We start from the raw sequence: 100,978 nt of genomic DNA on the forward strand, positions 1-100,978 counted from the left end.
ATACGTCCCGATGGCCACAGCCGTAACTTTTGCTCTATTACAAACTCGTAAGCTTGAATCTTCTTTGACGAGTCTTCTACTTTTCCTTAGCCCCTGTATGTCATTACATATATGAGAGTCATACCCAGTATCCAATATCCAAATGTTAGAAGAAATAGTATGACATCCGATTACAAAAATACCTGAAGTGGGTGGGGCATCAGATGCTTTTTTACCCTTCACGGACTCAAGATAAACTTTGCAGTTTCTCTTCCAGTGCCCCATTTTGCTACAGTGATGACATGGTCTTTTTGAAGTAGGTTCAGTAACCTTGGCCTTCTTCTTCTTCCTTCTAGCTTGTCGTTTTGCCTTCCTCTTAGAACCGTTCTTAGAAGGATCAACAAGCATCACTTCCTTCTTCTCTTTCTTGGCAATCGGCTTAATAGATTTGAGCATATTGATCAGTTCTGGTATGGTGGATTCAATCTAGTTTATCCGATAGTTCATCACAAAATGTGAATAGCTTTCGGGTAAACTGTGCAGAATTAAATCAATACTTAACTCATGATCCATCACAAAACCAAGTGATCCTAGCCTTTCTATATATCCATACATCTTCAGCACATGTTGTGTCGTAGTTGTACCTTCCTGCATTCGTAAGCGAAAGAGGAGCTTACAGACCTTGAACCTTTCGGATCTCGCCTACTCATCGAACAATTCACGAAGGTGATATATAATAGTAAAAACATCCATATGCTCATGATGTTTCTGCAGGTTGGGTGACATAAAAGCTAGCATGATGCAATTAGCCAGGTCAGAATCGGCCAGGTGTTTCTGATGAACCAACCTTTGATCATCAGTCACATCAACTACAAGAGCTTCAGGGGGAAGATCATCGAGGACATAGGCAAGTTCTTCTGCTTTAAGAATAATTCTTAAATTTCTATATCAGTCCAGGAAGTTTAGGCCAGTTAATTTATTGGTATCCAAAATTGTACACAAACTTAAAGAAGTCATCCTTAATTTATTAACCTAGAAAAACAATCGAGAATGTATGAGAGATGAGTTTTATAATGTATCTGTAAACAAATTTACATACATATGTAGGTCCTATTTATTTTACGAATTCAAGAGCCCTTACTCTAATTTAGGAGATTATAGGTTTTCTCCAAATGGGTTGATATCCACTATAGATAATAATAACCTTGGAGTGAGTCCAACAAATCCTTCTTAGCTACGGTGGTAGTATTTCATACCGATTATGTATCACGTATACATAATTACCACATTATGTTATCAACTATTTGAATATTTGCATAAACATCGGGTTGTTAACATATTAACAGGTATACATCATATGCACAGCACCCGACTTTACCTCCATCCACATTGACCTTGGAGTGAGTCCAACAAATCAATACTTTAAGCTAAACTCAGCCCCTTAATCCTGAGATTATATCACAATGGTTCTAACATATTTACTTTCAAGTCGGACTTGGAGTGAGTTCAACAACCCAAACAAGGAAGTAAACTCTAGTTCTAGTCATATTGATGGAAGGTATTAGTTTTAATAATTTTATAAGGGTTTTTAGGTCTCATCCTCTTTTCATGCAAACAACTAATTTATCTACATGATATGACAATAAATGACATGACATAATTAATACAACTAAACATGACATATAACATTGTATGGTATTAATGCACCTAATTATGACTTATTTCTTGCCATGGTTATCATAAATTTTATTTAATAAAATAAGTTGAATTTGATTTCATAAACTGAAAATCTTTAATTAGGTTAGGAAATAATTTCTGTATCTAATTACATATTTTATTATTAGAAAATAATATCCTTTGATTAGGAAACAATTTTCCTAATAATAAATCAGGAATTTCCTATAGAAATTCTAAATCAAATCATAACATTTTCTTAATTAAATTTATGAATAACCCAAACACGTAAAACCATTCTACGTGTGTCTTGCACAACTAGGCTCTGATACCACTGTTGGGATCGCCCCAGTGCAATGTGTGTATTTTCACGTTTCAGAAATGTGCACAGCGGAAATAGAATGACAATAGTTATACAAATTATCACAACACACGTATGCATAGTAGGGAAATAGTAAGTATAAGACATAGCAGGGTATAGAATTAATTATTCTATGCGTACCTGGCGTATGATGCTAAGCGAGAAGGGCATCAATTGCACGGTCCTCGTCTGTGTCTCGTCTGTACTGGTGATCCACGCGAAGTGATTTTCAGGACAGCTTCCAAAGCCTTAAGTAGCGTCACAGTCTTCGGTACTAGCCGATGAGCAGTAACGATCAATATGAGAGAAAATCCTAATATTAGAAACACGCAAAAACACACGTCGTGATCATTTTTAGGGCATTCTTTCTATCGTCGGGAATCACAATTTTGATAATACAGAACATAGAAAAATCACCAGAATACTTTTCAAGAAATGAAAACACTATAAGCACAAGGCAAAACCTCTAAAAACTACCTGCAATCTTGAAAACCTACAACTTCTCCGTCCAACAAAGAATTTCATGAAAACTTCTCTAGCGAACTGTTCGGCGGCAATAATTGGGGGTTTGAGAACCCCGAAGTAGCAGCACCTTCACCCTTCATCAAAACCCTGTTGGGATCGAGGCATTCGCTAGAGGGGGGTGAATAGCGTCTTTCGATTTTTCTCTGCGAGATTGTTAGCGGAAGCAAAGTAATAATAATGAAGCACAAAGAAATAAATGCTAATCTGTTAGGAAGTATACTGAAAAGACTTGCTCTTTTGTATATAAACATTTATGAAATAAAGTATCATGTTTTGGTCAAATGATTGCAATAGTATATTTTATAATAAAGTCCTCTTAATTTACATTGTAGATAACTTGGTGTCTGTGAGACACAGAAGACCATGATTATCGGTCCCTTGTGAATTATAAACTAAGGCTCACAACCAAGATGGCTTTGGACAAACCATCGGGAACGGTTGTAGTGTAATTCGGTGACTGTCTGTCTTGACTGTAGAATTACACTAGTGCACTTTGTGTGTATTGAGTAGGACCATTGAGGTTGTTCAATTTACACTGACTCACAAATTGAACAAGACCTCTGTTATTATAATTATGCACTCTTAATCCCGATGTAATAAATGGGCACCTATACTTAGTAATTATTGCTTTGATTTACCAAAGGGTGAGATCTTTCCGTCAGATCAAATATTCTCGGTAAGTTGGGTGATGTTACTATTTATACGGTGTGCCATTAATTATAGAAGGAATCCGTGTCCCAGTAGGGCTGATGATGTCCCCTTGGAGAGCTCATAAGGATTGTCAAGTCAAATCTTGCAAGTGGACTTGGTCCGGCTGACAATAAGGTTGAGTGGTACTATTCAAGGTCTTAGATGTCGATTATTGAGTTGTCAGTGAACTCAGATAATTGACGGACATACGATATCTTAAACACGGGGAGCAATGCATAAAATAATAAGAAGGAACCCATAACGTAATTTGGGGATTGGATTGGTAGTGCAACAATGATCCTCTAGTGGAATGGATCGTTGTTGATGGATGTAGGTGTGTATTCGGGGTTGAATACGGGATCCGAAACCCATCAGAAGGCCAGATCCAATACCTCCTCGAGGTCCCCACTGTAGCCTAAAGACATCTTCAAAAGGATGCAATCAAACGGATGAGATTAGTTCTCAGCCGTCGGATGAGATTTAATCTCAACCGTTGGATGAGATTAGTTCTCGACCGTAGGATGAGTTAATGGATGAGATCAGCTTGTATCCGTGGGATTAGATCAAGTTGCATCCATTGGATCGAAATAAATAAAGAAGATTGAAAGAGAATAGATTAGAACCGTTGGATGAGATTAAGTCGCGTCCGATGGACGAGATCTCTCCGGTTCGGTTTTAATTCTCTTTGGAAGGAAGAACCGGTTCACGAGGTGAACCAGGCATGGTTCATTGAACCACACGCCCAAGGGAGTTCATCATGGCCATTGGATCGAAGAGATCAAGTTATATTAAAGGAGATTATATCGTAACCGTTAGATGAGATTAAGTTGCATCCGACGGATGAGATCTCTTCGGTTCGGTTTTATTTTCTCTTTTTATATAAAGTTGGTTCAATGGATGAACCAAGGGTGGCCGGCCACATCTAGATGAGGATAAGGTTGATTTCATTTTTTTTAAAAAGGAAAAACCAAATCAAAAAGATCCGACGGCTAGAAACCAAGCAAGCTAATCCAAGGGCCTAGATCCAAGATGGTTCTATAATTTGGAATTGGTTCATGGAATCAATCCAAATTAGAATCAATCTTTTAATGGGCGACCAAGGACTTGGTGTTGGCGTGGAGGCTATAAAAGGAGGGGGGGTGGGCGGCACAATATTCATTCAAGAGAAAAAGGATTACGAGATCGAATCGATTTCGGAATTCTCTCCTCTCTTCTCCTCTCCTCTTGGTGCCGCCGCCTCCCTCCCTCTTTTCTTCTTCCTTTTCTTCTTCCTCCGCCCCTTTCTTTCTTGCTCAAGGTGGTCGAACCTTTTCCTAAGGTTGGTGGTCGGATCCTGGAAAGAAGACAAGAAGAGGCGAAGTTGCTGCGAGAAGAAGCAAGGCGATCCAAGGCATCTTCATCCGGAAGTTGCAGTCCTTAAGTTCTGGAAGATCGTTGTCCACCCAACGTCCAGGAAGAAGATAGGAATACAGCGGAAGGCTCCGAGGTTATCAACAAGGTTCGGGTAAAATTTATTTTCCGCAGTTTTAATTTTACTTAGAACTAGTCTTAAACCGTAGTTAGTAATTTAGGAATCGGCGATCCTGAGGATCGATTGACTTAGTCTTTTGTAGACTTTGTCAATTGATCCAGGCGGGATAAAATTTTTGTCCTGTGGGGTTCTATGCTTTTCGGAGCGGATAGAATCCGGAACGCAGGACGGAGATCCAGAACGCCCGTTGATTAATGAAGTTGATTAATATGTATGCATGGTGATTGATTAATGAAGTGGCTTGATTAATGGAGTTCATCACTAATCATGCAAGAATTAATTGGTTAATAAAGTTGATTAATTGGTGATAGCATGCATGCTTGGAGATTAAGGAATGCAAATGCAAGAATTACTTTAATCAAGCTCATGCAACACGTACATAGCATGCACAACCTCATGCATGTTGCTTGGTCGACCAATGGTCGACCATATGCATCCTTTTGGTCGACCACTTGGTCGATCAGCTAGCTCTGATCGACCACGTGGTCGACCAGCTAGCTTTGATCGACCATGTGGTCGATTGCTTTGGTCGACTATTGTGTGCTCGACCCGTGATCGACCATGTGGTCGATCACCAACGTATCCGTGCTAGCCGGGAAAATTCTGCTCTTCTTAGCCGGGAAAATCCTGCTCTTTGCCGAGAAGATACTGTCCGGGAAAATAATGTCTTGGTCGGGAAATATACTACCTTACTCGGGAAGAAGGTCATCTGAGTCTAGAGAAGCTTAGCCGGAAAGAAGAAAAGAGTATCTAGGACGTCGGGAGAAGATTATTTACCCGAGAGAAATGAGGCCGGGAGAGATAAGTATAGGCTTACGAGAGAAGTCCTGGCCGGGAGAACACTGATGTTAGCTTGGACGAAGCTGAGTTTGTCCCGGGTCTAAAGAAGTGAAGCCGGGAGAGAAGGTTTCACTGATCAGGTGAGGTAAAACCGGGAAGGTATTGCCCTTGGCCGAGAGACAAGAAGCCTTGGTGGCTCGGGACTGTGATAGCCGGGAGCTTGGTGCTCGTGGGCGAATGGAGAGAGCTTTGGTAGCTCGTCTCCGGATTGGTCCAGAAGGAGCCTTTGTGGCTTAGGACCGAAGTAGCCGAGAACTTGGTGTTCGTGGGCGAATGGAGAAAGCTTTTGTAGCTCGTCTCCGGGTTGGTCCAGGAGAAGCCTTGGTGGCTTAGGACCGGGTTGGCCGAGAGCTTGGTGCTGATGGCCGGGAGGTCCGAGAGAGCTTTGGTAGCTCGGCTCGGGACCGAGAGCTTTGGTAGCTCGACTTCAGGGAGCCTTGGTGGCTCAGAACCTGATTTGGCCGAGAGCTTAGTGCTATGGCCGGGACAGGTCTGGAGAGCTTTGGTAGCTCGGCTCGGGACCGAGAGCTTTGGTAGCTAGACTTCAGGGAGCCTTGGTGGCTCAGAACCTGAGTGGCCGGGAGCTTGGTGCGAATGGCCGGGATGGTCCGGGAGAGCTTTGGTAGCTCGGCTCGGGACCGTGAGCTTTGGTAGCTCGATCTCAGGGAGCCTTGGTGGCTCAGAACCTGATTGGTCCGGGAGAGCTTTGGTAGCTCGGCTCGGGACCGTGAGCTTTGGTAGCTCGATCTCAGGGAGCCTTGGTGGCTCAGAACCTGATTGGTCCGGGAGAGCTTTGGTAGCTCGGCTCGGGACCGTGAGCTTTGGTAGCTCGATCTCCGGGAGCCTTGGTGGCTCTGAACCGGATTCCTCAAGAGGAGGGCCTTGGTGGCTCGGTCTCTTGATTCCAGGAGGAGGGCCTTGGTGGCCCGGTCTCCTGCTTAGTCCGAGAAAGTTTTGGTAGCTTTGCTCGTGACCTGAACTTTAATGTTTTATCCATCCTTATACTGTCCTTGTGCTGGAATGTTTTTAATGCTGCTTTTGAGTGTGCAGATATACAGGACAGGTTATGGAGGGAAATTCAAATGTATGGTGAGAGTTCCAAGGCGGGCTTTTGAGCTGTCTCTTCTGCAGGGAGAGTTCTGTGACAACGGACGGCAGCTGGTGTCAGAACAGTGCAGGGATCCGTTGGGCACAAGAACCAAGCAGAGGCTATAAGAGAAGCGAGAAGCAGCGCTGAGGATGTGAGCTTCCACGACTATTCGTTGATCATCCTTGAGAGCTCAGAAGCGTCATTGCCAATCTTACGAGAGCCTGATCGTGAATTGAAGAAGAGGAAACAAGAGCAACGTCCTGTGTTTGGAGGAACAGGCTTGTGCTGCTAGCTGTTCTTGTTGGCTCTGTCTAGAGCAACGTCCTGTGTTTGGAGGAACAGGCTGAGCAGCAAGCGGTTCTTGTTGTCTCTGTTGTCCGATCTTTGATTCATTGTATTCTCCTTGTCTTGAGCTTATCTTTGTATCATTTGAGACAATCTGTGGAGAGGTTCCTCCACCGAGAAGGAGAAGATTATAGCCGGTATTTTTTCGGGGTCTGATCTACCGATAGATCGAGGGATCGTCCACCTTACGGACACGCCGAGGAGTAGGAGCATCATCTCCGAACCTCGTTAAATACCTGTGTCGAGTGTGCTGATTCAGTCTTCGTGTTCTCTGATTGTTCATTCCGCTGTGCCAACGAAGACTAAGGAAGAAAAGACGAAAAGTGTGGACGGCTATTCACACCCCCCCTCTCTAGCCGGTATCCAAGAGATCCAACAGTTGTTCTGTGGGGTTCTATGCTCTTCGGAGCGGATAGAATCCGGATCGTAGGACGGAGATCCAGATCGCCAACACTCGAGGCAGATAAGTCCAATATGTCAGTTGAATCGGATACTAGACAGTCTTGATGGATTAAGAGGATCGGACATTAAGGCAAGGAGGCTTGGTGGGTCAAGGGATTGGATGTCAAGCTGGCCTCGATTGGTGTATGGTGGTCTTTCATTTGAGGGGATAATTGTTGGGATTACAATCAAAGTCCAACATTGAAAATACATGGAGAAGATTATGAGTTTATAAGATGAAAGATATCTCTATTGGGATGAGCCATTTTAGGTTGAGATCAAAATCAAAATCATGAGAACTTAGGCCCAAAGTTGACACTATCATACCTATGGAGATATATTAATTCCATCGATTCTAACAATTAGTATCAGAGTAGGCCTACTCTTGATTAGACTAACCGCCATAGGAGCAAGAAGGCAAAGATGGAGGGGGAATGATGTACTATTTTAAAAGTTTGTTGTAAATTACATATAATATATATATTTTAAGTGCAGGGAGAGAGGATACTATAAAAACCAATATCATACTCGTAAAACTCGGACGACACCACCGGTGGTAAAGGAGCAACTAATGCCAAGAGTCCGGAGAAACAAAGAGCACATTACAAGCTTTAAGTGTCAGAAATGCAGATATTATAAAAATTGGTACCTAGAGAAGAAGATAAATAATAAGTCAAAATTGAAATTACGGGTTATGATTCCAATAAGTACATTAATTTATGAAAATGCTCTTAGAATTTTACAAGATAGATTTATTTTTGTTAAAAATTTAGATAATTTTAAAAATTCAAAATTAACAAATTTAACATATTTAATAATTCAAAAAATTTAAAATTAATCAATTTGACTAATTTAAATTTAAATAATTTTGAAAATTTAATTAATAAAAATTTTAATTTAAAAAATTTAAATAAATCAAAAAATTCAAAATTAAATTTAATTAAGAATACTAATTAAAAAAGGTAATTAATTCTAAAATTTTAATTAATAATACTAATTTTAAAAAGTCAATTATTTTTTAAATTTTAATTAATAAAAATAAATTAATTAATTTAAAAAATTTAAATTTAAATCTTACAATTCACCTAAGTTAAATAAATCAATTAATAAATTTAAATTAGATAATAATTTAACTAATTTAAAATTAAAAAATTTAATTATTAATAATTTAAATTTAATTAATTATGATAATAAAAATAATCTAGATATAATTCAAATAAATAAAAAATTAAATCAAATCTGTAACATAATTCAAAATTAAAAAATTCAAATTTAATTAATTTAATAAATTAAAAATTAATTAATAATTCAACCCAGATAAAATTAATAATTATTAAGATAAATCTAATAATTTAAGTTTAATTAATAATTCAGAATTATATTATCAAGATAATTTTAATAATAAGATAAATTTAAAATCCAACAAGATAAATTTTAAAATTAATAATTTAACAACTAAAAATTTAAAAGTAAATCCTAAAAATTCTTACAATAAATTTTCAAATTTTAAAAATACTAATTTAAATTTAAATACTAAAAATTAGAATTTAAATAATAAAATTAATTATAATCGAGTACCTTTTAATTATAAAATAATGAATAATTCTAAAAATTGAAATTAAATATAAAAAATTTAAAATTAAATCTAAAAATTTAAGAAAATAAATTTATCAACTTTAACAAGTCAAATTTAAAATTTAAGAACTTAAATTTAAATAATAAAATTAATTATCATCAAGTTCTATTTAATTATGGAATATAACTTAATTCATATCATAAATTAAAATGATAACTCATAAAAATTCAAATAAAAATAAATTAATAATGTTGACATGGCAAGCTCCAATCGATTGGACACTCTTTGGTCGTCTAGACGTTGCTGACTTGTCGACGATATTTACTCAGTAGATAACACTGTCCATGGTCTTTTGTCGACTGGACACCCTCCAGTCGCCTGGAGCTTAGTTAAATTTGATCTTGATGATCTTGTCAGGATCGCTGGATCTTGTTATCACCAATCGCCTAGAAGAATCTCTATCGCTCAAAGGCTATGGCCGCCCACCCTTGCTCCGGTCGCCTGGTAAGCCTCAACTCCGTCAGTCGAAATTATCACCTAGAACCATCGAGTTTAACTTTCCTACATTGGTTACACATAATGAGTAGGATATAATATTTAACTTTACTCGTGCATACCTTTACTAAATGTTCAGCTCCCAACCGACTCATCTAATATCAATTGCCAAGTTCAACTCCTAACTAATTCCACTTAGACTTGCTCTACTTAGTTCTCAACTAGGACTTTTGTTGCTTGGTTCCCAATCAAGACTTTGTCTACTTGGTTCCCAACCAAGACTTGTACTATCTAATTTCACTAGGACTTAGCCAATGCCTCGTTCCCAATCAAAACTTTGCACTACCTAGCCTTGCTAGGACTTCCATCGTCTAGTTTCCAACCAAGACTTGTCCAATTATCAAATTTCTTGCACTTGCACACTTGACAACATCCATCAAAATACTCACATACTAACTTAAACTTAGCCATACATCAAAACTTTAGGTTCAGTGTGGTGTTTCTAGCATCAACTATATAAATTTCAGAGTACTTTAGAAACCTATAGCAATTGGAATGAATTCTGACAAGAGCTCTCTAGATCCATCAATGGAAGAGGTAATGCAGTGAAGGTATATATGATGTCCATGACTACAACTGACATTCCTACTATAAGTTATGGGTATGTGCCAATTGTCTTAAAGTTTAAAACTTTGAAAACCTTCTAATCACAAATGTTAATGACTTCAAGATGATATCTTTAGGCACACATAGATTTTGGAGTACTTTAGAAACTTGTAGCACTTAGAACGAATCCAATCAGAGCTATCTAGGTCTATTAATGGGTTTTGACTGAACTCCATTGATGAACCTAAAGGATTTTGATTTTAAAAAATTGACATGTAATGAAAGAGGGTAGCACAATGATGGTATTTATGGTGCCCATGATTGGTTCTGACATCCCTACGATAATTTATGGGTATGTGCCAATTGCCTTAAAATTTAAAACTTTGAAAATCTTTTGATCACTTATGGTAATAACTTCAAGTTAATAGATTAGAGCACATATAGTCTCAGGGGCACTTCTAAAATTTATAGCACTTGGAATGAGTCCGATCATAGCTCTCTAGATACAACAATGGTTTTAGGCAAAACCCATTAATGGACTTAAGGGATTTGGATTTATGAAAAGTTGACATGTAATGGAAGAGAGTAGTATATAGTGAAGGTATTTATGGTGTCTATGACTAATTTTGACATCCATATGATAAGTTATTGATATATGTCAATTGTCTTAAAGTTTAAAACTTTGAAAACCTTTTGATCACTGATGTTGATGACTTTAAGATGATAGCTCTGGGCACTCCGGGGCATTTTGGAAACCTATAGCACTTGGAATAAGTCCAATTAAACCTCTTTAGGTCCATCAATGAGTTTTAACCAAAACTCATTGATAGGCTTAAGAAATTTAAATTTCTGAAAAGTTGACATTTAATGAAAGAGGATAGTGCAGTGAAAGTATTTATTATATCCATGTTTGATTCTGACATATCTATGATAAGTTATATATATATGTCAATTGTCTTAAAGTTTAAAATGTTGAAAAACCTTTCAATCACTAATTTAATGACTTTAAGCTGATATCTCTAAGCACATATAGACTATAGACTCTAGAGTACTTCAAAAACCTATAGCACTTGGAATAAATCCAATCAGAGCTCTTTAGGTCCATCAATAAGTTTTAACCAAAATCCATTGATGGACTAAGGGATTTGGATTTTTGAAACATTGACATATAATGGGAGAGGGTAGTGTAGTAAAGGTATTTATGGTGTCCATGATTGGTTCTGACATCCCTACGATAAGTTATGGGTATGTTGTTAGTGTCAGTCCTTAGTGCCAATCAAGTTAATTCGGAATGAACAAGACTCGAGTTGGACTCGAGTTGGACTCGAGTCAAGTAGGATTGAGTGAGACTTGAGTAGGACTCAAGTCAAATTCGGATCCATTAAAAGGAGGTTTGCATGATCACTTAAGAGGGGATAAATGAGGTTTAATTATATGGAATGAAAATCGCCATCATTAATGGGATTAATGATGGTCATTAATGGGATTAATGATGGGATTAATTAGGCCTTTCTTCCCTTCTTAGTGGTGGTGACCGTGAGTTTTTGGGCGTCTCTCTATTCCCTCTTGCTTCTACCACCTTGGCCTAACATGATTTTGTGGCTAGCACCGCAGTCTTGTTCTTCTCCATCTCGGTGTTCGTGTGAATACCGTGGAGGCGCGAACACACTGATCGCGCTGAGATCCGCTAATCTTTGAAGGCAAAAAGGTTGCTGTCCGGATTGCGAAGGGCACGCTCCGAAGGTAATCTCGATTTCAATAGATAAATCGATAAACGAGTATGATTTTTGCATGGATCTTCTGGAGGGATCTCTTTTTCCGCTGTGTTTATGCGGCTAAAATTATTTTTGGGCGCATATAGATCCCTACATATGTGTCAATTGCTTAAAGTTTGAAATTTTAAACCTTCTTATCATTGATGTTAATGACTTCAAATTGATATCTTTGGGCACATATAGATTTTAGGGCACTTTAGAAAGAGAAATGATACTTAGCATGAAAAATTCAACATGAATAGAGCATGACACTCACAACTGCATGCAGTGGATCCCACTGCATGTCAGTGGGACCCACTGCCAATGTGAGTGTCATGCTATATTCATGTTGAGATTTTTCATGCTAAGTATCATTTCCCCTTTAGAAATATGTAGCACTTGGAATGAGTTTGATCATAGCTCTCTAGGTCCATTAATGAGTTTTGATCAAAACTTATTGATGGATCTAGGGGTTTTAGATTTATGAAAAAATGACATGTAATGGAAGAGCTGAGTGTGGAGAAGGTAGACATGATGTGTAAGTTGTAGGATCTTATTAATCGCTAAAGGGGGTGAATAGCGATAATATTTTTCATCATTTCTTTTTCTATCAGAGTCATTAGTAGCACTGGAATAATAAAACAACTTAAACAAAAAGACAAGTAAAGAACATGAGAGACAAGATTTATTTAGTTCACACTGTCTAGGGTGCTACGTCTAAGGGCTATACACGAAGCGATCGTCCACTAGTATCTTTTTCTTATTCAGAGGTGGAGAAACCTTTTATAATTTTTGTAAGGCAATGAAAGTACAAACATAAAAGAAACAAACTTGTGTAGATCTAGCTGGAAACCTTGAATGTTGCAATAATATTCCTGGTGCTTCTTGAATCATACAAGTAGAGCTTGGAGCACTTTTTGGACAGTAGGACGAAGATGGATGCTTGCAGTTGTTGTTTGTAGAGGCTACCTTGACTCCCTTTTAAAGAGCTCGATTGACACTCTTTCAGTCAACTGGACCTCTACTAACTCAGCTGCAAACTCTATTCTCTTCAGGTTATGTTTTAATCTTTTAATTATCCAGTTGATCGGACTTTTCGGTCTACCAGACTACCTTCCGGTTGACTGGACCATGGGTCCGATCACTCAAATCAGTTCTCAACTGATCTGACTTGAGCCTTTATTAGGGTGTTATTTTCTGTAAAATAAATACTCAAACAATAAATAAAACTATGCAAAAACCTAGTATTCAATTTATCTAATCTACTAAGTTCACTTGTTTGGAGTTTACTCCTCCAAGACTTATCCCTTTGTTAAGTATTCAGCTCCTAGCTACTTAACCTAGTTCTTAACTAGGTCTTCCCCTACCTAGCCCCCTAGGACTTTCATTGTTTAGTTCTTAATCAGACTCAATTGTAAATTCAATTCTCTTTGGGTTAAGTTTTGGCCTTTCGATTATCCAGTTGATCAGACTTTTTGATCTACTGGATTACTTTCCGGTTGACTAGACCATGGGTTCGATTACTCGGATTAGGTCTCAACTGGTCCGGCCCGAGCCTTTGCCTGGGTGTTGTTTCTTGCAAAACAAACACACAAACAATAAGAAAAACTATGCAAAAATCTAGTATTAAGTTTATCTAACCTACTATGTTCACTTGCTTGGAGTTTGCTCCTTTAAGACTTATCCTTTTGTCAAGTATTCAGCTCCCAACTACTTAACCTAGTTCTCAACTAAGTCTTCGCCTACCTAGCCCAGTTAGGACTTTCACTGTCTAATTTTTAATTAGAACTTCCACTGCCTAGCTCCGTTAGAACTTTTACTATTAATTTTCAACTAGGACTTATACTACCTAAGGTTTACTCCTTTAGGATTTTGGAGTTCACTCCTCCAAAATTTTTCATCACCTAAGATACGCTCCTTTAGGTTTTTTCACCAATTGCTAAATATGTTATTCTATTGGACTTCTCACTTGCTTTCAAGCTTCAAGTCAATCTTGACTTGCTTGGACTCTACATTCATCTTAGTTACCCTTGACTAAATTCCCTTAAACATATCGTTCAAATCAAACCATCAAAACATTGGAGATCAATTGCACCAACGCAAACCTCGCCCTAATCATCGTAAATGGAATTATGGTTGCGTACCAATTGGCACACACTTTGGTGTTAATTTCGGAAGATCAACACCAGTATGGTGATGTTCTTTCGAAATCAGCACCATAGTATTCTAAAGTTATTAAGAATTCTTTATTTTGTATATGATTTAAAAATAAAATGTTAGCTATATATTTTTATCACATAAGCATAATTGCCACTGAGTTGTTAGTTAAATAGAAATGTAATATAATTTTTGATGTAAAGGATTAGGATTAGGGGCGAGTAAAAGTTAAATTAAACCAAAATAATCAATTGAATTTAAAATTTTAGTTTGATTATTTTAAAATTTTTATATTTTTAAAAAAATAGGTTACTTATAATAAATTCAGTTTAGATTAAACATTTAATTCGATTAAACCGAAATTTTCAATTGAACCAGAGTTGCACCATGCACTATGGTGTTAATTTTGAAAATTAGCACCACTATGCAATTGTTGGTTTTGAAGATCAATTGGTGCTGATGTTGATTTTCAAAAATTGACACATAGTTCGGTTAATAAAAATTTAATATTATTTTAAAAAATATTATTTAGAGTGAATAATATTAATTTAATATAAATTTTAGATTTATAACATCATTGATAATTTTTTAATGAGAATCTTTAATAAAATAATTAAAAATTTATTTTATTATTTATTTTTTGTAATTAAATATTAAAAACTGGAAAAATATTTTTAATTTTTTTATTAACCTTTTGTTGTATTAATTTTTTAATTCTTTATTAAAATTTAAAATTTAAAATAAAAATAAATAAATTTAAAGGATTATGCTAAATTTAATGATTAAATTAAAAAAAATGCATTTGAATCATCAATATCTTTTAAAGTTAAGTCCTAGATAAAAATAATTAAGTTTAATAAAAAAAATCGACATGCGAGCTGAGAGAAAAAAAAATGAGAGGAGAGAATATACATCCAAATCATAAATTTTTTGAATTTCGAATGCTTTGAAAAAAATAATAGATTAACTATTGATAAGAGGGGTATAATAAGCCTATTGAAAATTTTGAAAATAAGGTGCCCTTTTTGAGAATTGACAATTTTAGAGGTTCCCTTTCATAATTGCCAAAAACAAAAAAGATAATCCACTTTTATTTTATCAAAAAATGATCCATCTAATTGATTCAATGGAGCCTTAAAATCAAGTGTTGGACAAGCAAATAGGTGGGTCTGGGAGTCGGTCCACGAGATTACGTCGGTCGATCCGAATCCGAATAAAGGGACCCGTTAAATGGATCGCTGTCCTCCTCCTGTCCTGTTCGGCGATGGAGATCGGAACTTCTCGTTGACACCTTCCACTCGCTTCTGCGAGCTCGAAGGAGGAGGGAAGAGCAAACGGGGAGGAGGGGATGGCTCGTTTGGCGTTCTCCAGGAGGGGATTGCATGTGGATATCTCGCGAGGGCACCAAATCGATAGTGTCGGTGGGCGTCCGTCGCCAGATCGGAGGCATCGACAAACTCCGCGCAAGGGAACGGGGTTCTGGTGGTCGCGACTCCTGATGCTTGGGCTTGCTCTCGTTATTCTCGCTTTCTTTGTCCTCGGGGCTTGGCAACTTTCATTAACGACCGGTGATGAAGGGCCTAGCGAGTTCCCTTCCAGCATTGCTGGCGGTAGGCGGCGACCGACTGGTAGTGTGATCAGGTTTGTGCCGTCGGATCTGACGAGGAGATTTGAGGAACATCGACTAGCTCTCTATCGGCGGAGATCCGAAAGTCGGCTCGGCCTTCGGCCACCAAGATTGGCTCTTGTAAGCGTTTAATCTTCAGTTTAAATTTCGGGAGTAGTTGTGGTTCTTGTGGTTATAATTTTGATGGAGGACAGCGGTGACAGTGCTTCATGCCGGAACTGAATTTGTTTACTGGTTCTATCCTGTCTTCTTTTTCATTTGGCTTCATCTTCTTTTTAGCTCAAACATTTGCTTACTGGAATGATGGTTCAGTTAATCAAAAAACAATATAGTGCTACTAGGACGAAAATTGTAAGGACTGCTGACGGTAAAGCTATTATTAATACTTGAAGTTACAAGTAGTGCATATGTTTCATGACCTTCTCTTTGTACACTAACACTATTGGATTAGATAAAATGTTACCAGGAATCCACAATTGCTACTTCATTGCTAATTTTTCATCATCCATAGCTGAATTTGGCTTCTAATTCATGATCCAAGCTTTGAATTTCTTTTATTAACTTTAAAATTTGTTCTCATTGGTAGTTCCCTTGCTCTTGGCATTTTGTATCCCCTTACTTCTCTTGATGAATTACCTTTCATCTTTTCAATCCTTAAATAATCATTTTGTCAGCATGACTATTGTTCTTGTTCTCCTTGTAAAAGAGAAAATTTATCTATTCAGAAGAACTGTGTTAACACCACTTCATAATATTTCCAAAAAAAAAGTATAATACTTTTACTTGTTTCTAACACCTTATCTTTGCGAATCAGTTGCATCTTTTATTTGATAGATGTTAAACCATTTCTATTCTGTATGTTTATAATATAAAAGCTAATTAAAATTTTAAAACTATTTTAACAGCACATGTATATATATATTTAGAATTTTATATCTAAAAAAATAGATATAAAATTGAAATTCCCTAATTGATGGTCGATTAACATTTTTAATAAGTTTCAGGACCAAAATGAAATTTCCCTAATTGCATGCTGATGCTGCCACTTAAGAGTGCACTTCGTCTTCTTCCTTCGCTCTGCTCACTCTGCTCTCTCCGTCGCTTTCTCCATCCCTAATCCTTGCAATCTGAGGAAGAAATCAAACTACACTGGTGGTGAGTTCTCCTCATTCTTCGAATCTGCTATTTTTTCTTCCTTTATCTAGATTATTCATCTCATTTCATGCTCCATGACTTCTTCCATTTTGTTCCATCTTGTTGTTCTCCTTCCTCGCCTCCTCTATTTCCGGTACGGCGAGAAAAATCACCTTTTTCTGAGCTCGAAATTAGCTTTCTTTTGTTCAATGGCGGTTTATTTGGTTGCAGAAGCCGAAAACGTCGGTGTCAACTACGGCAGGGTGGCCAACAACCTGCCTCCGGCGACCAAAGTGGTGGAGCTGCTGAAATCCAACGGCATTGGCCACGTCAAGCTATACGACGCTGACCCGTCCGTCCTACGCGCCCTCGTCGGCTCCGGCATCAAGGTGGTAGTCACCATGCCCAACGAGCTCCTCGCCTCCGTCGCCGCCCGTCTGGGCTTCGCTCTGCAATGGGTGCAGCGCAACGTCGCCGCCTACTACCCCTCCACCCAGATCCAGTCCATCGCCGTCGGGAATGAGGTTTTCGTCTTCCCCCGCAACATCACCAACTTCCTCGTCCCGACGATGCAGAACGTCCACACCGCGCTCGCCCACCTCCATCTCGACGCCGACGTCAAGATCTCGTCCCCCATCACCCTCACGGCGCTCCAAAACTCCTACCCCTCCTCCTCTGGCAGCTTCCGGCCGGAGCTAGTAGAGACGGTGATCTGGCCGGTGCTAGAGTTTCTGCGACAGACCGGCTCGTATCTCATGATCAATGCCTACCCTTTCTTCGCCTACGAAGCGAATTCCGATGTCATTTCCCTTGATTACGCCCTGTTCCGTCCTAATTCCGGAGTCGTCGACGCCGGTAACGGACTCAAGTATTACAGCCTCTTCGACGCCCAAATCGACGCGGTGTTCACGGCGATGTCGGCGCTCAAGTACGACGACATCAAGATCGTGGCGTCGGAGACGGGGTGGCCGTCGAAGGGCGACACCAAGGAGACCGACGCGGCGGCAAGTCGCCGCCGCATACAATGGAAACCTAATCCGACGGCCGTGAGGTGGGAGCCCAGCATTGGATGCGAACCTCTACGCTTCCAAGGAAAGGAAGAAGACGAAGAGGAGGTGGAGGTGAGAGCAGCAGGAGGCGACAGGGAGAGCGAAGGGGAAAAGACAGCCATTTATCGAGGAAAATATTTTCAAGAGAAGGAAAAGGTAGCAGGAGGTGGAGGGTAAATTTGTAAATTTATGTATTGGGGGAGTTGAAACTAAAGATTGAGGAGATTGGGGAGTGCATGCAAAGAAATTCATGAGTGGGGACTGACCACAAAGATAAGTTTTCCATTGGGTATTTTTAAGCAAGTCTCCCTTAAATTAATCAACTCGATTTCAATTAGATTTTATAAATTATAACTCATTTACTGATACGACAGTGATGCTATATTATTTAGAAATCGATCATAAAATCGAAAGATAAATATGAAAAAATAATTTATTAACCTTCGAAATCATAAAAAATTTTAAATTGTCCTGCTAACCATATTCTCAAATTATAAATATCTATTTATTGATATAATAGTGATACTATATTACTTAAAAATCAATTAAACTAAATAAAACCTTCAATAGATAATTAAGATTATCAAAGATAACCCCAATCAACGGTCGGTTTAATTCTTTCTTGTCTTTCTTTAATGTATTAATATAATGAAGATTTGATTATTTCTGTCACTTTTAGAGTATTAACTCTGAAAAAATATAATTTTTATTCTATTTTGTTATTATATTGTTATTGTAGGATAATTAAGTATTGATATATTAATTTTTTATAATTTCATGAATTTTATTTTTTATTACTAATATAATATATACATTAATTTAAAATTTTCCACTAATTCTCTATTTTTTTATTTTTTATTTACAATTCCGCTTCCGTGAAATGGACTCCGCCGCGACTGTTCCTGCGAATCCTGATCAAAACGCCTCTACTAATGCCGACGATCCCTCGATCTGGCCTCTTCTTCTTCCTCCTCCTCGGCGACCCACAGGAAATGAGCATACGAACCCAGAACGAAGCTGCAAATTAACAAATAAATTGGTATCAGAGATCAAGTGAAGAACTTGTAACACCGCAAGATCGATTTTTTTGGGGAAGGGAAGGGGAAGAAGGAAATTTGATTACCAGTCGTTTGGGGATGCTTTGACGGCGCGCTCGAAGTATCCTTTTGCCCTCTCTACGTCCCTGTGATTCTCCCATAGCAGCTCCCCGTAGAGACAGAGCACCTCGCCGTCCGGTGGGCTCGCCAGGATGGCCCGCCCGTAGCATTCCTCCGCAGCTTTCGCATCGCCTTCCACCTAATTCACAAGAGGAAATCAGAGGGGAATTATCAAACTTTCTGTTCCATTACGAGCAGCGGCGAATTTTCACTCACCTCGTGCAGGAATCGTCCGTAGTTCCTCAAGAGGAGCGGATTGGCAGGATCGATCTGCAGCATCTGCTGGTAATAGTCGGAGATCCTCTTGTTGTCATCCCGATCGCGGCTTTCGCCATCACCCTTCCTTGATCCGCCGATATTCTTCCCTTTTCCAGTACTCCCACCGCCAGTATACTCCACCAGCTGCCCCTGCCCCACCAGCGCCTCCTGCTGTCTCATCGGCTTCGACGCTCCCAGATCACACAACTTCACCGCCAAATCATCCACACCTTCCTCCTCCACCTTCGCCGGGATCGGGGCGCGGAGGCCGGCACGAGGGGAACGATTCGATCGGGAAAGATCGGCCTCCGATCTGAAGCGCCGAAGGAGGGGCCCTTTCCACGCGCCCTCCGTTTCGAAATGGAGCGCGGAGGCGCACCGGTGCCTGAGGAACGAGTCCCCGGCGCTGGAATTGCGCGCTGCTTCCTTCCTCGGCGATGCGAGGAAGGGGCCAGCGCGGGCCAGGATGGTGGATCCCATCTCCGATTCCTCGTAAGGCTATTTCTCACACGATGCGCGGACGAACCGGTAACCCGGTTGCTGAGATTGAGTAATCCTTCCTCCATCATGGCTTGCTTTATATACGAGTTACCGACGCCGCCATCAGAGGGGTGGTTGTTCACGTGATGGCGTCACGGGGGACGCGTGTGAAGGCCGCACGTGACGGGGGAGAGGTGGGAAGTGGCGCAGATCCGGGTACACGTGGAGGTAAGCAACGGTGGCGGTGGGCACGAAGCAGCTGGGAGGGACGGCGGCGGACCACATGGGACTCGGCTGTTTACCGGGTCACCGGATGTTTGTTGATTTCCAGAAATGAAAATAAACCGGGAGTTTTGTGGTTTTAGCAAACAGACAATTCCTTTTGGAAAGCAGAAATCAGGGAATCCAAGACAATTGAGATCGTCCGTTGTATGAGCATCGTTAATTCTTTTGTCTTTGGACAATGAGATCGTCCGTCCGATCTCGCGCACGCAGTTTGAGCCCCAGGAATCTTTAAAAAGGCACATTGTTTTAATTCCTGCATTTCATTTCATTTGTTTTAGCTCCATTTTTTTATCCATTTGTTTTAGTTTCTGGAATCATGTATGACTTATAAATTTAATTTTATAAATAAAGCACATATTTATGAATATTTTAAATTTTAACTTTATATATATATATATATATATCTAAATTTATTTATTAGGCGAATTAAAAGAGAACGTCAATTACTCTCAAAATTAATCGTGCGAAGATAAGACATTTTATTACTACAAGAAAATTCAAATTAATTCTACACTAGTTAATTAGGAAATGTTAATATAAAATTATACAACGCCATCAATTAAAATATTAATTTAATAAATAAAACTTTATTTTTTAAATATTATTGATACTGTTGAGATTGCATCACAACAACAGTGAATAACCATTGAAGAAAAATCGAAGAGGAAGAAGAAGAATAGAGTGAGGAGAGAAAATGAAAAAAAAATTATTGTAGTTCGGCGATGTGCCCACTCCACAGGATAGCTAAGAACTCTCTAACAAAAATAGCTTTAGAATTACGATTATCATATTTATACAACCCAACTCATACATAATATTTCAGATAAAAAATATCAATTAATTTCATAAATCCCGATCAATTAGGCACCATTGGCACTGGGCGTGTTCGGTGGCACATCTCGTGCCTGGGCAATCAAACCCTCACCCACACCCAATACGGGTTGTGTTCGATGGCACACCCCGTGCTTGGGTATCCAAACCCTCGACATGACCAGCACGAGTCGTATCCGGTGGCATGCCCCATGCTTAGGTATCCAAACCATCGGACACAGCCAACACGGGTGTCGTGCCCCATGTGGCATGCCCCGTGCCTAGCAGTGACAAAATTCATCTCAAATACTCAGCTTCTGACACGGCTCTTCGTTATGAGCCATCTCTAACAATCTCTACTTTAGCAAATACCCACCTCTTAAGAGAAATTCGAGCATCCAGAAAGACTTCCACTTGGACCATTGAGTTTGGGTTGTGTCTCTCTAGCAACTATGAAGTGGATGAAATGCTTGAACTTCTCTATAGTAATGACAAAATAGTAATGGCTTTGTCAACATATCTGCAACATTTTCATAAGTGTGAAATTTCTCAAGTAGTATTTCCCCTAAAGATATCAACTCTCTAATCTTGTGAAACCTCACATCAATATGCTTGGTCCTTGCATGATACACCTAATTCTTTGCCAAATTGATAGCACTCTAGCAATTGCAATACACCTTGACTCCACCTTATTGAATACCCAGTGCTCTGACTAATCCTATAAGCTACAATACTTCCTTAGCTACTTCAGTTGCTCTTATGTACTTTGACTCAGTAGCGGACGGTGCAACTATTGGTTGTACCATGAACTTCGAACAAATAGGTCCTCCTGCCACAATAAACACATACTCTGTAGTAGATCTTCTATCATCTAGATCCCCTGCATAGTTTGCATCCACATATTTTATAATTGAAGGATCACCCTGTTGTCTACTAAACACTATGTCATAATCTGTAGTATTCTTCAAGTATTTGAAAATCCACTTGACTGCATCCCAATGTTGTCGACCAAGATTTGAAAGAAACTTGCTCACTATACTAACAGCATATGCCAAGTCAAGACTTGTGCAAACCATGACATACCTCAGACAATCAATTGCATTCGCATAAGGAACCTTTGGCATATCTTGGATCTCCTCATCCATCCTTGGGCATTATGTAAGAGATAATTTGAAATGATGCGCTAGAAGCGTACTTACAGACTTCATATTTCTTATGTTGAATATGTCCGACACCTTCTCAACATAATTCTGCTGAGATAGTCATAATCTCGTAGAGACTCTGTCTCATGAATCTCCATCCCAATAATCTTCTTGACTGCACCCAAATATTCATGTCAAATTTCTTACTCAACAACTTCTTCAGTTTATTGACTTCAGTCATACTCTTCGTAGCAATCAACATATCATCCATATCTTGGATCTCCTCATCCATCCTTGGGCATTGTGCAAGAGATAATTTAAAATGATGCACTAGAAGTGTACTTACAGATTTCACATTTTCTATGTTGAATATATCCAATACCTTTTCAACATAACTCTGCTAAGATAGTCATAATCTCCTAGAGACTCTGTCTCATGTATCTCCATCCCAAAAATTTTCTTGACTGTACTCAAATCATTCATGTCAAATTCCTTACTCAACAACTTCTTTAGTTTATTGACTTCAGTCATACTCTTCACAGCAATCAACATATCATCCATATAAAGTAGCAAGAAGATAAAAAAAATCATCATCAAAACTCTTCACATAAATACATCAGTGATACTCACATATTTTGTACCCATTTTGAAGCATGCATGTAGGAGTCAAAACTCTTGTACCATTGTCTTGGAGATTACTTTAGCCCATAAAGTGACTTCTTCAATTTACAGACTAGGTGCTCCTCCTTGGGCTGACTAAAACCTTATGGTTGTGACATGTAAATCTACTCCTCCAAATCAACATGAAGAAACAATGTCTTCACGTCTGTTTGTTCCAACTGCAAATCATGATGTACTACCAAAATCAACACTGCTTTGATAGATGTATATCTGGCTATAGGAGAAAATATCTCATCATAATCAATCACTTTCCTCTGTGTCCCTTTGCTACTAGTCGAGCCTTGAACTTCTCATCCTCCTTTTATGAAATGATTTCTTTCTTCTTGTATACCCCCTTGCATCATATAGCCCTCTTCCCTTTAGGAAGTTCCACCATATCCCACGTCTTATTCTTATGCAATGACTTTATTTCCTCCGCCATAGCACTCATCCACTTGTCATTCTCTAAGCTGAGTGTGGCCTCATGAAAAGTAGTAGACAAAGTCCTCAAAACCATATCTGGTGGGTGGTCTTATGGTACGTCTAGTCTTGTCTCTGACTATAATCTAATGCTCCATGTGCTTTGAGCTACCATCATTAGAACCATGGGTTTCTAGCTCCACCTGCTCAACATCCTTATCGTTGTTGTAATTTTATGGTATTTGTCTATCTTCCTCTTGAGTATGTTGTAACATGGCTCTTTCATCAAATATCACATCTCTATTAATCACCACCTTGTTTGTCTTAGGATCCCAAAGCTTGAAGCCTTTCATCCCTTTTTGATAACCCAGAAAAATACACTATCCAGACTTCACATCCATCTTTGACCTATTTTCACTAGAAACATGCATGTAGATGGGACACCCAAACACTCTCATACTAGAGTAATCAACTAGATTTCCTATCCACATGTGCTATGAAACTTTGTCATTTGGTGTTGCTTTCGGTGATTGATTAATCAAGAAGCACATCATATTTACTATCTTTGCTTAGAAATTCTTTTCAAACCGTGCATTCAATCTGAGACATTGAGCTCTCTTGATTATCGTCTTATTCATCCTTTCTGCTACACCATTTTGTTGTGGTGTCCAGTGAACCGTGAAGTGTCTCTTGATTCCATGTTGCTCACAAAATTCCTAGAACTTCGAATCTGTGTACTCAGTACCACCATTGTCTGATCTCAGACATTTGAGTTTCCTTCCAGTTTGATTCTTTACTTTAGTTTTCCACATCTTGAACTTTGAAAAAGTTTCTAACTGGTGACGCATGAAATACACTCAAACTTTCTGTGAGTAATCATCTATGAAGCTCACAAAATACACATATCTTCCACATGATGCTACACTAGTCGATCCTTAAAGATCTGTATAAATATAGTCCAGAATTCCCTCTGTCTTGTATGTGACTATCTTAAACTGCACTCTATTTTATTTTTCAAGAACACAATAGTTGCAGAAGTTGAGTTTGCATGCCTTGACACCCTTCAATAAATCAATAAATCTCTTTTATGAAGTTCTACCATCCCTCACTCATATGACCCAGCCGCATATGTCACAAAACTGCATTATTTGATTCAGATTCTATAGTGGCAGCACCACCCACAACTATAGTACCTAGCAATATGTAGAAATTCCCTACTAGTATCTATCTTTTCATCACAATCAGAGCAATTTTACTGGCTTTCATTACTCCGCTCATAGATTTGTAACAACAACCACTAGCATCCGCTTTATTTTATATATAAAATTAATATTAAATATATAATCAATTATTTATTTCTCATTTCAGCGGTGTTCACTTGAGACCCTAATGAAGAATTGAAAATTAAGAGTTTTTAAGAAAAAATATGGTGATCACATTCTACATGTACTTAATCATGCAAAGATAAGGGAAAAAAGCCACCATGCATCACTGAGGAAAATTGGGTCAGAATCTCTAATTTTTAGGAAACTGAGAAAAGCAGAAAGAGGAGTCAAGAGAATAAACTCAATCAAATTTATAATTATGGAGACTTATCTACAACATATGCTAGCGGCTCAATCAATATAGATGAGTATACACGCAAATTGATAATTTTTTTCAAACACTTAAATTTTAATTTATTTTAAATTATTTCATTATTTCTAACCATGATTTTTTAGGCCAAGAAAATGGGGCGAGAGCTATTTTTTATAGATATTTTCACTCGTACATTTCAAAAAAAGGATAAAACTTGGAGTGGGGACAGAGCTAAAGCAATTAAGGTTTAGATTGCAATATAACTTATATTATATTAGTAGATGTTATTAGTTGTGTATCAGCTCTATCTTTATATGTGTTTTTAAATTATTTAATTTTATTTTAATTTTTCTTATGATAATATAGGATAAATATGTTGAGTGGAGCTAGCATAGCGAAATTCAAGTGCTAGTGATGAAAATGATGGATCTGAGCCCTTTGTTGGGAATTATCTGAGTTTATGGCTGAAGGCAACTAGGGGATCCAAAGGAGGAGAGGATATTGGGTATGAGTTCTTTGAGCAAAACCCATATAAATAGGATATTGGGTTGTTGATACATCTTCTACCTAGGGGTGAGCAAAAATTTGGTTAAACCGAATAAACCGACTGAACCAACCGAATTAAAAAATTTGGTTCGGTTATTTCAGAATTTCAATTATTTTTTCTAAAAAAAATTAGTTAATTTGGTTCGGTTTCAATTTTAAAATTTCTTATTCGGTTAAATCGAATAAACAAAATTAATCAAATTAGAAAAATAATTTATAAATATTAAGTAAATAAATTTATAAATCCCTAATTAATTAGTAAAATTTTCATAATATTTAAAAAATTTAGTTAATTCGATCGAAAACTGAATTAACCGATAAAATATTGGTTCGGTTTGTTTGATTTTTATTGGAAAATTTGGTCGGTTTAATTGGTTTGAAAAAAATCAATTTATTCAGTTTTCGATTAATTCGGTTCAGTTCAGTTCGATTTTAATCGAATACTCAGCCCTACTTCTATCACCCAAGGGCAGAGCCAGGTACAAATGTACCTGGGCTCTAGTCTGGGGTCTATTTCAAAATGTATTAGAATTTTAATGAAAAATTATTTTAATTTTGACAGATGAACAAAATTATTATGGTATCAACCCGGGGTTAATCTTTGTTGTTTGTCATTGAAAAAATTTAGCCCGGGCTGATTGTAAATCTTGGCTCTGCCATTGCTACCACCTCTCCAGCCGTAATGACACAAATACATAATTTGACTGAAGAGGTTAGACATTTGAAGGACATAATAATGCAAATGAATTTAGAAATGAGGCAAACAGATCATGAAATTAGCGAATTGCATTGACAACAAAATCTGAACATACACATTTTCAATTAAATTCTGCTCCTCGTGATGATGGTAACAACGATGATGATTGTGGTGGTTCTTCATGAATTTTTTTGTATATGAAAGTTTTTTTTAGAATCAGTATTATTAACATTTATTATTTTATTAAATTTGTAAGTCCTTCATTTATACATTTTTTATTAATATTGTTAATTTTTTTATAACAGAATTAGTGAGGTCATATCAAAAGAGTTTATACGTGTTTGTTTCTTTCTAAGAATGATATTTTTATTTTCTTTATTTTCTTGTGCAGGATGAGAAGACATATGGAAGAAGAAGAAAACAGTGTCTCCCCAAGAAAAAAGACGACGATGATGATTTTGTATCTTTCTCTCGTTTTGAGACTTCTTCATATGGATTTTATCATTTGGATGATCTTGGTGACTTATTGATATATACTTTGTCATTTGGATTTTGCATCATGATTTAAAAGCATGCTTGATATGGATTTGTATTATGACTTGAAGGAATGCTTGATATTGATTTTGTATCATGACTTTGTATAAGTATGTTGTTTGTATAGTTGATATGAATTTTGTGTCATTTTGATATGGATCTTGTATGAACAAGTTGTTTGTATAGTTAATATGGATTTTGTATGAACAGGTTGTTTGTATAGTTGATATGTATGTTATATGAACAGGTTGTTTGTATAATTTGGATCAGTCCGCTCAGATCATTGATTGTATATACGAGATAATGCAAAAATGAGTAGAATGAGTGAAAAAAATTACGTTTTGCGATAAATTCTGCGACAAACTCACTTTAGTCATAAATATATCGTAAATTACTGTTTATCGTTCATTAGCGATAAAATTCATTTTTGTCATTAAATATTATGACAAAATTTTAAATTTTCACTGTAGAAATTAATGACGACTTAATAGCCATGAAAATTTATTCATCGTAATTTTCGTCGCAAAATTCTTTATGATGCATGTATTTATAAGATTCATCGTAAAATTCATCCGTAAATTATGATTTTTTGTTGTGATGCCCAAGGTCATATCTAGTGGCGCGCCCCATGCTTGGGTATCCAGACCCTTGGACACGGTCAGCATGGATCATATCCAATGGCACGTCTCATGTTTGGCAGCTCAACTTCGAACACGACTCTCCTCACGAGCCATCTCTATAACAATAACATAAAATTATAAAAAAAACATCATATGGTATTTAAGACAAAAAAAATATTATAATACACACAAGTATAATAAAAATAAAAAATCCTATTACAAGAATCCACAACAATCCTAAAGGAAAAAACAATAATAATGAGTATTTGGAATGCATGGCGCACTTTCCACCCTTTTCGTCAAAAGAGGTTTCAATGCTAAGGAAACCTCTAATTTAGCGAGGCTGTAACATTTCGATAACCTTAATATTGATGTTGCTTGACTCTGCAAATCCGAAATGAGTTTATCTTTTAACTCTTTGGCGAGATGACAAGGTAGATCCGAAATGAGTTTATCTTTAAATAAACGAATTTATAACTAAACTCGATAGTTTAGATTATAAAATTTTATATCTTTATAATAACCGTATAGATCAGCATGGAGACGAACACAGCGGCAGGAAGATTACAAATTTTGACAGGATTCGTAAAAGACGATAAGCTAAATTGTTTAAACAAAATTTCATATTAGCTTCGTGAGAAGCATCATTTTTTTTCTTTCTCGGCGTAATTCAAGATTCATATTAAAGAAAACTATTACACAAATAAAGTTACAACCGTGCATATTTGGTAATAACTACTAGCAAAAGAAATTACTTTGGTAAATCATTTTCATAATAATGCCAAATACATAACAAGCTATAGCTTATGCAACATCAAATTTCATGGAAGAAACATAACCGAGTTATTATTTAGCTCAAGATATGAAAATTTCAGACTATCCAGCTTGTTCCAAGAAGAAAATATTGCATGCCATGATACTCGAGAATGAGCCACAGGCCTTATATACAAACATTATACTCGATACAATATGTAATTTATGGGAATTGATTCAGAGTAAGTGTCTATGCACTAAGAGTGACGCTTACAACGCTCGAAAGCTTAAACTTCTGGGCTTTCTTGGAGTTCATCGGCTGAAATAGGACCTCTGTACTTGGCTTCACTGCGGCCTCCTTCCATTCCGAAGATGAAGCACCACCACTTCGATAGTCTCGAGGAAAGTATAGTACCTGGAGCCTTGATCTACCTGCATTCATGTTGGGATGATAGTTAAATGTAAGAAGGATAAAGCTAACGAGGATAACCACAGCTACTCAATGAAGTGGTTGTATTCCCATGAATCCATGTGGTGTTTAATCGTTGTATTTCTTTTATAAAAATGGAAACAGTTATTCATGAATTATCCGTACTAGACATACAACAACAAAAACAAGTCATGATCACCTACTAGTTAGGATTGGCATCAATATTAAATATAGGCTCTATATAAATTGATTGAATAGTTCTAACGATCCACTCTAATGATGATGACAAGATTCATCATACTCACACTGATAGTTTAGGGGAAAGCATATGAGATGTTGCTATCTAAATAATAAGATGCCTATCCAGATAGGGTTGATTTTATTTATTTTTTATTTGATAATCTAAGTATTCAATTCTTACGATCCGACTAATATTGAAGGTAATCTGTCCGACCCTAAGAAAATGTCTTACCGACCATCAGGATAAATTAGGAAATACAAATGGATCCTGACAGACGACCCAACATCACAAGTTTTTCAAACTCCCTAGATGTAATGTGTCCTGGGTGAGATTTGAACTTTCATTGCCTAATAAACCCGTCCCACCTCTTACCATCACACCATAGCCCCGGAGGCAGCTAGGGTTGATTTTAGTTGATATTTGTCCTTGTGATATGTAGGATGCATATCTTGTTTCTTTGAAATTATAAGACAGACCTCATATGTTTGGATTCGGTCATTAGTATTACATGATTAAATTTCAGTCATCTTTCAATGTTGAATCTTCAAAACTTTTCACACAAAAATGTTTTCCACCCCCACCGCTAGTTTCAATATAATCATGACCCAGATGTGCACCGGTATGACTCATATCAGTGCTTTATACAAAATCCAAGTCAAGAATTTTAAATGAAAAATCAAACAAGTGGGCTAATAATGTGTATCGCCTCATTGCTAAGCGAGAACAAGTTTGGCTTCCAATTATGGTCCTTCACGTCAAATATATTCATTAATATCTTGTATATCATAACATGTATGAAAAAGATATAGAAAAGATGGCCTACCTAAACCCAGCATACTCGGCTTTTGGACAATGAACTGGCCAACTTTTGATCTCTTCACATTTCTTAAAGCTTGCATGTCATCTTGGTTAGCCTTAAACTCAAGGAACTCGCCAAGAATATTTCTGTCACCTTTGAGTTCTAGGCTGAAAAAATAGTTTGCAGAAGAAACAGCAGTTAATAAATGGAAGCAGCTAAGAGTCTCTGTTTCATGAAGCATTTGACTTATGTTAATAAATTCATTAATCAAATAAAATGTAATGTCACATTAGATGCAGTTTTAAAAGTGCTTGGAACAAATAAAGGCAGTTGCTAGGAAGAAATACTTGTACCCGTTACCCAGTTGAACAAATATATGCACACGTGATGACACCACATTGAGTTCATAATGTGAATGGTTTTGCCTATCTATTCAAGAATCAAAAGGTTTGATTTATAAAATAGATCAAAAAACAGTGTCATCATAATCAGTTGATTTCTGGTTCAGATTGTCCAATTCAATGAGATTCAAATCTAAAATGGAATGAACAACATGCTCAAACTGGATTTGATCATGAATCAAATCAAAGTGATTTGAGTCAAATCAAACTGATTCAACTCAAATGGCATGTTCAACAATCACACGTGATAAAAAGAAAAACTATGTTTTTAATCCCTCATCAACGAGTAAAAAAGACGCACATAATTTAGTGCACAGCTTCAATGTGTCTGTTTGTGTTCATCAACCACCTCTTCATCTTCTTCTTCGATACTACATTCGTTGACGACCTTTCTGCCATCTTTGTCTTCACTCTTCAACACATCAGTGACCTTCCTAGCTCTCCATCTCGACCAAAGGACTCCAGCTGTTCGGCAACTAGAGGACTTCAGCAAGCAGCAACAAGCCATGGACTTCATTTTCTATGTTTCTGGTTGAACTTCCACAGTTGCACATCTATCAGCTTGGTAGTGTGGGGATGTTCCTAGTGCTAAGGTTTATTGAATTTATTATCAACAAAGGTTGGTAGAGTTTATTGGTGGTGGGCGGATTTTTCTGGCTAGGCTTTCATATGGTTTATTGATGTGCAGATGGATTATTGAGTTTCATCTTTCATGTGGTTTAATTATATACAACCTTTTGTGTAATATGGTTTCATTTGATTTGGGTTTCACATGATTTATTTAATTTCATACATTTTATTGAGTTTCATTTGATTTGATATGCAACCTTTTGTTTGTTCATTTCAATCTCATTCTCAGTTTTGCTAATTTCTACTTAGTGTTTCATTTGTTCTTTCCATCACATGTCACAAAATGCTCCGAAAGAACCATAGAAGGTTACATCACTTGGAAAATTGCAAAAAAGTTTAAGGAAACCGAATGAGATTGGAATGAAATCATTGTCAGAATAAGTGTTGCAGTTGCACATTAGATGGACAAAGACAAGAAGTTGCACCTACTTCCAAAATTTTAAAGGATGTGAGAAATCAACTTATACAAATTTTTATGACTTAAAAAAAATTATTGAGCTAGAAACAGCTGGAAAGAAAAGATGAGAAGAACGGATTCTTTTGTGCTGAAGGGAGCTAGAAAGTGAAGCAAGTAAAATTGAATTAAATTGTGAACTAGAAACACTACCAGCTGGAAAGAAAAGATGGGGAAAATGGACTCTTTTGTGTTGAAGGGAGTTAGGAAAGTGAAGCAAATAAATACTAAATTAACTTGTGAAAAAAGGGAGACAATAATTCAGCATAAAGCCCTTTATGCATAGAATTGTCGAAATCATCAAAGAGTATAGTCATGTCTCAAACCTCCTAGTTAGAGAAGTAGATTTAATAAATAACCATATAAAGTTGGGTGAAGGAAAATAAGATGTACTATAGTGCATGAAGGATGAACTGATAGTAAAAGTCACTCTCTTTTAAATATTTTGGTTAATAGTTAATTAATACAATATTTCTGAGATCTATTATCACATAGGGGTAGCAATTTGTTTCGTGTTAATCAATCATAAATGGATCATATCATTCAGGTCAATAAAAAAACTTATATAAGATAATACAAAAATAATTTGTATTTTAAAATAATGTTACAAGGTGTAAGATTAACTAAAGTTTAAATTATATGACATAAATTATTAATTTTTCTAAAGTGAATTATCTTTGTAATTCGTCAATTTATGTTAATCCATTTGTATAGTATCATGCCTCTTTTAGTTTTATCTTTGTTGATCGTATTTTAGGTCAATTTGAATAGTGTCTAATATAGTCATGAGTCATCTCTATTAACACCTTAGACACAATCAAAGCTACAAACAGGATGTTTCAATTACTTGCTAGCATAGTGAAGATAGCTGAAGAAATGTTATCTTATGATGGACAGTGTATCTAACTACATAACAATTGGAGAGCTAGAAGGATGTTCAAAATAAAAAGGACAAAATTGGTTCGATTTTCTTGTGTTGCCAATTGTTTGGAGTTGATAATTGTTAATATTGATTCATATTTTTAATATTATTTTAGAGGTAAAATGACTTATTTATCACTGCACTTTAGCACTAAATTTATATAGGAGGTTTACCAAGGTATTGGCAAGACATGTTGTAACTAGATTTCTTCTAGCATACCTTACACTCAAAACAACATAAGCAGAAAAAAAAATTACAATTAGATCCATGTTTGCTTCCGAATTGTAAGCCATAAGTTCCTTTTGAAGTTATATGAAAGGAAATAGTGTAACACATTATCATGATTTGAAATCTTGTGTCATGTCAGGCAGCATGATGAAATGTATCATTTTGATAAATTATCAACCTCAATGCAATTTAACAAAGGTAATGTCTCTTGTGTTGTGTTAATCACATCAATAAATATCATGTCATGCTCGACACTCCTTGATATGCTACAATGCAGGACAAGATAAATTAAGATAATGTTATTGTTTTTACCTCCAATTTGCCATTGACACCATACATATCGAAACATCGATACAATATCAAAGACCAAAACTCCAACACAACTTTGATTTTGAACCTTGTATTATATAATCAAAGATTTTGTAAAATTTAAAATGTAGAACTCCACTTGCGAAAGTACTACAACTTGTGGATGGTGATGTCATATCAACTTGGATAAAGCCAAGGAATAAATTGATTAGAACTTTAATGACAACGAGATTATATATCAAGGAATTTATTAGATGATGACACTAAATGAGATTTACAATTCCATACACCTTTATATGCCCCAGTCTATTGTCTCAATCCTCGGTATAAATTTAAATTAAATGCTCTTAATACTTTTTATATTGCATCTATGATTTTTCATACATTATATGTAACATTATGTTGATCCAAATTGTAATTCTAATGTGAAAGTCTTTATATAATAATTTAGAAAATGTATTCACATGTGAGATGAACATAAAGATAGATGAACTAGAGAAATCCATTAGTAGTGAAGAGATGTTTGGCATAAAATGGCAATAGCAAAAAAGATAGAGTAAAATTATTTTATAATTTAAAATACATTGTTTATGAATTAGTTTATTTTCTTTAGTTTATGGTGGAAAACTATAGTGAAGAGTGTTGTGACCTTCAAAGACTTCTCATTCATATTTTAAGTTTCACAAGAAATGCAGATGCAAGAGACATTAGCATACCTTTGAGCATGTTCATCTAAAAGAAAAAAAATCATTTAAAGCAACAACAACTTAAGGCCCTTGAATTCATGAAATATTATCTTCAACTTAAGTTGAGAAAAGAGTATAATTTATAAGATCAAATTTATATGTTGAATATGGAATTTGATAATTAGTATATTGCAAAAGTTAAAGAACTTTGTCATTCAAGAGAAAAGAGATGTATATGATTCAATCTGTTTATTGAAAATGAAATTTGATAATGAGTGGATTATAGAAGTTCAAGAATCTTGTCATATAAAAGATGCTTCATTGATGGTGTCCAAGAATGTTTTAATAGACGGGAAGCATATACAATGAATGGAAAGAAAGGCATATTAATATTTCATAAACAAGGTTCCAAAAAACATGTGCAAACAGTCTACCGAGTCACTGCATAAGGCATATGTGGGGGCATATGCATAAGCACATGCAACACATATTAAAATATGAAAAATATTTATATTGACATAGACAATATATAAAAAGGGAAACCCGGTGTACGAAGTGCCCGTCAGTACGGGTCCTAGGAAAAGATCGGACCATATTAAATCTATTGTACGCAGTCTTACCTTACATTTTGCAAGAGACTATTTCCGCAACTCGAACACGTGACTTCAAGATCATATGGTAGTAACTTTACCATTGCACCAAAGCAACACGTGATACATATACAATATATATCACTTGTAAATTTTAAGGCAATTTAGTTTAGTTTAAATTATTTTAAATGAACCAAATAAGGTTTTTATCTATATATATATGGATTGCATACACTATATGCCATCTTTATGTGGCCACCTTTAAGATATGTCAAGGGGGCCACTCATGCGGCCCAAGCGAAGACATTTTAAAACAATGTTTATAATTCATAACTTATAAAGATGCTCAAATTTCTACAATCATCTTTTCTTGTTTCATTTTTGTAGAATAAAGAAATTGAATGTCAATGTAGATAATAAAGGAATGAGAACGCAAAAGTTATTGAGGAAGAAATTATTTTAAAAATCAAAGACAAAAGATGATAAAATGATTGTCCTAGTTTTTGATCAAGCATTTCACTATCGATGAGACACTGCAATCACCATCAACTCCCCTTCAATATTAACATCGAGACTTGACAATATATTCTTCTTCTCAATCACCATTAGGTGTTAACGATTGCTTGGACAAGAGAATGAGAAGGAAATGGGAAAAAAGAGTAAAATTGACAAAATTATGCTCATTTTGCTCAACCTCTCCCAAAGAACACTTGACCTCCACTTGCTAGTGATAGTGACAAATGTCTTCCTCCAGTTGATTGTGCTCAATTGATCAATACCAGCTCACCAATGTTAAACTTGTCCGAGTTCACAGAGGTGTTAGAGAAACGCTCCATCAGCCAAGGAGTTGGCATCAGACAACGAGACCAATAAGAGGCTCAAAGTCGGAGAGGATACCCTTCTTGGGGTCCACAATGAAGGCATAGATGAGAGGACAGTGGAAAATGTGAAGACGACATTCTGGGAGATGGATTTATTGAGGCTTGGCAATGTCGAATGAGGAAGATGAGGGCTTGAGCAAAGTGCAAATATAACTTTTCCCAAGCCTTTCTATGGAAAGGGCCTTTGGATCCTTTCTTCCTTTGTTTCTGCACAAGTAATCAATAGGAAAAACTCCAAACTGCTTTGACTTTTATGCCTTTCCATGGAAATATCCATTTCTTTCTGTAGCCCTACATTTGCACAACAAGATTTCTTGCCCTTCTACTTCATTGTCAACTTAAAGACTTCATCCTCTTTGATCTTTCCATCTGTATGATGTAATAGAAGATTCATTTTTTCCTTCTTATTTTTATAATGGGTTAGGTTCAATTTTATTGGTTGAGTTTAGGTGGATTTAACTTTTCATGGACTTTTCTTTTCTAGTTTGTACAAAATCAAACAAAAAGATCATGATGTTTTAATTTTTAACTCATGTTATGTATGTTTACATCCAAATAGGATTCTAGAACTTGATATGAATCATGAATCAAACTATTCCAACAACTGTGTATCACATTTGAAGCTCTTAAGAATTAAAAAATAAAAGAACAATTAGGCATTTTAAGTAACAATCAAAAAACTACTACAACTAAAACTTGAGAGAATAGTCAAGTTAATAGGAAATGTAATAAAAATATGTAACTTGATTAGTTGTGTTGTTCTGACAAGTGGATTCTCTTCACATCCGTTACATCTTTAATGAGTTCATTTCCTAGCATGATATACTTTACAAACTGAGGTATACTATTAATTCATTACACCGACAACAAGACAAAATATTAAGATCTGAATTATAATTTCAACTTTTTATTAAAAAATTATTTCACATAAAGATTAATTAGTACTGGTTAAGCAGTTCGGCAGTTTCTGCAGTTTAGAGTTAATATACTTAATACTAACTTTTGAGTTTTAGTTTCAGTTTTTTATCTATCTTGGCAGTGCCCAATATGTAATTTGTACTTCATGGTAAAATTTCATATATATCCTTAATTTTTTAAAAAAATTGCCACAAAAAAATAATTTACTTCCTTGTAAAGTTTCAACCTTGTTAATATGTTCTTATAATTAGCATGAGTTCACCATTAGCTAAAAATTTCATTTGTTATTAATGATTGCATGCATAAGCATCATATCATCTGAATGTTAAGAACCATAATTAATATGATTAAATTGAGGTCACTGGACTAATGGTGATTATATGGATATGGAAGTGGTACCATTACAGCTAATATTTATGTGTTAACTATTACCAATTCAGCATTAATTTGAAAAAAAAAATGAGCATAAACTTCAAGTGGCATTAATACTGTTAAACTAAATGCAAAATCAACTTTAGCTTCATGAACAATAAAGGCAATTCAAGTATCTGAATTTTATGACCTTTGAGATAATTGGTAACAATGTACAACAAGTTTATTTGATAAACAGTAGCACTGCAAATATATATTTTTATATATATATGTGATATGTGTGTTGAGTGTGAATGTGTTGAGTGTGCATATGTGCAAACACTAACTTTTGTAGTGTTGAATACTGCACTTTTGCAGAACAAATATGTAAAAGCCCCTTCATACAGTTATTTACTATGCTACTTAAACTAGAGTACATGTCTCCAACATAGGTGTGGATCCAAGTATACAACATGGTCATTTCTAAATGTGTTATAGATGATCAAAAGAAATATTGTGTCCAATCGGACTCTTGGTGTCCGAGTGTGATATCCAACACAGGTATAGAGGGGTCGATGAAGAATCCAAGTATTCAGCAATATGCAACTATAATACTAGAAAGAGTAACCTGATGACGAATGAACAAGAGCTAAGTTTCAAGCAAGAACTAGCAAAATGTCATAAAAATATACTTTAAAAAGCATGAAATATCTATATTCTAAATAGCTAAGATTGGTGCTTCTCACTAAGCATCTATCACAGGCCACATAGAGCATAACTACATTGTTCAAACTCTCAATCTAGGTACACATACAGTTTGATACACTTGCACAAGCATCTGACTACTGAGCATTGCACTTGAATCTGTGTGAAAGTTTTCCTCTCTAAATTCAGATCCTTCATTCAGTCCTCCCTTTCAACAGAGGACAACTTTGAGAACCATGACAATTATCATTCATAGAAAAATGATTTCCACTTTTTGAGAAGGAAAAATTGAGAAAATGGTGATTACTCTGATATATATGTGTGTGTGTGAGGGAGAGAGATATTTTAATTAAGCAAGAAAGGAATGTCATCGAAGTTGAAAATGAACCAAACAATTTACATCCAAGAGGAAAAAATGTGTGTGAGAGAGAAAGATTTTAATTAAGCAAGAAAGGAATGTCGTCGAAGTTGAAGATAAACCAAACAATTTATATCAAAGAGGAAAAAATGCTGGTGATGGGAGTTTCAAGGTTAATATCTCTAAGATATTAAGGAGGCGAATAGAGATAAATGCAACCCAAATTTTGCTTAAACAATGTGGTGGAGCATTGCTGCAAGGCAGCTACTCAAGAAGTTTTTTTTTGAAATGGAACTAGTAACAGGATATCATAATACAGCAGCAAGGTTTCTGCCTGTGAGATGGTATGCTAGATGTACCAATAAGAGCTCAGGGTGTTAAAAGTGACAGAAAGGTTACTGGCATTAGAGGCCTCAAAGAACATGAAGTTATTATAGCTGTAGGATTAAAGGCAACATGGGAGAATGCTTAAACAACAACCAAACATCATGTATTTTCTTCATTTTGATGGATTTCACATTTTCGCTTAATCTTCATAGATGTGTCTGCTGCACTTTTATATTTGATTTCATGTAAAACACCCTAAATTCAATGGTCCCCAGTAGATCCTCTTTTCTGGATTTTTGAATACCAAAGCAAAAAATTGTCTATCCAGGAAGAATGCATAGGAACATAATTAACAATTAAGCTTTTCTTTAGCAAAGACAAACACAGAAGAAAGAATAGAATGTACCGGTCCCACATGGGTGATGTACTCAGCATAAAATGAAGTTTTTCAAGCCAATCTGTTCTATCATTCTTGCCAACTGCTCCTTTGATCCAGTTAGATAGTCCACTTCCTGATTCTGGTTTAAGCTCACTCCATTTAACGGATGTAATCACCTCCAGTTGCGAAGAAATGGAATAGGAAGGCCTAACCAATAATACAAGCATGTGATTGAACTGCGCAAAATATGATGCACACAAAATGCATTACTCATGAAATAAATTGAATAAGCTGAAATGAAAATGGCAATTTCATAATAGATCTAACCACAATACAAATTACAAAATGTAAAAAAATCTTTGTAATCATATCCTGTTTCCACTCTATTTATAACAACAAGCAGAACTTAAAGACAAAGTAGACTATCAGACTACAATCAAGAAAGCTGGATTTGACTTAATAATTATCAAAGAATCTTAGATACAATGATATGGAAAAGAATATACTAAACTAATCACAAGAATTAAACATGGATGATGTTGTGTACTATCAATTTATATATTAAGACCAAAATTATCTTTAAACCAGTATCATCAAATAATAAAATGCTGAATTGTTTGCTGGTTGACTCCGCCAGCTTTCAATCTCAAATTTGTCAAGTACAACATTCAACTTTTACATGAGAATTGTATCAATTCCAAAATCTGATGTCAGGTCAACCTAACATTTAGCTTCAAAGTTTGTGTTATATAATTCCCTTGTAACTAAAAAAATGAGCATATAATAACTACATTACCATGTAAGAGAATCATAAATAACAAACCCACATTAAAAAACTACATATTTCATTGCAGAATAAAGATATTCTACATGACCTACTTGAATATTGATTCATGTAAATCCATACCTACAATTTGAGTGAGGAAGTATGACACGCCCAATTACATGTCCTTTAGGCAAAATTGCCCCCCTTTGTTCCAAGTATGATTCAAGAACTTCTATTTGTCTGTTAACTTCAATCACCTGAACAACATAATTACTAATCTATTAGATAAGGTATGGACGATACAAACAGAACAGTGTAAAGAACAAAACAAACCAATATGTCATGTGCTAATGATCAATTAGGAAGCATACCACTTTAATTTACAAAGTTTAAAAGTTGGTTTGAGTAGTGTGAACTTGAAGAATGATCATACATGTTTTTCGTTATTCCATCTATAATGTGTTTGTACAGTCAGATATAATTTACCATAAGGATAATTAAACTGTAGCAAAGTTTATGAAATAAGCTAGCCAATATGCCATGTGTTAATGATTAGCTGGGAAGCATACAAAGTTAATTAACAAAGTCTACAAGTTTGTTCAATTAGTGTAGTGTTTGAAGAAGATCATACATGTTTTCCATGATTCCTATAAAGTGTTTGTATAGTCAGATAATAAATCATAAGCAATATTACACAATGGCATGGTTTATGAAATAAAGAATTCGTTTGTTGACTATCCCTAATATCATGGAAATAGTAAGATCTATAAAATATTCAATTCTAAATTTCTTACTGGATCTGGATACGTCTTAGGTTTGTGCTTTTTGTCACTTGTACACACCCAGTTCCCGTCTCCACCAACCTCCACAAATCCAGAGAAATTCCGAATTGCTACCACCATCACTTCCCTGGCATATATTCCATTTATTCCTCATTGAAAAAATAAAACAATTTGAAGATTTCTCAAGTTTATAAGGGCTAATGAGAATAAACTATCTAGTAAGTAAGAACTAATAAAGTCAAATAGCAACCTTTATTAAATATAAGATAATATGCATAAACAAGAAACCTTTCCAACATAAGGACCTCACTTGTATCTGACAAGGTGGATAAAACCAACAAAGAATTCATATGATATATAAAATTCCATTCTGAAAACACTTAATTGTCAAATCCAAACATGGATGATTTCTCACAGATTGAAGGGCAATAAGAACAAACCGTCTAGGTGAGAACTAATAAGAGTCAGATATCTATCTCTATTAGATATAAGTAAAATAATCTTCATAAACAAGATACTAGTCCAACACAAGGACTTCACTTTTAGCTGACGAGGAGGATAAAAGCAATAGCGAATATAAAATGGTCTAAGAAATTCAATTCTGAAAACACTCAATCGTCAGATGTGAACACGGCAAGGCGAGAGTTTGATGTGAATAACAGTAGAGTAGCCGATCAAACCCAGACCTCTTGGTAACAAGCACAACATCTATGTGCTGTCGAGTGCCTGCATCAGCATCGGGAATCCGAAGCCCAACGAACGCCTTGCCCTTAAAGATCTTCTCCAATCTGGAAACCCCGCAACACGAGGAAGAACACAAGGATCAGATTCGAGCGACTCGAGTGGCCCCGAGTCGGCGTTTCGAAGAAGTACAAAGCGATTCGAAATACCTAGCGGCGACGACGAAGCTGGCGTCGGAATCAGAGCTATCGACGTCCGGGATGGCGTCGTCGCCGTCGAAGAATCGGCGAATGATCTTGAACAACACCAGGCCGCATAGGAGTTCCACCCACATGGCGATGGCAGTGCAATTACCAGAGACTCGAATCTCGAATCGTGTGAGACTTTGAGGAGCCCCTAGGATTTCCAAAATTCGATCGTCGATCCAACGCGAGCTTCTCCTTTTTGCTTGTTTGTCCGACTTGTTTTTCCCCCTTTTTCTCCTTGCGACACAAGCAAACTACGACTCCGTCGGGCTCATGCATTTATCAAGAAACATTTCGTTTTAGCCCCTGAAGCAACACACGTTTTTTACAAATACCCCGTTTATCAAATAACTCTGTTATCTCTCTTTGTATTTTAGACTAAATATCTCTGAACATATCTTTATTTTCATGGTAGTAAAATATCCTATCCATATTATCATAATTATTCTCGCTGATCAATTGAACACATTGGGATGCTTCTTTATTACAAATGATGCAACGGTAGGACATCCGAATTGTGACCTAGGGACTCGCGGTTCGATCCCCAACTATGGCGTATTTGCAGAAATTTTCCTCCAAATGAGGAACGCAATCAAAGGATACTGGGCATCTGGATTGGCCGCCGTATGCGCTTCCCGATTTACCCTGGTGGTCGGTGAGAAACTTCCGTGGGACCGAGCCGACCACCCCAGAGATTGAGTCACTGACTGGGATTTATCATTTTTTTATTACAAATGTCAAATTTATCGTAAGCTTATAGTCTAAGTAAGCTTACTAGATCATTGAATTATTCTGTCACCAACCTTTGATGATACTTTGTTTCTCTTCAACATTCAAGGATGGGCAAGCAAATTGATCTTAAATATGAGTCTCTTGGATTGTGCAAATTGAATGTGCCTACATTGTTTTTTATTATCTTAGTCACCCCTCTAGATTCGCAGTCGTCTTAACCATCCTCTAGTTAAAAATCAAGATAATTGATTCGTAATTTGTGTTATATTCAAGCTCTTAAATGTGAATCATGTTAGTTAAGGAAACATACTTGATCATTTTTCTTAGCAATAGTCATAAGTGTGCTTCTACACCATTTGGTTTAGTTCATTTGAATCGTTGGGGTCCCATTCGAGTTACCTCTACCTTTGGTTTTAGATAGTTTGTCATCTTTATTGATAATTATTGTTGAATCACACGATGCTTTCTAATAAAATTTTTAAATATTTTTCTATTTTTCCTACTTTCATGCTAAAATTACAAACTAATTTAGTATCTCTACTAATGTCAAGGAATATGTGTCTCACTCTATTCAATCTTTCCCATTGAGGCATTGTATTCTTTATTAATCCTCATGTCCACATACACCCTAACACAGAATTGATATCTGTCGACGCTAATCAAACTTTTACACAATAATAAGACTTAAAATGGATAATATCATATCATTATGAAGATATATTAATTTCATGGATCCTAATACACCCACCCTCTACTACTGCAGAGGGACGATCTCATGAGTTTATAATCAAAAAATGCACCATGTATCCACCTTTGATTTGGATATTTTCATTGCTTTTCACAAATGTACTTGAGTGTTTTATATCTTATGCTTCTCTATCACTCAAATATTATGTCTTTGTGCTTTTTTTTATCTTCAAAAGTAGTTCCTAGAAATGATTCAAAGACACTTTTGGATCTAATATATCACAAGTTATAATCAATGAGATGGACGCTCTACACTATAATGATGACACTCAAGAGTTAATTTATCTTCCTCTTTAAGAAAGTTCAGCAATTAGTATTATTAATTGGCTTAAAGCTTGCCTAGTAACTAACATCACATTCCTTCATGTTGATTTCAGGTTAAGTACACTGAAGGTGAGATTGTAAAGCATATGGAATCCATGTAGCAGTAGAAACACTACATCTTTTTGCTCAATAATGTAAATCAACCAAATGTTTCATATTCTTTTCTATGTAAGTACCGCACAAGTAATTACAACAAAAAAATTCAAATATATAATATATCGAAGTATTTGAACTTCAAAATGAACTAAGCTTGTAAATGATCCACTCTTGTTTCTTACAGAGCTTGTAACTTCACCAGATCCATAATACTTTTATGTAGGTGATAGCAAGACTCCTCATCAAACACAATTCAAACTTATCCACGCACCAAAAAAGGGTGGTGGAGAGTTTGAGAAGCAATAACCTCTTCTGCAGTTAAGATGATCGACATCCTTTAGTTGGATGATGTCTGCTAGTAGGGAAAGTTGGTATGTATAATATATTCCAATAATATCTTTTTAAACACATCCATCAAGCTTAATTTGAGGTGCATCTAAGTATTAACTGAATCAAGTTAGCAATGTTGAGAACTATTAGCATAGTCTTTGGCGAGCTAATGTATTTGTTGGCCTAAAAGGAGGAAATGGATGACGGAGAATAGCTAAACAAGAAGAATGAACAAGCTTAAAAACTAAGATGAATAGCTAAATCCGAGACAATGCCATTATCAAATGCTTTCACACTTACCTGTTGTAGCATTTACTGCAAGTTATGAAGTTTCTTCAACTTGCTTGTTTAGTCTCTAATAGGCAGAAAAGTTAAGTCTCTAATAGGCAGAAAAGTCACCAACTTACAAGTGTCAAGAATCTTGTTGTGTACTTGTACCCCAAATTACCTCAATCGTCGTTCTCTCATCCATCACTTCTATTATGGCAGTTGACAAATATGAAAGAAAAAAAAACAAGTTGAAGAACAGAAAAGTTACTACTTCAGTCAAAACTACCTGAAGAACAGAAAAGTTACAGGCAACAAGCTTGAGTGCCAGCAGCACAGTTGAATACATTTTTATTAAACAAAGAAGCATACTAGTCTTTCTTAATAGTAATTTCGTTTGGCAAAATAGTTGGAATGCAGATAACTTTCGTGCGATATATACACTCTGAGAAGAAAAGTCTCGAAAAAAATTCGGGAAGTATTGCTTGGGGGTTTGTCTTCAAAGATACATTCAGTTTAAACAAGAACAGTAATCAGTATCAGAATCAAATAGAATATTTTGCAGAAATGTTTATACTACTAACAAAAAAACTTAGCCCCTCATCCATCACTTTTATTATGGAATTTGGCAAAGATGAAAGATCCGAGTTACATTTCTATGACTTAGAAAATAAGACATTCACAACATATTTGCATTTCAAAAAACATCTGAAAGAGTGCTTAAGCTAAGGATTTGCTACTTCAGTCAACTACTTAAAGAACAGAGGTACAACCAACAAGCTGAAGAATGTCAGTGGTTCAGTAATTGGCATATCTACTAACTAAAGGAAGTACGCTAGTCTTTCTTAATGGTAATCGATTTCGGCAAAATAGTTGGGATGCAGTAGAATGAAGTTAGCCTGTATGTAATACAGGCATTCCAGACATGTTAGGAAATAAATTGAGGATAGTTATCATGTTGACAAGGTACTACTTTGGGGATCTCTCCTTGACCAGTTGATTCAAGGATACATATAATTTGAATGAAAGCAGTATACTCAGCATCAAAATCAAATACAATATTTTGCAAGAGAAGTCTATACTAACTACAAGAAACTTAAATATACTGCACTTCACCTACCTAATGCCCGCCACACTTTGATCTTGAACTCCCTAGTCAATGCCACCAACATCTCCAGAGGAATTCCGTAAGCCAGCAGTTGTGTTCATCATCTTGCGTATTGTGCTTCGGATTTTGGTCAGACCAATAGATGAAACCAATTTTGAGATTGTTAAAATTCGCAGGCTTTGATACAGGAGTAGAGTCTGGGCTTGGGACAACGATCATTACTTGGAGTTATAACATATCCCTCCATCTAGGGCTCAGTATGGGCAAGAACCCCGACGGCGATTGAGGGAACCAGAGCCCGGGAGAAGGTGGCGGCTGCGGCCCGGGTAACGGTCCGGCCCCCAAAATTCCTGCTTGCGGCAACGGTGAGAGGGCAAAGTTGGGAGTAAGCGGCGGAGGGTAGCGGAACCCCGGCGAAAGCAGGGGGTAAGGAGATCTGGGCGAGAGCAGATCGAGAAACGCGGTCGGAGAAGGGAAAGCGGACGGAGTAAGGGGCGGAAACGAGGCCGAATTAGGGAGCCCTCGGGGGGGAGGCAAGGGGAGGGGAGGGCCCGAGGAGGGAAGCAGCCCCGGGGAGGGAAGCGGCAGGCGGGGGTGGCGGGAGGTGTCGGAGCTGAGGAGGGAGCTTTCCAGGTAGCGCATGTAGGCGGAGACGGGGGACTCCGCCCAGCTTGGGCCGGCGGAGGGGGAGGGGCGGGGGAAGGCGGCGGGGTGATTGTGATGGAGATTAGGGTTAGGATTAGCGAAAAAGGGCGGAGGGCGGGCAGCGAGGGCCGGGGGAGGAGGAGGTGGAGGAGGGCGAGCGACAGGGGCGAGCGGCGGAGGGCGGATCTTCTGGAGGCGGGTGCTGGAGGGGCGGGGCTGTGGGGCGGCGGGGAGGGGGGTGGAGTCACGGGAGGGCGTGCCGGTGAGCTGCTGCACGATGCTACGGAAGTCGTTCTTGCTGATGTTGTAAACCTGCGGCTGCGGCTGCGGCTGTGGCTGTTGAGGCTGGTGGTGCGGCGGCGGCGGCGGCGGCGTAGGATGAGGCCTGTGGTTATAGTAAGTGGGTTGGTGGAGAGGACTCTTGCGGATGTTCTTCCCCATCTTGTTGACTCCCAGCTGCTGATGCTGGTTGCTGTGTCTGGACTGATCCATCGTTGTCCTCCCAATCAGTTGAAGCTACTTTAATTAATCTGGGAAGAGAGAGATGCTGAGAAGCCTGAGATTGGTGGTGGTTGATGAGGCATGAGAGAGGAAGAAATGAAGGAAGGAGATCCGGAGACGGAGAACGACAGCAAAGGGAACGGGAGGGGAAGGACAGGAAGAGAAGAGACATGTGACCCCACGGATTTGTGGGAAGAGAAGAACAAGCGGTCTGCGTGTGCGTACGTTGACTTGACGTGGGTGGCAAATCTTGAGGGAAGGGAAATGAAGCGTGCCGAACTGCGGCGGGGACAAGTGCTTCATTAATTATTTAATTTACATATTACAATAAATAACTTACATTTATTATTTAATTGCCTCTCCATTTATTTAAAATAAAAAAAGACTGGGAGATTCCAGCCTTATTATTCTTACTTGTAAATGTTTAACGCCCATATTAAACCAATACACAATTATTTTTTAAGTTATTATAATAAGCCTGATCACCTTTGAAGACTCAATTTTTGGGTCCGACCATTAGAATACTTACACCACCGTGATTACAAAAGAAATCTTTCATGATGGGTTTTTTATGACAATTCTTAGAAACAATCACATATTATTATAATTCTATGATAACCAAAAGTGTTATTAGGAGTGTATCCCATTAAGTTTATCTCATTAGCAAGTGTAACATGTGATAGATTATAATCATAGACGGATTTAAGAGCATCCACAATTCATTCCTATTATAACACCCTCCATCTCATTAAAAAGCATGAGATCCACTACCACATACTCGTTATAACAATATATCTCTTTCACCCACATTCTTTTTAACATTAACACTCATTATTTATGGATCTCACTGTCTACTCAATCATCTTAAAATTATATCATATTAAATACATATATTTTAAAATATTAAAATTATTATTATTATTTTTAATAATAATCTTATTTTTAAAATAATAATTTTACTATTTTTAAAAAATAATATTAAAATTTTATTTAATTTTAAAATAATCGTTAAAATTAACCGTTTTAATAAATATAATTAAAAAATAAAAAAATACACATGGGGTGGGTCAGCCAGGAGGCTGACCTGGTGTTATAATTGAACGTGTTCAATTATTTGAACGTGTTCAACTAGAGGGGTGTTATAACACCCCTCCACAATAGTGTTTAACAACATTATAACACCCCTCCATAATGGTGTTTAATATCAATGGGGTATTATAACACCCCATTAGAGCATCCATTGTGGATGCTCTAAGTAGGAGCTATCTTGGGCTCTAGCCCAGTCCTATGAGTCTTATAAAAATTTATCATTTAATTATTTTAAATATTTTCAAATGGGGTGGTGGCGCAGTTGGCTAGCGCGTAGGTCTCATAGCTGGATGAGTTATCCTGAGGTCGAGAGTTCGAGCCTCTCTCACCCCATTCGTTCTCTTGGTGATGAAGATTAATGTACTTTGGTGATGTCAGGGTTCATCACAACCATCTGATTATCAGATGAGATTGTAAAGTGCTTCTGAGCCAAGTTTTTTTTTCTAATTTTTAATAGGCATATACAAATCAGTAATTTTAATTAGGTTCTCTCTCGTTAAAGTTCCATTTTACCACTGTTTAAATAATATTCATTAGTTTGCAAACAATCTGTAGCTTTAAATTAAGTTATATGAAGTAAAAAATATTTCTTTTCTTTACTCAGAGACGGATTTAAGTAGGGGCTACCCTGGGCTCTAGCCCAGTCCTGTGAGACGGGGAGTGGCTCGCCAATAGCGGGATCGATAAGGAGAAAAGATTGAATAGAGGCGACCAAGTGGCCTTTGGAAGTAGGTTTGCTAATCGTGGATGCCGATTAGTATCCATTTCCGCTTTTGCTTCGGTTTTTGATTTTGGTAAAAGGAATGGGGGGGCATGGAGTTGTGCCTTCTTCTCTTTCTACTAGCTCTGTTGTCCACCGCCCGAGCCGATGAAGGTGAGATCCATTCGCATCTCTAAAATTTTCCTTTTTTTTTGAATTGATCTGGAGATTGTGGTTCGAAGGAAGAGCTTCCATTCAGTAATTGTGCAGGTTTTACTCTTTTACTCATTTTCGATTTCTCCGTTTGTATTGCGGCAAGCGTCGCAATCTCTCGTTCGTGGTTCCTTTGCTTTTGTTGGCGTAAAAAAGATGTTTTCAATATTTCTTTTATTCTAATGAATGAGAATAACTAATTTTTTTAAAAAAAATATTTTGGGGGACAATAATTAATGAGTGGGTTCCAATGAATTTCCACTACTTTCGATTTAATACTTTTAAAGAACAAGAGAAAGAACCTGAAATAGAAGTCATGGTTGTGATTGGATAGTACATTCAGGGGGCCCACTTGTGGCCTCTACTTCCACTTGCGTAAATTTTTTTCATATTTTTTATGCTAATTTAATTTATAATTTAAATGATTTGGTAGGCGCTTGCATTGCAATCAAATCTTGTCTTGTCACATCATAATTTTTTATAAAAAAACAATGTTATTTGATCATGCATTATTTACTTTTTTTTTCAAACTATAATGTATTTTTGTACCAAGGATTTATTTATTATATCGAAGCAAATAAAGATAAAATAAATTACACGATTGTTGTTCGATCAATTAACTCTAAAATTGCAATAGGATTCATTCACTAAAAAAATTAAAATATTAAAGTTATTCAAGTTAAAGGGTGCAATTGTAACCAGTCAAATCTCGAGTACACAATTTACAAAATAGACTGTAGTCATCTTGTGAAAGCATTAAAAAAGAGTTTCAAAAGTGTTGAACACAAACATAACTCTTAAGATCAGACAAAATGAATTTAACATAATATAACTTCGTGCAGAAATGAATCTAAGGTTGGGCTATTTTGGGCTCTAATCTAACTTTAAAAAATTACATAGATATTTGTAGTCTACAACTTGATATCAAAGAAAAATTGATGGGTTCTTTCTTTCTTTGTTCATTGTATTTTAATGTTTAACTCACCCCTTCCACACCTAAAGCCAGCATAATTCACCTCCAATTTTTTGATCCGTCCCTAATTATAATTCACAAAATCACATATTTGAATGAGGGACAAGATTAATGATTGTAAGTTGTGATATTCACACAATTGGATTGCTTGCTTATGTTTAACTCTTCAATGGGTTGAGATTTATTATTCTTTTTTAACAATAGTGATGCTTTTATATTTGTGTTTTAATCTACTAATGATTTTTAATCGTCTAAAGTCTTTTTTTTTAAGAAAAATCTTGAAACAGGGTAATCTTGAAACAGATCACAAGGCACGATGGACTGGTAATTGCCGTCACTAAAAAAGAAAGAGGCACCAATCTCGGCGGCCTCCAATGGAAGAAGAGAGGAAACGCAGCCAAAACAAAACGAGAGAACAATGGCGGACGGGAATTAGGAGAAGACGCTAGCTACATACACTTGATCCGTTCTAAGACCGGGGCGAGGCGACGAAGAGGCGGATCTGGTCGAGGAAGGAGATGTCTTGTGGTCGATCCATCCGCTTGACGTACCCCGTGGCCTCCTTCTCCGAGTACACTTTGTATCCCCTCTTGCCACTGCGCCGCCACAGCTCGCCAGCGTAGCTCGGGTGCGCGTAGTACGCCTCGGCAGCCACCTCCGCTTCCGCGGAGTGGGGCTCGCCGAGGACGGCGACGGAGATCGGGAGACGCTCGTAGTGGCCGCGCAGTGTGCCCTCGAGCTCGTCCATCCGGGCGAGTCCGCGCGGCGACACGGCATAGAGCTCGCCGGCGACGCGCTCGCCCTCACCGGGGAAGTTGAGGAGGAAGGGAACGCGGTAGGGGCCGCAGACTAGGGGGAGACAGACGACGGTGCGTGAGGAGCCGACGAAGGAGGCCTCGCCGACGCGGATCAGATCTTGGATGAGGTAATGGTTGGAGAAACCGCGTTTGAGCGTACCGTAGGTGAAGACGAGGCGCCCGTCCGTATGAACTCCCTGCGCGACCATGGTTGGATCAACAGAGCTATTCGATCGGAGGTAGCTGCCGTAGCACTCAGCGACACCGCTCTTCGCTTTTGTCAATTAGGGTTTGGGAGATCGAGATGAAAGAGGGAGGAGAGGGCGAGGAATTTGGTAGTGGCAATGAAGGCGGTGGTTCACGATGAGCACTGCTGGCGATTGGCGCTGGGAAGAACACATGGACTTACAGCACACACGGCTGGTTATCGACGGGTATACTCATCAACGGTTGAGGAGCCAGCGCGTGGGGCGATCCGCGATCTGATCTGTCTGATGTCGCCACTTGTGGTGAGAAACGGGTGTAAAGTAATGGTGAGCCAGTCATAATCATCAATTTTTCAAATTTTCAGTTCAAGAAAAGTTTTTTTATATAATTTTGATATATATAGTCTTTTTCGAGTATCTTCATTGTAGAAATATTTTTTTAAAAAATTTATCATAATTTTTTAAAAATATTTTATAAGAGTTTTCTACTTGTATAATATATATTATTATATTAACACCGATGTGTATAGTAGTAGTAATATAGTATATGAGATTGACTACTCTTGTTAATATATATTATTATATTTTTTTATAAAATGTGAAATTCATCATCTCAATAATCTAACTCAACGACTATATATAAGGAGGAATTAATGATTACGATGAAGGAGGGTATTATCTTGGCTTCTTCAAAATTGAATCCATTACCCAATTTCGGTAACCAACAGCTATGTCCCAGGGGCTATATTATTATATTAAACTAACACATATAGGAATTAATTTCTAAAATGATAATAATTTTACCTGTTTAGATGCTGATATGAGATTAATTATTGTTATCACGTATTAAAAGATATAATATATACTAGTAGTGATAGGAAGTCAATATTCTATTTTAAAATTACTATAATTAGGGACGTTTTAGTAGCATCACTTTATGATCAACTCATATCTTACTCAATTTATATCTAAAATAGTGATGGTATTAAAATATTTTATTTAACATGTAATTATGTTTTATAGTGATTCTCATTACAATTTAAATGTTTGTAGGGAACTATCACTAACAATCTCTTATTTGTACGAAAGTCAATTGCACATATCTTACTCAATTTATATATAAAATAGTGATAGTATTAATATCTTTTATTATAGTCTACTAATTATGTTGGTGCAATCATATATAATTTTGATGTTTAATAGAATTTGAATTAAAGCAATTAATGTGATGTCTAACTTTTGTGTTAAGTGTGTTGAAAAAGTCTTAATAGGCTTGGAGACCGGATGTAAGGTAGAAAAGTCTAAGAAGACTAAAGGTCGAATTCTGGACAAAAGCAAGTCCTCACCATTCTAGAGATAGTGTAAGACAGGCAGGGAAGTCCAAGAAAGTTAGAGGTCAAATTCTTGATAAAAGAAAAAGTTTGAACAAATCAGAAGATCGGATACAAGGCAAATGAATACTCGATTATGCAAAAGCTCTAGGCACATAAGTCTAAGAATAGGATTCTATGGAACGAGATAAACGAAAATCAAGGGTAGATAAAGAATAGGTGAAATCTACCTTTAGAATGATTGGAAATAGTGCAACAGTCGATTGATAAAAATGTATCAATCAATTGTTGCACTATAGAACAGAAGGGGATTTTTGTTTGGGAGTTTAGTGTTCGGATCGGTGCGAACTAGAGGAGGTGAATATCTTCTATCTCTTCATCTCAATCTTGTGCTAGTCTACAAAGATTAATATGCAGCAGAAATAAAATACAACACAACAATGTAACACATGCACAACAAATCGATTTTACTTGATTTGTCGCCTCCCAAGGCGACTACTTCAGGCCTAATCCTAGCGACATGTGCGAAAATCATAAGTGCATGATTGTCGTCAAGTAAAAAAAAAAATTGATCCCATAGAAATTGTAAAATCGAATATCAATTAGAATCACAAAGCAGGTTATCTAGAAAGTCGAAAATCGCGAGAGTTCAAAAAGAAAGAAATTGAATTGAGAAAGCACGAGGAGTCTTGAAAGAAAGTCGATGTTGGGAAGTGACTTTAGGATTTCGATTTCGTCATGATAACTATTGATACCCTAAATATTATTTACTTTCTTACCTAAATGTTTATGCTCATGCAGGTAGTCTATCCCAAGATACCGATATAAACTTTTAAAATTATGATGGCGTGTTTACTCAAATGTGACGCTTACTTTTAGGGTAATCTTACTAAAGAGGCCTCTTTCTTAGAAAGGCTCCTGTCACGATGCCCCACAGTCCTCTAGGTGTGATCCCTTGCTTCATGATGTCAAATCGAGGTTGACCTAGTAAGCTCTATGATAGTTAATGGTGTTTTCCTGATATTTTGGACTACTTTCATAAATAACCCCTCACGTCTCGGTTTTTATGGGTCGGAGATTTAGGTTCACCTTTTGGTCCCTCCTCGTGTCCCATGGGATATAAAGATACATGATTAGTGTCAAATCATGTATACGTAATAAAGTCTGATCATGGATAAACACATCATATAGCAAGAATAATAAATAAGCATAAAAGATGAATGTCAATAATACATGAGTTGCTTCCTCATCTTAGAATCTAAGTATCACTCCATGGAGATGGAGTTACAATTGAAAGACAAAGAAAAAGACATTCTACAACTCAAATTAAAAGAAGAGAGAAAAGAAATCTTAGTCAAATTGTTGCTAGTGTCTTCGGAAAACTCATTAAGCTCTAAGGAGGAAACTCATTAAGCTCTAAGGAGGACGGAACATCGATGTCACTTAGGAATAGCTCCCCTAGGGTTTTTGTCATAGAAAATGCATCCTCCTTCTCCTAGGGCAAGGGGAGAACCCCCAAATCCCAAATGGCTCAAACAAAAGCCTCATGAGTTCTTGTATAACCTCCAAAACTTTTCAAATCTATTAGATCCTTCCTAAATTATTGGCGTCACAAAAATGGTGTTTTGAGCCTTTAAACTTGGTTTTTTAGGATTCCACTTTGAATATAACTTGTAGATTTAAGAATTATCTTCAATTTCATAGGTCATGGGCCCTGTGATTCATCTCAAGTCAAAAGTTATGCATGTTTGAAGTTTGATCTACTATTTTGCCTCAACGGCCTGTGGACTCTTGTTCCAAAGTTCTTTTGCTCTAATTAAGTTTTGAATTCACATCCTATCAATCAAAAAACATAAAGAGTAATTCTCTAAATAAAAAGAATGTAATCGATAAAAAAAATGAGAGTGAATAAAATATACTCGTGTAGTGTAATGAAACAAAATACATGCAAAATAATATTAAATATTCTATATAAAACACACATATCAAATACCCCATATTTAAACTTTTGTTTGTCCTCAAGCAAAACCTGCAATCTAGATTTATGTGTGTGAATTATGCATCATAATCTCTAATGAATTAATTTAGTCCTATCAAGTAGTTTTACTCATGAGCAAAGATAACCAAATTATTTCAATATGGCTTAATTAAAAGTTTTTCGTGCTTAGTGCAAAGAGTGACTTAACTCTTTCCAATTTCAACTGCCAATCCTAGTCAAGTCGTGATCTAACTATTCCTAATACTTCCGGTGATAAACACTTGTCACACGCAAGGTTTGTTCCCCCAAGGCACTATGCACTATCTACATAATGTCTCAAAGGAGTATTCAATATCAAGAGAAACATGATAGGTATTTTCCTAGTAACCTAACTTGGTCTCAAAGGGGTACCATATTAATTTCCACTCAAGATAACTATTTTTTATCCTTTTTTTATTCTATCTTTTCATACTACTCAAGAAGAACTTCTCTTTTTTTTTTCTTGTCACACGCACACTCTTTATTCAGTCAAGGATTTCAATTTTTCCCACAAAGTACCATAATCTGAGTTTTTTCAATAACCAAAATGCAATAAAAAATCACTTGGGAAATAACAGTACTAGTCCTGTTCTATAAATCATAACTATTCTCAAATATATCAAACATCAAAATCAAGTATAATATGAAAAGAGATCCTAAACAACTAGGCCAATACCCAAACTCTTATAATGAAAACACAAATCAATTCATGGTACCACTGATAAAAGAAAAAGATCACTATACATACTAGCTTACTATCTCAGAAACATAAAGTCTATAATGCAAGAATCTTGCTATAAGAAACAAACAATGCATGATGACATAGTAGCATGATAATACAAAAAGAAACATTTATGATGCAAAAAAAAAACATGATGAAACTAACAAAGCTAGACTAAAAACTTATCAAAATAAAACAACCAAAATAACAAACACCACTAAACTAATAGAACACCCCCCGAGACTTGAATAAAACACTGTCGTCAATGATTTCAAAATTAGGAAAGTTAGGGAGGTTACCAAGTGATGCGTGCCAAGAGTACAAGTCATTCCACTGTCGACAGTACTCCTCCATCTAGTGGTCATAAGTCAAATGCCCTATAGAAGAATTAGCAAAAGAAATAAAAGAATGTCTAGGTGGAGCGATTCGTGTGGATGGGTGAGGTGGTGGCTTTGTATCAATAAGCTCAGGAATGGGATAATTGGTCCTTAAATATCTGATAGTAATAATCGGCATCGCTAAAAATCATGCACACCACTACACGATCGAGCTTCCATATCCATCATCGAGTAACCTCAAGTTTAATCAAATCATAATCAAGGGTTTGAGTTATGGTGATGATCAATCCTTCAATGACAATACTCCTCGATTCACTCTTTTCTTTATCAAAAGGTCATTCCAAATCAAATCAAATTCTTCCACGATCATATGATGATCATTGTTAAATAACCAAAAAGAAATTCGACATTCTTGACAATATCCACTAAAAATAAAATTCAAGGGTAATCATAAGATACGTATGATACTTCATACTCATCAATTTTTTCCATCCTACTCAACTTATCATCCAATCAATAACATTCCTAACGCCAAGACTAGTCAAAACATGATCATTTAAATATCAGGTATTAATAATTTTTCTCATAGCAAGTATAAGCCTTATAATTCACATCCTTAAAAATTATACCATGAGTACTAGTTTTGTTACCCTTATGGCGTGCATTGCCATTTCCTTTGTCCTTAGCTCTTGGTCTCTCACCATGTGATCGCTTTCGAAAGTTCATCTTGCCATCAATAAAAATCACGCAAAATTCAACAAGAAAGGTTAGGGTTCTCAGTGGATGGGGAGAAGGAAGAGTGGAAAAAAGAGAGACTGTCAATATTAGAGCTCTTGAAGGGTTTCTGAGGAAGAACGGCAGTGAGCACAACTTGAAAGTGGGGGAAGATATAGCCAAAAGAGGGGTTTCAAAAATCCTCTTCAATCGTGGCATGGGTCGTGTTGATTGGTCATGGGGCATGGCACGATCTAGGCATCTGGGGACGGGCCATGCCACGAGGCTTAGTAGACTATAGCAACCCTAAAGTATCGTAGCACCTCTAATAACTGTAGCACCCCCTATTTTTCGAGGCTTAAAGTTTGTTGTGAACCCTAGTAACTATAGCAAATTACTGTAACAAAATCCAAAAACACCTCAAATCCTAATTTTAAGATTTAGGATCCATCAATTGATCAATTGATTCACCTGATCAATTGACTAATACTCATATTTCAACCTTACAAAAGTCAAATTATCATCTTACCTAATATTTGATTGACCTCAATCTACTAAAACTTTCTTTGCTCAGTATCTGATCAATCTTGATCTATCGAAACTTCTCGTTGCCTAGCATTCGGTCAATCTTGACCTATAGAAACTTCATCGTTGTCTAACATCTAGTCAACCTTGACCTATCGAGACTTCCTTAATGCTTGACCTCTGATCAACTTTGATCTGTCAAGACTTCCTTATTACATAGCATCTGATCAACCTTGAATTATCAGGACTTCCATCATCACTAAGTGTTCGGTCCTCCATGATCCACTTGGACTTCGCTTCTCCTACCAAATATCTGATCCTCCATGATCCCTTGAACTTCTTTTCTCATGTCAACTTTCTATTGAACTTCCGACCGTCAAATGTCCAATCATCCATGATCTACTTGAACTTTCTATTTTGTGTCAACTCCGTGTTGAACTTTCAACCATTAAGTATCTGGTCATCCATGATTCACTTGGACTTTCCATATCTTATCAAGTGTCCGATCAACCTTGACCTACTTTACTCTTCCCTCAACCAACTTAACATATTGATCAAACATCGAAATCTCAACTCGAGTCAACTCAAACTTAATCAACTTAGTCAACCTTGACCAGAGATTGATTGCACCAACATTTAGGATTTGCGAAACTTCAAGTCAAGATGAAGGGATGACAACAGTCAATTGCTATAACATAACAATCGACTAATATGCTAAACTCCAAAGTAGAAGGGTTTTGGATAGAACCCTAACGGGATGTTTGGTTGGGGGTTATCATTGATAACCTTAGTTATATGCTCAAGATTATCAATGATAACCTTGTTTGATTCAGATTACGATCGATTCCTAAGTAATACAGTATTACTGCCACATCAGCAAATGGATTATAACCTAGGAATATGAATACCTTGGCAGCTTAAGATTTTCTACGATTCCGAAGGTTAATGAAATTTTTTTTCATAATTACCCATCGATTTTAAAACTAAGTTAATTGAAATGTACCATGAAACCTAATTAAAACTAAATTAATTAATTCAATAAATATTAATTTAAATATTTATAATTTAAATTTTAAAAAATAAAATTAATGAATTATATTTATTAATTTAATAAATTATTTATTAAAATAATTATTTTAATAAAATATATATAAATTTATTTTAAACTTTAAAAAATAAAATTAACGAATTATATTTATTAATTTAACAAATTATTTTATTAAAATATTTTATTAAAATAAAATTAATGAATTATGTTTATTAATTTAATGAATTATTTTATTAAAATAATTATTTTAACGATTATTTTATTAAAATATTTATTTATTTATTTTAAATTTTAAAAAATAAATTATGAATTATATTTATTAATTTAATGAATTATTTTATTAAAATAATTATTTTATTAATATATTTATTTATTTATTTATAATTTAAAAAAATAAAATTAATGAATTATATTTATTAATTTAACAAATTATTTTATTAAAATAAAATTAATAAATTATATTTATTAATTTAATTAATTATTTATTAAAATAATTGTTTTAATGAATTATTTTATTAATATATATATTAAATTTTAAAATATAAAATTAATATTTATTAATTTAATAAATTATTTTATTAAACTAATTATTTTAACAAATTATTTTATTAAAAAATATATAAAATTATTTTGAATTTAAAAAATTAAATTAATAAATTATATTTATTAATTTAACAAATTATATTTATTAATTTAACAAATTATATTTATTAATTTAATTATTTTATTAAAATAATTTTGTTAATAAATTATTTTATTAACAATATATAAATTTATTTATTTATTATATATTATCAATTTATTATCATCATTAATATTATTAATTTAATTTATTTTATTTTAAAAATAAATTGAATTAAAATTAATATAGTAAATGTTAAACTGATTATTTTTTATTCCCTGTAAATAGATAAGTTGAATCAAATAACATTAAGTTACATTTTATATCCTATAACCTTGGTTATATGATTATCTAGTAATCACATAACTAAGATTATGTATAATAACTTGAACCAAAGGTGTGTTTGGTCGGCGATTATCGTTGATAATCTTGGTTATCCATCAAGGTTATCAATAAAAACTTTATTTGATTTAGGTAATGAACCATTCCCGATAATGGAGCATGTCCGCCACATCAGCAAATGAGAGATATAACTTAGAATCGAAATACCTCGAAAGCGTAAGATTTTCCACGATTCTAGGGCTAATAAATCCCCCCCCCCCCCCCCCCCAAATTACCCTCACCATCCTATCGCATATCTCAAGCACTGTCGCTTCGCCTTACATGCTGTCGACATCGCAAATCAACCCTCCTCGGGTGGCATCAACAAAGGTTGTCGTCGAGTCCCTTCCCTACTTCCGCTTCTCCTCCCTCCATGGCACTAGTGACAACCTCGAGTGTGTCATCTGCCTCGCCAACTTTGCAAGGGAAGATGTGTTGCGCCTGCTCCCTTGGTGCAAGCACGCGTTCGCTCCCCCGGTGCAAGCACGCATTCCATGTCACCTACGTTGATTGCTAATCGAGGATAATGCTAGCTACCTTCTCTGGAACTACAAAGTCAACGCCCAGGGCGTCGCCCTTCTCGCCTCCTGCTCTTTCAGCTCCTGCTTCTTGTTAGCTCCCCAAGGAAGTGTTCGCAATAGGACTGAATATTTGGTTAAAACCAAATAAAACGGAACCGAATTAATCAAAAATCGAATAAATCAATTTTTTAAAACCAACCAAATCGATCAAATTTTCTAATAAAAAACGAACAAACTGAATCGATATTTTATCGATTAATTCGATTTTCGACCGAATTAACCGAATTAATCAATTTTTTTAAATATTATGAAAATTTTACTAATTAATTAGAAATTTATAAATTTATTTATCTAAAATTTATAAATTATTTTTCTAATTTTATGAATTTAATTTATTCAGTTTAATCGAATAAGAAATTTTAAAATTGAAACCGAACCGAATTAATCAATTTTTTTAAAAAATAATCAAAATAATTAAATAATTAAATTAAAATTTTTAATTCGATCAATTCGATTGATTTATACAATTTAATCAAATTTTTACTCATTCTTAATTAGCGAGCTCAAACTTTTCGTGGAGTGGGAACTACCAAAGCCAACAAGCACTATGCCTCCGTCGTCCACTGATGACACTGTCAAATCTCTTACATCATCTTCAAAAGGTCAAGCATAAGATCGTTGTGTCTGACGTATGTTCAATGGGCGATGGAGGGCGTTTAACTCCGAAGTGCTAAAGTCTTTGACGGAAGAAATCACGAGTTTGGAAGAGAGGGAAGAGAAGAGTACTCTGCTCCAAATAAAAGTCGATTGTGCAATGATTGACCGATCAATGTCGGAGATCACGAATGTATCAAGATGAGGTAGGAAATCAGAAATCCAAGAGAAGAAGAAGATGAGAAGTTGAGGAAGGTTTGGTTGTAGATTGTAAGATGAATAGTGGAATGCTTCGCCGAAGGTAGAGACAGGAAGGCTCTGTATCTTAGGTTTTTAAGATTGAAAAAAAGATAACACAGTAAGTATTAAATTAAGTTGTAGCATTATTTAGTATTGAATCAAGTAAAATTAGATTATGCTTTATTCTTCGTAATCTTGATTAACCAAGGTTATGTATGATGACTTGAACACAACAGTGATTGTTTGAGGTGGTAAAGTTAACAAAATCTTTGACAATCGACTAGGTAATGTTACGACCTCGAATCAAGGTTGATCAAGTTAACTAAGTTCGAGTTGACTCAAATTAGAGAGGGTCGATGTTTGACAAATATTATAGAATTTGGCTAATATAATAGATGTTGACCAATATAATGTTTGATCAAGATGATAAAGGGAGAATCAAGTAGGCCAAGATTAACCATGTACTTGACGATAAAGAAGAATTAAGTAGCACTACAATAAATTTGACTTTTTACAACGTGCATTTAAGCTATCCACAAAGTGCACCGTACACTGCACAACTAGAAGCTATTAAGAGTCATAAGTCATCGACAACTTGGGGTACGCACTGCGGTTATGATCATTCACAGCACGGGGTGCACGTTGTGGTTACGATCAATTCACAATGCGCGGTGCACGCTGCGGTTACGATCATTCACAATGCGCGGTGCACGTAGTGGTTACGATCATCCATAGTACGCAATGCACAATGCAATTAACATCATCCACAGCTAGACCCGACCACGGGCCGGGTCCAGCCCGGACCCGGCCCGGCATCTTGCCGGGCCGGTTCCAGTTCAAGCGGATGTGAAACCGATGGCCCGCCGGTTAACCGGCGGGTTGAACCACCGGTTCAAAAATTTATTATTATTTTTTTCATTTTCCCGTTGGAACCGGTGATTCCAACGGCTCCGAACCGGCGGTTCAAACGGCTCCGAACCGCCGGTTAACCGACGATTCTGAGCCGTTGGGATTTTTTTATTTTTGAATTTTTTTTCCAATGGCTAAGATCATTTGACCGTTTTTTGATTAATGACTATGATTTAGTATCCGTTATGATCCAAATTCTATAAATAGGGAATTCATTTCATCATTTCCACACACTTTCTCTACTCTCTAACTCTCATTCTCAACTTCGCAAGTTCGCAAGTTCACATTCTCTAATCTCTACGCGTTTCCGAGTTCCGACTCCATCTTTCGACTACAATGGAAGGAGGCCGCGGTGGAAGTTCTTCACATCGATCTCAGAGAGGAAAAAAATAGCGCACGAGGACCCCAACATTCAATCCACCGATGATGAGACCGAGGCCCAACACCTTCCGACGCCCGAAACACAAAGAAGTACTGATGCAATTACTTCTAAGGTTCGGGAACATTCTCTTCTAAAATCTTCTATTTTCACTAAATATTTTGAGAATGTCACTCTTCCATCGAGAGAAATGCGTACAAAATGCAAGCATTGCAATGCTTCCTACAAATTCCAAGCCGGCGGTGGCTATAGATCGTTAAAACATGTAGAAACGAAACACCCGACAGAATATGGACTCGAATGTTCTCAAACACAATTATCTAGATTTTCTAGCAGTAGTAGTACGGATTCCGATTTATTTTTATATTCTGATAATAAATTAAGAGAGTCATTAGCTAAATTCGTTTCCGTAGAACATCTTTCATTTAGTTTTGGATCTAAATGCACATTTGAAGATTTTTGTAAAGAATCTCTTAATCCATGTGCTAAACGTGTTCTTAGGACTACACTTACTCGTACAATTAAAAAATTAGTAAAACAAGAGAAAAAAAATTTAATTGATGAATTTAGTAAATTAAATAATAAAATTTCTTTATGTGCCGATATTTGGAGTGATCATTGGCAAACTCATTCTTATATGGGTGTGACTTGCCATTGGATTGATAGCTCTTGGATCCTCCAAAAAAGGTTGATAGCTTATAGAGTTTTTGATGAATCACATAATGCCCATAACATTGCACAATTATTATGTTTAATTTTAGAAGAATATGGATTAACTCATAAAATATTTCCAATATCATTAGACAATGTCATGTTTTAAATTTATGTGTTCAAGATGGATTAAGACTTTTAGAAAATTATATTAAACCAATTAGAATCGTAATTTCATATTTATGGTCTCATCCATCTATGATGAAACAATGGTGTAGATTTTGTAAAGCTAATGGAATAAGACCTAAAAAATTTCCACGTGATGTACCAACACGTTGGAATTCCACATATCAACTATTACAAGATTCATTTCAATATAAAGATTTATTATGTTTATTTTTTTACATAAAATATAGTAATACTAATATATATTTATTTTCACAACAATGGAATATTTATAATAATATTTGTGAAATTTTAAAAGTACTTAATGATGCAACCGAACAACTTTCCGATGTTTATTATCCCACTGCTCATTTAGTTTTAGTGAATTTTTCTAATATAGTATTAATTTTAAATGAACATATCAATAATGAAGCTTTAACTTCTTGTATATTAGCTATGAAAACTAAATGGGAAAAATATTTTTATTTAATTCCTGAAATTTATTTAATTGCATTTGCTTTAAATCCTAGATTTAAATTAGAAGTTTTACAAGAAATGTTAACTTTATACTATGACGCTTTAATTCTTGTTAAAGATCCTTCTTCTCCTGATCCAGCTAATATTATAAATAATATTAGAAATTATTTATATGATATTTATAATCTATATTATGTGAAATATGGAATATAAACTAATATTTTTGAAACACAACAACAAACTATTAGTACTAATTTAAAACTTTCAAAAGCACAACTTTTATTAAAAGAACGGGCGAAACGTCCACGAGGATCCTCAAGTTCCACACAGGAACTTGAGAATTATTTTACCACTTCTTTTGATTTTAATGAAGCAGATAGTGAAGATTTCGATATTTTAAAGTGGTGGTCACAGAAGACTTAAAATTTTCCCGTTCTCTCCGTAATTGCCAAAGAAATTTTAGCATGTCCAGTGTCAACTGTTACTGTGGAGCAGACATTCAATGCCGACGGCAACATATTAGATGAACGACAATCAACTATGTCTCCCGACTCATTAGAAACCCAAGCATTACTCGACGATTGGACCAGAATCGAAAAAAAAATCCAAGGAATGCAACTTTTAGAAGACGAAGCCAAAAAATTTGGTACTGAAGGAACAAATACAACGGTAGAAACGGGAAGAAATAAAAATAAGTGATGTAAAAAGGTGAAAATGTAAAAGAACTACGTGGGCTTTGATTCCCCTATATCCTAAAGGGATACGTAGGCAACTTAATAAGTGCAAGTCATTTTGTTTAATAAATTTTAAATTTTTTAATATAATAATCTCGAACCGTCATGAATCGTGAACCGACGGTTCTGAACCGTGAACCATAACTATTTTGAGCAGTTAAGGTTAAGGATCGACCTGTCATGAACCGTCGAACCGATGATTCCGAATCATGATCGGGTCTATCAATTAACAACATTCACAACGCACGATGTGTACTGCAGTTAACAGGGTTCACAACATACAATGTGTACTGCAGTTAACAACATTCACGACATACAATGTGTACTGCAGTTAACTTCATTCACAACACACAGTGCGCACTATAGTTAATAACATTCGTAGCAGGCAATGCATGCTGCAATTAAAGTGTAATGTTAACTATATACAATTATCAACATCATACAATTATAATACCATATATATATACCAGACACAATTATAATACTGTATACACATAGTTATAAAATCAAAACTCAAATAATTATAAAATCACACGCAACCATCAACACCACACTTAAGCAAAATAATATTTCATTTAGTAAGAGAAAACAATCCAAACTAATAACAAGAAATTTATTTATTAACCTAATTTTTTTGCTAAAAAAAGTATATGACTTTAAAATCATAATAATCTATATCAGTGTCGCAAAACTATAAATTTAGATGTTGCATAGAAGCTCCAACTTTTGATGGTGTAACTCTAAAATTCATTCCACACACTTTATCTAGTCTACCTTGAGCTTCCTTGTCAAATACAAGGTTAATTGCATCATCAATAATGTTAGTTGTGTTGTGAGATTTGGATGGACACTCTTTTAATTCTTTCTATAAATAACAAGAGATAACTCAAATTACACTTAGAAGACTTGTTCCGAGGAATGTTTGCTTGATTGTTCAAGGATCACATAATCAAAGGGCACTAAAGACTAATCACATATACTTTTCTACTTGTGATACATTTCTCTATGCAACTAGTTTGAAATCCAACTGCATAGTGAAAGGATAAAAAAGGTGAAATGATATTGCTTTCAAAAATCAGTATCATAATGATGTTGAATTTCAAAATCTAATATCATAATATTGTAAAATCTGTGAGAGAACAGAATAATGGTGTTGGATTTTGAAATCCAACACCACTGTGCTGATTTCAAAATCCAGTACTATATATAAAGCATGTAAAATCCAGTATTATATATAATGTTGTAAAATTTAGCACTATTTCATATAATGCTGCGAATTCATCAAACCATGGAGGTTGAGGAAACTAACCTAAAAGATCCAAATGCTAACTACTGATTCTAGGCAAAACATTCCAAATCCAACAAAATAGAAAATCAACAAGAAAAAGGAAGAACCTTTAGTTAGATGAGAGTAACTATGAAAAAAGAAAAAGAAATCTTACTTGCAATATAGTGAATTGATTCTTATCATGATGAGATTTTCTTGTAGCTTCTGCTTTATGTTTATCACATAAACCACAAAACGGATCACCAAAATAAAATAAAGGACGAACTCAATACACAATTCCTAAAGATGTGAACCACTTACCAGCCTCACAACTAGGTTTATATCCTTTTTCAATAAGAAAGATGCAACATCTTGTAAACGTTGTCCTTTTTAACCATTTAACAGTAATAGCTTCTGAAATATTGAAATAGTTGAAGACCATCTAGTTTAGACTCCTTCATCGACTCAGTCATCCTGATTCTGAAAGATATAGATTTCATAATTCCTTTACAACCAAGTCATCCTACGACCTACTGACGGTTACTACGAATATTCCTTAGCATGACATCATGAGTGAACGTAGGAACAATCATAAGGGTGTCAAACTTGATCCCCTAGATGCTCTTCTATATACACATGGCACGCAATGAATGGAGGAGCAGGTAATAATTGTCGAATCTGATCTCCCTGTATCGCAGATGTGGATATACTCTTTTAGACAATTATATAAACTCTAGAAGAAGGATGCAAAAGAGGGAGGTGATTCAATTTTTCTTTTTTTTCTTTCAAATTATAGAAACTATTTGTTCATCTGTCCAAAACTCTTATTTTAACTTGAGTGTCGAAATGACCATGTCGAACTCCCTCAACGTCCACTTTAACTCTCATGGAAGTATCGTAGGTACTTTTGGTGTCTTCCGCCCCTCCAGGACCTTCAACATTCGTCACTTGTGTTGTTCTGTATTGTTGATTCATCAAATCACGATCTCAGTCAGGAACAGTAATGTAAAAAGTAATTTAAAATGGTGTAATATCACCACTTTTCAAAATCTTTGGGGTTTAGATTTGCAACTTTTGGTAGAATGGGCATTCCTACTTACTTATAGTTAGTTAACTTACTGATAGTGATTGTTCTGAATGGTTCACTGAGATATGCTTGAGGTCGAGCTGATATCTCTCGAGCCACATATCTCATCGTAGGTCGAGATTCGGGATCAATTTGGGCGCATGCAAATGCCATCTTCACCGCGATGATCACCTCCTCAGCTAACTGCTCTGTAGGGGGAGGCAAGCATTGGTCAAGTACATCTTTCAAGAACAAATCGCCCTCTGGCAACGATGAAAGAGATGCCAACGAGGAGATGAGGTCTCCTGGATGTTTCCCCATCATGACTTCAAGTGCTACTACTCCAAAGCTATACACATCGCACTTCTCAGTGACTCTCATTGTGTAAGCCAATTCTGAAAAGTAGCAGTAATAAACTGTCATACTAACAAACTGAAAGTTTTGAATTATGAGCTAAGTTTATTGTGACAAGCGTCGGTACCTGGGGCCATGTAACCATAGGATCCAGCAACACTGGTCCAGTTGGAAGAATCAGGATGCAGCAACTTGGCGGTCCCGAAGTCAGATACTCGAGGCTCGAAATCGGACTCCAACAAAATGTTGTTCACCGAGATATCCCGGTGCACGATCGGCGGCGACTGGTCATGGTGCAAGTAGGCTAAAGCATGAGCTACCCCCTGCAAAACTTTCACCCTCTTTGCCCAATCGAACTGGCTCTCCCTTTCCACCCCATATAGCGCTTTCCCCAGGCTGCCTCTTTCCAAGTACTTGTACACTAAGTACATGCATCCGCTCCTCAGGCAGAAACCATACAGCTTCACTATGTTCCTGTGCCTCACCTCTGTCAGAGCTCTGATCTCATTCTCGAAGCTCTTCCGGTTGATCTCCGGCACATCTCCGACGCCACCAACATGCATTCTCTTCACGGCCACCACTTCTCCGGTCGACAGCTTGGCTCTGAAGACACTCCCGAAGCCGCCTTTCCCGATGCAGAACGCCTCGTTGAAGTTCTCCGTGGCATTCACTATGTCAAGGAAGGTGAACTTGACTTCCTTTTCCCAAATCAAATTTGCCCAACTGCCAGAGCTCTCCATCTCACTCTTCTCTTCCTTTCTCTTTCTGCAAGCCAGCAAGACCAGTAGAGGAGCGATGATCAAGATCGGAACTCCTAGCACCGGCACAATAATGGCAATTAGGAGCCTCTTTTTGTGTCCCTTGTGAGAACTGCCATTAGGAGAGTTACTACAAGAAAGTAAACCGGCCACATCGCCGCAAAGCCCCGCATTGCCGGCATACGCCCCTGAGCTGGCGTTCTTGAACGCAGCCCCGGTTGGAACTGGCCCTGCAAGATTGTTGTAAGAGAAGTCCACGGATTCCAAACTGAGCATGTCGGACAAAGCTGATGGAATTGAACCAGAGAGATTGTTGTGGGAGACATTGAACTTTTGCAGCTTTGTGAGTTTGCCAAGATTGTAAGGAATAGCTCCTGACAAAGAGTTGCTGCTCAAATCTAAAAGGATCTGCAAGGAGTCCAAGTTGCCAATCTCATTTGGTATCTCTCCAGACAGATGATTCTTGCCTAGATCCAGAAACAGAAGCCTTTGCAGATTGCCGAGCTCGGGAGGCACTCGACCAATGAAGTTGTTAGCTGACAGATCGACTTCTTCGAGATGTGATATAGCTCCCAGCTGCAGAGGAATGGAACCTGATAAAAGATTGTTGCTCAGATTGAGCTTATACAATGAATTTAAGCTCCCGAGTTCGGGTGGGATATATCCATCCAAATAGTTGGAGGCCAAGCCAAGTTCTTCTAGTTTGGTCATGTTGCCAATTTCCGGCGGAATTTTGCCTGTTATACTGTTGCCGGTGATATAGAAGTGACTCAGATTCTTGCACTGCCCCCACTCCGGTGAGAGTGTGCCGGTCAGGTTATTGTCGCTCAGGTCCAAGAAGACCAGTTCACGATGCACTCCAAATGTTTTCGAAATGTCCCCACTGAAGTTGTTCATCTCAAACCGGGCTCGAGAAAGCATGCTGCAATTGCGTAAGCATGCCGGCAGCTCGCCGGAGAAGTTGTTGTCGTTCACCATGATCCGCTCGAGGGCGAAGCCTCTGCATAACTCGCGCGGCAATTCTCCAGACATGAAGTTGTCGGAGAACATGACTGTTTTAATCAGACCATGCCGACCTAATTCCTCTGGTATGCTTCCCCTGAGATTATTGCTGTAGACGGAGATGAAATGGAGGTTAGGAAGGTAGGCGATGCCGCGGGGGAGCTCTCCCTCCAATTGGTTGGCGCTAAGATCCAGTATTTTCAATGCCAACATGTTCCCGATCTCTTGGGGGATTCCGCCGGAGTGATTGTTGGAGAACAGAGCCAAGGAGATTAGGTTTCGGAGGTTGCCAATTGTTGCTGGAATAGGACCTGTCAATGAATTTTCCGACAGATCCAACTCGATTAAATTAACCAGGTTCCCAATCTCGGGTGGAATTTGACCGGAAATGTTGTTGGTGAAGAGATACAAGTGTGTCAAATTAGTGGCGAACCCGACCTCCGGCGGAATCTGCCCTGTTATCTTATTGTTCTGTATCTGAAACGATATGAGATTAGGCCAACTAGAGAAGAAGCCCGGCACTATCTCGTCGGAGAGAAAGTTGCTGGAGATACCAAACTCCCTCATCTCCGTGAGTCTGGTGAATGACTGTGGCAATCCTCCGGTGAGTTGATTGTAGGACAGTTCAATGTAGTTGAGACGAGTACAATTTCCCAGTTCGGGAGGAATTGTGGAATTCAATCCTGCAAACTTCAGGTCGAGGCGTTCGAGGAATGGAAGCTGACCTAGAGAAGAAGGAATCCAGCCGCCCAGTGAGTTATTGTATAACTCAAGAATTCGAAGGCCGGAGATGGTTCCTAGGATGGGTGGTATCTGTCCGACGAACTTGTTTGCCCCCAGACGAAGTTCTCGGAGCCATCTCATCTTGATCAGAGAAACAGGAACAGGACCTTGAAAGGAATTGAATGTGAGATTGAGGAACTGGAGGTTCTCCAAGTTTGTGAACAAAGATTCGGGTATTGAACCCGTGAAATTGTTCCACGACAGGTCAAGGTAGACTAATTGGGTACAATTCAGAATGGCGGAGGGAAATTGCTGGTCGAGGCTGTTAAGGCTCAGCGAGAGGTACGTCAGTGCAGGCATGGGAGAGAAATCGGAGAAGTCCGGCGTCTCCAAGTAATTGAATTGAAGGGCAAAATGCTGCAACTTACGCAGATGGCTCAGTTGATACGGGATCTGACCGCCAATGTTGTTGTTGTAGAGACGAAGGTCGAGGAGCTGCTGCAGCTGTCCGATCTCCGGTGGAATGGAGTCGCTGAAGCCGTTGCTGCTGAGGTCCAAGGAGGTGAGATTGGAGAGAGCGGCGATTTCGACCGGAATGCGTCCGACGAGGAGGTTGTTGCTGAGGTCGAGGCGGTTGAGGTGGGACAGAGAAGGGAAGTCGAAGTGGTCGAGGGTGCCGTTGAGTTCGGCGCCCGACAGGCTGATCTCCATCACTCGGTCTCCGCTGCCGCACCGGACGCCATGCCACTGGCAGGGGCTGCTGGAGTTGAGGGACCAGGAGGCCAGGGAGTCGGGCTGAGACAAGCTGGATTTCCAGGTGAGCAGGGCCTGTGCTTCCGTCGCTGCTGCTGCCGTGGGGGGATAGAGGAAGTTAAGGAGGAGGAGAAGGATCAACGTCGTCATGCTCGGAGGTGGGAAAAAGGGACACGGGTTTGGTTTCGATCACGGAGGTGGCTCCACTGAAGCAACCACTATGCGGGGTGATGAATTTATAGTGCTTTGGCTGAATTGGCTTTGATCCAGAGTAATGATTTCATGCATGGACTCTTATTCCTCCAATTAGATAATGATCCACTTTGATGGGTTACTGGCCTCCCCATGTAGGGGTAAAATCTCTCATGAGATCGGTCGTGTGCGCTCGAGGTCAACAATCTTAAATAAAATGTAACAATAAATTAAGTTTGACTAGAACAACATCTAGATTAGAACAACATCAATTTGTAAGTACAAAATTGCTAATTATTTCATATGGATTGGTTCAGTGCCTCAAAAAAGTCATGTGAATTTTACACTTAAAGCCAATCAAGAGAAAAATCAAACATAGCCCTCGTCAATACATGAGCATACGTTAGATGAAAGATTACATGCGAATGTAATTTTAGATTTTGTCACTAATCGACATTTCATATAGTCATGGTTGGGGGGAAAAAAAAATACTTATGAATTGCACATTTGAAATTAGTCAAGAGAAAAAATTAACTTATGAGATTGAACAAATGTGAAATGAAAGATTCTTATGAATTGCACATTTGAAATTAGTCAAGAGAAAAAATTAGCATCGTCTATGTTAAGATATGAACAAATGTGAAATGAAAGATTACAGTATGAAAGTGAGTATAATTTTAAATATTTAGTCACTAATTATTATTTTTTGTGGTCGTAGTTTAATATGCGCCTTGAAAAATGACTTAGTGAATTACATATATAAAGTCAATTAAGACAAAAAGTATTGGACATCAAGACATATTTGACGAAAGAGTACAAGTGAATATAATTTTGAATTTTTAATCATCAACAAATATATCTTATGGTTCTGGTTGGTTAGTGCTTTGAATAAAGACGTAGTGACTTAGACATTTGAAGTCAGTCAAGAAAAAGAAACATTAATGTTGACACCAAGAAATAGCACATTTAAAGTTAGTCAAGAAAAAAAAATCAACATCGCCTATGTCAAGACATGAACAAATGTGAGACGAAAGATTATAGTATGAAGGTGAGTATAATTTTAGATATTTAATCACTAATCAATATTTTTTATGATCGTAGTTTAATCTGCGCCTTGAAGAAAGACTTAGTGAATTACATATTTGAAGTCAATCAAGAGAAAAAAACATTGTTGACATCAAGACATATTCGATGAAAGAGTACAAGTGAATATAATTTTAGATTTTTAATCATCAATCAATATTTCTTATGGTTCTGATTTATTAGTGCTTTGAAGAAAGAAGTAATGAATTATATATTTGAAGTCAGTCAAGAAAAAGAAACATTAATGTTGACACCAAAAAATTACACATTTGAAGTTATCAAGAGAAAAAATCAGCATCGTCTATGTCAAGACATGAACAAATGTGAAATGAAAGATTACTATATGAAGGTGAGTATAATTTTATATATTTAGTCATTAATTAATTTTTTTTGGTCGTAGTTTAATTTGCGCATTGAAGAAAGACTTAGTGAATTACATATTTGAAGTCAATCAAGACAAAAAGCATTGTCGACATCAAGACATATTTGACGAAAGAGTACAAGTGAATATAATTTTGGATTTTTAATTATCAATCAATATTTCTTATAGTCTTGGTTGGTTAGTGCTTTGAAAAAAGATGTAGTGAATTATACATTTGAAGTTAGTCAAGAAAAAGAAACATTAATGTTGACACCATGAAATTGAACTTTTGAAGTTAGTCAAGAGCAAAAATCAACATCGTCTATGTCAAGACATGAACAAATGTGAGATGAAAGATTACAGTATGAAGGTGAGTATAATTTTATATATTTAGTCGCTAATCAATATTTTTTATGGTCATAGATTAATCTGCGCCTTGATGAAAGACTTAGTGAATTACATATTTGAAGTCAATTAAGAGAAAAAGCATTGTCGACATCAAGACATATTTGATGAAAGAGTACAAGTGAATATAATTTTGGATTTTTAATCATCAATCAATATTTCTTATGGTTCTGATTGGTTAGCACTTTGAAGAAAGGTGTAGTGAATTACACATTTGAAGTCCGTCAAGAAAAAGAAACATTAATGTTGACACCAAGAAACTACACATTTGAAGTTAGTCAAAAAAAAAAAAATCAGCATTGTCTATGTCAAGACATGAACAAATGTGAGATAAAAGATTACAGTATGAAGGTGAGTATAATTTTAGATATTTAGTCACTAATCAATATTTTTTATGGTCGTAGTTTAATCTGCGCCTTGAAGAAAGACTTAGTGAATTACATATTTGAAGTCAATCAAGAGAAAAAGCATTGTCGACAACAAGATATGTTTGATGAAAGAGTACAAGTGAATATAAGTTTGGGTTTTTAATCATCAATCAATATTTCTTATGGTTCTGATTTGTTAGTGCTTTGAAGAAAGACGTAGTGAATTATACATTTGAAGTCAGTCAAGAAAAAGAAACATTAATGTTGACACCAAGAAATTGCACATTTGAAGTTAGTCAAGAGAAAAAATCAACGTCGTCTACAAATGTGAGATGAAAGATTACAGTATGAAGGTGAGTATAATTTTAGATATTTAGTCACTAATCAATATTTTTTATGGCTGTAATTTAATCTGCGCCTTGAAGAAAGACTTAATGAATTACATATTTGAAGTCAATCAAGATAAAAAAGCATTGTCGACTTCAAGACATATTTGACGAAAGAGTACAAGTGAATATAATTTTGAATTTTTAATTATCAATCAATATTTCTTATAGTCTTGGTTGGTTAGTACTTTGAAAAAAGACATAGTGAATTACACATTTGAGGTCAGTCAAGAAAAAGAAACATTATTGTTGGACATCATGAAATTGGACATTTGAAGTTAGTCAAGTGCAAAAATCAGCATTGTCTATATTAAGACATGAACAAATGTGAGATGAAAGATTACAGTGCGAAGGTGAGTATAATTTTAGATATTTAATCACTAATCAATATTTTTTATGGTCATAGTTTAATCTGCGCCTTGAACAAAGACTTAGTGAATTACATATTTGAGGTCAATCAAGAAAAAAAGCATTGTTGACATCAAACCATATTTGACGAAAGAGTACAAGTGAATATAATTTTGAATTTTTAATTATCAATCAATATTTCCTATGGTTCTGGATGGTTAGTGTTTTGAAGAAAGATGTAGTGAATTACACATTTGAAGTCAGTCAAGAAAAAGAAACATTAATGTTGACACCAAGACATATGGGAGATTACAAGTGAATGTGATCTTGATTTTTTTTTGGGTAAACTCTTTGGTGTATACTCAACCATGGAATGAGTATTAGTAAAAAAAATCATTTGCAATGAAATTTATAACAAATAATTTAGAAAAATTCATTGCAAAAATATTTGTTTACGATGAAATTTATAATAAAAATATTTTCATTACAAATATGTTGTCGCAAAATTTTACTATGAAACAATAAAAATTCATCGTCTAATTTACAATAAATAATATTTTATTACAAATTCATTGGAAACTTAACGACTAATTTTGCAATGAAGTTAATTTTCATCACAGATTGATGAAAATTAATTTCATTGTAAAATTTGTCATGAAAGTAATTTTTTCGTAAAATTTACGATGAATAAAATTTTGTAGCAAATTTTATAACAAAACACTTTTTCATCGTAAATTTTGCCACAAAAAATTAATTATCATAAATTTTACCCCAAAAAAGGACTCGTGTAAATTTTGCAATAAAAAATATTTTCGTCGCAAATCTATGATAAAAAATAATTTCATAGCAAATCTATGATGAAAAATATTTTTGTAACAAATTACGATGAAAAATATTTTCGTTACAAATCTACGATGAAACTTATTTTCATCATAAAATTTTATTTTGCAATGAAGTTATTTTCTTTGCAAAATTTATCACAAACTAACAACAATTTCAGTAAGATCATACATAACCATCACCAACCATCACTATACACAAGCAAAGCATATCCTTACATAACTATTCAATAAGATCAATAAACTTAGATTTCAACAATAAAACATCATAGTATTATCAAATGTTAAGCATCATCATAAACTACAATTTTAAACAAAGCATCATAGAAGCTATTTTGGCCAATATACCGTGGATGGTTCAAATGTCGGTTTAGAACTGCTGACGTGCATGCTCCTCGAAGAGAACCACCCGAAGAGATGAGAGGATCCGAAAAGCACTCAAAAGAAGGTTAGAATGGCGCTGGGGGTGGGTCTCGACAAGCCACTCCGACGCTCAAGTTAGGGCTCGGCGTGAGGAAGGAGTTTAATGACTTGGGGAAATTAGGGTAGATATGTGCGTACCTGTACCCATGGGCCTGGGTCACCTTTTATAGTGGTTTATCTCTGAAATATTAGCATCCGTTTGAGAAATATTCTAGATATCCGTTTCAATTTTTTAGAGAGCTTATGAAATATCCATTTAAGAAATATTTCAAGATATTTTCCTTATTCTTCAGGTGAAACAGTCTTAAAGTTTCCTAATCTTAAAAATGAACCGGCTTTATAACTTTATCCTTGAAGAGTTGTCATCACCTCACCGTATCACAAGCATACTCAATTAGTCTAGTCGAAGGAGGCGTAGTCAGACTGACTGGACTGTGTTGAGTTTTTATCGAATTACCTTGATGAGGTGGTATAAGATAAAGTCGTGAGCTCAGAGCTTGGTGTTCCACATGTTAGAATCGTCCCGGTGTAATGCGCGTATTCTCACGTTTCGTAAACGTGCGTAGCGGAAATTTACAGATAATTAAAACTAATATTATCACAACACACGCATGGCAAAAGTAGGAAATAACATGTACAAGACATGGCAAAAATTAAAATTTCCTGAATAACAATTATTCTACATGCATAAATAAAATTTACAGAATAAAATTATTCTAAACATGTACCTCACGATGACGATGTTGAGCCATGTTGAATCAATCAAGCGATCCTCGTCCGAGTCCTGCCTCTACTGGCGATCCACGCCAAGCTCCCGTCTGGACGACTTCGTAAGCCACGAGTCACGGCATCATCTTCGGTACTAGCTGATGATCGATGACGATCGAATCAAGAGAAGCCTTATTCCGTAAACCACACAACAACGTGTGTCACGATCGTTCCGGAGCTTTCTAACTATCATCGAGAATCGTATTCCCGATGTAGTGTTCGGTGCAGAGGATGTATTCCTAGTGAATGTACTAAATGCATGTTACTATGACTTTTTTGGGAAGCTTATTCAGTGTTCCTTGGGCATGATCTACATACTTTTAAGTTGTGCCCAACCTAGTAAATAGCCAAATTATTTTGGAGGCACCTAACTTGATTGTTGAGCTAAATTTATCCATTTCAATGGCATTAGACTGATCTTCCATAGATGTACACAAAACTCTGATTTAGTTTACAATATCTTCCAATGTGAAATCCATATTTATAAAGAATTGAAATGTATATGTGGTTAGACTTCTTTATTCTTAACCAACCAATTAATGGCTTTGTGTGCATGTGTGTGGTGAGCTTCTTTTTGTGTTAACTGAACCATTGTTGTCTTCCGCTTGTTCCATAATGACCAGCTTAATGGTTTCACCAGTTACAGATGCATGAGAAATGCATATATGGTGTGGTTTCACAAATCCATTTGTTGTTTTTTGCTTTTGCTTTGGTTCAGGAATGATTAGAAAAAAAAATATTCAGACATTACTTTAAAATTGGAATGAACCAGTTTATGACTATACCACAATGTTAATTGCCTCAGGTTATAGAAGGTGCATACAAGGATTCAGATCTGGTGATGCTATTAACTTTGGTGAAAAGTCTTCTGGATTTGAGATATACATTCATGGTTAGAATATTTGTCTTTCTATAAGATAGTATTCTTCATGTTTAATATTTGTTACCTGCTTCGGTTAATGTGCCTATCCACAATTGTGCCTTTCATGCCAGTGCTAGCAACACCTTTCCTCCAGTTTGATAATTTTTGATATGTTATATTCTGAGCATTAGATGCTCATGGTTGACACCAAATGATTAGCACATTCACTTTCAATCAGAATGTAATGTAGCATATGGCAATGTATAGTACTTTCACAGTAGCACACAAAATTGATGTGAGATAACCTTTTGGTATGTTGTGGAACAAAGTGTTGGAACATCTGTTGGTCACTTTGAGTTTGCTTCCTGTTTCAATTGACGTTGACTAAAACATTTTGTGTTGTTAGTTTGTTATGAATTGAGGTATATTGCTATTTATGGTACACAGAAATGTTGTGAAACTGAAAACCTTGTTCACATTCTTCTGAGTGTCATATTGGTTACTGATTACACTGAATATTATAGATCAATAAATATGATTATACACCTGTAATGCCTACACGATCACTTTTTTTTAGAGGTTACTTGTATGTATTCTCCAGTAGCACCAATTTGAAGGCATATTTGTTGATCCACAATATCCACATGCATCTATGGTTGATCGTTCGTGTATAGAATCAAACTAACACTTGGCAATATGTGCTTCTTCTCTAATTCTTCTTTCAGACACTTTGGATTGTGGTCCTAAAATATGACGAACACTCAAGTAATATGTTGTAATTGGAGCAAAAAGAAATAGATTGTCTGCTTTGAATTGAAATTACAAACTAATCCATTTTACTTAGGGTATAGAAAATCTACATTCATTCGTACACCAATGTGGAATGTAATAATGTATATCACTTTGGTTTGTGGCCCTAAAATGTGATGAACACTCAAGTCAATTGGAGCAAAAGACAATAGGTTGCCCGCTTTGAATTGAAATTACAAACTAATCCATTGTAGTTGAATGTAGAAATTTACATGCGAACACACCAACGTAGAATGTATATCATAGTCTCATCTTTGGTTTTACCAAGGCATTGTATCCTTATTTATAAATTTGAAGTGCATAAGCTTTTCTTGGAGAATCTAATAGTTAATCGTATTCTTGTTGTTTAATTTGTCATGCCATTGTATCTTTTATATTCTTAAACTCTTATCCTAAAAACTTAAGCTAGCAAAGTTCCCAATTTTTTTTTAATCTTTTATGTTTTATAACTTGTGGCAGATGTGGGTTGACAAACAAAACTGGCCCAAGAGCAACACGTTCATTGTTTTAATCAGTCTTTAGTTGTGTTTAATTACTACGAAAAAGGGCAGCTTGATGTAGGAAACTCCCTTCTATGCGAGGTCTCGGGAAAAGGTCGAACCACATTAAATCTATTGTATACAACCTTGCCATATATTGCAAGACTTTCTGCGACTCGAATCTATGACTTTTAGGTCACACGACAATAACTTTACATTGCGCCAAGGCTCTACTTCTTAATTACTATTGATAGGATTTAATAATAGGACCTCTTTGCTCTAGTACATGCTAAATATGATTTGGTGACAACATATCTTAAAGCTTAAGCTATGTAAATGGACTAATCCATACATATTTTCTCAATTCATTAATTTACAGAAACAATGATAATTCACCTTGTTGATTTTATTGTAAATTTTGCATCTGAGTAGTTTCATGATTACCATGTAGCTTGAAATCAAGGATTTGCCTAAGAGGCCAACCATTAGATTCTAATTATTTGTAGTTTTAAGCATTTGTTTGCTTCTTGATTTTTTTTTCTATTTTTCATTTCAATTTTATAATTACAACAACCAACAACAATAACAACCAAGCTTTATCCCACTAGGTGGGGTCGGTTATATGGATTCTTCTATGCCATTAGGTTCTATTCTCTATTATATTATCATTTATATTTAAATAACTTTTATCTTATTTTATTATTGCTAACCAAGTCTTTTTTGGTATTTCTCTTTCTCGTTTGATATGTATATTTGTTATAGTTTTACATTGTCTAACTGGAGCATTTATTAGTCATCTAAGTATATATTGTACCTTCTTAAATGTATCCTCATTTCGTCTAAGTCCATCCTTGTATGTCTATGTATTCACCTTAACATTTTCATTTCTGCAACTCTCATCTTCTGTTCATGTACTTGAGTCATAACTCAATATAACATAGCGGGTCTAACCACCATTTTCTAAAATTTTTCTTTAAGTTTTAGAAATACTTTATGATCACACAGAACACTTACCACACTCTTCCATTTCAATCATCCTGCTTATATTTTATGTAAGATATCTCTCTCAATCCTTTCATTCTTTTGCAAAAATGATCCTAAGTATTTAAAAGTCTCAGTTACAGACAACTCGTCATCTTCTATATTAATAATTGTCTCATTACATCTAATATTATTAAATTTAAATTTCATATATTCTTTCTTTACTCTACTAAGGCTAAAATCTTTCACTTCCATCTTTTCCTGCCAAAATTCGAGTTTAATATTTACTCTTGCACGTGTTTTATTTACTAAAATAATATCATTTGCGAATAACATGCATCGCGATTCCGTATCTTGGATGTGTTTAGTGAGTTTGACCATGATTAGTATAAAAAGATAGGGACTTAGCACTGATCCTTGATATGACCCTATCTTTATGGAAAATGCTTCGGTTAATCTGCCTGAAGTTTTCACTCTTGTCATTACATCCTCATATATATTTTTAATTAATTCAATATATGTTATACTAACATCTCTCTTTTTTAGAATTCTCTATATAATTTTTTTGAGATTCTATCATAAATTTTTTCTCGATTGACGAATACCATATGTAAATCTTAGTTCTGTTCCCGATACTTTTCAATTAGTTACTTGAGAAGATGTATAACTTCTATTGTCGACCTTCCAAACATGAATCTAAATTGATTTTCGATCACCGTAGTCTCCTTCCATAGCCTTTTTTCTATTACTCTTTTCTAAAGTTTCATGGTATGACTCTTAGGTTAATACCCCTATAGTTTGCGCAATTTTGTACATCTTTTTTATTCTTATATGAGGGAACTAGAGTACTTGCCCTCTATTGATTGAATATTTTTTTAGTTTTCAGTATCAGGTTGAATAACTTTGTAAGTCATTCAATACCTTGTTTCCTTAGACTTGTCCATACTTCTATCAGAATATCATTTGGTTCAATTGCTTTCCATTTTGCATCCCATTTAAAGTTTATTGTACTTCTAAGGTTTGAATTCTACGATAAAAATTTAAATTTTTATACATATTTGACTTACTTAAATTATCTAAGTTAAATTGGCCATTTAAAACTTTATTAAAAAGTTGATGAAAATATCTCTTCCATCGCTCTTTTATTTCCTCATCATTTACTAGTACTCTATTGCATTCATCTTTAATACATCTTATTTAAATGAGATCTTTTGTCTTTCTCTTTATCGTTTTAGCTATTCTGTAAATATCTCTTTCCCTTTCTTTTATATCTAATTTTCAATATAAGTATTTAAAAGTTTCATTTTTAGCTTCATTCACTGCTTTCTTGGTTACTATATATTTTTTAAAGTTTTTTTTGTTCTTAGAAGTATATGATACTTTATAGGCTGTTCGTTTTTTTTCACTTTTCTTTTACTTTTTCATTCTATTATCAAGATTTTTTACTTGGTGGTGCATGCCCTTTTGAGTCACTGAGTATACTCTTGGCTATTATTTTTAACTTTGATACCATCTTATCCTATGTCGTATTCGAGTCGCCATATATTTCTCTTAATACTTATACCCCTTCCCTCTCTTGAAATATATTTTGCTTCGCATCCTTTAATTTTCACCACTTAATTTTAAGAGTCGTGTATATTTTCCTTTTAGTGATATTATGCTTGAGACATATATTCAGCATTACTAACTTATGTCGGGTAGTTAAGTTTTCTCCAAGGATGATCTTGAAATCTTTACAAATCTTTCAATCTTTTTCCTAACCATGAGAAAGTCAATTTGCGAATTATTATTCTTGCTTTTGAACGTGACTAAGTGCTCTTTCTCTTAAAAAAACGTATTAGCTAGTACAAGGTTTAAAATATCGAGCCATGTCGAGGTTTCGGTCTTGGACCGGAACGATACAGTTTCGGTACCGTATTGTACCGTGTCGGTATAATTTTGATATTTTTAAAATATAAAATATATTAACTAAAATAAAAAATTTAATCTAAATATTTAAAAATAAAAAATAAAATATTTTTAAAAAATAATAAGATAATTTTACGGGTTTTAATAAAGCCTATTTAAATTATCCTCAACTATAGCTAAGAATTGATTATTAAAATCTTATTAAACCTAAGTTTAAAAAAAAAAAAATCTGCGACTGGTCATGTGCGTGATCGGGGGCGTGCACGGCCTCTGCGCGGAGGCGTCACCGGGCCCGCGTGACTCCTCCGGTGGTGTTGCAGGCCCGAACATCTTTGGTGGCATCGCCGAGCCTGGGCGACGTGCGACGCCTCCGGTGGCGTCGCTGAGGCCGCGCGACGCCTTCGGAGGCGTCGCCGAGCCCGAGTGACGCCTCTGGAGGCCTCTCCCTGCCGGAATGTCTGTGCTGGTGTTGTGCCGGTGCCGGTCCGTTGGCGGAATGAAATTTTTCGCAAGATCGCGCAACGGCTTGAGATTTCAATCCATGAGCTAGTATAAGATCATATGTTATCGCAAAATTCAATATATTTTTTTCTCATTTCTTATTCCAAACCCATAACTCCATGCACTCCATCCTATTTCTCATTTTTCACTCTTACATGCCTATTTAGATCTCCTCTTATTAAAATTATTTCAGTTGGCGGAATATTTTGTAATACTTCATTTAGATCATCCCCAAATCTAGATTTGGTGTGTTCATCTAACTCTACTTGAGGTGCATATATGTTACTACTTCAATTTTATAATATGAAAAGAGAAAATAATTTTCAATTTTTAAGAATTAACAAATGTGAAAACCTGTTTAGTTGATAGCAATATAAAAATTGCAAATTTATTTGGTTGATCATAAATAATATATTATATTATAATAGTAAATTTATTATATTAAATTAAAATATACATTTTATATTACATAATATATAGTATTATATTATTATAGTATATAATATGATACGGTTATATTGTATAATGCTTGTCATGTATTAATATATTGTTATGTTATTATTATGCTGTTGTATTAAAATAATAATAATAGAAAATTAAAATAATAATGAATAATAGTTAATAATATTATAAAACTAAAATAATATGATAATAATAATAATAAACAATTAAATAATAATAAATAAATGTGAATAATAATAATATAATATTAAATACTACTTATTTGCATAAGTTTATTATTCTTAACTTGACATTTTAAAAATAAAATGAAATTTCAGAAAATTACTTTATCTCTCTGATTTTCAAGTTTCACTTTTTCATCTTATATTTTAGAATCTCATTTCAAAGAAATCATCTTTTCAAACACTTTTTTTAGAAACCTTTTTCTATTAAAAAAAAAGGAAATTTAAAACTGGGTGAAAATAGTCCAACCAAACAAGGCTTAAATCCTTCACAACTTCTGCAATACTAGTGGTTACCTGTCATGTTTCTTGATTAAATCTAATCTTTAGTTGAAACTTCTCTTTTCCCCCAGTGGTTTATCTGTTTTCAATGATTCTGTATCAGGTATTCATTTTAGAGGACAACACTTCACAATTCTTGTGGAAAAATAGTGACTGGCAACTAACATTTCTGAACATTGAGAGTTTATCTTCTGTTGACTGGTCAAAGTGAGTTTTGATTCGTGATAATTCTGAATTGTTTCCTTTTTTCAACTTCTAGTGATTGATGCTTATGGTAAATATATCTTCAGTATGCACTGGATAGTCTTATGTTACAATTTTGTGAGTCTATTTATGATTGTTGCTTTCTTTATTTCTCTGACCTAGTTATGAAGGTGTGATTGTGAGTTCACTTGGAGGCAGGAAGGTCATTTCAAGGTACTTGTTTTTCTTTTTGATCTTTAATTAGACAACTTCCTGTGTCTCTATAGAAAAAAAGGTTCCTCTCGAATCAACATGGAATACCACACTACAGATATACGAGATTATTGAAATTATTCCTATGGTATGGGTAAAATGGATAAAAGCCACCTCTCATGATTATTGTAGTAACTTCCTTGCCTTCTAATTATTTTTTAAACTGAAAAACTGGCTAGCTTACTGTTGGACTAATGCTATGGTTCTATGTAATATGATTTCAATTACTGAAAGATATTAATCTAGGTCTAATCATAAATTCTGTAACAGATAGCATCTTAACTAATAAATTTGAAGGAATCAATCATGCCTCAATAGGTCCGTCATTGTTTGAGGGCATATTGACACAGTATATATTATGAATTCAGTGCAGAAAGCTCGAGTTAATTGCAACTAAAATAATTGACACAATGATGGCCTTTTTTTTACTTATGTGTTGAAATAATAGTTTGAAATCTTATACTGTGTTAGGTGGCACGTTTGAAACATATCATTCCGATAAATTATCAGAACTTGATACTAGTGCCTTCACTGATAATGCTTGCTGTGTTAATCATATTGATGAGTATCATCATGCCAATATAAGTCAACATATATTGAAATATATTTGTTTTTTTGTAGATTGTCTCCATACATGATAATGTCAAAATTATACTATCCCATATGTAACATCAAGTGTAATCTTAAGTATATAGTTGTCTTATTATTTTTTGTTATTTTTTTATTTCCTTCTTTCATCTCCAATTCGCCAACAATACTATATATTGAAACGTTAGTACGATACCAAAATAATATCGCTTTGTCAATGACTGAAACTTCAACACGACTTGAGATTTTGAACTTTGGTTGATATAATTGTAATTTCTACTGTTTCTCTTGGGGATTGGTTGGGCTCTGTCAGGCAAAAGAAAAATGCTGATATGAAGGATTTATTTTTTCAGCATATAGAATTGTTCTTTGGATAACTGCGTGCTATTTTATCCTTAGAAAAATTACTTATCTGTTCTACATCTGCAGGCTTATGCAAGAGCCTTTTGCATCTGTTCCACTAATATGGCTTATTCATGAAGACATTCTTGGGGAGCGTCTCCCATTTTATGTTCAGTTTGGCTGGGAAGGTCTTATTGGTGAATGGAGAAGTGCTTTTGCTAGGGCCGATGTTGTTGTTTTTCCTGATTTCTCCTTCCCAGTAATGAACCTCCCTATCATTCTTTCACTTAGTGAGAATCATTAACTTCTTTAGGATTTATCAACACTTTATTTGACAACTAATTATATCTTTGTCAGATGCTGTACAGCTTGCTGGATAACGGGAACTTCTTCGTGATTCCTGGGTATCCAGTGGATGTTCAAGAGACTGACGACTATATTGCAAGTCACTCAAGAAAACAACTGCGGAAAGATTTTGAATTTTCTGAGAGTGACCTGTTGATTCTAATTATTAGTGACTACTTTGTCTATGATGATCTATCATGGGATTACACTGCAGTGCATACCTTATCTCAAGTCAAAAGAGTTCGAGATTTGAGTGGAATAATAAAATTTGTCCTTTTGTGCAGTAATTCAACAAGTGCCCCTATCTCCCCTATTCAGGTATTGGCTAAATTCATAGGTTGATAGTATGTCATGTTTGAGCAATCAGTGTATCTTAATTGATATACACATGCATACATATGCAGAAATGTCCATAACAAACATCATAAATGACACAATTCTACATGTATATGATTGTGCACTAGTAAGTATATTTGAAGTTTGCACCATTCACACTGTTTCTTAATGTGTTGCCGCAAAGGCAATGCCCATAATAAACATCATAAATTATATAATAATGGAACTTATTGAAAGTGTTCTTCCTAATGTACTAAATGCCAATGTGTTGCAACAGAAAACAATCTCGAAAAGAAATATCATGGTTTAGTCATCTGGGAACCAAGGTTTTACTTGAAACTCTATTTAGAGGCTATTTATTTATTTTTCGTTTGCATTATTGAGGTAGTTTTTTCCCTTTCATTCTAATTCTTCTTTTGCACTAAGCTATTTCTGCAGAATGCTACGAGAGGATACTATTTGAACAAACCATTGTCTTGATCGTCTTTTTTTTGGATGAAACAAATTAGAAATTAGTCAAAACTAGGGCAACAATTATCTATCTGCTACTACAAATTAGTTTCAAGTAAATGCTTGTTACTGTTTACTCAGTATGATTGGGAGCTCATTGATTGACTTCTTAAATAACCATGCAGCAATTTGGTTGTTTCCAAAGGATATTTCAATGGAAAATCTATTATACTGGCTCTACTGGACTTCAAATAATCTTCCTTTCATGTGGATGATTATTTGAAATGTGAATGAATTGACTGGAATTATGGATAGTGACCTTCCTCATTTGACTTTTGACTTAGTTGGAAATATCAATCTAAGATAGACTATTATATCAAATCTTCTTTCTCACGCTTTCAAGACTTTATTATTACAACAGCAGTGATTTATTATTTTTTGGTGTATTTATTTGTATTTAATGTTTGGCACCAGTCATCTTTGTTTCTCTGTGTGCATATTTTGCATGCCAGCTTAGCTACTATATTGTGATGTAAAAATTTCAGAATTTAGTCTGAATTCACACAGAAAATGCATGATTATCACTCTTCAATGTCCATCCTTTATCTGCTTGAATTTTACTTGAATATAATTTTGCATTGCAAACACCCATTTGACTTGCATAATGAGACAAAATGGTGTGTGTGCATGCAAGAAATTGACAGACATGGGCATGATTGACCCATATCATTGTTGAGAGATTGTAATGTTTATAAATATATTGATTTTCATAAAACATTCCATGAATTTACTTCCAATAAAATTATATCTTGGAGGAAGGCCATCTTGATAGCTGCTGGTTGGTAGAGAATGATCCAGCATGTCAAGGAGAGTCAAGTCGTTGGTGAGAATTGGGTGTTGAGAGGTGAGGCATCATTGACTGATTTTCACTGTGATAGCTGAGGGTGGAGCCTGAATAATAGTATTCAGTCATTTGATTTTGACTGACTTAGCACACATTTTATTCTCTTGATATTGAGGCCAAAGGAAGGGTCTGTCTTTTAGGATGGTTGCATATCACTTTTATTTGCCGGGAATCATCTTCTAGATGTTCTCTTTACGTTTTATGGAAAAAAAACTATAAAAAGATCATTCATGATTTATTCTAACTCAATGCTGATTTGTTTCTTCTCTAATATTCTTCAACACGCTTAAAATTCTCTGAGCATTTATTTATTTATGTTTTTCACATCCATTGTGCTTGTCCATTTTAGTCCATAATCTATTAATTCTTATATTTTTGGATAAATTTTTACTGTGCTATAGTATAATTATCTCTTCAGCACTGTTACTAATATTTGTATTGAGGTCAACAGGAAATTGCTTCCCGCATGGGTTTTCCAGATGGTTCTGTGAGACAATACAGGATGGATCAGGATGTGAAGAGTTTTATGTTGATGGCTGATACTGTCCTATATTGGTCATTTAATAGGGAACAGAGTTTTCCTCCACTGTTGTTGCTAGCCATGTCATTTGAAATTCCCATTGTTGCTCCTAATTTTACTGCAATAGAGAAATATGTGAGCACAATCATGAAACTTTAGATCTGTTCAATAGATTTATTTTCATAATCTTGTTAAAGTTTTTTTTAAAAAATAAAATTTCAGGTTGTTGATAGTGTCCATGGTTTTCTTTTTCACCCCAGCAGACTAGATACAATGGAGAGAGCATTCTCTCTTCTTATAACAGATGACACGCTGTCAAATATAGCTCATTCTGTTGCTTCACATGGGAGGTCACTCTCCAAAGACATGCTTGCTTCAGAATGCATTGCTGGTTATGCTGAGCTTCTTGAAAGCGTTCTCCACTTTCCTTCGGATGTACTGCTTCCATATTCCACCTCTCATATTCAGCAAAAGACTTGGTGGTGGGACATTGAGAGAGAAACTAAACAAAATAATACTATGTTAAATAACAGTTCTTTTAGATATGAACGTTCCAGACAAGTATCAAACATTGTATATGTTTTAGAGGAAAATTTTTTAATGCAGCTAGTGGATAAAAGCTCTCAGCTTGAGAACAAGACTTATGCAGAAGACTTACCTAATCAATCAGATTGGATTGATGTTTATGAAATGGAAGCTATTGAAGATTTGGAAAGTTTAGAAATTCAAGAGGTATATCATGCTTGAAATTCTGAAAATTTCGTAAGACCGAGAATGAGAAGATCAACTTGAAGTCAACTTCTAAATGTTCTCTTTTATTTTTTTAGCTTGATGAAAGAATGGAGAAAACTTCAGGATCATGGGAAGATGTTTACCGCAATGCAAGAAAATCCGAAAAGCAGAAAGCTGATGCTTATGAACGTGATGAAGGGGAATTGGAGAGGACAGGGCAGCCACTGTGCATATATGAAATCTATACTGGACAAGGAGCCTGGTCTCTCTTACATCATGGATCTATATATCGGGGGATAACTCTTGTATGTTTTACGCTTCTCACTTTTTACCTTATTTTCCTCCGTATTTATTCTACTGCATGCATTACTTTTTTCTAATCTCTTAAATTAACTTCTTGACATGGCCAATTGTGCAGTCCCTCATTTATCCTTGAAATTTAGGGTTCGACTCTGTTACTTTGCCATCTAAGAAAATTTTGAGCGTTCAAGTTTGCCTAATAGGGATAACCGATTAAATCAAACAAAAAATTGACTTGTATAATTTAATTTTTCAAAATAATCATGTTTTTCAAAAGAGAATCTTTTCACAAAGTCTAAAATAGTATCACAGGTTAAGATTTTGGACACTGTGAATCCACATACATGTTTGTCTAGCATCTTGTATTACTTATTTTATTCAAATTGATACCTTGCAGTATAGATGGATTATTGCTATGCTCGTCATTTTTGGTTAAGCAATAGAGAGTCTATTTTCTTTAAGTTGAAATCACACAAGATTCATAAGAGCTAACGAATAACCTCCCCTAGTAACTGTTTCCAATTGCATTATTAACTCCTAAAGTATCAAATTAGCTATTTTTCATACTATTATTAGGTCCTTATGTAGGATCAAATGGGCCGACTTAGGGGGGGGGGGGGGGGGATTTGAATAGATGCCACCTTATTTTTTGATTTCAGTTCTTGCAATCAACACAAGGTTTTAAGCGAACATATGTAATCAATTAAAGTGTTTGTATGCAATTGAATAATAAAAGAAATGAAACACAATGCTAATAAGGGTTGTCTGATGCATGAAGCTTTCGTCAATGCGGGATCCCGAAAAAGAGTTGGACCACATTGGGTCTATTATACACAGTCTTATCTTGTATTATAAGGTTGTTTTCGCAACTAGAACCCGTGACCACCAGGTCACATGACAGTAATTTTACCATTCCCCTTCACAACATTGATGCAATCTAGACCTAAAAATAAATCCAAGAGTAAACATTACAAAGAGTACAAGAAGTCACACATGTTTTTAGCGCCTTATTCAAGCTTGACGACCATCTTAGAGGTCTAAGCTCCAGGTGACTACATAATTAATCAAGTCCGATGCCCAAGCTTGATAACTTGATTTTCAAATAACATGATATTTGCACACGCAGCTAAGTCATATTGCTGAACTATTTAAACACCACGGCTAAGAGCCTAACTACAAAGGAAGGTATCACCGTCACAATAATTTTTTTTCCTTTATAATGTTTGGTAATCAATTGAGGTTAGGGACAATAATAATACAAGAAATGTATGTGGACAATAGGAAACTCAAACCCCCTGTCAATCTTAGTTCTCCCTCAACCTTGGCATCCGTGTAATCCCATGCATTCAAGTCGAGCTGCCTTTATGGAGACTATTATTTTTTGATTAGGGGAATTTCTAACTTAAATCTCAACATTTCTCCCTCTTCCCTTTGCCATATATGAGAATACTAAACATGCGATAAATAAATGAAAAAAAAATATAAGCATAACCACAGTAATATAGGAGCTACCTGATGATCTAACATGGAAGCATTAAGTACTCAAGCATTTCATAAATTCATCTATTTCCTTCACATATGAAACATTTGCATATTTTCCCATATTAAATGTTTAATCAGTAAACTATCTATTCTAAATGTAATTATTACCTGAAAATGATTTAAACTAATGTAGATATGTGTGATAAGCATCCTAGGATCCAAGAATAAATTTTAAGTGAAGGCATATAATCAAATTGTAACTTTTATTTAAAAAGTTTTAAAAGCATATCATTAGGTGCCAAGTACATGCTAAGACTTGTCTTTTGCAACAAATATATGCCTTTATGATATTTAAGCATATTATCAAGACATTTTATGATGCAGTGAATCGTTAAAAGTAAGCAAGCTACTGTTCGATGACACTAATTTTAGTCAATTGAAATTATGTTTTTCAAAAAAATCATAAAAGCATAAAAGCTTGGTTAGCAAGTGTATTTTAGTGCTCTAAACTTAGAAAAAAAATATGTTTCTATATAATTTTTCATTTTTAGTGATTTTGACACATTTAGTAAAAAAGGGTCAAAACTATCAATTGTTTATGTGCTAATGGTTTTGCAAGCATAAATTGTAAGTTCTATTCACATTTAATTAGTACTCAGTGTCCATCTATGTACCAAAAATTATCACGCTTGTATCAAACTTATGCCAAACACTTATGTCGTCATGATATTTCTACACCTTCTCACTCAAATCATTCAAACATCATTCATGGCATACAAGCTTATAGTATCAATCATGATGCAATATTTAATATGAAAATCAACCAAATTAATAAAATTGTGACCTTCACCATGATAAAAGTTGGCATCATATATCAACTTGCATGAGAAAAAGCTATTTAGACATTTAACTCATCAATGAAGAACAAACAATCCTTCCCTTGTATATCGGTGCACTCTAAAACAATCTAAAATGATGGGCCAACAGATATTGATACCCAAAACAAGTTAGAACCAATTAAGTTAACTAAATGCTCCTTAAAAATTTGCATTTTAATTATGTTTGTGTTTTAATCCCTCTCACAACATCCCTAGGTATAAAGCGTCTTTATGATTCATTTATTTTTTGTTGTACCCGACATATTGAAGGTGCAAAAGCTTTTCCCTATTCACTTGTAATTTAAATCATGACTGGCCCTTTAACTCCCTAGGATCATATATAGTATTAGGTGCCTTTGGTGAACTTTTCTACGATTATTTTCATCTCATCAAGTTGATATTTTAAGCTTTGTTTTTCTAGATCTGGTTGTTCAACCTTAGAATTATTTTGTTTATATTGTAGGAAAGGAAGCTATCTTAGCCTTAAGTATTTCTAGATCCTTTTCATAAGCTTTGAACTTTTCTTTAGATTATGCTAATTGCTTTGAAAAAATTATTAAATTTAACAATTTATTTTTGAGATAAGTCGTTTACCTCAATGCTGCTTTTCTCTCTCCATGTAAAGCTCACACTGCTCTTGAGCTCCCGTTCTTTTGGTGAATTGTGGATATCAGTGCTTGGTGAGAAGATGGTTTGAGGGTCTTTTCTTCTTTATCTTTTGTTTTGAGGTGTGGACACAGTCGTATAATGCCTACAACTTTTGCATTTGAAGCATCTGATATTTTTGTGTTCTTTTAAAATTTCTTTTCTTCATGTGTAATGTCAATGAATGCATGATTGGGGTTAGGGGGTGGATTCACTACTAGACAATGTTAATGCTTCATTTTCCTGAGTCAAAGGTATTCATGGAGTCAAGGTGGATGACGATCTATTATCTATTATTTACTATGCTCTCTAAAATTGAGCATTGATCTTTATCATCTTTGTATATCTAAGTTGTCTTTAAACTCAACCACTTTAATATTTTGGGCATCTTGTAATTTGTAAGGGTTTCTCATGAAATTCTATCAATTTGTTCCATAACTCTTTAACATTCATGAAATAAGCTCGCTCGCACAACTTTTCCTTTGAAAATTCACATTTTAATATTGCTTTGGCTGGTTTATTTTTCACTCTTGCTTCTTTGTTCATTTTCTCTTCTAATAAGGTTGCTATGATCATCAAATGGAGTTCTAATTCTTATTGTCATCTACAAATCAAAGTGATATAGAACTCCATTCTACTCTTATAATATTGAAAGTTCACTCCATCAAATAATGGTGGTTTTGTGGTGGATTATCTCTTCAAAAGCTACTTCTCTTTTGAATGCTAATTCAAGTCTTGGAGTTGCTCAAATACTAATTGTAGGATCGAATAATCCAACTAGAAGAGTTGATTTTGTGATTTTAATTTTTGTAATTAACATAGACTAAAAAAAAGGTTAAATTCAAGTGTGTGTGGTAATCAATCAAACTTGATTTTATGCAACACAAATAATAAAAGAATTGAAACACAATGTTGATAAAAAGATGTAACATTGTTTAAAGTTTTTGCTTATACTCGCTTTTGATATGGCTTTAGATGTGTCCAATGCATGGTTTAAAATATCGACCTGTTTGGAGTTTCTATATATAATCAGAACAATATGATTTTGGTACTGTATCGTGCCTAGACCCGATCACAGTTCAAAAGTAACAGTTCGACCGTTTGGAACTGTCGGTTTGATGGTTCCAAGAATGTCGATTCTTAACCTTAACCTTCCAAGGGAATTACGATTCACGGCTTGGAACCGTCGATTACAGTTTGGTTCACAGTTCGCGACTGGTGAAGATTATTATTTTATTGTATTAATTTTTTTTTAAAAAAATTATAAATTTATAAAAAAAATATATATAAATGAATTTGCACTTATTTAAGTTGTTTACGTATCCCCATAGGATATAGGAGAATTAAAGTCATGTAGTTTGTTAGTTGTTTCGGTATTAAAATCTTTTACTTTGTTGTTTGAAAGTTATATTTCTTTTATTCTTTTATAACTTTCGCTAACTCCGCCCATGACGAAGTAAACCTGTCATGATCGGTCCCAAGCCCGGATAAAGGAGGGTTGCGTTAGGTTGTCAGCCAGCATTAAACTAAGGCAAATGTTCAATAAATAGATCTATTAAACTATTGTACTAATGTTAAGTTGCTCCCCGGAAGGAAACACGTTGCAGGGTCTACTATAACATTTGACAAGGACTGCTATATCTCCAAAATTCGGGTGTAGTGATAAATATGTAAGAGTTCATGTTGCAGGGTCCGACTGTAACATATCGACAAGGACTGTTACATCTCAATGAGAACTTGGGTGTAGTATTAAATAGGCAAGAGTCATAGGTTGGATAATAATAAATATTATTGGAAAACTAATAATCTATGATTTGGAAGATGGAACATAGGAACCCTCATTGTAAAACAATGAAAGTAGTAGATATGATGATTAGAGAAGAATTTATTTTATGTATACAAGAGACAAAATGGATAGACAAGAAGAAAAGATGATAGAGAACTCAAGTTTTAAGTTATGATACACAGAAAAGAGTAAAATAAGAAATAGAGTGGGTATTGTTATAGATAGTTCGTTAAAGGATGAAGTTGTAGAAGTAGTTAGAATGAGGATATAATTATAGCTCTCAAGATAGTAGTGGAGAAAGAAATTATGAACGTAATTAGTATATATGCACCTCAAGTAGGATTAGATAAAGATATCAAAAAAAGATTTTGGGACGACTTAGATGAAGAATTATAAAATATTCCGCCAAATGAAATAATTTTAATAGGAGGTGATCTAAATGTGCATGTTAGAGTGAAAAATGAGGAATATGAGAGGGGTGCATGACAGTTATGTGCTCGGAATAAGATATGAAAAAGAGTAAATTATATTGGATTTTGCGATAGCATATCACCTTATACTAGCTAATACGTTTTTTAATAAAAGAAAAAAACACTTGGTCACGTTTAAAAGTGGGAATAATAAATTGTAAATTAACTTTCTTATGGTTAGGAGTTGGATATACACCTCAAACATAGTATCAATAGAAGAAAAATATACACAATTCTTAAAATCAAGTGGTGAAAGTTAAAGGATGAGGAAACAAAATATATTTAAGAAGAAGGTAGAAGTACAAATATTAAGTGAAATATACGGTGACTTTAATATGACATGAGATAAGATGGTATCAAAGTTGAAAATAGTAGACAAGAGTATACTCGGTAAGTCAAAGGGGTATGCAGAATCTTGGTGGTGGAATGAAAAAGTATAAGAGAAAATGAAGGAAAAACGATCCGTTATAAGGAATTATATATTTGTAAGAATGAGAAATTTTTTTAAAAAAATATACAGTAATTAAGAAAGAAGTTAAGAAAACAGTGAATAAAGTTAAAAATGAAACTTTTAAACAGTTATATTGAAAATTGGATACAACAGAAGGGGATAAAGACATTTATAGAATAACTAAAATGAGAGAGAGGAAGACAAAAAATCTTCATAAGATGTATTAAAGATGAATGCAATAAGGTACTAGTAAATGATAGAGAAATAAAAGAGCGATATAAGAGGTATTTTCATTAACTTTTTAATAAAGGTTTAGGTGATCAACTTAATTTAGGTAATTTAAGTAGGTTAAATGAGTATAGAAATTTAAATTTTTATTGTGCAATTCAAACTTCAGAAATATAACAAACTTTAAATGTGATGCAAAATAGAAAAACCGTTGGACCATATGATATTCCAATAAAGGTAAGGGAACTGCCTAGGGAAACAAGGTATTGAATGACTTACAAAATTAGTTAACATGATATCAAAATGAAAAAATATCTAATCAATAGAGAGTAAGTATTCTAATTCTCTTATATAAGAATAAGGGAGACGTACAAAATTATGCAAACTATAGGGGTATTAAACTAATGAGTCATATCATTAAACTTTAAGAAAGAGTAATAGAAAAATAATTAAGGAGACCACGGTGATAGAAAATCAATTTAGATTCATGCTTGGAAGACCAACAATAGAAGCTATACATCTTCTCAAGCAACTAATTAAAAAATATCGAGAGCAAAAGCAAAATCTACACATGATATTTATTGTCTTAGAAAAAAATTATGATAGAGTTTTAAAAGCAATTATATGAAGAATTCTAGAAAGAGAGGTGTTAGTGTAGTATATATTAAACTAATTAAGGATATGTATGAGGATGTAATGACCAGAGTGAAGATTTCAGGCAGATTAACTAAAACATTTCCAATAAAGATAGGGTTACATTAAGAATAAACTTTAAGTTCCTATCTTTTTACATTAATCGTGGACAAACTCACTAAATGCATTCAAGACACAGTACCGTAGTGCATATTTGTACATAATATTGTTTTGGTAGATGAGATACGTGAAAGAGTAAATGCTAAATTAGAATCTTAGCAGGAAACACTAGAAGTGAAAGATTTTAGGCTTAGTAGAGTAAAAATAGAATATATGAAATTTAAGTTTAATAATATTAGATGTAATGAGACAATTGTTAAGATAGAAGATGACGAATTATCTGGAACTGAGAACTTTAAGCATTTAGGATAATTTTTGTAAGACGATGGAAGGGTAGAGAGAGATGTCTTATATAGAATACAAACATGATGATTGAAATGGAGAGAGCGTTAAGTATTTTATGTGATCGTAAAGTACTTCAAAATTTAAGGGAAATTCTACAAAATGACGGTTAGACTTGCTATGTTATATGACGTTGAATGTTGAGTTATGACTTGAGCACATGAGTAGAAGATGAGAGTTGCAGAGATGAGGGTGTTAAGGTGGTTGTATGGATATATGAGGATAGATAGAATAAGAAATGAGAGCATTAGAGAGAAAGTCAGAGTTACATTTATTGAGGTAAAACTCCGAGATACACATTTAAGATGGTACAGATACATACTTAGATGATCAATAAATGTTCCAATTAAACGATGTGAAACTATGATAAATATGCACATCAAGTGAGGAAGAGGAGACCAAAAAAGCCTTGGTTAGTAACAATAAAATAAGATAAAATTTATTTAAGTATAGATGATGATATAGCAGAGGATAGAATCTAATGGCGTAAAAAGATCCATATAACTGATCCCACCTAGTGGGATAAAGCTTGTTTGTTGTTTTTATAACTTTTACTAAATCATTAGTGTTTGAGCTTCCAAAAAGTCGAAGGCAAAATAGACGAGAAGAATATATGCTAAATCCTAAATTATTTGTTTTTTGATTCCAATAATTTTTTCATCTAACATTACTATTATTTTATTTTAGCATGATGAGATGTATATATCACATAAGTTATATCTTTTAATTAATTTGATATGTTTGATGATAGCCTTCACTTATTATATAATTTTATTGTTAAATAAATTATATTCCTTGGTAAATATATTATTGGATATCATACAAGTCAAATAGTTTTTTAAATTCAATTTTGAATGAATAAAATGAAAAAAATAAGACCAATGAGTAATTAAAAGAGTTAAATGAGATTAATAAATTTAATAAATTAAAGGTAGAATAGTCCCACATCAGAGAATTTAAGATAAATAGATTATAAAATTAATTTTAATAAAAAAGGTAGAATAATCCACATTAGAGAATTTAAGGCAAATAGATTGAAAAATTAGCTTTAATAGAGAGGTAGAATATGTTAATTAATATTAAACCACACCATTAATATTAAAATATTATTAAATAAAAAATTATAATTAAAAAATCTAAATAAAATTTAAAAAATTAATTTTTTTCAATTAATTGACGGTTAACCGACAGTTCAATTGTTGGTTCAAATTGGCAGTTGAATCAGTTCAATCGTTGGTTCGTCGGTTCATTGGGGGCCCAACCTTAATTGGTTTGTCCATAGACGGACTAGTTACAGGTTAGACTCGTTGAACTAGGTCAATGGGTAAGGGTTCGATTTAGATCCGACCCATGGGCAAGTATAATCGTGTCATGCCGATATGGTTTTAATATTTTTTAAATATAAATATATTAATTAAAATTAAAAATTTTAATCTAAATATTAAAAAATTACAGATACAAAAAATTAAAAAGAAAAAATGCAGCTCGTTGTGCAATGTCAAATGTATGTCTCCCAACACAATATAAAATTTTAAACCATGGTCCAATGCATTACCCATCGAACATATTTACTAAGCTACCCTTTTACAAGAGGTGATGGAGTAAGCCTCTATAATTCAAGGATAACACCTTGATCCAAACCAATGGGGATTTATGTAAGCTCTTAATCTTGACTCAAATAAGGAATTCCACTCGAGGATAATATCTTACAATTTCTCCCTAAGAGATGAAATAAAATCATAAGGGAGAAAAGTGGTTACCAAAGAGCTTGATAGAGTTTTTGAATAACAAATCTTGTTCAAGTTTTTGAATATGCTTTGGACATTTTATCTCTATGAACCATAATAAATGAATGAGATTGTAGAATGCTCAATCCTAGTGCTCAAACCATCTCCAAAGGATATATATTTCATGGTTCAATGGTCACTTGAAAAAATTAAAAGAAACATCTTTAATTGATCTGATATATGGTCTACTCGATTGGATGTCCAAAATATAAATGTGGAATTGATAACAATATTTTACTCTTCTAGTCGATTTCATATCATTTTAAATATTTTTAAGTGATTAGAGAAGCCATCTATCAATTGGAGCTCACTTAGGAATATTTTATTGTCCAAACCCCTACATTAAATGACTAGTATATTCTAATTGACTAAACCAACTGGTTAAACTGATGCTGTCTGGACTGTCCTCTTATTCATCTCATAGCATCTTGTAAATTGACTTAAGGTTCAAGACTTGAACAATTGACAAATATGACTTGAAAACACTTAAAGTCTTATGGTTTCAATAAAATTCAAAGTCTTGGTAGTCTCACCTCTACTTAGGTCATTACAACAGTGATACAATCTATACTTGAAAACAGCCAAATATTACAATATCATAGATAGTATAAACATTTATATGTCTTCGGTTTCTTTGTGAAGCTTGATGTCCATCTTTGAGCATTCTAATCCCCAATTGCTTTCACACTTATCAATGAAGTTTATCACCCAAGCTTGATCAACTTGATCTTCAAATCACATGATATTTTACACACTCGATGCATATCATTAAATACACTCTTAATTTAAATTGTATTACTAAACCATCGAAACAACATGGTCAAATCTAACAATAAAGGAAGAACCATTGCCCTAGCACTGCATGAGCTTCATAAGGCATATGAATTTGCGAGTCATTACTCAATGGAGGACAGAGTGGGAGAATAAATAAGGCATATGAAGGGTTTGCCCTGTTGTGAGACGGTGGTATTCAACAAACAACGGGATCTTTTAAGGCTATAACCATAAATCATAACTTTCACGAGCATAACTGCCATCTGAATTTGTTGTCAGTTAGTTTATTTTCCCTTGTAATCTTATCTGTTTTTTTTTGTCTTGTATAAATTTTCTTATTCTTGCATAAGTTGTTAAAGTGTAAGGCTGGATCATTCTTTATATTCTTTATGTTATATATATTTTTTTCTTCAGTCAAATAGCGCCAGAAGATCAAAGTCAGATGATATAGAGGCTGCTAACCGTCTTCCATTGTTGAACAATACATACTATAAGGATCTTCTTTGTGAAACCGGTGCAATGTTTGCTGTTGCAAACAGAGTGGATAACATTCATAAGTTACCATGGATTGGTTTTCAGTCATGGCGTGCTTATGGGAGAAAGGTTTGCATACACCGAATAAAGTTCTTTCTTTTATACAACATGTTAGATTTCAATTTAAGTTGCACATATCGATTTGTGTTTATATAATTTTAAACAATCATCAAGTTGAATTTTTTTAGGTATAAAGCATTTGTTGATGTTGGATTAGTTCCATGATTTACCCGCAAAAATTCTGATTAATTTCCATTTGTATACTTCATTGATTGCCACTGTAAGTGGATACTTTTAATTCATTTTAATTGAGGATGCGTGAATCTCAAATTATTCTCTAATTTATTCTTTTAATTTTATTTTCTTTTTTGGGTTATTCGTTTTGTTCTCTGCATTAGCAAACTAGAGTACTTTTCCTAACAAATTTTCTCAACTCAATGTGGAAAGAGAAGGAAGGAACCTATCTCCTAAGCTGTGATTCATTGACATAACAAATAAGCCTCTAGAGATGGAATGAGAATACCACCTTCTCGCCACAGACAATTTTCATTCATCCAACAATGAAGAACAATGAGGAAACAATGTTTTTAAGGGGACAACACAACAAAACACAGAAATTCCAGTGGAGGTACAACTCAGATTCTCAGTGTCTGAACATGGAAATTCAATCTGCTGTGGCTTGATTCTGCATAAGGAGAAGAGAGGGTTGTCATATTGGTGGTTTTGCTCATACGAGGAACAAGAAGAGGCTTGAAAAAAGGGGGTGGGAGCTGCTATTGCTCCACATACACACACAAAGGGAGATGGGAGGAGTGAGTGATGGAAACCAAGCAATGTCCGGCAACAAGCAATGTAACAACAAGCGCCATTCCCATGCCCAAATGGCAGCTTTTAGTGGCAGAGAGCTAAGTTGGCACTAGAAGCAGGCATTGCCTGCTGGTAGTGTGATAAAGCTCAAGTAAGCAGTGGTAGAAGAAGGGAGAAGGTTGGGGTCGGTGTTGTTTGCTTGAGGGGTAGAGTTTGCTCACTCAATCAGAAGAGAAAAAAAGGAGAGGGAAGGGTTTTTAATATCACCTAAACCAATCTTCAGCCATCAATTAGCTTAAATACTCTCAATTCAACTCAAATCTGATCCAAACAGCTATAAAGCAACCTCTAAATTCATCGGTTATGCCTCAATTTGATCTGTTTAATCTTCAAAATCCAAGTTAACCACTAATTAACCCTCATAATTTAACATTAATCAGTTTTTTTTATCAATCATGTTTGTATTTTGGTTTGCCAATCTACACTTATGATATTTTGCTTGTTTCTTGATGCTAGTGGTTTTTCATGAGTATGGGTGCGTGCGGTGAACAAGGGTGCCCATATTGCCATATCAGAATATTAAATCAATTTATTATAAAATTGTAATTTGCATGCCATAATAGTTTAATCATTATAAAATATCTGAAAGAAGAATTCTTTTATGTTTACTGGATTTGAGCAAGATGCATTTGGTCCTTATTTAAACTTTATTTTCAATTAAATATTCAATAAAGTAATTTAAATAGTTAAGTGATCTTAATTTGGATATATGATATTACATCTAACAAAATCAATAATGTGAGCTTCTAAATTGATGAAAATTGTTGAGTTGTGTTTAACACTAACAATCATCATAGAACTATGACAAGGATCTCATGATCATGGATGTTTACAGAATCTGTACTAAATCCCACATCAAACATCCAAGACTGACTTCTTATTGTTCTATGCCACTAGCTCTTGCGTATCATTCCTTTGCACTATAGTGTCATCTTTTTACCCTTGGAACTCTCTCTTTTCATTTTGTTCACTATATTTGCTTTGATTTGACCATAATTTTAGTCTGTTTGCACTTTTCTATGCCAATCCTTGGATAAGTTGGGTCTTTAATTTTCTTTAGATATCTGGAATATGATGACACATCATCGAGCATTTTTAAATGTTTCTAGATCCTGGTGACTAAGAAAGCTTAGTTCAAACTTCCTTATCCAGGAATCAGGTTCTTTAAAGATAACCTGACATCTATAATGGATGGAGAAACAATTATTTGATCTTGTTTATTAGGTCAATAAGTGCTAGCGACATCTGGTAATAAATCTGGAGAAATTTCACTTTATCTTGGCACAGGTTTCTTTGTCTCATTTTGCTGAGAAGGTGTTGGAGAAGGCAATTCAAGACCAAAGACAAGGGGATATAATGTACTATTGGGCAGTAATGGACACGGATAAAGAGAAAAACTCGAAACTTAATTTCTGGTCAATGTGCGACCATTTAAATGCTGACCAATGCAGGTGATTTATCTTTCATTTATTTTGCATTCTTTTTTGACTTAAGACATAGGGTGCTATAGTTTCATGCTGGAATTTGTCATCCAGCTGTTTGGGTGCTGATAAAGTCTTTGCTCTTTTAAATTGTGTTTAAAATTACAATGGGTATTTCAATTGGACAAAATAAAATTTTGAAACTTATAAAGAAAGATTGGGTTATTGATCAAATGCAATAAGAGATGAAACATTTCTTGATGTCTTTAACTTTTCAGGCACATATGGTGAAAGTTCATTGAGTATCCTTGGTGTATGACCTTATATTATGTGAACATTATACCTGGTATCTTTGAGTTTTTTTTTGTGTTATCCTCATAATGCTTGGAAATTGCATATTCCAAAAGTTCAAATTTCATGTAGCATATACAAGCAATGTTCATCCTAACTACTTATGATTTTATCTTGCAGTTGTTGAAGTTCTTTGATTTCCTCTATCCGTTATACTTTGTACTCTAATAAATTCAACTTCCACTAACTGAAAACTAGTCATGTATAAACATGTTCGATGTCCTCTCTCATTAAATTATTTTCATAGAACTATTCTTAATTTTATATTTTGTAGTTACCCAACACATTGTCTTTTGCCTTTTCACTTTCACTCAACTGTCTTTTTGTATGTGTTATCTTATAATTGTCCAACAAGCAACCCATAAAGTTTGGTGGGTCTTATGCATGTGGAAAATAAGACAAAATTAATAAAGGTTCTACAATAAATCATAAGCAGTGAAACAAATACTAGAAATAAACTATGATTAAATCAAATGTCAACTTATATGAGTTTTGTTATTAGGGGAAAAATTATATTATTACCCTAGATAGTCCCCTCTACCTTTGTGTATTATAATCCATATAAATATTACAAGAAGGCCCCTGATATAACAGTATTTACATTTTAGGTCTATAACACCTTCCATCTAGTTGATTCAAAAATATCCTGGAAACCTAGCTTGTTTATACTAAAATTTAGGTTTCTTAAGAATTTGATTAGAAAATTTCTAGCTAATCATTAGAGCCGAGAAATGAGATGATGATCTTATTAAATTGCACTCTCTTTGACGAAGTGCCAATTGATCACCGTGTTATTCTTTCATGAAAATTAGATTAGAATTTATATGCACGTCAACCTTGGTTGTCACAATAGAACTGCAATTGGCTCTATAGAAGCATCTACTAACTTAGTCAATTAATAATTTGATGCAGATAAGCTCACGTGCTTAACTAAACTTTCACAGCTAATTTTTTTATGTTTCCATGCTGCATTATAGTAGAAAGTTGTACAAACTACGTGGTTTACAAAGCAATAGAATTTTTAACACTTTCTAAATTTGTTGCAGTGCTGCGTTTGAGAGTGCTTTCAGACTAATGTATGGGATACCCCCTGGAAATGCAGCCCTGCCTCCAATGCCTCTTGATGGTGACCATTGGTCTATTCTCCACAGCTGGGTGATGCCAACACCATCCTATCTAGAATTTATTATGTTCGCTAGGTATTTTTTTCTTTTTTATTTCTTTCAAAACTTTCTAAATGTCTCTTTTTGATTTGTTTTACTTGTTGAACCACAGAATGTTTGTGGACTCACTTGATAGCTTAAATCAGAGCAACAGAAGCATGATTTCTTGTGTTCTTGGATCATCAATGCTGGAGGTAAATTGACTACCTTGCATTTAGCTTTTTGTGATGTAACTGTGTGATTATTTATTCAATTTCCTTTTCCTGGATCAACCATAATCTTAGAAAAGGAACTGCTACTGCCGGGTATTGGAAGTGTTGGTGAATGTCTGGGCGTATCATAGTGGCAGAAGGATGGTTTACCTTGACCCCTTGTCTGGGGAGTTGAAGGAACAGCACCCTCTTGAGCTGAGAGAGATGTGGGTGAAATACTTCAACTTGGATTTACTGAAGAGCATGGATGAAGATTTGGCTGAGAGAGCCGATGATGGCATGCATCCACATGACGAGTGGTTGTGGCCTTTAACCGGCGAAGTGCATTGGCAAGGAATCCTTGATAGGGAAAGGGAGGAGAGGTTAAAGCAAAAGATGGACAAAAAGAAAAAAACAAAGGAGAAGCTGTTAGAGAGACATAAACATGGCTACAAGCAGAAATCCCTTGGACAGGCAAAGAAATCACAATAGGAAACCCTAGATTCCCTATCCTCACTGATCAAAAATTATAATGCTCCTACAGTGATCAAGAGGCAGACCAAAAATGATTGATGCAGTCTGAGAAACTATTTGATTACGACTTCGTACACGAACCAAGTTGACATCCTGGTACATAAGCTCTTCTTTCCCCTTGGAATCATGTTTGGATGCAGGAAAAGGCGTGACAGATTAGATGCACAGCAGCACAGGTTGCTCTATTCTTTTAGATTCTTTCTAGTCGTAGTTTCCGACAAGCCCGGATACTAATTTGATTCTGCCATTTTACCATTCTTTTTCACTGATAAAAATGTATTGACTATAACATTTTTGTACTATTAATGCCTTAACTTTATTGTAAGTCCAAATTGACAAATATCAATGCCATAGAATTCCATTAACAAGTACAAGAGTTGAGAATTACTTGCATTTCAGTGGTTTTCTGCAATTTTCTTTTATTCTTTTAGTTTTCTGCGCATTGTTCCTAAGGCTGTAAGTCAACCGGCCATTTGTAAATAAATTTGACGTTTGGTTCGATAAGCTTATTTAATTAGTAAAAAAATATATGAAATAAATAAATTTGAGTAATAGTAAATTTGATTCATCGTGAACAATATATGAATAAACTTATCTATTAACTTTTATATAAGTTTAATAAGTAAATAAATAAGATTGAATATATCCTAATTGTTCATTTTAGAATTTTGCATCATGAGAATGAGCGCGTACAGGAATCGATAAATATGAATATTTCTTCCTTGTCGTGAAGGTAACAAAATAATGTTAATGGTGATCAGTATAAAGTATAGCCTAGGCCGAGTAGTGCCAAACAAGACACAACCAATCAATTAAAAAGTTTTTTTTTAATTAAAAAAATGAAACTAAAAAGATTTTAAAAAGTAAAACATAAGTTTTAAAAATATATTTTCTAATCAAATCCATAAAAATGAAATAGTTTTTTTTCATAAAATATAAACATTTTAGAATATTGGAAAAATTATAAATCATAAAGAATATAAAAATTGTTTGGTTTCCACCGACCATTTCAGTCTAATTTTCTTTTCATTGTTGGAGAATAAATTAACTGCTGGCATTTTTTTAGTTTTTCCATTTAATTTATTTACCTATCAAAGGTAGCAATATATGACCGACAGAATTAAATTGAATTATAAATATAAAAATGTTTTCATGAAGATAATTAAATTACATTAGATTGAAATTAAATTAAACTAACTAAGAAACAATAAATAAGTTTGCAAATGAATCTATGTCTTAGGGGAGGGAACAATAGTTATACGTTAGGGTATTATCTTACTCACATGGGCAAAACGAGAATTTGTAAGATTTAGGAGGCGACCTACGAATGAGAAAATAACATATGAGCTTAATACTCACTTTTTTTTTTATGGATAAGTCAAAATTTAGAGGAGTAAATCTTTTTTAAGGTGTAGGTTCTTAAATTATTGTTAAAAAAAAACATGAACCATTTTTGTTTGTAAAAAAATTGCAATTTAATATTCTCCACACATGCTGTTGGTGCAAGAAGCACTAGATCTTTTCTAGGGTTTCGATGTTTAACAATATACCTAAATCTGGTCAGTTTGATCAAGAGTTGATCCAAACAGGACTTGATGTTTGGATGTGTGGAAGTGAGTGAAGTCTAGTCAGATGACTAGCGAGAAGTCCTAGTCGGTTAGACTAGGTAGTGGAAGTCCTGATCTGGACGATCGGGCAAGGGAAGTCCTGGTGAGTGAAGCTAGGCAAGGGAAAGTCCTAGTTGTAGGCTAAGCAAAGGGAAGTCCTGATTTGGAGGATCAGGCGGAAGTCTTGGCATAGTCGAAGCACTAGGTGAAGTCTGGACTGGTCTGGAGAACCGAGTCGTAGCAGAAGTCTAGATTGGGTTGGAGAACCGAGTCGCAGCAGAAGTCTGGGCTGATCTGGAGGATCGAGTCGCAGCAGAAGTCTGAGTTGGTCAGAGAGGACCGAGCCGCAGCACAAATCCTAGGGGCTTGGACAGAGCCGAGCGAAGTCCAACAAGTCATGAGGACTTGGTTGACAAAGGTAAATTCTCTAGAGTGGAGTGGGTAAGGACGCGTTCCCGGAGTGGAACAGTAGGCGTTAGATTAACCTAGGATTTCAGTAGAAATCTGAAGTTAGACCCACAAAATAAGGGTAGGTTGTGTTGTTTTGTTTGCATGATTGTTTTGCAGGAACCTTGATGTAGGGGCAACACATGAGGAGTTCGACTTCAACGGGCCATAACTTTTGACTCGAGACTCAGAACGAGGCACGGTCGGATGCATTTCGAAGCCCTTTCAGAGCTCTACAAAAATGGTCTTTGGAGTCAACTCAATTGTAGCTTGAGTCGACTCGAGTGGAGCCTGGAGTCGACTCAGATGCACCCGAGTCGACTCAAACAGTGGATAACGAGCAGAATGAAGTTTTATCTGCCACGTCAGCTGGAGTCGACTCAGATCAGCCTGGAGTCGACTGATGAGTTAGGATTTTTATGCACTTTATCGATTCAATTTTGGGTTCTTTCATGAAAATAAATTGCTTAATGATTTAATTTGATTATATTTGTGATATATTGCATAATTTGAGACTTGATTATAATTTTCATGATTTAATGGTGAATTTTGCATTAATTGAGTTTAATTGGTTGTAGGGCTCAAATTGAACCAAGATCGAGCTCAACCATGATTGAATCGAGCCAAAATTGACCCAATT

General features: G+C 35.2%; 6 protein-coding genes, 2 non-coding genes and 1 pseudogene across 9 annotated transcripts; 4 read left to right on the forward strand and 5 right to left on the reverse strand.

The window, feature by feature from the left end:
- The first annotated feature begins 15,347 nt into the window (after positions 1-15,347).
- Positions 15,348-98,609, forward strand: LOC141844247 (uncharacterized). The gene is made up of 14 exons (XM_074732282.1): positions 15,348-15,811; positions 72,954-73,040; positions 78,758-78,861; positions 79,021-79,071; positions 80,128-80,299; positions 80,398-80,703; positions 82,527-82,730; positions 82,818-83,327; positions 83,423-83,632; positions 93,638-93,826; positions 95,912-96,075; positions 97,443-97,595; positions 97,672-97,753; positions 97,844-98,609. Exons 1-14 carry the CDS (start codon positions 15,413-15,415, stop codon positions 98,240-98,242), a joined length of 3,030 nt encoding a protein of 1,009 aa, XP_074588383.1. The 5' UTR covers positions 15,348-15,412; the 3' UTR covers positions 98,243-98,609.
- LOC141844428 (glucan endo-1,3-beta-glucosidase 10-like) lies at positions 16,925-17,875 on the forward strand (annotated as a pseudogene).
- LOC141844567 (uncharacterized) lies at positions 18,747-19,820 on the reverse strand. Its single transcript, XM_074732606.1, has 3 exons — positions 19,248-19,820; positions 18,998-19,170; positions 18,747-18,891 (listed from the first exon to the last, which is right to left on the reverse strand). The coding sequence occupies exons 1-3, from the start codon at positions 19,767-19,769 to the stop codon at positions 18,804-18,806; spliced, it is 783 nt and encodes a 260-aa protein (XP_074588707.1). The 5' UTR covers positions 19,770-19,820; the 3' UTR covers positions 18,747-18,803.
- On the reverse strand, positions 27,881-40,167 carry LOC141844172 (uncharacterized). Its single transcript, XM_074732197.1, has 7 exons — positions 39,862-40,167; positions 39,658-39,759; positions 38,984-39,098; positions 38,331-38,446; positions 37,451-37,630; positions 29,309-29,451; positions 27,881-28,246 (listed from the first exon to the last, which is right to left on the reverse strand). Exons 1-7 carry the CDS (start codon positions 39,984-39,986, stop codon positions 28,065-28,067), a joined length of 963 nt encoding a protein of 320 aa, XP_074588298.1. The 5' UTR covers positions 39,987-40,167; the 3' UTR covers positions 27,881-28,064.
- On the reverse strand, positions 41,840-44,778 carry LOC141844255 (protein HAIKU1-like). Of its 2 annotated transcripts, none has more exons than XM_074732292.1 (2): positions 43,514-44,778; positions 41,840-42,600 (listed from the first exon to the last, which is right to left on the reverse strand). In XM_074732292.1, the coding sequence occupies exon 1, from the start codon at positions 44,636-44,638 to the stop codon at positions 43,730-43,732; it is 909 nt and encodes a 302-aa protein (XP_074588393.1). In that variant the 5' UTR covers positions 44,639-44,778; the 3' UTR covers positions 41,840-42,600; positions 43,514-43,729. The 2 variants fall into 2 exon arrangements, with proteins under 2 accessions (XP_074588393.1, XP_074588391.1); XM_074732290.1 differs by having other exon boundaries at positions 41,840-42,603.
- On the forward strand, positions 45,984-46,069 carry TRNAM-CAU (transfer RNA methionine (anticodon CAU)). The gene is given in 2 exon segments: positions 45,984-46,021; positions 46,034-46,069. It is a non-coding gene; the product is annotated as a tRNA-Met (tRNA).
- On the forward strand, positions 46,080-46,168 carry LOC141844621 (small nucleolar RNA snoR114). The gene has a single exon (XR_012603159.1). It is a non-coding gene; the product is annotated as a small nucleolar RNA snoR114 (small nucleolar RNA).
- LOC141844513 (putative gamma-glutamylcyclotransferase At3g02910) lies at positions 47,894-48,783 on the reverse strand. The gene has a single exon (XM_074732546.1). The coding sequence runs from the start codon at positions 48,626-48,628 to the stop codon at positions 48,092-48,094; it is 537 nt and encodes a 178-aa protein (XP_074588647.1). The 5' UTR covers positions 48,629-48,783; the 3' UTR covers positions 47,894-48,091.
- LOC141844590 (uncharacterized) lies at positions 63,416-67,125 on the reverse strand. The gene is made up of 3 exons (XM_074732635.1): positions 66,465-67,125; positions 63,867-66,389; positions 63,416-63,780 (listed from the first exon to the last, which is right to left on the reverse strand). The coding sequence occupies exons 1-3, from the start codon at positions 67,123-67,125 to the stop codon at positions 63,416-63,418; spliced, it is 3,549 nt and encodes a 1,182-aa protein (XP_074588736.1).
- Positions 98,610-100,978: the final 2,369 nt, after the last annotated feature.

The sequence above is a fragment of the Curcuma longa genome, chromosome 13 (assembly GCF_044706935.1).
Source record: "Curcuma longa cultivar G26 ecotype Majalengka, Jawa Barat chromosome 13, ITB_CL_G26_1.1, whole genome shotgun sequence".
Classification (NCBI taxonomy): Eukaryota; Viridiplantae; Streptophyta; class Magnoliopsida; order Zingiberales; family Zingiberaceae; genus Curcuma; species Curcuma longa.

Excerpts from the sequence above, each read along its gene's own strand:
- LOC141844247 (XM_074732282.1), top strand. The coding sequence starts at position 15,413 with ATGGCTCGTTTGGCGTTCTCCAGGAGGGGATTGCATGTGGATATCTCG. Across the intron at positions 73,041-78,757 it reads ATTTGAGATATACATTCATG|GTATTCATTTTAGAGGACAA; the intron begins GTTAGAATATTT and ends ATTCTGTATCAG. Across the intron at positions 97,754-97,843 it reads TTGGATCATCAATGCTGGAG|AAAAGGAACTGCTACTGCCG; the intron begins GTAAATTGACTA and ends CCATAATCTTAG.
- LOC141844172 (XM_074732197.1), bottom strand. The coding sequence starts at position 39,986 with ATGTGGGTGGAACTCCTATGCGGCCTGGTGTTGTTCAAGATCATTCGC. Across the intron at positions 39,760-39,861 it reads AGCTTCGTCGTCGCCGCTAG|ATTGGAGAAGATCTTTAAGG; the intron begins GTATTTCGAATC and ends CGGGGTTTCCAG. Across the intron at positions 38,447-38,983 it reads CTAAGACGTATCCAGATCCA|GTGATTGAAGTTAACAGACA; the intron begins GTAAGAAATTTA and ends TATGTTGTTCAG.
- LOC141844567 (XM_074732606.1), bottom strand. The coding sequence starts at position 19,769 with ATGGGATCCACCATCCTGGCCCGCGCTGGCCCCTTCCTCGCATCGCCG. Across the intron at positions 19,171-19,247 it reads ACGGACGATTCCTGCACGAG|GTGGAAGGCGATGCGAAAGC; the intron begins GTGAGTGAAAAT and ends CTTGTGAATTAG. Across the intron at positions 18,892-18,997 it reads AAAGCATCCCCAAACGACTG|CTTCGTTCTGGGTTCGTATG; the intron begins GTAATCAAATTT and ends GTTAATTTGCAG.
- LOC141844590 (XM_074732635.1), bottom strand. The coding sequence starts at position 67,125 with ATGACGACGTTGATCCTTCTCCTCCTCCTTAACTTCCTCTATCCCCCC. Across the intron at positions 66,390-66,464 it reads GTCGTGGAACAATTTCACGG|GTCCTGTTCCTGTTTCTCTG; the intron begins GTTCAATACCCG and ends ATTCCTTTCAAG. Across the intron at positions 63,781-63,866 it reads CTATGGTTACATGGCCCCAG|AATTGGCTTACACAATGAGA; the intron begins GTACCGACGCTT and ends GCTACTTTTCAG.
- LOC141844255 (XM_074732292.1), bottom strand. The coding sequence starts at position 44,638 with ATGGATCAGTCCAGACACAGCAACCAGCATCAGCAGCTGGGAGTCAAC.
- LOC141844513 (XM_074732546.1), bottom strand. The coding sequence starts at position 48,628 with ATGGTCGCGCAGGGAGTTCATACGGACGGGCGCCTCGTCTTCACCTAC.